Raw genomic sequence first — 144,179 nt, forward strand, 5'->3', positions numbered from 1 at the left:
CTATTGTTACCAGTATAATGGTAACATTAATATGGCGCAGAGGTTAGAATGCAGTACCGCAGGGTCCTTCTGCTGACTGCCAATTCGTTTCTCATCAGCATCAAGGTTGACTCAGCCTTCCATCCTTCCGAGGTTGATAAAATGAGGACCCAGATTGTTGGGGGCCATAGGCTGACTGTGTTAACTGCTTGCAGAGGGCTGGAAAGCACTGTGAAGCGGTATATAAGTCTAAGTGTTATTGCAATTGCTATAAGAATTCGCCTAATTACTAGTACGTCACCTGAAGCATCAGCAGCTTCTAAAAACAGCTTCTAGAGACCATCATTGTGATCACTTCATTCTCCTTCGAATCAAAATCAACTCCATGTGACTTCATGAGTAATTCTCGTAACACTGTCTTAAGCCTAAGGATATTTACCCATGTAATAGAGCTGTATTACTGTTATTATCCTTCTCATCCTTCCTGCTACCTTCTCCTGTTGGTATCTTATGATACCAATCATATTACTTTGTTGTTTGTATTATTTTGTTGTTTGTATGTATACTGAGAGCTCCTGCACCAGAGACAAATTCCTTGTGTCCAAGGAACCAATAAAGAACATTCAGATAACTGTTTGTTCTGTTAACGTTTTACATAACTGGCCGGGGGAATTCTGAGAGTTGAAGTTCACACATCATACAACTGCTGAAGAAGCTGAGAAACGCTGCTGGAGTCAAATGCCACACTAATACAGCACCGTGCAAAGTGGTTGAAACGAAGCAGGATTTCATGAAGGATAGATGCTGAAGCTGCTTCCAGCAATGGGAGAGTCTCTGAGCAGTGTGAGTCTTCTCCCCACTGACATTGCCCAGATGAGGCTTTCTCTGCTCAGGAGTTGCCAGTAAGGAGGCACTGGGTTTGCTTGCACAATCAGCATCTTACTGCTTGCTCACAACACTCTTACTTTGATGGGGTGCAAGATGCACAGGCCAGGAGAGGGTTGCTTTGCTTCTTGGCACCCGCGTTGGCTTAAAGAGGGACCTGAGCAGTGATGGGTTTCAAAAACTTTTACTACCGGTTCTGTGGGCGTGGCTTGGTGGGTGTGGCATGGCTTGGTGGGTGTGGCTTGGTGGGCGTCGCAGGGGAAGGATACTGTAAAATGGTCATTCCCACCCCACTCCAGGGAAAGGTTACTGCAAAACCCCCATTTCCTCCCCAATCCAAGGGAAGGATATTGCAAAATCCCCATTTCCTCCCCAATCCAAGGGAAGGATATTGCAAAATCAACATTTCCTTCCCAATCCAAGGAAAGAATACAGCAAAACCTCCATTCCCTCCCCAATCCAGGGGCTTGGCTTGGTGGGCTTGGCAGGGGAAGGTTTCTGCAAAATCCCCATTTCCTCCCGATCAGCTGGGACTTGGGAGGCAGAGAATAGATGGGGACGGGGCCAGTCAGAATTTTTATTACCGGTTCTCCGAACTACTTAAAATTTCTATTATCGGTTCTCCAGAACTGGTCAGAACCTACTGAAACCCACCTCTGGACCTGAGAGCAGTGTTGAAATCCAATTTTTTTTACTACCGGTTCTGTGGGCATGGCGTGGTAGGTGTGGTGTGGCTTGGTGGGCGTCGCAGGGGAAGGATACTGTAAAATCTCCATTCCCATCCCATTCCAGGGGAAGGAGACTATAAAATCTCCATTCCCACCCCTCTCTAGGGGAAGGATACTGCAAAATCCCCATCCCCACCCCTGTTGTGTCTTGCCCGCCCTCAGAGCAGCCGGGGCCTTCTTACCTGCTCCCGAACACTGAGGAATGTATGCCTCCCGGCCCAAGTCCTGGCTCCATGCCCACACAAACTGCAGAAGAAGGAGCATCTCCCTGCCCCAGCCCTGACTCCATGCCCAGGCAAACGGAGCAGCTAGACCCCTCCCCCTCCTCCACAGCAGGTGAGCCTGAGGAGGGTTTACTCCCAACAACAGCTGATTGGAGTAATCCTCGCATCAGAAGATTGGAGAGGCGGAGGCAACAGAAGGAAGGGAGGGGCAGGCCTTAATGAGTGCTGAGTCATGGAGCCACACCCCATGGCCTATATAAAGGATCTACTTTCTGGCAGTCTCTGAGTCAGGCAAAAGTTGAACTTATCTTGCTGAAGTCACTTACTGGTCTCCTGCCTGCTCTGAGGACTTTGCTAGGACTTTGGGCAGAGCTGCAGAGGCAAGCCTGATTCGGATTTCCCTGACCCAGCCGTCAGCGGAGGAGTGGGACACGACAACCCCACTCTGGGTCCAGCCAGAGGTGGTATTTGCCGGTTCTCCAAACTGCTCAAAATTTCCGCTACCAGTTCTCCAGAACCTTTCAGAACCTGCTAGATTTCACCCCTGCCTAAGAGGTATCAGAGTTGGACTCAGTGGCTGTTGAATCAGTAGGCCCAGAGCCTGGTGGGATCTGATCTGCCTGCATCTTGCAACCTGGTTCTGAGATCCAATTAGCCAACATGTTGGATGAGGAATTCTGGGAGTTGAAGTCCACACATCTTAAAGTTGGCAATATTGGTAAGCATTGTTCCCCTGCCTTATCTGCTACAGGTAGTCCTTCATTTATGACCATATTAGCAATAGCACTTAGACTTATATACTGCTTTACAGTGCTTACAGCCCTCTCTAAGCGGTTTACAGAGTCAGCATCTTGCCCCCAACAATCAGGGTCCTCATTTTACAAACCTTGGAAGGACGGAAGGCTGAGTCAACCTTGAGCCTGATGAGATTCAAACTGCCAAATTGCAGGCAGGCGGCAGGCAGCAACAATAGCCTGAAGTACTGAACTCTAACCACTGGGCCACCAGAGAGCTTACCCCTTTACAGTTATAGGTCTTGATGGTCATAAAATCGGCCATCCACATGACCAATCTGATCTTATGACCCTTTTTTTGCTGGCTGGGGAATGCTGGGAGTTGAGTCCACAGGTCTTAAAGTTGCTGAAGTTGGACAACCCTGGAGTAGCAGCTGTCTTGATTCAAGAGTCATCTTGAAGTCTCCTCCTCCGTATAGGTAGTCCTCAACATGCAACCACAATGGAGCCCAAAATTTATGTTGCTAAGTGAAACATTTGCTAAGTGAGTTTTGCTCCATTTTATGACTTTTCTTGCCACTGTTATTAAGTGAATTGCTGCAGTTGTTAAATCAGCAGCACGGTTGTTAAGTGAATCTCGTTTCCCCAATGACTTTGCTTGTCAGAAGGTCACAAAAGGGGATCACGTGACTTCAGGACACTGCAACCGTCATAAATATGAATCCGTTGCCAAGCATCTGAATTTTGATCATTTGACTATGGGGATGCTACAACGGTCATAAAGTGTGAAAAACAGCCATAAGTCACTTTATTCGGTCACTCAATGAACTGTTGTAAGTCGAGGCCAGGGGTGCTATTCAGTAGGTTATGACAGGTTCTGGAGAACCGGTAGCGGAAAGTTTGAGTAGTTTGGAGAACTGGCAAATACCACCTCTGGCTGGCCCCAGAGTGAGGTGGGAATGGAGATTTTGCAATATCCTTCCCCCAGGAATGGGGATTTTGCAGTATTCTTCCCTTGGAGCGGGGAGAGAATGGAGATTTTGCAATATCCTTACCCCAGGAGTGAGGAAGGAATGGAGATTTTGCAGTATTCTTCCCCTGGAGTGGGGTGGGAATGGGGATTTTGCAGTATCCTTCCCCTGGAGTGGGGTGGGAATGGGGATTTTGCAGTATCCTTCCCCTGGAGTGGGGTGGGAATGGGGATTCTGCAATATCCTTTCCCCCCAGGAGTGGGGAGGGAATGGAGATTTTGCAGTATCCTTCCCCTGCCACGCCCACCAAGCCACACCACACCCACAGAACCGGTACTAAAAAAAATTGAATTCCACCACAGGTTGAGGCCTACCTGTATTCCTTCTTTCGCCAGTGACTGGCAACAGCATTCCACAACTGACTTTTTAAAAAGCCAGCTTAGAAAAAGAGCTGACTGTGAAGAGGCTGTTTTGGGCAGCACCTCTAGATGGGCTGCACTCGGGGTGGGGAGGGGGGGGGAGGAGTGAGGGTGTGGGGTGTATATGCCCCTGGCTGGGTCCCGTCCTTAAAAGAGGTTCAAACTGCTGTAGTACAGTTGGTTTCTGTGGGCTTGACCAGAGTTTTAAATTACAGTAGCCGCACTCCAAACCTGAGCCTCACCTTTAAACAAAGAAAAGCTTTATTGGGCCCGTTAGAAAAGAGCTGCAAATCCCGTCGTGCACGAAAACAAACACAGCAATGGCAGGCTGACTAACACAAGGAGTCCTTGACTCCAAGCGTTTCAGGCAACTCCTTGTTTGCTCCTATCCAGGGCATAAGTAGCAAGTTTCCACACCCAACCAGGTCACGTTGGAAGCTTAAGATTTCTTCCGAGGGAAAGGAGAGAGAAGGTAAGCAGACACACCTCGCTTTCCAAGTGCTGCTCTTGGGAGTACAAGTAGTCCTCGACTTACAACAGTCCATTTAGTGACCGTTCAAAGTTACAACGGCGCTGGAAAAGAAACGAGACCTACCGGTATGTCTATGACTATCATTAAGTGTTGCAAGTGTTGTACCTTGATGAAGGTATCTTTTATGTACACTGAGAGCATCTGCACCAAGACAAATTCCTTATGTGTCCAATCACACTTGGCCAATAAAAAATTCTATTCTATTCTATTCTATTCCTATCATTAAGTGTTGTACCATATGATTCTTGATGCATGTATCTTTTCTTTTATATACACTGAGAGCATCTGCATCAAAGACAAATTCCTTGTGTGACCAATCACACTTGGCCAATAAAGAATTCTATTCTATTCTATTCTATTCTATTCCTATCATTAAGTGTTGTACCATATGATTCTTGATGCATGTATCTTTTCTTTTATATACACTGAGAGCATCTGCACCAAGACAAATTCCTTGTGTGTCCAATCACACTTGGCCAATAAAAAATTCTATTCTATTCTATTCTATTCTATTCTATTCTATTCTATTCTATTCTATTCTATTCTATTCTATTCTATTCCTATCATTAAGTGTTGTGCCTTATGATTCTTGATGCATGTATCTTTTCTTTTATATACACTGAGAGCATCTGCACCAAGACAAATTCCTTGTGTGTCCAATCACACTTGGCCAATAAAGAATTCTATTCTATTCTATTCTATTTTTCACTCTTAGAACTGATGCAGCATCCCCATAATCATATGATCATATGATCAAAGTTCAAGATGCTTGGCCATTTATGACAATTGCCGTGTCCCGGGGTCACGTGATCCCCTTTTGTGACCGTCTGGCAAGCAAAGTCGATGGGGAAGCCGGATCCACTTAACCACCGTGTCACTAATTTAACCACTGCAGTGGTTCACTTAAACAACCGTGGCAGGAAAGGTGGTAAAATGGAGCAAAATTCACTTCACCGATGCCTCACTTTAGCAACAGGAATTTTGGGCTCGCTTGTGGTCGTACGCCGAGGACTACCTGTACTGAAGTGTGACTAGAAATCAGTCCGATTGGGTACAGAATTGGATCCCTGTCCCCAAAGTGCTTTTCCAAAAGGCAACTGGACTTTCTTGGGTTTTTTTTTCCTTGAAAACGTTTTGCTTCTCATCCGAGAAGCTTCTTCACTTCTCAGAAGAACTGAAGAAGCTTCTTGGCTTAGAAGCAAAACATTTTCAAGGAAAAAAAAACCAAGAAAGTCCAGTTGCCTTTTGGGAAAGCACTTTTGGGACAACCATGACCTGGATGATTGAAACTCTCCATAGACAGTTGAATCCCTGCTCCTAGAAGACATTGTTAAAACGAGAACCATATCAGTTTGGGGCAGTGGTGAAATCCAAATTTTTTTACTACGGTTCTGTGGGTATGGCTTGGTGGGCATGGCGTGGCTTAGTGGGCATGGCAGGGGAAGGATACTGCAAAATCCCCATTCCTGGGGGAAGGATATTGCAAAATCTCCATTCCCACCCTACTCTGAGGCCAGCCAAAGGTGGTATTTGCTGGTTCTCCGAACTACTCAAAATTTCTGCTGCCGGTTCTCTGAACTGCTCAAAATTTCCGCTACAGGTTCTCCAGAACTTATCAGAACCTGCTGGATTTCACCCCTGGTTTGGGGTAGTCAAAAACCCAGGAGAATCGTGGTAGCCCCTTTTTCTGACTCATGGATTTTACTGAAGAGGCAAAAGCTTTTATGAGCTGCAGCTGCCTTTTAATAAAATCTCTTAGTCAGAAAAGGGGCCGCCAAATTCCTCCCAATTTTTTGGCTCCCGCTTCTACACACCCACCTTTAATGGATGTGCAGTCGTGCCAGTTGCCCTGGCCTTTAGCGATGGCACATGCCTCGTTTTCTGAAAAAAAAAAAAAAAGGATTATGATGCACTGCTCAAATGGAATGAAGCTTTTCTGCCTTTGAGATTCCAACTTGGTCTCCTAAGACAGAGCTGGGGACCTCCTAGGATAGGGGTCTCCAGCCTTGGCAACTTGAAGACTTGTGAACTTCAACTCCCAGAATTCCTTAGCCAGCAAAACAGCAAAGGAATTCTGGGAGTTGGAGTCCACAAGTCTTCAAGTTGCCAAGGTTGGAGACCCCTGTCCTAGGACACCCCCAGAGTTCTGTCATGATTGTGGAAAAGATATGGAGCATACAGTATAATTTTTAACCTGCTGATGGATTAAAATGTTTTTAAGGACTTGAGGAACAATTGAGTTCATTGCACTAAAGGAAAATGAATTTTATTTACATTTGAATGCAGGTTAACCAAATCCGTGTTAGGTAGTCCTCGATTTACAACAGATCATTTAGTGACCATTCAACGTTGCAATGCACTGAAAAAAGTGACATGACCATTTTTCACACTTGTGACCGTTGCCACATCACCCATGATCAGGTGATCAAAATTTGGATGCTTGACAACCGGTTCCTATTTATGCCGGTTGCAGTGTTGTGGGGTCATGTAGAATAGAATAGAATTTTTTATTGGCCGAGTGTGATTGGACACACAAGGAATTTGTCTTGGTGCAGATGCTCTCAGTATACATAACAGAAAAGATCGTCAAGAATTCTAAGGTACAACACTTAATGATAGTCATAGGGTACAAATAAGCAATCAGGAACCTATCAATATCAATATAAATCGTAAGGATACCAGCAACAAATTTAGAGTCATGCAGTCATAAGTGGAAAGAGATGGGCGATGGGAACGATGAGAAGATTAATAGTAGTGCAGATTTAGTAAATAGTTTGACAGTGTTGAGGGAATTATTTGTTTAGCAGAGTGATAATCTTTTGTGACTTTCTGATAAGCAAAGTCAATGGGGGAGCCAGATTCACTTAACAACCATGTGCTAATTTAAGAACTGCAATGATTCACTTAACAACAGCGGCAGAAAAGATCCGCAGTTAAGTGAATCATGCAGTCATTAAGTAAATCCAGCTTCCCACACTGACTTTGCTTGTTGGAAGCCAGTTGGAAATGACAATTGCAGGACTCTGGGAAGCTGTAACCGTCATAAATATATGATGGTTGCAGGTGCCTGAATTTAGATCAGGTGATCATGAGAATGCTGTAATGGTCGTAAATGGAGGACCATGATAAGTCATATTTTTTTCAGTAGTTGTAAATTTGAATGGTCGCTAAATGAATAAATACAGATAGTTTTCGACTTACAATCCATTTAGTGACTATTCAAAGTTATGACACTAGAAAAAGTGACTTATGACCATTTTTCGTACATTTTTCACAACTATTGCAGTTATATATGCAGGGCAAGTTGCCTGCAGAAGTTTTGAATGCTCCAACACTGGAAGTTTTTAAGATGATGTTGGATAACCATTTGTCTGAAGTGGTGTAGGGTTTCCTGCCTAAGCAGGGGGTTGGACTAGAAGACCTCCAAGGTCCCTTCCGGCTCTGTTAGTCTATTCTAAAATAGTCATTGTTCATGTGATCAAAATTCAGTCGTTTGGCAACTGATTCATATTTACGACGACAGCAATGTCCCGGGATCATGTGACCACCTTTTGCGACTTTCTGACGAGCAAAGTCAATGGGGAAACCAGATTCACTTAACAATTGCAGTGATTCCCTTAACAATTGTGGTGCGAAAGATCGTTAAAATGGGGCAAAATTCGCTTAACGAAAGATCGTTAAAATGGGGCAAAATTCGCTTAACGAAAGATCGTTAAAATGGGGCAAAATTCGCTTAACGAACGTTTCACTTAGCAACAGAAACTTTGGGCTCAATTGTGGTCGTGCGTCGAGGGCTACCTGTACAATATAGAACAGCGTTTCAGAACTTCGGCAACTTCAAAAGCCTCCAATAGAATTCTGGGAATTCCTGAGAATTCTGGGAGTTGGAGTCTTCTATTGAAGTCCACATCTTCAAGCAGCCAAAGTTCAGAAAATGCTGGCTTAGAGAAAAAGGAAGCGTTCCTAAATGCAGACCTCAGGAGTCAGATTAGAAAAGTACAGTTTTTAGGGTAGTGATTGGTCGTCTCTCCTGCATGTCAGGTGGTTTCAGATTAAACCTCCACAAAGGATTCTCAATGGAAAAAAGAGGTTTAGCAAATACAATTCCTCCTCTTCTCTTAGTGTTCAAGAGGAGAAGGAAAATGCACTGACTCCAATTCTTTTTTTATTTGCACCAATTAATAGCCCAGGGGCAGTGGTGAAATCCAATGCACTGACTCCAATTTTTTTTTATTACCGGTTCTGTGGGCATGGTTTGGTGGGTGTGGTGTGGTTTAGTGGGTGTGACAAGGGAAGGATACTGCAAAATCTCCATTCCCACCCCACTCTGGGGCCAGGTAGAGGTGGTATTTGCCCGTTCTCCAAACTATCCAAAATTTCCGCTACCGGTTCTACAAACTGCTCAAAATTTCCGCTACCGGTTCTCCAGAACCTGTCAGAACCTGCTGGATTTCACCCCTGCCCAAGGGTCTTTTATTTTAATGAACATAATCTAGAACCTGTTCATCAATTATCTCCATTGGGGGGGACGACACTCACCCAGATCCTTTTTTCTCCCATCCTTCCTTCCTTGTTAATAATTATAGCTTTATTTTAATGTCAGTTTTAAAGCCGCAGAGTGTTGGTTTTGATAACAGCAGGCTGCCAATTGGCAGGGATGTGCCATGCAACTTTCCGACAAATCAGGTCAATTGTGTTGCCATGGTGAAAGGCTGTGATCTCATAAAGAATGGAATTATCAGATTATGAGCAGAACCGAGAGATTCCGATGAACAAAAGTGGAAATGGGAGGTGGCTGGGGGATCAGTGGGGGATCCCATTATGAAGATCTGCAGGGAGAGAAAATTATCCCTTTGGCCTAATTCAGTATGATCTAATGGCGAAAGCACCAGGCTAGAAACTGGGAGGCTGTGAGTTGTAGTTCTGCCTTAGCATGGCTTAGCACAGCTGGGTGTCTTTAGGCCAATCATTCTCTCTCAGCCAAACCCACCTCACAAGGTTGTTGTGAGACCCTAGAAAGAGTGCAGAGAAGAGCAACCAGGATGATTAGAGGACTGGAGGCTAAAACATACGATGAACGGTTGCAGGAACAGGGCATGGCTAGTCTAGTGAAGAGAAGGACCATGGGAGACATGATAGCAATCTTCCAATATTTGAGGGGCTGCCACAGAGAGGAGGGGGTTAAGCTATTTTCCAAGGCACCTGAAGGCCAGACAAGGAATAATGGATGGAAACTGACCAAGTTTCCACTTATTTAGTGGTAAGTATCCCCGCCTGTTTCCACTTAGTTACCACTAAGTTTGAAAGAGGCGGTGGTGAGACCTCTCCTGAAGAAGCCTTCCCTGGACCCAGCTATTTTGGGAAACTACCGTCCAGTCTCCAACCTTCACTTTGTGGCGAAGATTGTAGAGAGTGTGGTTGCGTGGCAGCTCCCCCGGCACCTGGAGGAAGCTGTCTATCTAGACCTGTTCCAGTCCGGCTTCCGACCCGGTTACAGCACGGAGACGGCTTTGGTCGCGTTGGTGGATGACCTCTGGAGGGCCAGGGACAGGGGTTGCTCCTCTGCCTTGGTCCTATTAGACCTCTCAGCGGCTTTTGATACCATCGACCATGGTATCCTGCTGCGCCGGTTGGAGGGATTGGGAGTGGGGGGCACCGTTTATCGGTGGTTCTCCTCCTATCTCTCTGACCGGTCGCAGACGGTGTTGACAGGGGGGCAGAGGTCGTCCTCGAGGCGCCTCACTTGTGGGGTGCCTCAGGGGTCGATTCTCTCGCCTACCCTGTTCAACATCTATATGAAGCCGCTGGGTGAGGTCATCAGTGGTTTCGGGGTGAGTTATCATCTGTACGCTGATGATACTCAGCTGTACTTTTCCACCCCGGACCACCCCAACGAAGCGGTCGAAGTGCTGTCCCGGTGCCTGGAAGCTGTACGGGTCTGGATGGGGAGAAACAGACTCAAGCTCAATCCCTCCAAGACGGAGTGGCTGTGGATGCCGGCACCCCGGTACAGTCAGCTGCATCCATGTTGGGGGCGAGTTAGTGGCCCCAAAGGAGGTGGTTCGCAACTTGGGCGTCCTCCTGGATGGACGGCTGTCCTTTGATGAACATCTGGCGGCCGTCTCCAGGAGGGCCTTTTACCAAGTCCGCTTGGTCCGCCAGTTGCGTCCCTTCCTTGACCGGGATGCCTTATGCACAGTCACTCACGCTCTGGTTACGTCTCGGTTGGATTACTGCAATGCTCTCTACATGGGGCTGCCCTTGAGGTGCACCCGGAGGCTGCAGTTAGTCCAGAATGCGGCTGCGCGAGTAGTAATGGGAGCCGCTCGTGGCTCCCACATAACACCACTGCTCCAGTCTGCACTGGCTTCCTGTGGTCTTCGGTGCGCTTCAAGATTTTGGTTACCACCTTTAAAGCGCCCATGGCTTAGGACCCGGTACTTACGAGACCGCCTGCTGTTACCTATGCCTCCCACCGACCCGCACGCTCTCATAGAGAGGGTCTCCTCAGGTGCCGTCCGCCAAACAGTGTCGGCTGGCGGCCCCAGGGTAGGGCCTTCTGTGGGAGCGTCGACGCTCTGGAATGAACTCCCCCCTGGCCTACGTCAAGTGCCTGATCTTCGGACCTTCCGTCGTGAGCTAAAAACATACTTATTTATTCAAGCGGGACTGGCATAATAGTTTGATTTTAAATTGGGGTTTTATTAATATTCTTAAATATTTTAAATTTAATTTTAATTATTAGCCGTTTTTGTAATTTTGCTATGTTTTAATTTGTTTTAATTGTACATATTTTGCATTTTATCTCCGGCTGTACACTGCCCTGAGTCCTTCGGGAGAAGGGCAGTATAAATTTTTTTTTTTTTAAAAAAAGGAGAGATTCAACCTAGAAATAAGGAGAATTTTTCTGACAGTGAGAATAATCAACCAATGGAACAGAAGTTGCCTTCAGAAATTGTGGGAGCTTCATCACTGGAAGCTTTCAAGAAGAGACTGGACTGCTATCTGTCAGATATGGTGTAGGGTCTCCTGCTTGGCAGGTTGGACTAGTTTGAAGGGACCTGTTAATCTGTATCTGTATTAGGTATGTTTGCCTCTTTGAGTTATTTACTGTATATATAAACATATAAAAGTGGGATATAAATAAAATGCTGAGCCATCCTGTAGTTTCCTTAATGTTGTCTGAGCATACTGTGCACATTCAGTCATCAGAATTCAACAACCTGGGTTTACAGCTAAATGTGTTCTATGAATCCAGCCAATTGGGGTTTATTCAATAAACCATAGTTAAGCAAACTATGGTTTAATACAAATGGTGAGCCGATTCTATATTGCTTTCTTTCTGCCCAACCCACCTCTGTCGTTGAATAGATGCTAGAACAGTGGTTCTCATCCTTTATAGTGCTGCGACCCCTTTAATACAATTCCCCACGATGTGGCGACCCCAACCGCAGAAGGGGGAAAAAAGCGTCAAACTGTTTTTTTGAATTTATTGTGCCTGAAGCCGTATTGGCTAGCGTTCTGAACTGCTTGCGATTGCCTTGAGGACGGAGGCATTAAAGCAGCGACTCCTCCCCTATTAAGTTTATGGCGCCTGACGCCAGATTAGGCTAGCGATTGGGAGTGATTGCAGCTGGCTTGAGAGGGAGAGATCAGAGCAAAGATTTCTCACTTTTTTAATTCATCGCGCCTAAAGCTGAATTCGGCTAGCGATTTGAAGAGCCTGCAGCTGGCTTGCGGAGTCAACCATTGGAGCGCGATTCTTCGACTCGCAAGTATACTTCCCATATTTCCAGTGGTCTTAGGCGACCCCTGGCAAATTGTCATTCGACCCCCAATGGGGTCGCGACCCACAGGTTGAGAACCGCTGTGCTAGAAGAATAATATAAAAACCCTCACAATGAAACGGTCCTTTGGGATACTTTTGTTTGGAACTGCTATCCTTTTCATCATAGTTCTCTTCCTAGCTTGAAGGGAGGCAACAGCTATCCATTGCACAGGTAGTCCTCAACTTATGACCAGTCGCTTAGCAATGGTTCAAAGTTCTGATGGACCTCCCCAGAGCTATTTACAACCTGATTTCAAAGTTCTGATGGCTGCCCACCCACCTCCTCACCGATCACGTGATCACAAATGTGGACCAGTGGCACTTGGCAACTGGTCCACATTTACAGGCATTTGCTGTGTCCCACAGTCACATATGATCCTAATTTATGTTTTCTGCCAGAAACCAAAATTTATGTTGTAAGGTGGGACCGTAGCGACATGTTTAAAGACCATTAACAACTTACAACTGTAATTTTGGGCTCAACTACAGTCGTAAGTCAAATGTAGTTGTTAACACCAGCACAGTCAATGGCATAGGCAAAGAATTCCTGAGACCATGTGGGGCTTTTATGCCTTAAATTTAAAATTTCCTGCTCATATTCCTGTCCACATCAAGGATTGCATGCTAATTTTAAATCGAGGTTTTGCAACCTGATTTTCTAGAAAATGTATATGGTTAAAAAGACACCAAAGCTTACTGTGAGCTTGTAGTTTGCCCCAAAGTACTGAGTTAGCATATAACAAAATTACCTAAACAGGAATCTTCCACACCAAGTAGTGGGGCCCCTTCATTATTCCATAATGTGGAGTTTATTATAGGGGAATTAATTCACTGTCTTAACAACTCAGTTTTGGATTTTTCTAATATTTTACAGACATCAAATGTACCAACAGTTCCACAACTCTACCAGTTAAGCCTTTCAGAGGATGGCATGCATTTCACCTGTACTGTATTTTTGAAGGAAGCTGACCTGAAGCAAACAGGATGGTTGAAGGGGACCAGTGCACATGGGGCCATGGGCTATGGAAATAAGGTCTCAGAGATGCAAGATGCATAGAAGGAGGGAAATGATTGATATGTCCCACCAAATGTCCCAGAACACAAAGAATTCCTACAAAAACCATGGTGGCACAGTGGTTAGAATGCAGTATTGCAGGCTAATTCTGTCAACCGTCAGCAATTGGATCCTGTTGGGCTCAAGGTCGACTCAGCCGTCCATCCTTCTAAAGTTGATAAAATGAGGACCCAGATTGTTGGGGGGCAATATGCAGCCTCTGTAAACCGCTTAGAGCAGTGATGGCTAACCTTTTTGTCATCGCATGCCGAAAGCGCGTGTGTGCATGTGCCAGCACCCATAATGCAATGCGTGCGTGACTCCCCCATGCCTCGCCCCTCCGCGCACAACCCCCCGCGACCCGTTTTGGGCCTAGCAGGCCTCCCTGCAGCCTCCTGGGACCAAAAACGGGCTGCGGGGGGGGGGGGGGCGGCTGCGGCGTGCACATGCGTCTCATGCGTCCCCCCACCCACGCATGTGTGCCAGAGACCGTAAAATCAGCAGAGAGGGCTCTGCGTGCAATAGGTTCGCCATCATGGGCTTTAAGCTCTAAAGCACTGTGAAACGATATATAAGTCTAAGTGCTATTGCTATATAAGTCTAAGCACTATTGCTATTGCTATTGGAAGTTCTGTATCTCTTCTTCAAAATGCGGAACAGGAATAGCATTGTTAAGTCTTACCTACTCTGGAAAGATGCAGTTTAGATTTGGTTTATCACGGGCGATTTTAATTCAGCAGGAGCTCTTGTTACAGGATGTGTTCCTGAGCATAAGCAGGCTGCTGAAAGAATAGAAAGTATGCAAATGGAGAACATCCCGTTAACAAAGTAAAATATGCTCATAAAATGGTTTTCTTGGATACAGGCAGACAATTAGTATATTCGGAGCAAAAATGAGGCTTATTAAGAAACATGTCAGGATAGGAAAAAATCATTTTTAACCAAAGTAGATAGTAAAGAGGAGGAAAAAATATAAAATTAAATATTTAAACTTTGCCTTTAATATTAAGTATAGCTCATCTAGCTAGCAATAAGCAGGTGAGAAAGACCAATAGAAACAGGGATAAGTGAAGATCCTTCTCCTTATCAAATTCTAGCCATTTGCTGTAGTGGGTCAAAACAATTTAGAAACCTCTCAGAAGCTGATTATGGGAATCAAACCAGGGTGAAATCTATCAGGTTCTGGAGAACCGGTAGCGGAAATTTTGAGTAGTTCGGAGAACCGGTAATGTAAATTTTGAGTAGTTCAGAGAACCGGCAAATACCACCTCTGGTTATCCCCAGAGTGGGCTGGGAATGGAGATTTTGCAATATCCTTCCCCCAGGAATAGGGAAGGAATGGGGATTTTTAAGTATTCTTCTCCCAGGACTGAGGAGGGAATGGAGATTTTGCAGTATCCTTCCCCTGGAGTGGGAAGGGAATGGAGATTTTGCAGTATCCGCCCACCAAGCCACACCCACAGAACCGGTAGTAAAAAAAATTGATTTCACCACTGAATCAAACATGCCCTAGCTTTGATCAATGAAGCCATGCATAATTTCTCAACAAACCTCCCCTAAGCAACTCATAGCTTTTTAATTTAACATCAAGATTTTAAAAGCATCCTATGCAATGCTGAGTCAGAAGCAAAATTTACTATGATAGGTTGGAATGATGAAATACTCAGGTGTAGGTAGGGAACGGCACAATTATCAAGATAGGTTTGGAATTACCTAGACCAGGAGTGTCAAGCTCGATTTCATTGAGGACCGCATCAAGATTGTGTTTGACCTTGGGGTCGGGGGAGCCAGTGTAGGCGTGGCCAGTGTGGGCACGGCCAGCTCGAGGTCACTCGTGTCAGGGGCACCTGTGGTGGCCCAAGAGCTCTGCCAGCGAAAGCAGGCTCCCAAGCTCCATTTTCGCTGGCGGAGGCACCGCGGGCCGGTTCTTTGCTAGTTCCAGGGTGGCTCCATGGGCCAGATCTAAGCACCCCATGGGCCGAATCCGGCCCCTGGGCTTTGAATTTGACACCCCTAATCTAGATCATTGGTTCCCAATGTGGGTCCTTTTTGGGTGTGTGTGTATGTGTGTTCCTACTCCAACATGTAATAGGGCCACATACATACACATGCATACATCATAAAGTTTTATAAAAGTAAAAAATAAACAAAAAAGTTAGTAAGTCTAACTTTTTAAGGGGCGTGCATAAGAGCACAAAAGTGCCTACCGTTCCTGTCCTATTGTTCCCTTCATCATATCAAATTGATATAGTTGATGCATATTTTTTATACATATATGTATATTTTCTTCAAATTATGTTGTTTTATCTATGACAATTGTTTGTGTATACTGTTGTGATTAAAAGAAATAAATAAAAAAAATCAAGAAAGGCTATAAAAATAGTAGAAACATAAAAAATAAAAATATAGAAATATCTAAAAAAGAATAGCTTCTGACATTTTTACAGTACATATAAATAAAACTTGGGTTCAACCCTTGCTCTACAATTACAACGTATTCTCCATTCTTTTCCCTAAGCTACAGTATAAATAATACTAAAGCTCAAATTCATATGCAAATCTGTGACCTTCCTAATGGAGAACTGAATGAGTACGTGCCATCGAGTAATTTTGACTCCTCGTGATCACAGAGATATATTTTCTCCATGACAATCAGTCCCTAACCTGATCATCATTCATCATTTCTTGCTACTGTGACGGAATGCTTCCATGTCACTGCTGGCCATCCTTTTCTCTTTCCTTCCTCCTTTCCCAGTATCATAAACTTCTCTGAAGAGTTGTGTCCAAGATAGATGTATCATCAGCTGGAGAATGCGTGGATAGACCTTTTTCATGACTAGTCCTTAATCTGGTCTTTCATGGCTTCCAAGGGTGCCTCTATGGACACTATAATTTGGTTTCAGAAAAAGATTATCCTGTAATCTACAACTTCTACACTGCAAGAACATATGGACTACAAATCTCGATCAGGGCAAAGCAAAAGACACAATTTACATAGACTTCTGTAAAGCCTTTGATTCAGTGGTACATGACAAACTACTTCTAAAACTAAAATCCTATGGCATCTCCGGACCCCTACATAATTGGATAGCTGCATTTCTGTCAAACAGACAACAAATGGTCAAAACAGGTCAAAATCAAATCCTGCACCTGTTAATAGCGGTGTCCCCCAAGGAAGTATTCTAGGACCAACACTCTTCATACTATACATAAATGACCTTTGTGATCATATTATAAGCAACTGTGTTCTCTTCGCCAATGATGTAAAAATATTTAACACCAGACAATGCTGGTACCCTTTAAAAAGACCTTGACTTTGTGTCGGAATGGTCAAACAATTGGCAACTCCAAATCAACAAATGCTGTTTTACACATTGGCAAAAAGAACCAGAACACAAAATACAAGCTGAGTGGACATGACCTTGTAGATGATTCTCACTCTGTCAAGTGAGTACTCATATCTAATGATCCAAGTGCCAAAGCCCACTGTAACAACATCACCAAAAAGTCATTAAGAGTTGTAAACCTAATCTTGCGTAGCTTCTTCTCCGGTAATATCACACTACTAACCAGAGCATACAAAACATTTGCTAGACCAATTCTCGAATAGAGCTCATCTGTCTGAAACCCACAATACATATCGGACATTAATACAATTGAATGTGTTCAGAAATATTTCACAAGAAGAGTCCTCCACTCCTCTGCTCGCAACAAAATATCTCATGCCACCAGACTTGAAATTCTGGGCTTAGAAAACTTAGAACTACGCCGCCTTCGGTATGATCTAAGCGTAGCTCATAAAATCATCTGCTACAATGTCCTTCCTGTCAATGACTACTTCAGCTTCAACCACAACAATACACGAGCACACAATAGATACAAACTTAAAGTGAACTGCTCCAAACTCGATTGCAGAAAATACGACTTCAGCAACAGAGTGGTCAATGCCTGGAATGCACTACCTGACTCTGTGGTTTCATCCCCAAACCCCTAAAACTTTAGCCTAAGACTGTCTACTGTTGACCTCACCCCATTCCTAAGAGGTCTGTAAGGGGCGTGCATAAGAGCACCAGCGTGCCTACCCTCCCTGTCCTAATGTTCCCTCTATTTGTATCTATTTCATGTATCCAATCCGTTTATTCTTATTACCTAATATGTTCTTGACAAATAAATAAAATAAACAAAAAAATAAATAATTATAACCTTCTACCTTGCTTCTGGTCGTCTCTTTACATTCATCTTTCCCAGCACTTGAGCCTGCCGAGAGGTGGGTCTTCACATCATGTATCCTAAATAAGTAAATTTGAACCTGGAGTGAGCCCTTTGGGTGGTGAATCAAGATCACATGAAGCATTAGTACCACTTTATAAAACCCTAGCAAGACCACATCTGGAATATTGCAATCAATTTTGGTTACCATACTACCAAAAAAGATGTTAAGACTTTGTAAAAAGTTCAGAAAAGAGCAACTAAAGTGATCAAAGAGGCCTGGAGACTAAAACATATGAAGAACAGCTGCAGGATTTGGGTTTGGCTAGTCTAGAGAAAAGAATTAGGGGCAACATTATTATAGCAGTATTCCAGTATTTGAGGGGCTGCCATAAAGAGGAGGAGGGGGTCAAATTAGTCTCCAAACAAAGCACCAGATGGCAGGACCAGAAATAATTATTGGAAACTAATCAAAGAGAAGCAACTTGGAATTAAGGAGAAACTTCCTAACTGTAAGGACAATTAACCAGGGGAACAGCTTTGCCATCGGAAGTTGTCAGCGTGACTCCATCACTGGAGGTTTTTAAGAAGAGACTGGATAGTCACTTATCTGAAATGATATAGATTCTCCTCAGTGATGGAATTCATTTTTTTTTACAACCGGTTCTATGGGCATGGCTTGGTAGGCGTGGCAAGGGAAGGATACTGGAAAATCCCCATTCCCTCTACACTTCTGGGGGAAGGATATTGCAAAATCTCCATTCCCATCCCACTCTGGGGCCAGCCAGAAGTGGTATTTGCTGGTTCTCTGAACTACTCAAATTTTCTGCTACCGCTTCTCCAGAATAGAGGTGGGTTTCAGCAGGTTCTGACCAGTTCTGGAGAACCGGTAGCAGAAATTTTGAGTAGTTTGGAGAACCAGTAGTAAAAATTCTGACTGGTCCTGCCCCCAACTATTCACTGCCTCCTGACGGGAGGAAATCGGGATTTTGCAGTAACCTTCCCCTGCCACGCCCACCAAGCCACGCCCACCAAGCCATGCCACACCCACAGAACCGGTAGTAAAAAAATTTGAAACCCACCACTGCTCCAGAACCTGCTGAACCAGCACCCCTGGTTCTCCTGCTCGAGCAGAGGGCTAGACTAGAAGACCTCTTGAGGCCCCTTCCAGCTCATTCTATTCTATTTGTCTGATACAAACTGTAAACTGTTGCTCCCCCCCCCAAAAAAAACCCCAACAAGGTTAGCAACCCATTCCATCTGGGAGGCTGAGGCTTGATCCAAAGTAATTAAACCCCGGACTGACTTCTCAGCGGCCCTCCGGAGTTTGAGACCAGAATTCCTCCCACCCACCCCGGAGAGAGAGAAGCCTTTGCACCGAACGCGGCCCTCCAGTTTCAACCACGTGGACCAGCATCCCGGACGGGCGCGGCAGGAAGAGCCAATGAGCATCCTTCCCTCTCCCACTTGGAACCTTCGGTGAAGAAAGAGTCAGGCGGAGGCCACGCCCTTCGAGGGGGCCGGGGACGAATCAGGAGAGAGCGGGGCGTGGCCGGGTGGAATGTTGTGAAGGTGGAAGTGGAACGCTGCGCGTTGAGCTGCGAAGGCGGGCGAGGAGGCAGAGCGGCGATGGAGCGCGAGAGCCGGACAGGCGACGCGCAATGCCCGTGATTGACGGCCGCCGGAGAGACAGGACGGCGGCGAAGGTGGATGGTTGCGGCTTGCAAACCAGGATATTGACGGTTGCAAGGAAGCCGGGCGGCGCGGATAATGCGGAATGTAATGGACTGAGAAGGCAGGCAGGCAGGCAGGGCGAAAGGGAAAGCTTTTCAGGTGCGCTAAGGGCACTGCGGTGCCGTTGCCCTGCGATTCCCGCCGGATTGATTCCCTCTTCTCGGGCTAAATGAAGTCTCGGAGCCTCGGAAGAATCGGATGACCCAAAAGGACAAGCATCAAAGCGCGGAAAGCACCAGTTTTGCGGCCAAAGAGAGAAAAGTGATAGGCGGGTTGGGGTGGGCGGGTGGGGAAAAGGGGGGAAAAAAAGAAGAGGAGGATAATTAAAAACCTTCCTCCCCCCACTCCTCGGACCAGAAATAACTTCGGTTTGAGAAAAAGGTGGGTGCCTTCCAGGAAGTGTGTTGAGCGAATTAACTGGGTCCCCCCAAAAAGAAGCGAAGGTGATGGGGAAAAAATAAAAAAGCAACCGGGAAGGTTGCAAGGCTTCTGGGAAGGTTGAGAGTTAAAACTTGTTGAAAGTCCTATCTTCAAAGAATAAGTTATATTAATAAAACAAAGGAAAACCGCAAAACAAAAAAAGAGAAGAAAAGCTTGGCTTGGCTTGAAGATTATTGGTGGATGAAGATTTGAGTTTATTTCTTCGGGAGCAGAGACATGTCTCATCGGAAAGCAGGCAGTGCCAAGAATCTGAGAAATTTGGGACTGCAAGTGTCCCTTTGCCTTTTTTCAAGAGCGGAAGACAGTCACTGGGTTCATCTGTCCTTTTAAAGCAGAAAAAGTAGGATTCAAACCAATTTTCTGAGTGGAAGAAAGGTAGATTCTCCATTAAGGATCTTTTAAGGGATTTAGCATCCCGTGAGACTTTTATCTGTTACTTGTTGGTTGGTCTGATCGTCCCCAAGAGGTGTGTGATAAGGGAATAGGGCTGGGCCAGGCCAGGCCAGGCCAAATCAGATAGCAGAACAAAAAAAAACCCCAATACAGTCACAAACTGGAAGGGTGAGTTGATAAAATGAGACAGATTTTTTTTTTTTTAATCCTCAGGGGAAAAAGATAGGGCAGTCACCCAAGATTTAAAAAGAAAAACACCAGGAAGTAGTAAAGAGGGGGGGAAAAACCCCGTAATCAAACTCAGGCTGTTTACCCAGCCTGAAATAAATATGGAGTGAAGGTTATATAGATGATAAAAGACGGGTGGTTCAGAACCACACTGAATAGAAGCCACCAAATCAACTCTTAACGAGTAAAACGGTGGCGTGGTGAATTTCAAAGCTAGGGTCTATCTTAAAATGGGGAGGGAAATTGGACCCTTAGAAATTGCCGTCTGCTGCATTCTAGACGCCCATTTCTGAGGTCTGAGCTGCGGTTTCTCTCCAACGAATTCAATTCCCCCTTGTGCCTGAATAATTCACTTTCTGGATTGCTGTATTGATCCGATTGATTTCCTTTCTAAGTAAGGATTTGGTGGGTTCTGCATGAACCCATGCAGGCCAAGAAAAAATACCTGTTTGTGACTCTCTTGGCCACGTGGCTTCTGCTTGTTTTGTTTGGAGGAGACCAAATAAGACACTTTCCCCTTTTCTCCAGCAAAAAAGCTGAAGTCTTAAAGGCCTGGCCTCGGTGGGCCGACGAGATTCTTCTCAAGAACTTTGCAGATTCTGAGGAGCTCCAGAGCAATGAAAGGGGCCACAGTGATGAATCTCCCCAAAGCCGGCAGCAGTTGAAGTTGAGTGTTTACAAGAACAGCAGGTGCCGTATGGAGACTTGCTTTGATTTTTCTAAATGTAGGGAACACGGGTTCAAAGTCTTTGTTTACCCCCTGGAAGGAGGGGATCCTGTATCCGAAAGTTACCTCAAAATCATCCACTCCCTTGAAGGGTCGCGTTATTACACCTCCAATCCCGAGGAAGCCTGCCTGTTCGTTCTAAACATCGACACCTTGGATAGGGACCATCTCTCCATACAATATGTCCATAACATCAACGAAAAAATCCAAGGTTTCCGGCTTTGGAATGACGGACAAAACCACCTCATATTTAACCTGTATTCTGGCACGTGGCCTAATTACACCGAAGACTTGGGCTTTGACATTGGACAGGCTATCCTGGCCAAAGCCAGTTTTTATGTCGAGAACTTTCGGCCTGGTTTTGATATCTCCATCCCTTTGTTTTCGAAGGAGCATCCTCAGAAAGGTGGGGAAAGAGGCTGGTTATACAAGACTTCTCTCCCACCCAAGAAAAAGTATCTCTTGGTTTTTAAAGGGAAGAGATACCTGACTGGCATTGGTTCCGACACCAGGAATGCTCTCCGCCACATCCATAATGGTAAAGATATTATTTCTCTGACCACATGTAAGCATGGGAAAGACTGGGAGAAGCACAAGGACAAGCGATGTGACAAAGATAATATTGAGTATGAAAAGTAAGTCAACACTTTTTCCTCTCCAAAACGCCTCATGAAAGTGAGGCACTTCGTGAAGCACTCAATTTTGACTATCGTTCATTATTGTTTAATTGACTCTGCCCCCAAGTTATAACGGCATAGGGTGCAGTTTTCAGCCTCAGGTATTGTAATGTTTAGGATAAGCTCAGATGGGTTTCTAATCACTTTAGTTGTTAGGTTATAGAAATTGGAGGAATCGGCACCTTTTAAAAAATGCAAATGCTACAGAGATTCTACAGTTTAAAACTGGGATATATGTGGAAAACCTTGTTTGTTTTATGCCCCTTATGTAAGTTGGATTTGTTTGCTCAAACTAATAGGGCTAAATTGTCCTAGTCTTTTTCACTTTCAGAATAGGCCTGGAAAATGTCAAATGAAAAGTGGCTTTCAGAGTATGTAGAATATTTCTCTCTGAATAGTGAATCATAGGACTAGAAGGGGCCTTGGGGGTCTTCTAGTGACCCAGTGTTTCTCAGCCTTGGCAACTTTAAGATATATGGATCTCAACACCCAGAATTCCCCAGCCAGCCAAGATGGGAAATTTTGGGAGTTGAAATACACACATCTTAAATTTGCCAAGGTTGAGAAACACTATTCTAGTCAAATCCCTTGTCCATGTCAGGAGTCTTTATAATGTACTATATGGAACAAACCTGTTCTTGTCCAGGATGGTATAAGGACTCCTGCCTTTGAAGTTGTTGAAGTCCATTTTTGTAGTTTATTCTAGACACCAAGACACAAGAAATTAATTTCTTCTCCTCCCCCCCATTTCTGAGATTTGATGCCTCCATATTTCTGCATTCAAATGTTGGTTTTTCTCAGTATTTCACATGATTTGTAGGGCTGAAGCAATATGCATTGTCTTCTGTGGTATCTAAACTAAACTAAAGGTCAGTGGAGACAGCTAAGCAAATCATTGCTTTTGTTTTATCTCTTGGGTTTCCTAACAACTAAGTTTGAAGACTTCTGTGTGACTTTTAAGCTTGCACGGGACATTTACAGCACTGTAATAAAAGGGTTGTGTTAGATGCATACATTAGTGTTTCACGCTCAGTTCTGGAGGCAACAGTTGGTTTATAATCTTTCACTAATCTGCATATTTGATTTATTGAAATTGACGTACCTTGCAAATTATTTTCCGAAGGGAGGAGAATGTTGCTCACAATTCATTGGTTCTTTTATGTGGACATGTTTAACCTTCCCCTGATTTTTCTTGAAGAGTCTCTTCTTTTCAGTTTTTAAAGAAATATTTATCCAGTTTTCAAAGGTACAGTGGTACAGTGGCATTGGACTTCTATTTATCATTGTGTGTCTTCAGAAATTCATTTTTTTTTCAGTAAGGGTATTTTTAAAATTTATTCGTTTGCTTTTCGCTTTTATTTATTGTGTATAAATAACTCAAGGCTGCAGACATACCTTTTCTCATATTTTCCCCACAACAACAACAACCTGTGAGGTGGTTTGGGCGGAAATATTGTGACTGGCCCAAAGTCACCCAGCCAATTTTTCATGCCTAAGGTGAGGGAATTTGTTGATTAAGTTAGGGCACAAATCTGTTGACAATGTTATAAGTAAATCCACCCTGCCTTAACCCTTGGGTATAGGCTGAACCTGAGTACATAAATACGTGCAAGATATTTGTGTAAAAGGTTGGTCATCATGTCTAGGATAGTGATGAAACCAGTGGTGGGTTTCAAATTTTTTTACTACTGGTTCTGTGGGTGTGGCTTGGTGGGTGTGGCATATCTTGGTGGGCGTGGCGGGGGAAGGTCACTGCAAAATCCCCATTTCCTCCCGATCAGCTGGGACTTGGGAGGCAGAGAATAGATGGGGGCGGGGCCAGTCAGAATTTTTACTACCGGTTCTCCAAACTACTCAAAATTTCCACTATTGGTTCTCCAGAACTGGTCAGAACCTGTTGAAACCCAACTCTGGATGAAACACATATCTCATATTTTTAAAGAATGTTTACACAGGGCAAATAGATTATTTTTGATCGATAAGGAAAAATCTGCAAGGGTCCTTCCGTGTCACCTTTTTCTATTTTTTCTAGATGAAATATAGGACAATAAATTGCATAAAATAACACACTCTTAAGATTCTGCTTTAGAAATATTTCTTACACCTTTTTTTGCTGCTTAATCCCATAAAATAAAGGGATGTTATATCAGCATGGCTTTAAGTTCTGAGCATTTGATTGTTATTTTTTTCTCATTTGTCAGTCAGTCCTATAAATGCATCATCTTCTGGCAAACAGAGAGGGATTTCAAGTGACAAGAAAAGCAAATTGTTGTGATGCAAAGACAATTGTTCCCTGGCTTTATTATACTGTATATAAGTTTTCCCCATATGCTTCCTCCACATCCTTCAACATTTCATTATTTGTTTAAACTCCACCTTCAAAATTTGTATAAATAGCTCCAAGGTGACTAATAGTCTTTCCTCCTCCTATTTTTCCCTTTACAACAACCCTGTGAGGTGGTTGTGCTAAGAGACAGTGATTGGCCCAAAGTCCCACATGCCTAAGGCGGGACTAGAATTTACAGTCTTCTGGTGATTGGCCCAAAGTCACACTGCAGACTTTCTTGGCTAAGGTAGGACTAGAACTCACTTGTCTCCTGGTTTCTAGCCTGGTGACTTTCTGGCCACCAGTTTACCATAGACATTAGTATGTGTACCTGTATATCTGTGCCACCATTATTATGAAGTTCTCAAATAATATCTTTTCAAATAATGAAGTTCTCAAATAATATCAAATATTATTTGAAAAGAAAATAATATCTTTTCTTTTATGTACTCTGAGGGCATATGCACCAAGACAGATTCCTTATCCAATCACACTTGGCCAATAAAAATTCTATTCTACTCTACTCTGCTCTGCTCTGCTCTGCTCTACTCTACTCTATTCTATATTTCTGTACTTCAAGGAACAAGTATCTGATTTTTCGTCCTTGAGTGATATTTATGAAGGAACTTCTGGATTTATTACGAATTGTGAAAACAAATTTTTCAACATATAGGTCACTTTTCAGGCCCAGTGCATGTGGTATTCCCCCAAACTTATTAAAACTCTCCTTTTTAATCTGCTTTACAGAAAGAGTGTGGGGCGAATGCAGGGGGAAAAAAGGGCCAATGAATCAAAACCCAATATCTCAAAGAATATCTGCCCCCCACCTCCCACCCACACAATGGTCTTTAGTCCAGAAAATGAGACAAAGGGATGTAAAAAAGATGGGGGAGGGAAGGGAGATGGATTGGACATGTATATCTTGATATGCATAGCAATGCATCTCCTTCCGTGCTATTCTTCCGCTTAGATAGGTAGTACATAAAAATGCTGTGGAAGAGCAGATGTGAGCAGCGGATATTGGATGAATCAGGGAAGGAAGTTGCTTTATATCTTTTCTTCTCACCTTGAGAAATCTTGAGTTCTGTAGGCTTGTGCTGATAAAGAATATGATTTTTGGTTTCGGGGAGAGTAACAGATGGTGAGTCATTTCTCTGATCTTCCTTTTCTTTGACACCATCCCCTTATATGTCACTGCTCAGTTTTCTGGATGGGAAAGATAATAAATACAGAGGGATATTTTTTTTCAGGCATCACCTCATTAAAACTCAGATAATCTAACCAGATCAGTTTCCATTTGTGTGTGTGTGTGTGTGTGTGTGTGTGTGTGATTCATCCCTTACCAGAATTCAAAGAAAATGCAATGAGTATTGTAGTGGTTTCACCAATACACATTTGATAAGACTCAATCTCAGGGGCCAGTTTGCACATGCACAAACATTGCTTGTGACTCCGAGCCAGATAGGTTAACTATCTTATCTCCGTAAACGTGCTAAAAAAAGGGTGAGAGCCCTAGAGATTCATTTTGCTTGATCTATGCTGGTTTCGTCATCTGGACACAAGGGGGTTCGGCCATTTTGTTAAACCACAGTTTATTTACTGGTAACAAAGTCTTTGAATACCAGATTTATGTTTAGGTATCCTTAGCTGTTGAATAATTCACTTTTGGCTTGATTCAGACGATGTATTTAAGCCATAACCTATGGTATAGAAACCATTGTGGTTGAGTTCGTGCAAATGCAGAGATAAAAACCAAATAAACCACGATCTGGCTCAACATAATGGGCGAATGCAGTCATTCATGTCACATTGGAGCATATGTTCCAACCAGCAGTTCCAGTTTCAGCTTCACTGCGGATTTAGATAGCGTTTAGTTTTGCAACAATAGAAAAATCCAGGGCATGATTCTTCTACATGATTCCTATTGATCAATACTACGGAAGTGTGGTTTTGTGACTGTTTAAATGGTTGCCTTCTATGATTCGGATAACAGTGTAGAAATGAAAATTTTGATGTGGTAAAGAAAAACAGCTGAGGGGAAATGGTTTTAGGGTTTGAAATTTTGTTTGGGACTTATTCTGCTTCCTAGATACCATAGTGCTGGTGTGTCATTTTAATATATATGTAGGCAAGGGAGAATGGATCTGCTGTGGCAGATTCTGTCACATAAACCAGGATTTATTAGAACAAGGATTACTTGTTCATGAGCTGCCCTGTGTTTCTTATTGGAGATGTTCTGGGACTATCAAACTGCCTTTTCTTCCTTCAGAGCAATCAAACCATATTTGAAACTCTGATTAGAAACCCAAGAATGGAAAAAGAATCAGACTGCAGGTAGTCCTTGACTTATGACCATAGTTGAGTCAAGAATTATGGTTGTAAGTCGCGCCAGTTGTTAAACAGGTCGCCATGTGTCTCCCATCTGATTTTATGACCTTTTTTTGTGGCAGCCATAAGTGAATAGCGCAGTCTTTATATGTACCTCGAAGCTGTTAAGTTAACCCATTGTCCGTAATGGTGGTTCTTTTGCCGGAAACCAGAAGTAAAAGGCGGATTCTGGCAAAAAAAAAAAAAGCTTGCAAATTGGAGTCATGTGACCAAGGGATGATGCAAATGGTCTAATGAAGAGCCAGTTTGTTCTAGTGATTACCGTACTTTTCGGAGTATAAGACACACATTTCCTGCCCTTAAAAGAGGGTGAAAATGTTGGTGCGTCTTATACACTGAATACAGCCATTTTTGGCCTCCCAAAACCCTGCCCCACAGGTCCCGTTTTTACAAAATACGGGGCATGCAGAGGCTTTGGGAAGCCTGCAGAGTGCTCCTGGGAGCTGGGGAAGGCAAAATTTACATCCTGTTTTTGTGAAAAACAGGCAAAAAATGGGCTCATTTTTTGCAAAAATGGGGTGCATAGAGGCTTTGGGAGGCCTGCAGAGTGCTCCTGGGAGCTGGGGAGGGCAAAAACACCCCTATTTTTGTGAAAAACGGGCAAAAAATGGGCTAGTTTTTCGCAAAAATGGGATGCGTAAGAGCTTTGGGAGGCCTGCAGAGTGCTCCAGGGGGCTGGGGAGGGCAAAAACATTTTTTTTTTGCTTACCTCTTTGAAATCTTGGTGTGTCTTATACACCGGTTTGTCTTATAGTCTGAAAAATATGGTAAGGCACCTGGCTAGAAAGCAGGAGACTATGAGTTCAAGTCCTGCTGTAGCCATGAAAGCCAGCTGGGTGACTTTGGGCCAGTCATTATCTCGCAGTCCTATCGACCTCACAAGGTGTTTGTTGTGGGGAAAATAGGAGGAATGTTGCATATATTGGCTGCCTAGTTGTAAAAATAATAAAGGTGGGATACAAATAAGTAAATAAAAAGGCCGAAAATGCAGCCTGGTTTGAGTGACATGACTAGGGGAGGAACAGCAGCTGTATTAATTTTGAATCTGTGTCATACATAGGTCCATTGTAATTTTGAACAATCATTAAGCAACTGGTTGTAAATCAAAGATTAACTTATGATCTGCAATCCAGGGCTGGAGTTGGAATTTAAACTATAATTTCTTCCTTTGCATTTTGTAGTTTCTCATTTTGCATTTTGTAGTTTCTCATTATGTCATTTTTTTCCCTTAGAGTTGAGTAATATGGTCTTAACTTAAAAGACAAAGAACTTTATATTATACTGAATTTCACAACAGTAATAAATGTTGGTATGCATGACCAGTTCTCTTGGGTGAAACTCACCCACATATATCTTTCACCTTTTATTTGAACAATTAGGGCCAGCCTAACTCTGCCTGAAAACTCTTGATTTTATCTCACTTTAGCATATACTTCAGTTGTTTCTACAAGTCCCTGGAAGATATGCAGTGTGTAATTTGTTTTACAGACTTGAGATTTTCAGTCCGTTTTCTACACGATGGACTAATGGTTGTGAAACTGTTTTCGAGTTAATGTTTATTTGGTTTCTTTATTTCTGATATTTAAGTCCTAAAAACTGGCTTCTTCTTTTTATTTTTGCTGTTGAATTTCTGTAGGTGCATATAAATGTAAATATTTTCTCCATCCATCTATTTAGTTGTGTCCAATTTGTGGGTATAGATTTTGCTTAACTTGGGTTTCTTCTGTTTTGCTTTGGAGAGGGGACGGTTGTTCCGAGAAGAACTAATAAATAACTGGAATAAAGGTTTTACTATTTTCCTTCGGACCATAAACTATGCAAGGCAACTTTATAAGGGGACATTTAACACTTGAATAAAAATAGTAGTTGCAGCCATAATGGTGAAAAACAATAATTTTGCAAAATAATAATAATAAAAAAACTTGCATCAGTATAAATTGTCACCCTTGAATCAGATTCTTAAATCAAGTTGTTTTCCATAAAGGGACAATGTACTAATTTGAATAAAAACAGGTTCCTAGTTCTCATTATGGTGCAAATTGGTTTGCCAAATCAGAACCCATCTATACCAGAGGTGGGTTTCAGCAGGGTCTGACCAGTTCTGGAGAATCTGTAGTGGAAATTTTGAGTAGTTCGGAGAACTGGTAGTAAAAATTCTGACTCCCCCACCCCCAATTCTCTGCCTCCAAGTCCCAGCTGATCAGGAGCTAATGGGGATTTTACAGTATCCTTCCCCTGGAGTGGGATGGGAATGGAGATTTTACAGTATCCTTCCCCTGCCACGCCCACCAAACCACACCCATCAAGCAATGCCATGCCCACCAAGCCACACCCACAGAACCGGTAGTAAAAAAAATTTGAAACTCACCACTGATCTATACATACACTGATTTTTGATAATTTGAAACTGCATTCAAGTGAATTAGTTTTTCCCAGATTTTCCCCTGCAAAACCTGTTGAAGGAAAATTTAGCTCTTGCTCTGTGAAACTCTAGCTACATTTGTGAAAATAGAGCAGATGAAAATAAAAATCGAGATCACGGAAATACATCTGAACCCTGTGACTGCAGCTCTCCAGCCCCATTCTTTGGCACAACAACCCGTCATTGTTTATTTTGGGTGAAGCTGCCCCATTGTCATTTATTTGATAAGATACGGTTGAGCAAATCATGGCTCAACCCAGTGTGTGAACCCATAGATTACACTGAAGCCTGAGTACATAGATAGATTTGCACTATTAATCATTTGTGGGGGAAACCCCTTCTCTGCCTTCTTTTCCCTTGGGTTTGCCTGGCCAAAGAAGCTGCAGTCGGTTAATTTACAAGCTAAGCTTTATTTTTTGGGATCTCCTGTGGGGTGTTAAACCAGCGAGATGAGAGCATGCCTCGGTTAGAACAGCAGAGAAAAGCTGCCAAATTCAACATTTGCTACTTGTGCATAGTGTGTCTGAGAGAATCCCTTCCCTTGATGGGTCTGGAGCTACAATGCTAATCAATCCATCTCTCTCTCTCTCTCTAATCAATCCATCTATCTCTATCTCTATCTATCTATCTATCTATCTATCTTTCTATCTATCTATCTATCTATCTATCTATCTATCTATCTATCTATCTATCTATCTATCTATCTATCCCTATCATCTCTCTTATCTATCTTGTGGCAGTATGAGCTGTAGGCTAATACTGGTGTGGTGAATATGGTACCATGTTGACTTTCAAAATCAAATCTGAAATACACAGCTTAGGCAAGATACAGATGTTAAACTAATGCTTGTTGGATGGGAAATTCTAGGAGTTGAAGTCCAGACCTCTTCAAAGTTGCCGGGTTTGAGAAACACTGTGTTAAGCAGACCGCCCTGACTTAGCCTAATGTGTGAAGCCAGACAACATTTTAATGAAGATAAATGTGGGCTGCAGCAGAGAGACATCTGCATGTGCAAACTGAATTCCATGGAGAAAAAGCAAGACACAAATTAAAAAAATAAATAAATCAAGACTCTACTTTAGTCCTGGAACGGTTCAGTTGTTTCCTCATATGGGGAGCATTCAGTGGTGAGATTCAAGTAATTTAACAACCGGTTCTCTGCCCTAATGATTCCTTCCAACCATCAGTTTACCAAACTGCTCAGAAAGTTAACAACCGGTTCTCCCGAAGTGGTGCGAACTGGCTGAATCCCACCACTGGGAGCATTCCCCCATCCCCTTCCTCTGGATCCTGTTTGCACCTGGAAATACTGATAGCAGTGTGAAAAAAGTTTGGCTGGGGCCCTGGAAGGATGTTGAGAAAATAGATGAATTCATTAATTTAAAAGAAAAGAAAAGAAAAGAATAGAATAGAATAGAATAGAATAGAATAGAATAGAATAGAATAGAATAGAATAGAATTTTTTATTGGCCAAGTGTGATTGGACAAATACGGAATTTGTCTTTGGTGTATATGCTCTCAGTGTACATAAGGAGAATAAAATACATTCATCAAGAATAAAAAGATACAACACTTAGTGATAGTCAAGGTTACTAATAAGCTATCAAATCGTACTAGGAAACAAGTAAAAACAATATAAATGGAAAGATACAAGCACATTAAAAAAATCTATATCATGATTTAGATCGAAGGACGTTAAACCCAAGCATTTCCGGTAGTGCATTTTTCATATCTGTGTATCTTTGCACGAAAGGCCCAAGAGAAAGCGAAGATTTATCCTTGCAAAGAAGGCACGAACCCATCTTCTTGCCAAGAGCTGAGATGCTCACTGAGGCTGCAATAGGAACGGAGATGCTGCTTTTGAATGCATCACGCATGTCATCAAAGAGCTGCCAGATCCACAGCAGTGTCTATTTTGTTGCGTGCAAGGATTTAAAAATACCCCTGGCTGCTGATTGGCACTTCAGCACTTCTCCCCACATTGTCTGGACGTTCGTTTTAAGATTATGCCCAATATTCACTTGTAAATCACCATATTCAAAGTGACCCAAGTGATTCTCTCCTAAATATTTATCATGTCATTCCCCTCTCCCTCCATGACAGGTGTTCCTTTTCATAGTCTTAGCTGCTGCTGCTGCTGGTGGTGGTGGTGTTTTCCACTCTATAGGCTTAACAGCCTTCATTGTGTTTGTAGGTAGTCCTCGACTTAACAACCGTTTGTTCAAACTTACAATAGTCCTCGGCTTATGACCATAATTGAGCCAATTTTTTTGGTTGCTAAACGAGATATTTGTTAAGTGAATTTTGCCCCATTTTATGACCTTTCTAGCCACAGTTGTTAAATGAGTAATTGCAGTTGTTAAGTTAGTAACACGGTTGTTAAGTGAATCTGGCTTCCCCACTGACTTTGCTTATCAGAAGGTCGCAAAAGGGGATCACGTGACCCCAGGGCGCTGCAATGGTCATCAGTGTGAGTCAGTTGCCAAGCATCTGAATTTTGATCATGTGACCATGGGGATGCTGCAACCGTCGTTAAGTGTGAAAAACAATCATAACTCCCATAGGTTGTAACTTTGAATGGTCACTAAATGAACGGTTGTAGATTGAAGATCATCTGTACAAGAGGCAGTTTTTAAATAGATGAAGAAATTTACTACTTGAAACGTGTCTACTACAGTATGTAAATCTATATTTATAGTACAAATCAGTGGTGGGTTGCCCCTGGTTCGGACCGGTTCACAAGAACCGGTACTAAAACCGGCGGGAGGCTCCGCCCACCGACCCTGACGTCATCAGGAAGCTTCTGCACATGTGCGCGGTCCCGCTGCAAACCGGTAGTAAAGGTAAGTTGGACTCACCCCTGGTAAAAATATAATAAATACCATAACTATAAATATTTAATACTAATATTCGAAGTGCTCCAGATCCGAGGATTCTTCTGCTTTGGCGGAACCAATCACCACGACCAAACGCCGAGATTTATTTTGGACAATAAAGGATTATACCGGACAGAACGAAAGTGGGAGAACTTTAAGCAAGTAGCCAAGCCGATTCCCGATTCTTTGGCACAACAACCCGTCATTGTTTATTTTGGGTGAAGCTGCCCCATTGTCATTTATTTGATAAGATACGGTTGAGCAAATCATGGCTCAACCCAGTGTGTGAACCCATAGATTACACTGAAGCCTGAGTACATAGATAGATTTGCACTATTAATCATTTGTGGGGGAAACCCCTTCTCTGCCTTCTTTTCCCTTGGGTTTGCCTGGCCAAAGAAGCTGCAGTCGGTTAATTTACAAGCTAAGCTTTATTTTTTGGGATCTCCTGTGGGGTGTTAAACCAGCGAGATGAGAGAATGCCTCGGTTAGAACAGCAGAGAAAAGCTGCCAAATTCAACATTTGCTACTTGTGCATAGTGTGTCTGAGAGAATCCCTTCCCTTGATGGGTCTGGAGCTACAATGCTAATCAATCCATCTCTCTTTCTCTCTCTAATCAATCCATCCATCTATCTATCTATCTATCTATCTATCTATCTATCTATCTATCTATCTATCTATCTATCTCTATCTCTAATCAATCTCCATCTATCTATCTATCTATCTATCTATCTATCTATCTATCTATCTATCTATCTATCTATCTTATCTATCTATCTATCTATCCCTATCATCTCTCTTATCTATCTTGTGGCAGTAGGAGCTGTAGGCTAATACTGGTGTGGTAAATATGGTACCATGTTGACTTTCAAAATCAAATCTGAAATACACAGCTTAGGCAAGATACAGATGTTAAACTAATGCTTGTTGGATGGGAAATTCTAGGAGTTGAAGTCCAGACCTCTTCAAAGTTGCCGGGTTTGAGAAACACTGTGTTAAGCAGACCGCCCTGACTTAGCCTAATGTGTGAAGCCAGACAACATTTTAATGAAGATAAATGTGGGCTGCAGCAGAGAGACATCTGCATGTGCAAACTGAATTCCATGGAGAAAAAGCAAGACACAAATTAAAAAAATAAATCAATCAAGACTCTACTTTAGTCCTGGAACGATTCAGTTGTTTCCTCATATGGGGAGCATTCAGTGGTGAGATTCAAGTAATTTAACAACCGGTTCTCTGTCCTAATGATTCCTTCCAACCATCAGTTTACCAAACTGCTCAGAAAGTTAACAACCGGTTCTCCCGAAGTGGTGCGAACTGGCTGAATCCCACCACTGGGAGCATTCCCCCACCCCCTTCCTCTGGATCCTGTTTGCACCTGGAAATACTGATAGCAGTGTGAAAAAAGTTTGGCTGGGGCCCTGGAAGGATGTTGAGAAAGTAGATGAATTCATTAATTTAAAAGAAAAGAAAAGAAAAGAAAAGAAAAGAAAAGAATAGAATAGAATAGAATAGAATAGAATAGAATAGAATAGAATAGAATAGAATAGAATAGAATTTTTTATTGGACAAGTGTGATTGGACAAATACGGAATTTGTCTTTGGTGTATATGCTCTCAGTGTACATAAGGAGAATAAAATACATTCATCAAGAATAAAAAGATACAACACTTAGTGATAGTCAAGGTTACTAATAAGCTATCAAATCGTACTAGGAAACAAGTAAAAACAATATAAATGGAAAGATACAAGCACATAAAAAAAATCTATATCTTGATTTAGATCGAAGGACGTTAAGCCCAAGCATTTCCGGTAGTGCATTTTTCATATCTCTGTATCTTTGCACGAAAGGCCCAAGAGAAAGCGAAGATTTATCCTTGCAAAGAAGGCACGAACCCATCTTCTTGCCAAGAGCTGAGATGCTCACTGAGGCTGCAATAGGAACGGAGATGCTGCTTTTGAATGCATCACACATGTCATCAAAGAGCTGCCAGATCCACAGCAGTGTCTATTTTGTTGCGTGCAAGGATTTAAAAATACCCCTGGCTGCTGATTGGCACTTCAGCACTTCTCCCCACCTTGTCTGGACGTTCGTTTTAAGCTTATGCCCAATATTCACTTGTAAATCACCATATTCAAAGTGACCCAAGTGATTCTCTCCTAAATATTTATCATGTCATTCCCTCTCCCTCCATGACAGGTGTTCCTTTTCATAGTCTTAGCTGCTGCTGCTGGTGGTGGTGGTGGTTTCCACTCTATAGGCTTAACAGCCTTCATTGTGCTTGTAGGTAGTCCTCGACTTAACAACCGTTTGTTCAAACTTACAATAGTCCTCAACTTATGACCATAATTGAGCCAATTTTTGGGTTGCTAAACGAGATATTTGTTAAGTGAATTTTGCCCCATTTTATGACCTTTCTAGCCACAGTTGTTAAATGAGTAATTGCAGTTGTTAAGTTAGTAACACGGTTGTTAAGTGAATCTGGCTTCCCCACTGACTTTGCTTATCAGAAGGTCGCAAAAGGGGATCACGTGACCCCAGGGCGCTGCAATGGTCATCAGTGTGAGTCAGTTGCCAAGCATCTGAATTTTGATCATGTGACCATGGGGATGCTGCAACCGTCGTTAAGTGTGAAAAACAATCATAAGTCCCATAGGTTGTAACTTTGAATGGTCACTAAATGAACGGTTGTAGATTGAAGATCATCTGTACAAGAGGCAGTTTTTAAATAGATGAAGAAATTTACTACTTGAAACGTGTCTACTACAGTATGTAAATCTATATTTATAGTACAAATCAGTGGTGGGTTGCCCCTGGTTCGGACCGGTTCGCAAGAACCGGTACTAAAACCGGCGGGAGGCTCCGCCCACCGACCCTGACATCATCAGGAAGCTTCTGCACATGCGCGCGGTCCCGCTGCAAACCGGTAGTAAAGGTAAGTTGGACTCACCCCTGGTAAAAATATAATAAATACCGTAACTATAAATATTTAATACTAATATTTGATGCAGAAATCATCAACGTCTCCAAGGCTTACTTTCATCCCCCAGAAAAAAAAGAGAGATTTTGAGAGAGGAGGACCGGGATATCCATCTCTCTCTGCTCTCAAACCCCAACAGGAGGCTCAATTATATTAAGATGCAAACTATACATCAAGAATTTCTCGTCCCAGAAATACCTAACATGAGGTCAGTAATTAGCCACCCCTCTTCAATCAGAAACTTCCTCTTCCCCCCTCCCCCTGCCAGCTCGTACCATCGGCCCACGATTCAATATGTGGCTCCTGATCAGATTCCATCTGCCTTCCTACCGGGTGTCCCGCACGCATCCCAAAGCAAAATCTATTGGAAGTGATGTTTTCATTAAAGAGCCCATATGGCTGCTTTTAAGCGTTATTCCGCCTTTTTTTCTGCAGGTGGTTTGGCAGAAGGTAAGCAAATCTGCCGAGTTTCTCCTTTTGGAGGAACCAGCTGGTGCGAAAATAAAATACCCTTGGCTGCATCTGCGAGAGAAACACAATTAGTAGGAAGAAGACTCACAAGGGACTCTTCAGAAATCACTCTTCCCTTCCCTGCCTGGTAATATCAGAAGACCTCTCCTATTACTGAGTAACGATTACTCTCTCCCAGTTATTTACTCTGGCTATATACCATCGTAACTCTCTTTAGAGCAAAGCTGCTGAATAAAAACTGGGGAGAGGAAACTTCTACTCCTTTGAAGGCCTAGAGAGCTCAACACAATTTTTTAAAATTTATTTAACAAAAAAGTTTTATTGAATATACAATTTGAAAACATTAGACATGGTGCGACTTGTCTGGTACGTACTTTTCTAACACTTTTTCTTTTGTATAGATTGCAATATGACATCATGCTTATTCCATGTATATTTTTTATACATTTAATCACACTCCAGTTACATACATATTCCCTTCGTATCTATTCAAATCCTGTTCACTCCTTTCTAATATTTCTTATAATATTTTATTTATTTTTTCCCCCTATTCTTCACTTTGTTTCAAATTCTCTATCCCTACATTCCTCCTTCTCTCCAGCCATTTATAAAATGTATTCCAGGTTACATATTTATTTATTTATTTATTTATTTATTTATTTTATCACATTTATATACCACCCTATCTCCCTAGGGACTCAGGGCGGTTCACAGGCAAGTAAAAAAGTACATATAAATACAGACTAAAATAACAGTTAAAAAACTTATTCTACATGGCCGAATTATTAAAAAGCAATATAAATAATAAAACCCATTAAAACCAGTATAAATTTAAAATCTAATCCAGTCCTGCGCAGATAAATAAATGTGTTTTATTTAGAATTCCGATTCATCTTTATCTTTGAGCTCCATTGTTAACCTGTCCATTTCTGCACAGGTCAATATTTTATTGATTATTTCTGCCTCCTGTGAGTTCTCTCTGCATTTCCAATTTTGTGCGAAGGTCAACCTCGCTGGCATTAATATGTGTACTATAAATTATATTTCTTCTTTTTTGTAATTATCCCTTACTATGCCCAAAAGGAAGAGTTCTGGCGTCATATCTATCGTTTGGTTTAACATCTCTTCTAGACACTGTTTTATTTGGAGCCAAAAGTCCTTGGCTTTCGGGCATCCCCACCACATATGATAATAGGTGCCTAGTGTTGCTTTACATTTCCAACATTTCGGTGAAGAGCTCAACACAAACTGAGGAGATGTTACGACAGCGATCGGTTCACAAAGCAGAGGGGATGGATGGATCACAGGCGGCAACAGCTGCCTGCCTCAATATCATCCACTTGCTTAAAACCAGCAGGGAAAAAGAGTGACTTTGCAAACAAGAAGATCAGGAAAAGCCAGAAACAAGGCAGAAATGCTAAACGTCTCAAGATTGGTATCAAGTTCCTTGGCAACTGTGGAACATTTAAAATAATTCTTGCCAGTGCATAATTCTCACCCTCGGTTGGGGAGCGTTTGTTGAGAAGAACGGGATGGGAATTCTAGATCTCTGCTGTGAGACTACAGGTAGGCCTTGACTTACTACCACAACTGGGACAGGAACGTCCCAATCACTGAGCGAAGAAGGCCTTTTGCTATGGCCGTAAAGTGAATCACCATGGTCATTAAGTGAATCTGGCTTCCCCCTCCCCAGGGACTTTCATCATTTTTTAACTACCCCATAATCCCTTGCAGGGTGGAGTCTGGGCAACTGAATGGAGTTAGCAGAGTATTTAATGGCCGGATGCCCTTCCTGTTGCCAATGAGGAATTTTGTTCAGATAAATTAGAAACCGTCTGGGAAGGTCACAAATGGTAATCAGATGACCCTGGGATACTGCAACCATCATAAATACATGCTGGTTGCCAAGTAGCTGAATTTTGATCACATGACCAAGGGGATGTTGTGATGGTATAAGGATTGGTTGCAAGCCCCTTTTTTCTTTTTTCTTTTTTTAAACAAACCTTTATTGACATTTAAAATCCTAAAATACAAGTTAAAATACTTCTATAACAAAAATACATCCATAATAATTATTCAATTCATTCTGACAGTACATGATTCTTAACTTTGTACATCTATTCCCACATATTCCTACTTAATAAACATATTTAAACACATTTTGTATCTTATTTTGTTCTCTACATTCCTTATTTTTAATTTCGATCCATTTTCCCAAGTTAAATGGTATTCCAAGTCTTCCTTATTATTTAATTCTAAAGTAAGTTTGTCCATCTCTGCACATTCGAAAGTTTTCCAGATTATTGCACAATCTGTTGGTATAGTGGACATTTTCCAGGCTTGTTCGAGTAAGATTCTTGCTGCTGTGGTTATGTGAATAATCAAATATTTAATCCTTTTAGGGTAATTTCCTTTAATAATCCCCAGAAGAAACAGTTCAGGTTTCAATTCTATATTACAGTGTGTGATTTCTTTTAGCCATTTTTGTATTTTAATTCAAAAAATTTTGACTTCTGGGCAAAGCCACCATACATGGAAGCAGGTACCTTGTACTTGTTTGCATTTCCAGCAATTAGGTTTTAGGCTGGGGTACATTTTTGCGAGTCTTGTTGGGGCTAAATGCCACCGATAGAACATTTTATACTGGTTTTCTTTATATGCGGCAGATTTTGTTAATGTAGTTTTTCTCCCAAATTTTTTCCCAAAAAGCAAGCCGCTTTTTTCAATGCTGTTACCTGTATTTTAGCAGTTTGGGATGACAGTTCCTATAATTCTCACCTGGGAGGGCTGAGTATGATAAGATTTGGAATCCATCATAGCTAGGGGCATTTGGTTAGAGGAAGGAGAAGAACAAATTACATATTTTACATATTTGAGCCCAGGTGGCGTAGTGGTTAGAATGCAGTATTGCAGACTAATTCTGCTGACTGCCGATTGTCAGCAGTTCGAATCTCACCAGGCTCAAGGTTGACTCAGCCTTCCGTCCTTCTGAGGTGGGTAAAAGGAGGACCCAGATTGTTGGGGGCAATAGGCTGACTCTGTAAATTGCTTAGAGAGGGCTGTAAAGCACTAGGAAGCAGTATATAAATCTAAGTGCTATTGCTGTTGCCCTCCCTCCCTCCCTTCCTTCCTTCCTTCCTTCCTTCCTTCCTTCCTTCCTTCCTTCCTTCCTTCCTTCCTTCCTTCCTTCCCTCCCTCTGCCCACTGCCAGCAGTTCAATCCTGACTGGCTCAAGGTTTACTCAGCCTTCCATCCTTCTGAGGTGGGTAAAATGAGGACCCAGATTGTTGGGGGCAATAGGCTGACTCTGTAAACCATTTAGAGAGGCCTGTAAAGCACTGTGAAGTGGTGGTATATAAGTCTAAGTGCTATTGCTATTTTTACAATCAGTTTTAACTATCCATCACATGTATAAAGAGCCAATTTGGTCTAATGGTTAAAGCACCAGGCTAGAAAGCAGGAGACCGTGAGTTCAAGTCCTGCCTTAGCCATGAAAGCTGGTTGGGTGACTTTGTGCCAGTTACTTCCTCTCAACCCAACCCACCTCACAGAGTTGTTGTAGGGATAAGAGAAGGAGGAAGGTGTTTGTTGGATATGTTCATGGTCTTGAGTTATTTGTGAAAATAATTAAGAATGGATACAAATAATTTTTTTTAAGAAAAGCAGCAGCAAGGATCTTTGACTGGAAATTCTCAGCATTTTTACCCAGATAATTTCTAGATTATGTCAAGGCAAGCTATGACTGGAATAAATTGGGGATGTACCCTCAGTCAAAAAGCGCTTGCTGTTTTTTCAAAGGATGCAATTAAACCCAGAAAAAGGGACGTGTTCGTTCCTAATCGTCTTGAAGAGGCATGCAGAGCATCTAACTGTCTGAAGAGCGGGATTGTCATGGAGGAAAAATTTCTGGATGCAGAAATTGTCAAAACATAATCTTTGACATCTCTCTAGTTAAAAGGATCAGATTCTGGATCAGGGGTAGTCAACCTTTTTATACCTACCGCCCACTTTTATATCTCTGTTAGTAGTAAAATTTTCTAACTGCCCACCAGTTCCATAGTAATGCGCCGTGGATTGTAGTCTGCGCATGCCTCTCACGCATCGTGGATTGGGTTTTTTTGGGGGGGCGCTGGCTACCAGCTCTGCTTGTCTGTTACAGCTGGGTGGTGTGGGAGGAGATGCGTGAGCTATTCTGGGACGAGGCTCTTTTGTTTGTGGACGCACTATAGCACCATTAAGTTTCACTTACATAACGCAAACTAAACTTATGTGCAGGCGATATAAATAGTATATTTTCAGAAATTTAAATTGTCATGGGGAATTTTATGAAAACCTAATGAAAACGCTTTTAAATAATGCTATGAATTTTTTTTAAAAAGTCAATTAAATTTAAAAAAAGGAAAGTGCTTCAGTATCGGACAAAACCCCTAACCGCCCACCATGAAAGCTAGAACGCCCACTAGTGGGTGGTAGGGACCAAGTTGACTACCACTGTTCTAGATGGTGACAAAGAAGCAGCTTTTGCTTAAGATTTGGGGGAGAAGCTGCCATTCAGAATTGCCAGTATATTTTGCATTGCTTAATTTATGATATAATAAAGAAAGAAAGGAAAAAATGTTGAAGAAAAATAAAAAAGGAAGAAAACAGGAGGGGGTAGAAATAGAAAATAGGAAAAAAGATGTTATTTCTTGATTTGAAATAGTTTAGTGTTGGACAGAGATGGTATTAAGACTGAATTATTGTAAGTTATTGATCAGTGAAAGATGGGATTCCTGCATATTCTTCAACTATCTTGGAACTAAAGAACACGTAAGAATACCAATCCCAATACAGTAATAACAGTGTTACTAAAATATTACTCCCTCCCTTTAAAACAGGATTGGTTCCTATCATATCTAATGAACCGTTGAAAAGAAAAACTGCAGAAAAGTTATTCGTCTGATAACTGGGTGTATGAATGGACAGATAACTCTTTCTATCGGTTCTTTTTTCCTGACATAACTAGGTTGCAATATTGATGTGGATTCATCCGTCATATGCAATGAAAGAATTTGCCAGTCAGAGAATCCTACTTGAGTTTGCAAAATCTGAATTTCTTCCTACTTTGCTTCTCTGACAAAATAATAAATAATGCCATAGTAATTCTCTTAGGATTACGTTTGTGCCCCTTCAGCAATCTGCAAGTTATTTACTTACTTTGGATATATGGAATCATTTGCATGGCCATTAGCATTTAATTTAGAGGAGACTTGTCAGTTATGGCCCCATGAAACAAGAACTTGAGAAGGGTGTAAAAATTGCACTCAGAGAAACCTTTATCAGCCGGTGCCACTGAAGATGTTAGGAAAAGTTTGGATTGGATGTTCAAATGCTTCCCTGAGGTGAACATTTACATTTGGGATGCTAGCGCACATCAAAGGAAAACATTTTAGCTCATTTTGGTCCATGTTTGATTGCTTCTTTCTCTTAACCTAGGAAATCATTGTGATTTTTTTTTAAAAAAAAAATCTGAAATAAGACAATTCTGTGCTATATCAGCCTTGCAAACGATGTAGTTTTATTGTACAGGTATTCCTTTCTTATTTGGACTTGGTTTATAGCACACCTGGCTAGCGCATCAGAAAGATCTTCAGTTGAATGGAGTATTATACAGATAGTCCTCGATGTATGAGGACAATTGAGCCCAAAATTTTTGTTGGTAAACTAGGCCATTATTAATTGAGCTCCATTTTGTGACCTTTCTTGCCATGGTTGTTAAGTGACTCACTATATTTGTTAAGTTAGTAAAACTGTTGATACATGAATCTGGTTTCCCCGTTGACTTTGCTTGTCAAAAGGTCACAAAAGTGACCCCCCCTGAATTTTGATCATGTGACCATGGGGACGCTGCAATGGTCGTAAATGTGAAAAACGGTCATAAGTCACTTTTTTCAGTGCCATTATAACTTCAGTGTGGTAACGCAGTGGTTAAGAATGAAGTATTGCAGGTTAACTCACTGCTCAGTGCCAGGAGCTCAATCCTGACGGGCTCAAGGTTGACTCAGCCTTTCATCCTTCCAAAGTGGGTAAAACAAGGACTGAGATTGTTGGGGACAATATTGTGAAAATAATTAAGAATGGATACAAATAATTAAAAAAAAAAGCAACAGCAAGGATCTTTAACTGGAAATTCTCAACATTTTTACCCAGATAATTTCTAGATTATGTCAAGGCAAGCTATGACTGGAATAAACTGGTGATGTACCCTCTACGAATCGCTACGAAGTGGTATATAAGTCTATTGCTATTCCTTCAAACAATCACTAAATGACCTGTTGTAAGTGGAGAACTACCAGCATACTCATGGTTTTCAAATTAAGCACCTTGGCAAGGAAGGCACAGAGTTGCTGTGCTCTATTTTAAATTTTTACAATTTCCATTGTGAAGCTTGTGTCCTATCTTTGCAACTATAATGGTCTTGGCAGGGGTGAAATCTAATTATCTTCCTTACCAGTCCGGAAGTGACACGCTGCGCAGTCACATGCGCGCGCAGACCTTCTGCAAATGCGCAAAACCTATGCATGCGCAGAAGGTAAAAAACACATTCCTTCCAGGTTAAAACCAGGAAGTAATGACATCCGGGTGGGTGGCTAGAGCCTCGCTCCACCATTGCTACCGGATCTCCAAACTACTGGCCACAATCGCTACTGGATCATGCGATCCAGTCCAATCTGGGAGCATTTCACCCCCGGGTCTTGGGCACCATGAAAGTTTGGAAGCCTTCATCATTTACGGTTCAGGGTTTTTTTGAACTCTAGCACAGTGGTTCTCAACCTTTATAGTGCTGCGACCCCTTTAATACAATTCCCCACGATGTGGCGACCCCTTTAATGCAATTCCCCATGAGGTGGCGACCCCATCCGTAAAATTATTTTCGTTTTGAATTTATCGCGCCTGAAGCCATATTGGCTAGCAATCTGAACTGCTTGCAATTGCTTTGAGGATGGAGGCATTAAAGCGGAGACTCCTCCCCTATTAAGTTTATGGCGCCTGAAGCCAGATTAGGCTAGCGATTGGGAGTGATTGCAGCTGGCTTGAGAGGGAGGCATCAGAGCAAAGATTTCTCTCTTTTTTAATTCATTGCGCCTGAAGCCGAATTCGGCTAGCGATTTGAAGAGCCTGCAGCTGGCTTGTGGAGTCAACCATTGGAGTGCAATTCTTCGACTCGCAAGTATACTTCCCATATTTCCGATGGTCTTAGGCGACCCCTGGCAAATTGTCATTCGACCCCCAATGGGGTCGCGACCCACAGGTTGAGAACCGCTGCTCTAGCATCTCCAGGACGATCAGGAGGCTAGTGATGGGAAAAGCTTGAGTGACAGATTAGATACTAAATAATCTGGGTTGTTTATAAAGCTGCTTCCTGTAAATTTATTCACTTATCACAACTTTCCCCTGGCATCTTTTCTGTCATTCGTGCAGCTCACTGGCGCGCAAGGCATGAGTAATGCTGCCATCTAGACATAGCCTAGATCTAGGTTTTCCATCATCCCCGAGAAGTAAAGATTAAAGAGATGAACAGAGTCCCACAGACTAAAAATCTTCCAATTTATGAGTGTGGAGAGCGTCAATATGTCAAAAGGGTTTTGTGGTTCCTGGTGTTTTTTAACAACTGGTTCTCTGCCCTAATGACCACTTGGGGAGGTGTGGCTGGGGGGGGTGTCATGTGACTGGTGGAATTGAGTGACATCGAGTTGGCCACGCCCACCCAGGTTTTGTGGCTCCCGGTGTTTTCTGTGGGAAACGGGTCCAAATGGCTCTTTGAGTATTTAAGGTTGCAGACTCCTGTCTCTAGAGAATGGAATCGATGGGGTGCAACCATGTAATTTTAGAACCCTGTCTATATATACATGGGCGGAACTTCCTCTCTCTTAAAGCTGCTTTTTAGGTCACTCCACAAGTACACCAGAACAGGAGAAGAAGAGAAAGGAATGTTTCTTTCACAACTCAGATGAATAGAATTTTTAGGAAATCATTTGCAGTGATAACACTGGAATTCTGACAAGTAATTTTGATTTCAAATGTGGAAATTAGTTGTACGCAGGGTCACAGCATTTAATTCTGGCTTTCTGCCTTCGGTGCTCTTGGTTTAATGGAGAGAGTGTTGGTCACTTCTGGAGAAGCTGTCCTTGGGCTCCATTTGCGTAATGGCTTCTAGCCATGTCCTCAAAGTGAAGCGTCCTTGGATAATAATTGTTCAGGCTAGTGGCATCATCAGAACCCGTGGCACAACCAACCCGTTGTGTGAAAAAAAAAATATTAGTGATTTTCCATGCTGGTAAAAGGCATAAAGGTAAAGTTATTGTATGTGAAGGCAAATAGATGGAGTTGAATTAGGTTTAGCTGAAAAAACAAAGCTCCCCACATAACATAGAAGTTGGATACCTGGATGATGGGTCTGGAGCACACACAATATGTCCTCTATTGCTCCAAAGTGATAGGGACTGAACCAGCTAGATTAGATTCGGGGGGGGAGGGATGCTGGGTGTTCGCAGGGGTTCGGGAGAACCTCTAGCTAAGATTCTATGAAGTTCAGATAACCCCCAAATCCTGCTCCTGACTGGCCCCACCCCGCCCCTACCAAGAGTCCCCATGCGGCCCGTTTTGGATGCAGGTAAGTGCAGGGCATGCGCGGAGGCTTGGGGAGGGCGAAAAATGGGCCTACCGGAAGTTTGGGAAGGCCGGAAATGGATGCGTTTCCAGCCTCCAGGAGACCTCCAGAGCCTGGAGAGACCGTTTCCGCCCTCCCAGAAGCTCTAGAAAAGCCTCCAGAGCCTGGGGAGGGCAAATGCTCCCCCCGACCCCACCGTGGTGCAGGAGGCTGACTAGGCCAGGCTCACCATGGCCACACCCACCCAGCAACCGGGCAGAGAACCCCTTGCTAAAATTTTTGAAGCCCACCCCTTCAGAGAAAAGATTTGCAGTAAACATTAAGAAGAACTTGTTGATAAAGCACGCTATTTAATAGTGGAGCAAGCAATTCAGAAAGGTTTCTAAGTTGGCTATCCACCTATCAGAGGTGCTAGAGCAATGGATTTCTTATACTGTGTTAGCAGGAGATGGGACAAGATAATCTTTGAGACATTTCTAACTATATGATTCCATAATAATTCTGCCAAAATGTTGGTAACTCCAAATCAAATCTTTATTATGATCATAGACCAGCAGAGGTGACTCCCAAGTTATAATCTGGTGAGAGCTGTTTTTCTGGCAAGAAAACTCTGCAGTAGACTTAGGAATTGGGAATTGGTTCTTTGACTTTTGGTTTCTTGTGAACAAAACCGCCGTGGCCATCTAGTATGTTCCTTGTGTATTGAGAATTCAAATCCCTGAGTTGTCAACCATCATGGGCATTATCTGTGTTGGCTTGGAATGTTGGGGTTGATAGTCCTCACACTTTTACAGGATTAAGAGAAGAAAACCCTTAATACTTCTAGCCTCAGCTGGAGGACTGAAGTATTTGCTTTGCTCCTTGTCTCTCTTAAAAGGCAGCCGAGCTCCTTTTTAGTCTCCTTGGGGCTTGTTGGAGTGCCAAAAGAATTTGAGGCCCTTCTTCCTTTCAGTTAAAAATGCACAAGAAGTCAAAGCTGGTTTAGCAACCATTGCTGCTGCTACTACTGTTCTTATTTGAAGTTGAACAAGTTTGGATTGAGCCACAAATCAAAAGAACACTTTGAGGGCAGAATATTCCCCCTGGAAAATTGGATCTTGCAGAAATTGTGCCCTTGTGCTTTTCTACCGAATGCCCTCAAACTGAGCCACTGTGTCTGTATGGAGAGAAAAATATTTCATTATGTAAACTTCCTCTTGGAATCAGGGTCAATTGCATTTGGATGCGAGGATCCATATTGTAAACCAGGATTATTACTATGGTCCAGCACACAATCAGCCAGATGTTTAGGATGGATTTGGCATTTTTATCCACCTATTGAGTTCTTCCCAAGGATCTGGGATAGGCAGATGATGTTATCAGGGGTGAAATGCTCCCGGTTCGGACCGGATTGGCCAATCCGGTAGCGATGGTGGCAGGTGGTTTGGAGAACCGATAGCAAAAATCCCTGCCCCCCCCCGCCCATGCCCACCCAATTGCCCAGTCTCTCACTTGCCCGCTTCTTTTAAAAAATGCTTTTAAAAGGTAAAAAAAGGCTCTGGTGAGCACAGTTTAGCCGCGTAAGCGTCAGAGCCTTTTTTTAAACTTTTAAAAGCATTTTTTTACAACCTATTTGGCCGAATAAGTTGTAAAAAAATGCTTTTAAAAGTAAAAAAAAAAATTGCGTGCCACAGTTGATCACACACACACCCCGCGCTGTTCTACTTCCCCAATGCCTCCTTTTGGTGTGCACTGCACATGCACGCCTCATATTTGGTGTGTGGTGTGTACTGCACATGCATGCGCGCAGCACGCATGCGCAGCCAGCAAAACGGTAGTAAACCGGTTCAGATTTCACCACTAGATGTGATTATAATCACTACAAAATATTATAGTCCCTCAGTTATTTGTTGGGCGCCAACTGCCAAAAGACTAAAGTTTCGGCAGTCCTGAGAGTGTTAGGAGTTCAGCATGTGAAACATTCAACTTTTTATCTTGAAGAAAAATGTCTCCAGCTGATTTTACGCTTGTCAAACATCTATTAAAAGCAACAGAGTTTGCAAGGGGCAGAGGGAAGAGGGTAGGAGTTGTGAAGAAGGAACAGCCATGCTAGCTTAAGAGTATGCATTCATTTGTAACAGGAAGAGTCCTGGTTTTGTAGTTATTTTTACCTGGTCTATTATGGTTTAGGGGACATGGTGGCTCAGGGGCTAGGACGTTGAGTTTGTCGATTGAAAGGTCGGCAGCTCGGCGGTTCGAATCCCTAGTGCTGCTGTGTAACAGGGTGAGCTCCCGTTACTTGTCCCAGCTTCTGCCAACCTAGCAGTTTCGAAAGCACATAAAAATGCAAGTAGAAAAAATAGGGACCACCTTTGGTGGGAAGGTAACAGCGTTCCGTGCGCCTTTGGCATTGAGTCATGCTGGCCACATGACCACGGAGACGTCTTTGGACAGCGCTGGCTCTTCGGCTTTGAAACGGAGATGAGCACCACCCCCTAGAGTCGGCAACGACTAGCACGTATGTGCGAGGGGAACCTTTACCTTTACCTTATTATGGTTTATCATTGTACTGTTTAAGAATGAGTATGCCGACAGAAGAGAATATTTGTAAGCTCAGTGTTGAACTGTGGGGTCCTTGGTACTGTCCCAGCTTTTCTTGCAGCTATTGCATTACCCAGCTAGGTGGCATCATCAATAATGAATGAATATGGTTGACCGGTGGGATTGCAATAATAATTACTCATAGATGACTTTAGAATAAAATGAAATCAAGCCATGCTGAAATGGGGCTGGGTGAGCTTATTCATTGTATTATGAGGACCCAGATTGTTGGGGGCAATATTCTATTCTATTCTATTTTATTTTATTATTTATTATATTTATTTATTTTGTCAATCACATATAAGGTAACAGGTAAAAGTATAAACATAATTTGGATACATGAAAAGAGTAAGTAAAAAGGAATCTTAGGACAGGGACGGTAGGCGTGCGGGTGCACTTATGCACGCCCCTTACAGACCTCTTAGGAATGGGGTGAGGTCAACAGTAGACAGTTTAAGCTTAAAGTTTTAGGGGTTTGAGGAAGAAACTACAGAGTCAGGTAGTGCATTCCAGGCATTGACCACTCTGTTACTGAAGTCATATTTTCTGCAATCAAGTTTGTAGCGATTTACCTTGAGTTTTTATCTATGATTTGCTCGTGTATTGTTGTGGTTGAAGCTGAAGTAGTCATTGACAGGTAGATAGTTGTGGTAGATAATTTTATGTACTACGCTTAGGTCAGATTGAAGTCTGCGTAGTTCTAAGTTGTCTAAGCCCAAAATTTGGAGTCTGGTGGCATCAGGTATTTTATTGCGAGCAGAGGAGTGGAGGACTCTTCTTGTGAATTATTCTGACTCTGTAAACCGCTTAGAGAGGGCTGTAAAGCACTGTAAAGCGGTATATAAGTCTAAGTGCTATTGTTATTGCTATTTTAGGAACCCAAATTAATGCATTGGAACATTGGCTAAACCAGGCCATTACGTTAAGCATAATAACATTTCTTTTGTTTGGTGTGGCAAGTTAGGTGAATTATATTTATTATGTTTATTAATTATATTTATTATCCTGGGTTTAGCCCATTGTACATATTCATATGCTGACACTTTGCAACCCTCCCTCTTTGAAACAAAATTTAAAATTCAAACCAGCCTTCCTGATGAAGTTCCACTTTGAGAAAGCCATTTGGGTTGGGGACAGAATGATCTGATATTAGAATTTCTGTGATTTATTTATTATTTATTTATTTATTTTGTCAATCACATATAAGGTAACAGGTAAAAGTATAAACATAATTTGGATACATGAAAAGAGTAAGTAAAAAGGAATCTTAGGACAGGGACGGTAGGCGTGCGGGTGCACTTATGCACGCCCCTTACAGACCTCTTAGGAATGGGGTGAGGTCAACAGTAGACAGTTTAAGCTTAAAGTTTTAGGGGTTTGAGGAAGAAACTACAGAGTCAGGTAGTGCATTCCAGGCATTGACCACTCTGTTACTGAAGTCATATTTTCTGCAATCAAGTTTGTAGCGATTTACCTTGAGTTTTTATCTATGATTTGCTCGTGTATTGTTGTGGTTGAAGCTGAAGTAGTCATTGACAGGTAGGACATTGTGGTAGATAATTTTATGTACTACGCTTAGGTCAGATTGAAGTCTGCGTAGTTCTAAGTTGTCTAAGCCCAAAATTTGGAGTCTGGTGGCATCAGGTATTTTATTGCGAGCAGAGGAGTGGAGGACTCTTCTTGTGAATTATTCTGACTCTGTAAAACGCTTAGAGAGGGCTGTAAAGCACTGTAAAGCGGTATATAAGTCTAAGTGCTATTGCTATTTTAGGAACCCAAATTAATGCATTGGAACATTGGCTAAACCAGGCCATTACGTTAAGCATAATAACATTTCTTTTGTTTGGTGTGGCAAGTTAGGTGAATTATATTTATTATGTTTATTAATTATATTTATTATCCTGGGTTTAGCCCATTGTACATATTCATATGCTGACACTTTGCAACCCTCCCTCTTTGAAACAAAATTTAAAATTCAAACCAGCCTTCCTGATGAAGTTCCACTTTGAGAAAGCCATTTGGGTTGGGGACAGAATGATCTGATATTAGAATTTCTGTGATTTATTTATTATTTTATTCCCTCTGTATCCAATGACCTAGCTCCCAATGACTCTTGTTGCTAAATGATCAGTAGCTTGTGGCTTGGCTGAAGTCAGTATCCTTTTAAAATGGGTCTTCTTCTTTTTTTCTGTGTGCATGCTGCCCCATAAATCAGGCTTGGACAGGCTATGAGTGGCTCTGGCCAAACTCCTAAAGAAGATGTCAAAAGAAATCTGGGATGGGCCTGCCAATCCTGTAGCTAGTTCATTGCAAACATACAGGGAGATCTGTGGTACTGTGTCTGGGACAAAGAATTGGCAGTTTCAGGATTGCTGGATGCTGTCCAGTCCCATGACACTTGTTCTCCATCCAGTCACACAGGCTGTTTGCTGCTTCTGACCACAGCTGCATTGATTTCACGCAAGCTTTGCCTGCTGCACATCCCTGCTCAGCTTCTCCCAGTCCTGTGCCCATGTTTACAAATGCCTCACTTTCAGAATTACCTAAAATGGTCCAATTCTCCCCAATTTAAGGGATTGAATTCTCAACCTTCCGAGTGGGAGGTGAGCGTTTTCACCTCTTAAGCCACTGCGCTGCTCAATTTCCATATTAATTAGGTAAAGGTAAATGTTCCCCTCGCACATATGTGCTAGTCGTTCCTGACTCTAGGGGGCGGTGCTCATCTCTGTTTCAAAGCCGAAGAGCCAGCGTTGTCCGAAGATGTGTCTATGGTCATGTGGCCGACATGACTCAACTCCAAAGGCGCATGGAACACTGTTCCCTTCCCACCAAAGGTGGTCCCTATTTTTTCTAGTTGCATTTTTTACGTGCTTTCGAACCGCTAGGTTGGCAGAAGCTGGGACAAGTAACGGGAGCTCACCCTGTTATGCGGCACTAGGGATTCGAACCGCTGAACTGCCGACCTTACAATTGACAAGCTCAGTATCTTAGCCACTGAGCCACCGTGACCCTCCCCAACTTACCCTCATTTTTTAAAAAAATGTGCATCTCTGTGTGTTTTTGTCTATGACAAGAGTCATAGACTCTTTCATTGAGGGTAGGTGTAGGGATCATCATCTTCCTTCAGGAAGCTTGAGATTGTTTATCAACCCACAACATTTATTGCATGAAAATAATTTAATAAAGACTACTTTAACTAATAGTACTATGAAAAACAACAGCAGCAGCATCAAGATTGACCCCTTGAATAGTCTCATTGACCACTTTGTTGGGTTGATATTGACACTTTGGGGAATCCTAGGTTATGTCTTGAGGTTTGATGTGAGCCCATGTTGTTTGATTAGTGTATGGTGCATTATAGAGGTCCATTCATTGAACAGGGTAAGTTTGCTAACACAGGGAAAATTTTTGATTCCCTGTGAGATCTATTTTGCTTCAGGGCAGAGGTCTCTGCTTTGGATCTGAGGATTTAGGAAGCATAAGAAAAAGGAAATAGTGACAAGGTTGCCTCTGGCTAAGATTAACCAATATGAAGAAAAGAAAAAATATATAGAAGCTGGAGCTCCCTTCCATGCAGATGTTCTAAATCAGTGTTTCTCAACTTCAAAAAGTTGAAGAGGGCGGACTTCAACTCTCATGTATACAGCAAGATTTATATAGGCCATTTCAACAGTATTTTCTCAACCGTGGCAATTTTAAGCTGCATGGATTTTAACTCCCAGAATTCCCCAGTTGAAGTCCACACATTCTTAAAGGTGCCGAGGTTGAGAAAATACTGTTTAAATGACCTACATAAATTTTGCCATGTACTGTGTCCTGATATCCAGATAAGGCTTGGGAAACTATCCATGCCCTAAAACAGGGGTCGGCAACCTTAAACACTCAAAGAGCCACAAAGGCCCTAACAGGAAGCCCCTGTTCAATTCTGGAGCCGACCGGAAGTCTGGTTCCCCCACCATAGGAGACCATAGAGTCTCCTCCTAGTGTGGTGTCTTTTTTCCTCTACCTGTCTTAACCGAAAGCCCTATCAATTGTGGAGCCGACCAGCAACAGGGAGCCGCAGCAGAGCGATGAAAGAGCCACATGCGGCTCCAGAGCCACGGGTTGCTGACCCCTGCCCTAAAACAATGATAACCATTTGGCAGATTTGTATCCCTTAACTTTACCTCATTACCAAACAAAAATCGTTTTATTTTAATGAGATAAGAGGGAAAAAAGACAAAGATGACTCAGAAAGTTTTTTTTTAAAAAAAAGTAAGAGTATTCAGAAATCAAAATGAGATTGCCCTACATTTAATTTTATTTATTATTTATTTATTTTATTTATTTATTATTTAGACTTTTATACCGCCTTTCTCCCGAAGGACTCAGGGCGGTGTACAGCCAAGTTAAAAATATACAATATACAATATTAAAACAACAAATTAAAATAACATATTATATAATGGCCGAAAAATTTAAAAGTTTAAATGTAAAACCGTCAAATTGACCCCAATAAAACACAGTACCCCAATTTAAAATTGTTAAAATTCAAATTTCAGAATTTAAAAATTAAAAATTAAGCCAGTCCCGCTTGGATGAACAAGTACGTTTTCAATTCACGGCGAAAGGTCCGAAGGTCAGGTAGTTGACGCAAACCAGAGGGAAGAATAAAATAAAAAAAACTATTCTTTGCTCAGTTCCATTTTTTTCATTTTGTCTTTTCTCTTCCCACCTTTGTGTCACTTTGCTAAGTCATTGGCACCACGCCTCTTCTCCTATCCTGGGTCATTAATCCTATATAAGAATATCATAACTTTTCATAACTTATTGATTTCCAGGGCTTGTACATGTTTGTAACCACATTTGAATTGACCCAGCGAAGAGACTGCTTTAAATTTGGATTTTTGTGGCATGAGAAAATGCCTCAGATTCGCAGCTCAGCAAAACAAGCTCTTAGCTGGTTGGAAAGCCTGAAGTGTGAAGCCGCTGTTCAAATCCTACATTCCTAACATGGTTTGAAGAAGCCGGGTGGTTCACCCAGCAAATGTTGGCAAATTGGCAACTTTAGAGAACTGGTGTGAGATTACAGAGCCAGGGTGGAGAGTTTAGCTCAACGATTTGTTCATCCTTAAACCTTCTCTTGAAGTTTTGGACCAGGAAGGTGGCCCACCTCCTGGTTGAAGAGGAAAGAATCCTTCCATGCTGGATCACACTAATTCCTTTGTTCCCTCTGACCCACTGTGCTGCTGATTGGCGGAGCACACAAGATGATGTGTCTAAACCGAACGCAAATATTGGATTTTCCACTGTGGTTATAGGCTCCCTACAGTGCCTTTACCTCTCCTTTTATAGCTTCCAGAAAGTTCTCTTTCATCCCACTGAACTTCAAGAAGGCTGTGGGCAGATGCTAGGTTGTAGGCCCCAAGAGGGGAGGGAGCCAGAAATTTTCTTTCAGGGCCACCATGAACTAGGGAGCATATTTGAGGACGAAGAGAAGCGGAAAAATTTGATCCTACTTTTTAAGTCACTTCACCTAATTATCCTTCGGTTTCCAGCAGTTTCAGACAGCCAAGGCCAAACGTGAGGGATGACGGGAGCCGTACTTCAGTAACATCTGGAGGGCAACAGATTTTTCATCTTTATCTCATAATACTAAGTAATTGCTTTGCGTGAAAAATATATTCCCCAAGCAATTGAGAACATGGCATCTTTTAGCGAAGGAGACATTTCTTAAAGCCCGTAAATGCATTGTAGGATATCTGTTACGTGCCACAGGTGAATTTATTTAACACAGCGTGATCACCGTCTCCTTGAATATCTCATAGGAGGCATATTAGCCAGCAGGTGCAAGTTTTGCGTAAAACAAAATATATTGTCTATGCTTGAACATCTCACAAAATCTGGGCCTAATAGGAAAAAGATGGAGGGGGGGGAATGGAGGGCAGGGGAGCTCACATGGCATTTCAAAATCCTTCCCCAAATTTATGATCAGATGAATTGATTCCCCCAATTTCTCCAGAGGCAGCAGAAATTCTCCAGAAATTCTTCATGGATGTAACTCTTTCTAAACGGAGATCAAAACTCAGCTCCTACTAAAAGTTCTTCAAGAGAGTTCCTTGGCAAAAACCATGTTTCTCAACCTTGGTGACTTTAAGTCCTGTGTACTTCAGCTCCCAGAATCCCTCAGCCAGCATTGCTGGCTGGGGAATTCTGGGAACTGAAGTTCACAGGGCTTAAAGTTGCCAAGGTTGAGAAACACTGTTCTAATATCTTTCCTTTTGTATTGGAGACTGTGTTATATAGTGATGACGTTGTTGGATAAGGGACCTGAAGACTCACTTAGTCATAGCTCCCTCAAGAGCTTTGATCATCCTCCTCTCAGTGCAATTTATCCCACAGGGTTGATCTTGTGGGGAAAAATAGGAAAAGGAATGCAATGGATGGGCCCCCTGAGCTCCTGAATCAGCAAGCCAACCAGTCAAAGTAAATAACTAAATGGTAGTGTAGAAAGCCAGGAAAGTTGCACATTGCCAGAGAAATGATTATACGGTACAATGAAAGGCAGGACATTCACATCATACACATCCGTTGGCCTCTTCACTGAGCCAGGCAAGTCTTCTTACATCCCTGCAAAAGAATAACCAGATTATCTCCTCCTCCTTCACCATCACCACAATACAAAATAATTATTTCTTCTCCTCCTCCTCCTCCTCCCGTCCTCTTCCTCCTTTTCTTCTTCTTCTTCCTCCTCCTCCTCCTCCTCTCTTCTTCCTCTTCTTCTTCTCCTCTTCCTCCTCCTCCTCCTCTTCTTCCTCCTCCTCCCGTCCTCCTCCTCCTTTTCTTCTTCTTCTTCTTCTTCCTCTTCCTCTCCTCCTCCTCCTCCTCTTCTTCTTCTTCTTCTTCTTCCTCTCCCTCTCCTCCTCCTCCTCTTCTTCCTTCACCTCCTTCTCCCTCCTCCTTCTCCTCCTCCTCTTCTTCTCTTCCTCCTCCTTCTCTCCTCCTCCTCCTCCTCCTCTTCTCCTTCTTCTCCTCTTCCTCCTCCTCCTCCTTCTTCTTCTCCTCCTCCTCCTCCTCTTCTCCTCCTCCCCCTCCTCCTCCTGCTGTAAGAAAATATATAGGAGAATGACTGAATGAGCATTTAAAGCTGTGCATGGATTGGGACGGCAGCTTCCCACATCAGCAGAGGGCTTGCTCTGCACTGAGAGGTAGTGGATGCCTATTTGAGAATAGTCCTTTTCAGTGATAACCTCAAAGGTACAGAATATCCTCCCCTGAGAGACCTGCCTGGCACCTCCCTTGTTACTCTTTTCTGCCTGTAGTGATGCAGAAACTTTCCACTTTCTCAGTCCTTTCATTCCTCGCATTTGCACTGTGTTTTGGGGAGCAGGTATCTCCAAATAGTTTTAGATGTTAAGATGCCATTTTAACTATCTGCTGCTTATCCAACAATTACTGTCCCAGTCTCACCTCCTCCCCTGCCCCCTCCTCCCCAATTCGTTTTAAGGTGTTCTTTCTTTGATTTGACATGGAATTTTATCTCCTTGCCTTATGGCTGGGTTCCAGGGTGACTAATAAATCTCTGGAAGTAAGAAATAATTTATGGGCATATCCCGAAGCTGCCTGAAGCGGGAACTACACTGTTGGCTGTGTGCATAAACACCTTCGCTTCTGTTTGCAAATCAGAAAGCGGGAGGGGTTGATAGAAAAATCCTCTGGTCTACATCCTGGGGGAGATCATCCCACATATAAAGGTGTTTTGTGGATTTGCCTCCTCTCGTTACTAAGGATGTTTGTACATTTGTGGTGAGGGAAAAGTCAGCCTCTTTAACAGAACACAGTGGAAATTTCTGTACACCACCGCTGGTCTCAGTTTTGGTACATAGGGCTTTCTGTGTTAGGCCGCGAATCCATTCCTTGCTCTGTGTTGTGCTTAGAGACTCATTAAAAGGACATTTGAAATGAACCCGCTTCAGACCTAGCCAGAGTTGGCTCTGCCTTCCGAGGAATTTCTCAGTGGAAATTTTCGGAAGAAATTCCATGAAGTTCTTCATGACTCTGAACGTGGTTTGGTTTAAACCAGGAATGTCCAACTTGAAGACTTATGGTAAAGGTAAAGGTTCCCCTCGCACATATGTGCTAGTCATTCCTGACTCTAGGGGGCGATGCTCATCTCCGTTTCAAAGCCGACGAGCCAGCACTGTCCAAAGACGTCTTCGTGGTCATGTGGCCGGCAGGACTCAATGCCAAAGGCGCACGGAACGCTGTTACCTTCCCACCAAAGGTGGTCCCTATATTTTCTACTTGCATTTTTACGTGCTTTCGAAACTGCTAGGTTGGCAGAAGCTGGGACAAGGAACGGGAGCTCACCCCATTACGCAGCACTAGAGATTCGAACCGCTGAACTGCCGACCTTTCAATCAACAAGCTCAGCGTCTTAGCCACTGAGCCACCACATCCCCGTACTTATGGACTTACAGACTTCTAAATCTGGCTAGGGAATTCTGGGAGTTGAAGTCCACAAATCTTCACGTTGCCAAGGTTAGATACCCCTGGTGTTAAACTTACCGCAGTACAAAATTCTCGGAAGGAGAGGGTATGATTGGTTTGGGATTGATGGTAATCCCAAACAGCTGGACGGGCAAATTTGCTTGGATATTGCTCAGATAATATTAGGGTGAGACACCACTGGGAAATCTAAAGCCTATCCAAAATGAGAAAGGATTCATTTTGTTCTCCAAAGTTCCATCCTGTTAAAAGAATTCATAAATTATCTGAATTTATGGGAGTAAAATTAAGGGAAAGGAACAAGAGCGCTGAACAATTGCCGTTACACTTTGCAACATTTTTGTGCTGTCTTTTCCCAGGTTTGATTATCAGGAGCTTTTGCACAACTCTACCTTTTGTATCATCCCCCGAGGGAGACGTTTGGGATCCTTCCGGTTCCTAGAAGCTTTGCAGGTACATGGTTATTATTACTGTATTGTTCTTAGATTTTTATCCCATCTTTTTATATATAACTCAAGGTGGTGAACATACCTAATCTTCCCACCTCCTCTTTTCCCCACAACAACAACCCAGCAAGTTGGGTTGGTCTGACAGGGAGGGACTGGTCCAAAGTCACCCAGTCGGCTTTCATGCTTAAAGGAGGCATCGGGTTTCTCGGCTAGCCTCTTCACCACTATATCACACCACACTAGCGCTATGTCACAGGTCTGAATTGTTTTGAAAGTTGTTTCTATTTTTTATAAACACACACACACACACACACACACACACACACACACACACACCTTTGCACAGACACAAAGGAACAATATAAGGAAAATTTAATATTAAGTGCAGTATTCCGTTTAAGATCAAAAGCTCTATTACAGCGATAGCAATAGCATTTAGACTTATATACCGCTTCACAGTGCTTTTTACAGCCCTCTCTAAGCGGTTTGCAGAGTCAGCTTATCGCCCCCAACAATTTTGGGTCCTCATTTTACCCACCTCGGAAGGATGGAAGGCTGAGTCAACCTTGAGCCTGGTGAGATTTGAACTGCCAAATTGCAGTCAGCAGAAGTAGCCTGCAGTACTGCATTCTAACCACTGTGCCACCGCAGCTCTTTATACAGATAGTCCTTGACTTACAACCATTTGTTTAGTGATGAGTTGAAGTTACAAAGGCACTGAAAAAAGTGACTTATGACCACTTCTCACACTTGCAACCGTTGGAGCATCCCCATGGTCCATCAAAATTCGGATTTTTGGTAACTTGACATTTTATTATTTTATTTATAGTTTAATTTCTATACCGCCCTTCTCCCAAAGGACTCAGGGCGGTTTACAGCCTTTTTTAAAAACACAAATAATACATAATATAAATAACAAATTTAAAACAAATTTAAAACGAAATATTAAATAGGCCTAATTTAACTAAAAAGGTCATAGACCGACATAAAAACCCTTAAAATTTAAAATTATAATTAAAATGCACTCAGGCAAGTCCCGCACGATTGAATAGTAAGGTCTTCAGTTCCCGCTTGAAGGTTCGGAGGTCGGGGAGTTGGCGTAACCCCGGAGGTAACTTGTTCCACAGGGCCGGTGCTGCCACAGAGAAGGCTCTCCCCCTGGGGGCTGCCAACCGACATTGTTTGGTCGACGGCACCCTGAGCAGGCCCACTCTGTGGGAGCGCACAGGTCGTTGGGAGGCCAGCGGTGGCAGTAGGCGGTCTCGTAAATAGCCCGGTCCTAAGCCATGTATATATGATGATTGCTATGTCCCAGACCACCTTCTGACAAGCAGAGTAAATGGAGAAGCTTGATTCACTTACTAACTTAAAAACTGTAGTGATTCACTTAACAACTGTTGAAAGAAAGGACATAAAATGGGTCACAACTCATCAGAACAGAACAGGGATGGGTCTTGCTTAACAACAGAAATGTTGGGCTCAGTTGTGCTTGTAAGTCGAGGATTATACAACCGGTGCTTTGATGTGAGTTGTAATGGTTCTTTTTTCAATGCTATCCTCAACTTTGGAATAAAAAAAGCCAAGTCATTTTATGCTTGTAATGTTGACAAACTAAATTGTAATTAACATGAATAGAATATTTTTCTTTCCCTTCTCTCTTCCAAGTACTCTAAGCTATCTAAACAATGGTATGTTAATTATCTCTAATCATATTATAGAAACATTCCTGTGTTTCAACAATGCAGTCTTATCAAGATTTATAACAGCAAAATAAAAAGGTTAATAGCAATCTTGCAATAATACCTTTAGCACCATCCAACAAATGGTGAAATCATCCGCGGATTGCCACTGGTTTGCTGTCTGCACATGCGCGGTGCGTGCCAAACACATGCTGTGCACACGCATGAGCAGTGCGCAGCAACTGCATGCTGTGCACACATGCACAGTCTGCACCACACACATTGCGCGCATGCGCAGTGCGGGCCAAACATGTGCTTCGCACGGAAAAAGAAGGCTTAACAAGGTAAGTAGAACAGCGAGGGGGGGAACAGCTGTGCCATGCGTTTAGATTCTCTAGAAAGTAGGATTTCCTGCTTTCTAGCGAATATAAACTTTGCAGCACAGCTGATTGTCGGCAATACCGGTAGCTTTTTTTTACTACCAATTCACCCAAACTGGTAGCTTTTATCACTATCGTTTTGCCTGAACCAGTGCGAACCAGTAGCATTTCACCCCTGAAACAACGTCTATCTATCTCAGCTCCTTGAGAAGAACTCAGTGGGTGGATAAAAATGGCTCATCCAGTCTAAACCTCTGGCTGACTATGCGACCAACTCTAATAAAATTATTTCTACTTCTTGAGAACTCTCTTTCCAAACTTGTCCTAGTTTTTCAGAGGTTCTCTCCCATTTCTCTACTAGATGAAACAATCAGATGAAATAATTGTTTTAGGGTGAGCTTCCTAGCGTTGTAAGAGTGCTAGACTGATCTTCAGAAATAGCCTAACTGATAGGTCACAGACCCAAAGCACTGAGCAAAAGCTCTCGTTCACTTCCCCTCAACAAGGGTGCCAGACTTGTTTTCGGAAATAGCCCGGCTATCAGATAAGAGGGGCAGATGGAGGGGAGCAAAAGAAATTAGGAAGAAGGAACAATTGATAACAAGTGAACTGGCACTGCTGGAGCTGGATTACATCTGCAAAAACCTCCAGGCTGAGCAAGAAATAGAAATAGAGAAAAGAGTGCCTGGTGTCAATTATTATTAAGTGTGAGTGTGTATGTGTGTTTGTAAGTCACTGTTGACTCCTGTCAATTGCTTGGTCAATTCCCTGCAGCTTTCTTGGCAAGATCTTTAGAAGTGGTTTGCCATTGCCTCTTTACGGGGGCTGAGAAAAAGGGACTGGCCTAAGATCACCCAGCTGGCTTTATGCCTAAAGTGGAACTAGAACTCACAATCGCCTGCTTTCTAGCCTGGTGCCTTAACTACTAAATCAAACCGACTTTCCACCGCCAATAATAAAAATAGCATGGCCGTTTTTGATGGCAAAAGCAGCAATAAAGAAAAACAATCTGTTGTGCTCCCATTAGTGACAGAGCCAACAACACACAAGTGACAGAACCCAGCTTCCTTCCCTGCTTTAGATTTACTTGTGCATCACGGAGTTGTCCAAAACCCAGATCCAGCAGTTTTTCAAACGAGCACTAAACTTTATATAAAAGGAGTACACAGGGCCAGGCAGTCCCCATATGGGCAGCTACCTTTGCAGAAGTCCAGTCTCTCCTGCCATCCAACTGAGATGGCTACAAAAGGCAACTAAAAAAAAAAATTGGGCAAAAGATACACAGGTAGCTAGAAAAAATGATAGGGAAACATGTAGCTTTTAAACCTGAATTGTTTTTATTAGGTATAATATCAGAAAAAAACACGTACTAAAAAGTAGATACATCACCTTGCCAACAAAAGTGCGCATAGTCAAGGCTATGGTTTTCCCAGTTGCAATGTATGGCTGTGAAAGTTGGACCATAAGAAAGGCTGAGCGCCAAAGAATTGAGGCCTTTGAACTCTGGTGCTGGAGAAGACTCCTGCGAGTCCCTTGGACTGGCAAGGCGATCAAACAAGTCAGTTCTAGAGGAGATCAACCCTGACTGCTCTTTAGAAGGCCAGATCCTGAAGATGAAACTGAAATACTTTGGCCACCTAATGAGAAGGAAGGACCCTGGAGAACAGCCTAATGCTGGGAAAGATTGAAGGCAAAAGAAGAATGGGACGACAGAGAACGAGGTGGCTGGATGGGGCCACTGTAGCAGTAGGCGTGAGCTTAAATTGCCTCCAGAGGACGGTAGAGGTTAGGAAGGCCTGGAGGAACGTTGTCCATGGGGTCGCGATGGGTTGGACACGACTTTGCAATTAACAACAACAATCAGAAAAAACTAGATAAGAAAAGTATGTATTTAATATTAGATGTTGTAACAGCAGTGAGGATTATATTCAGTGGTGGGCTGCTACCGGTTCGGACAAATCGGTAGTTCTGATGATCAGCTGGTCTCACCCATCTGTACCCGCCCTATTCTGTCCTATATTTCCTTCTTTCTGGCTCAGCTGATTCACAGCTGATTTCCATGCCTCCGTTGTTTAATTGCTGTATTTTGAATGCTGCGTGCAAGTGCGTTAAGCATGTGCGTGCAAAGTGCGCGCTCACCGAACCAGTTGTTAAATTGGTTGCAGCCCACCGCTGATTATATACACACAATATTGGGAAAATAAAGAAACACCATGAGATGAAGAGATAATTAAGAAGACCAGGGGTGCCGAACTTGCGTTGTCACGGCGGCGTCACATGATATATCGGGACTTTTTTCCCCTTCGCTAAACTGGGTGGGGGCGGGGCCAGCACATGATGCATCCAGCCCGCGAGTTTGACACCCCTGTACTAGACTGTGCAGAAATGGATAGATTGACATTGAAAATTAAGCAGAAAGAAGACACATAATACTATAAAACATGGAATCTATTTTACCGATGGTTGGAAAAAGAGGGGTGGGAGATTAAGACCGTAATCAGAATTGTTAAGCAAATTAAATACCCAAACAACACGATGTTTATTAAGCACTAAGAAATGTAATTAATAAAAAAATCAACAAAATTTGAAGAAGGAAAAAAAGGCAACTAATCAAAGTTAGGTAGATCCCAATCCCCAACTGTAGCGTTCTGGATGGAGCTTAATGGATTATTCTAACAGCTACAATTAGATTGGGAGAAGAGGGAAAACACCACGTTAAAATGAGAACGGCTCAAGATGTCTTTATACTGCTTCAGTTGGATACGACATAAAGGCAGCCTCGTTAGGATGTAGCTTTCAAAAAGGACATTTGTGTCTTGGTGCCACTGTTAGGAAAGTGAGAATGAGGTGCTTGTTCTCTGAGCTTGGTGGTTTGCTTGCAAATGTTTTTTTTTTAACCAAAATTTTAAATTTATTGTATTTATCCATTTGTATCCCATCTTTGTTATTTTACAAATAACTCAAGGTGGCAAACATAATCAGCAGGGTTTCCCCCCTCCTATTTTCCTTATAACAACAACCCTGTATCAGGGGTGAAATCCACTTACCTTCGCTACCAGTTCGCAAATATGAGCACACACGCCTCCTGTACACATGTGCAGAGCCTTCTGCGCATGCACAGAGGGTCAGAAATGGGACATGATGACATCCGGGTGGGTGGGCGGAGCCTCCCACCGCTACCGGTTTGCCCGAGCTGGATAGAACCGGCTGCATTTCACCACTGCCCTGTATTTACTTCCGATTTTTGGCAAAACCATGCCTATAGTGAAACACTGTTTTGCTTAATGACCACAGTGTTTACTTAATGACCACCACACCAAAAAAAGGCCATAAAGTCAGTTTGGGCACATCACTGACCTTTTTACCCCTACCCACAACTTAACAACTACGATGGCATATTTCATTACAGTTATAAGTCGAGTACTACCTGTAAACACCACTGAAGATCCTTTGAAACTCATGCTCCCAGGTCACTTACTTTCTCTTCTCCTGCAACTGGGTGATCCTTGCTCTGTTCTCTCATTGATTCAGGCTGCGTGCATCCCGGTCCTGCTCAGCAATGGGTGGGAGCTGCCATTCTCTGAGGTGATTGATTGGAGTAAATCATCCATCGTCGGGGACGAGCGGCTTCTTCTGCAGGTAACATACTGGCTGGGGAATTCTGGGAGTTGAAGTCCCTAAATCTTAAAGTCATCAAAGCTGGGAAACATTGCTCTAATTGGTGAGCTTTGGAGCCCTTGTTCGTTGTTATTTTAATTTAAATAAAAAAAACACCTGAAAAGAACATTGTCCTTTGTATAAGATGTTTTCATTTTCCTATATAAAGTACAGCAATTATTTAGAATATGGAGATATTAATTTATTTACCTCTTTGCAGTATTTTTATATGGCCCTTCATTGATCATGTCTCACTTATTTGTTGTTCTTGCTATGGGTAATTTAAGAATTGATTTAAATAGAGAAACTGATCTAGTACTGTGTTGAATTTTGGTAGCCGAATTACTGTAACCTTTATTATGACATTGCCCAGAGCATCCTGGATAGATCCTTGCTGGTCAGAGGAATATCGATTCTGCAGATAAATAGCTATAATAGGCATATATATTATGTATGTTCCTGCAGTTTGTTTTTTTATTTACATCCCACTTTTTTATTATTTTTTAAATAACCAAAGGTAGTGTGCATTCTTAATATTCCTTCCTCCTCCTGTTTTCCCAACATTAACTACCCCGATGAGATGGGTTGGCCTAAGAGAGAATGACTGGCCCAAAGTCACCCAATTGGTTTCATGCCTAAGGTGGAACTACAACTCATTGTCTCCTAGCATGGTTCTTTAATCATTAGACCAGCAGTCACCAGTTGGTGGTCCATGGACCATTGGTGGTCCGTGAGAAAATTGTGGTGGTCCGCAGAAAAAATATTTGCATTTTTTATATTGCAATAAATCAGGGGTCCTCAAATTACAGCCCCTGGGCCGGATACAAGCAATGAACGTTTGTGTTGCTGCAGAGAGTCTCCCCCTTCGGGGTCTTTTATGTATGGGTTGAAGGGGGACAGAAATTCTGACTTGGGGTCTGCTTCAGCTCCTGGTGTGGGGCTTTGGGTGAAGGCTGGAGGAAAGCACCACTGGTGGCGAAGAGTTGGAGGACCTTGTTTCAGTGGGGCTGCCTCATGGCCTGGAACTGGCTGACCACTTCAGCCCTCTGAGCCTCCAGGCGCCAGTACCTGGCCTTGCATTCCTGTAGGTCTTCCCTCTGCTTGGAAAGCCTATGCTCGTAGTCCTCAGTGAGGTGCTTCTACTGAGCCTCCTTTTCGGTCAGATCCAATTTGAACTGAACTGTTTTATCAACTCTTTCTCGTGGTGGCTGCTTAGCTCCAACAACTGCTTCCTGTTGGGGTCCTAAGGAGCCCCGGCAGGGAGGCGAGGAGTGGCTGGGAGGGGAGGGTGAGTAGAGGCTGGCGAGGCGCCCCTCGATGTGAGTGACATCGAGTTGACCACACCCACCCACATTAGGCAGATCAAATTAGTGGTCCGCAGGATTTAAAATTATGAATTTAGTGGTCCCTGAGGTCCGAAAGGTTGGTGACCCCTTGGTTGGTTGTCTCCACATCATCCCTGGTGCTTTTTGTTGTTGAAGGAAGATCTCTTGATGCTTTTCCCCATCAAAACAACAAGACTGTATTTCAGTTATAGAATGTAGTAGCATAAAATACGAACAAGGAAAATAACATCCATTTTAATAATTTCACTGAAACGTATAAGCAGCGTAAGCTCCGTAGAAGCTTGGAAAACTAACACAATATGATAAAATTAAAAAATTGAAACATCTCTTGCAAGAAAATTAAGGCCTTTTGGATAAGAATTTGGTGGATTATTCAAAATGTCCTGAAGAAGAAGATAAAGTTCCTGCTGCAATTTTTCCTTTTGGGAATTATAACGGATTGTACAGGGATTGAGACTAAATTGATTCTGAATTTAATAACAGCAGCAAGGCTGTTGATTGGACAATATTGGAAGAAAAAAGAGTTACCTACAATAGAAGAATGGATATTGAAAGTTACTAATTTGGCTGAGATGGCTAAAATCTCAGCTTTTTTGAAAGACAATACGCAGGAAAGATATTTAATTGAATGGAAAAAATGGATTGATTATTTACAAAACAAATATCAGATTAAGAAATATCAGATTGCCTTTGAATAATTAGGAAGTATTATTTTATATAATGGGGGGGTTGGGAAATGAAAAGATTTGGATGAGGTTAATTGGATTAGAAGGGAAAATTTTACTCTATGTTTGGTTTATGTATAACAATACCTTGTGATTGACCCGGGAAGCCGGGGGGGGGGGAGGGAGGGAGGGGGGAAGGGGGTTTTGGGGGGGAGGGGGAAAAAAGGGAGGGAAATGTTTTTGTTTGTTAAAACTTTTTCAATAAAAAAAATAAAAATTAAAAATTAAAAATTAAACATCTCTATAAAAATGATTGCGGTTGTTCTCTCTATCATAAACTACTCTGCATTCTCCCCTTCACATCGTCTGTTCACGCTGCTTCCTCAACAGATTCCATCTACAGTCCGATGTCTGAACAGTGACAAAATCCTTGCCTTCCAACAGCAAACCCAATTCTTATGGGAAACGTATTTTTCTTCTGTGGAGAAGATTGTGCAAACCACTCTTGAGGTAAGCTGCAGAAATGTGCCCGCCATGTGCCCAAATATTTCATCTGTAATTATTTCTGTTTCTATGCTTGGGGTCACATGCCATGGTGAACTGTGGTTTGCTAAACAAATTAGAATTGGCTGGATTCATATAACACAAGCCATAAAACGTGGCTTGTAGGGTGCCGTGAATAGGGTCACACAAAGCAGTCAACTCTGAAACAAATCGGCTTGCCTCATGCAACATTTTCAGCACATAATGGCTCGGCATGATGACCAAAGGAAGCCACAGAGAGCTGGGAACCTTTAGCTTTCAAGTTGGTCTAGGTGTGTTAAGCAGGGGTGGGCTTCAAAAACTTTAGCAAGGGGTTCTCTGCCCAGTTGCTGGTTGGGTGTGGCCATGGTGGGTGTGGTCTAATCAGCCTCCTGCACCATGGCAGTTGGGGGGCATTTTTGCCCTCCCTGGGCTCCAGAGGCTTTCCTTAAGCCTCCAGGTGGGGGAAAACGGCCTTCCCAGGCTCCGTAGGTCCTCTTAAGGCCAGAAATGGGTGCTTTCCGAATTTACGGTAGGCCCGTTTTACACCCTCCCTGAGCCTCTGTGCGCACCTTGCATTACCTGCATCCAAAATGGGCCGTGTGGGGATCCCGGGGAGGGGAGGGGTGGGGAGGAAGGAGCCAGCCAAGAGTGGGATTTGGGGGGGGGTTCTCTAAACTGCACAGAATCTTAGCTAGAGGGTCTCCCGAACCCCTGTGAACCCCCAGCATCCCACTCCGGTGTCAAGGTGTGTCAGTCCTTAAGGTGTGTCCCCATGGCCCATCAACCTCCTTCCACTCTTTGCTTCTAGGTCAGGGCTGAGCAGTTGAAGGAGGTGGGGGAGGAAAGGTGTGGTTAAACTTCATATCATTCCCTCCATGGCTTCAGTGATCCTTGGATCAAGCTCTACACAGCTGGTCTAAACCACATGGGGGTGGCTATTATCGGGCTAACCTCCAACCTGCTGTCCAGCAACTTTCCCATCTATTGCTTGATACACCAGTTGGGTTGGTAGTGAAGTTCTCCAGCTCTATGAGTGCAAGGGAACTTCAACTTGTAGTCCCTGTCCTACTGTTCCCAATTATATGTAATCATTCTATGTGTTTATGGCTAAGTTTTGCCAATTTATATCCCTTTTTTTGGTGCCCAAGATTTTCCATGTGTCCATGTCTGTGTCTACTCTGTTACTTGTTTTCTTGTATTTCTGGACAAATTAAATAAGTAAATTAATTAATTAAAAAAAATAAGCAAACAATAATCTTGCCTTTCTTGGACCCAGAACTGGAAAAAATTCATAGGTGCCAATAGAAGGCGGAGTCTCTTTGACTGGTTTGAAATATTTGCTCCCGGCTTTCTCACCACCTGGGCTGAGTTGCCGTTGATGAGATCAGCTGCCAAACGGTTTATGTTTTTCTTTTATTTTCTTCCTTCTTCAACCTCCCCACCCCACAATCTCTCTCACCTTGGGAGAGAAACATCATTGCTTCTTTTTTCCTTCTGGTGAACAGTTTGGAGGAATGGGGAAGGGAAATCCAAGAGTTTAAGTTTCACCTTCTTCATGAAGCGTCCCAACTGTGTCATATAATGCTTTAAAAATATTTTAGGTATATAGATGTAAAATATAAGTGAATGAGAAGTCTCGTTTTTTCCTTTTGACTTATTTAAGTTGATTTTAGCCAGGAAATTTCTGTCTAGAGTGAATGCCTATAGCAGATCTGGGCATTTTTTGGCCTCTTTGGCTGTCCCTATCCAGCTCAAATGAGGTCATTCAGAAATTAGAAATCAAATATAAATAATTGTATCCCCTGCCTGCAATATAACTGCTTTGCTTTTATTCTTGAAGGCAACTGCTATTTTTTATTCAATCCAGCTTTATTCAATCTATTATTTATTTATTTATTTATTTGTTTATTTGTTTGTTTGTTTATTTATTTATTTATTTATTTATTTATTTATTTATTTATTATATATTTATTCAATCCATAGAGTTTGTACCAGGTGTATGTCAGCCTAGCATGCTTCTGTTAATGTTATGGTAATAGTTAACATTTATAACATTTATGTTAAAAAGATGGTTCAGTGGCTAAGATGCTGAGCTTGTCGATCAAAAGGTCGGCAGTTCAGCGGTTCGAATCCCCAATGCCGCGTAACGGGGTGAGCTCCCATTACTTGTCCCAGCTTCTGCCAACCTAGCAGTTCGAAAGCACGTAAAAAATGCAAGTAGAAAAAATAGAGACCATCTTTGGTGGGAAGGAAACAGTGTTCCATGCGCCTTTGCTGTTGAGTCTTGCTGGCCACATGACCACTGAGATGTCTTTGGACAGCGCTGGCTCTTCGGCTTTGAAACGGAGATGAGCACCGCCCCCTAGAGTCAGGAACGACTAGCACATTTTTAACATTTATGTAACATTTTCAGAGCTTTTTCAGATGGTCTCACCTACAGTTTCTTATTAAGACACAAAATATGCCTGCTGGTAGTTAACCAGTGTGACCAATATCCTCACACTGGAATTACAGAGGAGGCATCAAAAAGACAATAACAGCATACCAAATTTGAATTTGGTAAAAGGTAGAGGTAAAGTTCCCCTCGCACATATGTGCTAGCCGTTCCCAACTCTAGGAGGTGGTGCTCATCTCCATTTCAAAGCCCAAGAGCCATGCTGTCCAAAGTCGTCTCCGTGGTCATGTGGCCAGCATGACTAAACGCCAAAGATGCACGGAACGCTGTTTCCTTCCCAACGCTTTTTTACTTGCATTTTTTACATGCTTTCGAACTGCTAGGTTGACAGAAGCCAGGACAAGTCACGGAAGCTCACCCTGTTATGCGGCACTAGGGATTCGAACCGCTGAACTGCCGACCTTTCAATCAACAAGCTCAGCATCTTACCCACTAAGCCACCATGTCCCTATTTGAATCTGGACTTCCTGGCTATTCTGCCACAGAAGCCTAACTTTTTTTACTTGGAGCCAAGAAGAACGGTTGAGATGAATCTCATATGTAGGAGACACCTCTGTTTCCAGCAGGTGCTGATGGCTCCAGGGTGTAATGACAATTTTCTTTCTCTTCGCTAGATAATAAAAGATCGGATATTTCATCAGGAATCACGCCCAAAGTTTTTCTGGAACACACTTCCTGGAGGGTTGGTGGCCTTACCAGAATACTCCACTCATCTCAACGACTTCCCTTTCTATTATCTGCAGCAAGGTAGGGGAAATACGCTGTTTCTAACTTGATTTTTAAAAAAATCCCTACTTCTTCTTTCCTAAAATGTTGAAGTTGTTGGGGTGGTGGTGATGGACCGACCACAAAATGTCGTGGCAACTAATGTTCCTTTTCAAGGGTTTAGAGATAGTCCTTGATTTACGATCACAACTGGGACTAGAATTTCCATCGCCCATTAAGGCAGTTGCTTTAATGAGCCGCACCTGATTTTATGAGCTTTTTTGCCCTGATTGTTCAGCGAATCAGGGCAATTGTTAAGTGAGGTGGTCATTAAGTGAATCCAACTTCCGCCGTTGACTTTGCTCGTTGGAAACCGACTGGGAAGGTCGCAAAGGGCGATCGCACGATCTCAGGATGCTCCAAGCATCATAAATACATGCTGGTTGCCAAGCACCTGAATTTTGATCACATGACTATGGGGATGCTGTTATAAGTGCAAGGACCATTCATAGGTCACTTTTTTCAGTGCTGTTGTAATGGTCACTAAACAAATGGTTGTAAGCTGAGGAGTACCTGTCATCTTTTCCAGGATACTCCATCTGGCACCGTGACTTCCACCACCTGTTTTCCAGTTTCATCTTTTACAGATGCTCAGTATTGTCATTAGCTCAAATGTTTATTTGCTTGCATGTTGATCTTGCTTCTTAGACTTTTCCCCACTAAAGTATTTTTGTACTTTTGCAGATTTTAAGGTTTCCCGAGTAAGCTGATGCCTGTTTTTTTTAAATTGTTTTTTAAGAAATTAGCATTTACCCACTGCATTTATCTGTAAGGGGTGGGTCTAACCCAGTGATGGCTAATCTTTTTGCCATCGCGCGCCAAAAGCAGGGGAAGCGCGGGGGATTGCACATACACGTGCCCACACTTGTAATTTAATGCCCCCTGAGCCCTGCACTCCCCCCACTTTTTGCACGCAACGGCAAAAAGGTTACTGGTGGGCCTAGTAGGCCCGTTTTTAACCTTCCCCAGACTCCAGAGGTTTTCTTGGAGCCTGGGGAGGATGAAAACTGCCCATTTCCTGACAGAAGGCCTGTTTTTTGCTCTCCCCAGACTCCAGAGGCTTTCTTGGAGCCTGGAGAGGGTGAAAACGGACTTCCCCACCCCCCTGGAGGCCAGAAACGACCCATTTCCTGACTTCTGGTGGGACCGGAAGGCCCAAAAATCAGCTGGCCGGCACGTGCATTCACGCTGGAGCTGAGCTAGGGCAACGCTCGCGTGCCCACAGATATGGCTCTGCGTGCCAGCTGTGACACGCGTGCCATAGGTTCGCCATCACAGAATGTAAAGAATCATAGAGATGACTTTGGGGAAGGTCTGAGAAAGCTGAAGGAACAAGCCTTTGAAGTGGGACGTCGAGATTACATAGTCCAGGGACTGCAGGAAGCAGGAGAAAGAAACAAGGCTGCTGTGGTTTTGTTTACTTTGAGATGGGACAAAAAGAAACTTGGACAGGATTTTCAAAAATTAAAATAAACAACATTCCTGGAGTCCCTGCTGTGCCTGTTTTCTTGACCTGATCTCCTTTGAAGGGCTGACAAAGAGTTACGTAAGTAACGCAGAGAAGCAGCCTCTACTCCAAAGAAGCTTACAATCAGGCCTGTGGGAGAGAAATCAAAAGGGAGAAACCCACACAGTAAAGAAGACAGAATGAAATAGAGTATATTACGCATCAGTTTCTGTCAGGCATCCCCAATTCCCCCTTTGGTGAGGCTGGTGCAGGGGTGAAATGCTCCCAGTTCGGACAGGATTGTGCGATCCGCTAGCGATGGGGGTGGGTAGTTTGGAGAATCGGTAGCAAAAATCTCTGCCCCCCCACCCCGCCCATGCCTTGCTGTTCCTCTTCTCTGTCCCTGAAGCTCTCGGTGGTGATATAGCTGCAAACGCCCTTAAATGACTGCTGTGGCATTTCAAAGGGCTGCACTACAGCTGATCAGCGCTGTAGGCGGCTAGTAGACCAGTGCCTCTATTTTTAAAGAAGGTAGACCGGTGCACTCCCAAAAAAGGCAAGTAAACCGGTATGGCTCTGCTAGACTAAAGCAAGCCTGGGAGACCGGTATGTTTCCAAGCCACCAAGCCACACCCACTAATTAAGCCACGCCCACAGAACCGGTAGGGAAAATTTTTAGATTTCACTCCTGGGCTGGTGGGCATGGAGGGAGTCTCAACAATGCATCCTGAGCAATTGAGCATTGCCACCAAACAGCTACAGGTAGTTCTTGACTTACAACGGTTGGTTTTAGTGACCATTCAGACTTAAAGACGTCACTGAAAAAAGCGGCTTGCGATCGTTTTCACATTAAAATCGTTGCAGCATCCCCGTAGTCACGTGATCAAAATTCGGACGCCTGGCCGATGCTTCATATTTATGACGGTTGCAGTGTCCCGGGGTCATGGGATCACCTTTTGTGACCCTATGACAAGCAAAGTCAATGAGGGAAGCCGGATTAATTTAGCAACCGTGTCAGTGGTTGGTTGCCCCGGTTTGGACCGGTTCTTGCGAACCGGTAGTAAAACCGGCAGTAGGCTCCGCCCACCAACCCCGACGTCATCAGGAAGCTTCTGTGCATGCACGAACGAAGCACGCGCGTGCGCACGATCTCGCTGCGAACCGGTAATAAAGAACCCACCCCTGAACGGTGTTACTAAGTTAAGTGATTTGCTTAACAACTTTGACAAGAAAGGTTATAAAATGGGGCAATGTTCGCTTAACAACCGTTTTGCAGCAGAAAATGTTGGGTTCAATTGTGGTCACAAGTCAAGGACTACCTGTGCTATGACAGTCATAAGCCATCTATTCCCCAAAAGGCAAGCTGGTAAAATTGGTGCCTCTGCTTCTTCTGGAAGAAGTTCTAATGCTTTCGTTTAATGGTCTTTTTTTTTTTTTAATCAAGGCAGGTGAGGAATTGTCCAAGCAGAGCACTGAGCAATACCCACACACTCTTTTTATTTACCAGAAAGCCTCTGAGATTCATGTGGAGCAACCTGACGTTTTAGGAAGGAAGGATAATGTAGGATTAAATTAAAGGGAGCTCACTATAGAGTCACCAGTGTGTTGGATTGTTCTGACCTAGACTTCCTTAGAAAGTATTCAGCACAAACTTAGTCCCAGCAAACCTTTTTAATTCATACGGCTGTGAATTATTGTCATTTCCAGTCCCAACGGCTTTTCAAACAGTCTTTCAGGGGACCGTTTACAAACACCCACCTTATCTCCCTTGGAATGCTGCCAGAAAACTAATTACCACATGCAGGGCAAGGCCAAACTTAGCAGAGTTTAACAGAACTTTTCCAGAGGTTTTCCCGACCAGATGAACTAATTGCTTCCTGCAAAAGCTCACATCCCATTTGCTTCTCTTTTATGTCTTATGGGAGGGGCCAATCATCTCCAAACCTTACTCCCAAGTCGACAGTGTTTCCTTAATTGTTCCTGTCTCCTGGCAGCTTTGCGCATGGACACACTGGGAACAGGCTCCCGCTGTTCTTCTGCCTCGCTGATGTCAGACTCCAGAGACTCTGGAGGCAGCAAAGAACTACCAGATGGCCCTGGCCCCCTCTCTGCCTCCAACTCAGAGCCCTCGTCTGAGCTTTCCCCAGACTCCAGGACTGGCCCATATTCCTCCCCAAGCTCCTCACTGTCCGAATCTGCTGCCAACTCTGCTGGCTGCTGGCGGGCCACAACATGGATTAGAGTTCAGATGCCATCTCAGCCATACCTGAGGAGATCTTGGGCCTATCACTTTTCCTCATTCAGTCTATCACTCAGACAACTATTTGCAGTTAAAGTGAAGGAAGACCCTTGGCTGCCTCTGTTGTGGTCCGCCAGCAACCTGTGGAGTTGGCAACTGAGTCAGACAGCGATGAGGCTGAGGAAGAACATGGGCCAGTCCTGGAGGCTGGGGAAGGCCCGGATGAGGGCTCTGCATTGGAGGCAGGGCCATCAGGGAGAAATGTGCAGACTCCAGAACCTCAAAGGCTGACAGTAGTGAGGCAGAGGAACAGGAGGAGCCTGTTCCTAATGCACACATAAGAAGAGCTGTTAGAAGGCAAGAGCAGCTCAAGCATAGAGGACTCAGGAGTAGGGCCAAGAGATGATTGGCCCCTCCCATAAGGCTTAAAAGACCAGCAACAGTGTTTGGGCTCTTTATCGGAAAACAACGTTGATATCTTTGTCTTGCTGCATTTGTTTCGTATTGGTGTCTTCTAAACTTTTGCCAAGAAAGGCCTTTGGCAGTTTGCCTAATTGGACTAAGGTTGGTGATAGGACTGAGAAATTGTGTTGGGAGGAATTTGCTTTAATTTAGTTGGACTACGCTGAGAATGAGTTAATTCTCAGCAGTTTGTTTTTACGGTGACTGAGTTTCCTACTACCTACTTGGGCCTGGGTCACAACAGCCTTTAACTGCTAGGGCAGAGGTCTCTAAAGTTAGCAACTTTTAAGATTTGTGGATTTCAACTCCCAGAATTCCCCAGCCAGCATAGCCGGGAGCTTGAGGTCCACAAGTCTTAAAAATTGCCAAGTTTGGAGATTCCTCTGGTAGAGGAACTGTGAAATATAAATCAATAAAATAATAAAAGACTAATGGGGTAGAGTCCCTGACAATTGGCACCCATTGGAGCCACATTGTGGACTCCTGCAAATGAGCACAAAGTGAAATTGTCATTAACGTTATTTCTGTTTCGTCTGCCTTAATTCCTGCTGGTTTTTTTTTTTTTTTTTCCTCCTACTGTTTTCATTGGCAATGAAATCTGAATTGTGAGTTTCCTGTGGGTGGAGCCCTCTTTTCTTTTATCTTCTGAAATGTCATGTAAACTGGTAGCACTAAATAAACCACTAACGATAATTGGTTTGATGGGGATTAAATTTCAGCATGTGAGCCAAAAACCCAAGACGGGTTTGGAGGAGGGTTTCAAGCATTCCTGGACTCACCGGTTCTCTCCCCTAACAGGATCCAGCCCCTCCGAGAAGTTTACGGCGTTAATCTGGGCCGTCTCACCAATTGTCTCCCTTTCCCAGCCCATCCTCAAGCTCACCCAAGCTGTCTCCAGATCCCAATACTGCGCCAAGGTAAAGGAGTTTCTTGCTGTTATTGCTGTGTTGATGGTTCCCGCCAGCGTCCCCCCTCCTGCCTCCTGCCTCCTCCCTCCTGCCTCCTGCCACCCCCTCCTGGCTGGGAAGTGGCTCACCAGGCTAATGTAGCCTGTTATTAACACACAGCTGCCTGCAGTTACAATTACTGCAGGCTCGAGTCCCACCAGGCCCAAGGTTGACTCAGCCTTCCATCCTTTATAAGGTAGGTAAAATGAGGACCCAGATTGTTGGGGGGGCAATAAGTTGACTTTGTATATAAATATACAAATAGGATGAGACTATTGCCTTACACAATGTAAGCCGCCCTGAGTCTTCGGAGAAGGGCGGGATATAAATTCAAAAAAAATAAATAAAAATCACACAAACAAACTGTGGGTGCTTTGCAGCAGGCATGTATTTATTTACGATGATCGTGTTGTCCTGGGGTCACGTGATCCCAATTTGCAACTTTCCTGGCTGGCTTCTGACGAGCAAAGTCAACGGGAGAATTTGCTTAATAACTGCATGATTCACTTCACAAGTGCTGTGACTTGCTTAACAATCATTGGGACAAGCAATAGCAATAGACTTGTATACCGCTTCACAGTGCTTTTACAGCCCTCTCTAAGCAGTTTACAGAGTCAGCACATATTGCCCCCAACAACAATCTGGGTCCTCATTTTATCCACTTTGGAAGAATAGAAGGCTGAGTCAACCTTGAGCCAGTCAGAATCGAACTCCTGGCAGTGAGCAGAGTCAGCTTGCAATACTGCATTCTAATTGCTGGTAGGGAGGGAGGGAGGGAAGGAAGCAAGATAGCAATATAGCAATAGCATTTAGACTTATATACTGTTTCCCAGTGCTTTACAGCCCTTTTTAAGCAGTTTACAGTCACCCTATTGCGCCCAACAATCTGGGTCCTCATTTTACTGACCTCGGAAGGGTGGAATGCTGAGTCAACCTTGAGCTGGTGAGAATTGAACTGTCTAATTGCTGGCAGCTGGCAGTCAGCAGAAGTAGCCTGCAGTACTGCATTCTAACCATTGCACCACCATGGCTCTAATGGATGTAAAATTGGGCAGATCTCACTTAACAACTGCCTTGCATAGTGACAGAAGTTCCGGTCCCAATTCTGGTTGTAAGTCAAGGACTACCTCTATACGAACATAATAGTTTTGTGTTGAAGAAAGTGAAAAATGATCTATCTCCACCTAAAATGTGTAGCAGGACAATCCAATCCAGTCCAATATAGGTAGTCCTCGACTTACGACCACAACCGAACCCAAAATTTCTGTTGTTAAGTGAGTCATTAAGTCACAATTTTTCAGTGTTGCTGTATCTTTGAATGTGACTAAATGAACTGTTGTAAGTTGAGGACAACCTATATCTTGAATTTCTATTGCCTCTTTCCCATCACTCTCATGTTTAAGAGCAGCTCTCATCTCCTTGCTACCCTCTTAATCCAGACTTCTGATGCTTTGGACTACAACCTCTCTACATTGTCGTTCACACCTCTTGTTGTGAAGATTGCTAGAAGGCGGGATCTTCCAGAGTTGTGCTGTACAAAACCTACCAAGCTCTGGTGCCTTTTCCATTCCCTTGTACGCCAGAGGGTTGTGGCGGGTGTGGCAGCCTTAGGATACACCTGGGTGGGCTAGTAACCTTCATTCCTGTCAGCAGGTCTCACCTTCCCCTTTAACTACAGGGCAAGTCCTGTCAACAGCCACGTCTCCACTGCAGATGAGCTCAGCTAAGCAGGCCGCGCCCATCCTGAGCATTTCAAAAAGTGTGGCAGTAATAGAGTCTTCTAAGTATGTGAACTCGGGAGTCTAAGAACATTGTCCTTGTAGCTTGTCTGCTTTAGAAGGAAAGATTCAGTCTACTTCAGTGTAATCTAGTGCAGGGGTCTCCAACCTTGGCCACTTTAAGACTTGTGGACTTCAACTCCCAGAATTCCTCAGCCAGCAAAGCTGGCTGAGGAATTCTGGGAGTTGAACCCCTCAAGTCTTATAGTGGCCAAGATTGGAGACCCCTGATCTAGTGCATTGTATAGAAGCCCATTTGGGGTTCTGCTTAAGGGTGCTGGGTGGAAGCTGGGAGACCGTGAGTTCTAGCGTCGAGGCCAATTATTACGTCTCAGCCCTGGGAGGAAAGAAATGGCAATCTGCTTCTAAAAATGTTGTCCAGAAAACTGGCAGAGACCTGTCCACCTACCGTACTTGCCAGGAGTTGAAAGTAACTCAGAGGCAGAAGAAAGAAAGAAAACAAAAAGAAAACAAAATTAATAATGAAGGCTTGGGTTTCCTTTTGGAGAGGTTGAGTGGCAATTGTTTGGTCCTGCTCCACAATATGAATTACTGCCAAATCCTGCATTTTTAAAAACCAATTTTATTTATTTATTTATTTATTTATTTTTCATATTTATATACCGCCCTATCTCCCTAGGGACTCAGGGCGGTTCACAGGCAATTAAAAATACATATAAATACAAACTAAAATGACAATTAAAAAACTTATTCTATAGCCGAATTATTAAAAAACAGTATAAATAATAAAAACCCATTTAAAACCAGTAAATTTAAAATCTAATCCAGTCCCGCGCAGATGAATAAGTGTGTTTTAAGCTCGCGACGAAAGGTTCGGAGGTCCGGAAGTTGACGAAGTCCTGGAGGGAGTTCGTTCCAGAGGGTGGGAGCCCCCACAGAGAAGGCCCTTCCCCTGGGTGTCGCCAGATGACACTGCCTAGCTGACGGCACCCTGAGGAGTCCCTCTCTGTGAGAGCGCACGGGTCGGTGAGAGGTATTCGGTAGCAGTAGGCGGTCCCGTAAATTCTCATTTAATTGGAGGAAATCAGGAATATGCCTGCAAAATTCTCTTGGGTAGAGTATGATGATGATCCTGCATTTGTTTAGATCCAGGGGTGAAATCCAGCAGGTTCTGACAGATAACCTGGAGAACCGGTAGCAGAAATTTTGAGTAGTTAGGAGAACCGGCAAATTTCATCCAGGTGCAGGGAAACTGATATGCCACCATATTTCTACAACCTTCGCCGCTTAAGGTTGAGACCGACGATAATTACCTAAAACAGCCGGGTCCAGGGAAGGCTTTTGAGGAGGGCCTCACCACCGCCTCTTTCAAGGCGGCCGGAAAGACTCCTCCAACAAAGAAGCACTGTGAACGCCTGAGCCAGCCTCGTGTCACCTCCTGAGTGGCCAGCACCAACCAGGAGGGGCACGGGTCCAGTAAACACGTGGTGGCATTCAACCTACCCAACAACCTGTCCATGTCCTCGGGAGCCACAGGGTCAAACTCATCCCAGACAATATCACCAAGACCACCTCAGACGCCCATCTGAATCACCGCAATTTTGGTCCAGACCGTCCCGGTTGAACGATTTTATCGATAGATAACCGTTAAACTCTCAGCACGCCCCTGTAACGGGTCATCCCGCCCCTGGTGAAGGAGGGAACGGGTCACCAAACAGGGCGGCTGGGCGGTTATCTGCCGACGCAATGAGGGAGGAGGCGAGCAACGCCGCTTCCTCAGTGCCACTAGGTAGGCCCTACTATAGGACCTAACTAGTGTCCGATCAACCTCTGAACGGCTAGATCTCCAGGAACTCTCTAGGCGACTTCTCCGGCGTTTCATCCCCCTCAGCTCCTCGGAGAACCAAGGAGCCAGTTGGGATCTACGCCGGGTCAGAGGCCGCAAAGGCACGACACGGTCTAAAGCCCCAGCCGCAGCCCGCTCCCAGGCTGCGGCTAGTTCCTCTGCCGTGCCGTGAGCCAGACCTCAGGAAGTGGCCCAAGCTCCGTCCGAACCTCTCCGGGTCCATCAGGCGCCTGGGACGGAACCAACGAGTGGTTCCGCCTCCCGCGGTGTTGAGTGGCGGTCAGAAAGTCCAGGCGAAGGAGAGAGTGATCTGACCATGACAAAGGTTCTGTGACTACATCTCTCAAGTCCAGATCCTTCAACCACTGACCAGAGATAAAATCAGGTCCAGTGTGCCTCCCGATGTGAGTGGGGCCATCCACTACTTGAGTCAGGTCCAAGGCCGTCATGGAAGCCATGAACTCCCGAGCTGTTGATGACGAGCCGGAGGATGGCAGTTAAAGTCCCCATGACTAAAAGTCTGGGGTCTCCACTGCCACCCCAGCAAGCACCTCCAGGAGCTCGGGCAGGGCAGCTGTCACGCAGCAAGGAGCCAGGTACGCGACCAGCAAGCCCATCTGACACCTATGACCCCATCTCACAAAGAGGGATTCACACCGCAATCTGAGGTACAGTGGTCTCCTCGGCTCTAGACTCTCTAATAACAACCGCCACCCCCACCCCTACCCTGAGCCCTCGGCTGATGGAATGCACGGAAACCCGTGGGCACATTTCAACCAGGGCACGCCCCTTCAGTGCCCAACCAGGTCTCCGTAACGCCTATAAGATCCGCGCGCCCCTGAATAAGATCATGTATTAGGGGGCCTTATTGGCTACGGACCGCGCTGTATAACATAAGCTGAAGGCCCAGGCTCTGAGGGTCTTGACTATCCGGGGAACGGGAAAAGTCAGAGGGACCGGGGCACGCGATCGCCTGCAAGCACCGAGCGCGTGCCCCCCTAGACTGATACGATCCCCCCCTTCCGCCATATCTGCCCCTCCCACTTACCGTGCAAATAGAACCACCTCACAAAAGGAACACCTTCCCCCATAACCTCCGAACCCATTAAATGACCGCCATGAGCACGCGCAGGAACTGGTTTCTCCCGACGGGCTACCCCAACACCCGCCCTAACCTCCCACCCCTTAAAAATGCCCTATCTAAAAAACCCCAAAGGCTCTTTCTCTTCGCATGCCACCTCTGTGGGTCCCAAGACCCGTCATTGAGGCCGGCCCTTGGTAACGAGGCGGGCCATTCCTGCGAGGCGGGGGCACCTCGCAGTTGCAAGAGTTCATGAGAAGAATAGTGCATAGCAGTAGAAGATAGGGTCGGCGAAAAGGATGGTCCATCTCCGAGTGACAAAAATGAAAAATTAAAGTGGAAACTCCTCCCCTATTAAGTTTATGGCGCCTGAAGCCAGATTAGGCTAGCGATTGGGAGTGATTGCAGCTGGCTTGAGAGGGAGACATCAGAGCAAAGATTTCTCTCTTTTTAAATTCATCATGCCTAAAGCCGAATTCGCAATTCTTCGACTCGCAAGTATACTTCCCATATTTCCGATGGTCTTAGGCGACTCCTGGCAAATCGTCATTCGACCCCCAACGGGGTCCCGACCCACAGGTTGAGAAGCGTTGCTCTAATGGATGTAAAATTGGGCAGATCTCACTTAACAACTGCCTTGCATAGTGACGGAAGTTCCGGTCCCAATTCTGGTTGTAAGTCAAGGACTACCTCTATACGAACATAATAGTTTTATGTTGAAGAAAGTGAAAAATGATCTATCTCCACCTAAAATGTGTAGCAGGACAATCCAATCCAGTCCAATATAGGTAGTCCTCGACTTACGACCACAACCGAACCCAAAATTTCTGTTGTTAAGTGAGTCATTAAGTCACAATTTTTCAGTGTTGCTGTATCTTTGAATGTGACTAAATGAACTGTTGTAAGTTGAGGACAACCTATATCTTGAATTTCTATTGCCTCTTTCCCATCACTCTCATGTTTAAGAGCAGCTCTCATCTCCTTGCTACCCTCTTAATCCAGACTTCTGATGCTTTGGACTACAACCTCTCTACATTGTCGTTCACACCTCTTGTTGTGAAGATTGCTAGAAGGCGGGATCTTCCAGAGTTGTGCTGTACAAAACCTACCAAGCTCTGGTGCCTTTTCCATTCCCTTGTACGCCAGAGGGTTGTGGCGGGTGTGGCAGCCTTAGGATACACCTGGGTGGGCTAGTAACCTTCATTCCTGTCAGCAGGTCTCACCTTCCCCTTTAACTACAGGGCAAGTCCTGTCAACAGCCACGTCTCCACTGCAGATGAGCTCAGCTAAGCAGGCCGCGCCCATCCTGAGCATTTCAAAAAGTGTGGCAGTAATAGAGTCTTCTAAGTATGTGAACTCGGGAGTCTAAGAACATTGTCCTTGTAGCTTGTCTGCTTTAGAAGGAAAGATTCAGTCTACTTCAGTGTAATCTAGTGCAGGGGTCTCCAACCTTGGCCACTTTAAGACTTGTGGACTTCAACTCCCAGAATTCCTCAGCCAGCAAAGCTGGCTGAGGAATTCTGGGAGTTGAAGTCCTCAAGTCTTATAGTGGCCAAGATTGGAGACCCCTGATCTAGTGCATTGTATAGAAGCCCATTTGGGGTTCTGCTTAAGGGTGCTGGGTGGAAGCTGGGAGACCGTGAGTTCTAGCGTCGAGGCCAATTATTACCTCTCAGCCCTGGGAGGAAAGAAATGGCAATCTGCTTCTAAAAATGTTGTCCAGAAAACTGGCAGAGACCTGTCCACCTACCGTACTTGCCAGGAGTTGAAAGTAACTCAGAGGCAGAAGAAAGAAAGAAAACAAAAAGAAAACAAAATTAATAATGAAGGCTTGGGTTTCCTTTTGGAGAGGTTGAGTGGCAATTGTTTGGTCCTGCTCCACAATATGAATTACTGCCAAATCCTGCATTTTTAAAAACCAATTTTATTTATTTATTTATTTATTTATTTTTCATATTTATATACCGCCCTATCTCCCTAGGGACTCAGGGCGGTTCACAGGCAATTAAAAATACATATAAATACAAACTAAAATGACAATTAAAAAACTTATTCTATAGCCAAATTATTAAAAAACAGTATAAATAATAAAAACCCATTTAAAACCAGTAAATTTAAAATCTAATCCAGTCCCGCGCAGATGAATAAGTGTGTTTTAAGCTCATGACGAAGGTTCGGAGGTCCGGAAGTTGACGAAGTCCTGGAGGGAGTTCGTTCCAGAGGGTGGGAGCCCCCACAGAGAAGGCCCTTCCCCTGGGTGTCGCCAGATGACACTGCCTAGCTGACGGCACCCTGAGGAGTCCCTCTCTGTGAGAGCGCACGGGTCGGTGAGAGGTATTCGGTAGCAGTAGGCGGTCCCGTAAATTCTCATTTAATTGGAGGAAATCAGGAATATGCCTGCAAAATTCTCTTGGGTAGAGTATGATGATGATCCTGCATTTGTTTAGATCCAGGGGTGAAATCCAGCAGGTTCTGACAGGTAACCTGGAGAACCGGTAGCAGAAATTTTGAGTAGTTAGGAGAACCAGCAAATATCATCTCTGGCTGGCCCCAGGAGTGGGGAGGGAATGGGGATTTTGCAGTATCCTTCCTCTGGAGTGGGGAGGGAATGGGGATTTTGCAATATCTTTCCCCAGGAGTGGGGAGGGAATGGGGATTTTGCAGTATCCTTCCCCCTGCCACACCCACCAAGCCACATCACGCCCACAGAATTGGTAGTAAAAAAAAATTGGATTTCACCTCTGATCTGAGCCACTCAATGGAATATGTCCTGCCTTTCCTAGCAGAGTCATGTCTCCAAAAGCTGTCTGCTTCCCGGCTTACCATGGTTACGTTGAATCCCAGAGGATCAGTTTGGGAGGGACTCTTTTTTTAAGGCGTTTTGAGGGTGGGAATTGCAAATGGACAGGGAGGCTTCGGAATGATGGAAAAAAAACCACTTAATAGAAAAGCACACAGCAAGGAAAGTACAGATAGTCCTTAAGTTATGAGCATTTGTTCAGTGACTGTTCAAGGTTATGACAGTATTAAACTCAGGGGATTTATGACCAGTCCTTGGAGTTCCAGCCATTGCAGCATCCCCACAATCATATGATTGTAATTTCTGACAATCCCCACCAGCTTTCCATAAGCAAAGTCAATGGGGAAGACGGCAAGAAGTTGAAAGTTGGAAGTCACGGTTACGTGAGCTCCTCGCTTAACTACTGGAATTGCCAGAACTCATCCTCCTCCTCTTTTAACAACCCCATAATCCCTTGTGGGGTGGAGTCTGGGCAACTGAATGGAGTTGAATATTTACTGGCCAGATGCCCTTCCTGTCGCCAGTGGAATTGCCAGAACTGTCATTGCTAAATAGCACAGTCATGTGACATTGGGCTTTTCCACCGTGTCACCCAGCAGTGGAAATTCCTATCCCAATTGCCATCATAAGCCAATCATTTGTAATCTTCTGCCATTCCACCGATGCCCCAAAAGGAAACTTGGAAGGGAATTCTTGAGCAACCGAGAATAAGGCAAGAAAACAGAAACCTCTTTCCAATGAAAGAAAGCAACGGAGAAATTGCAAGTCCCATTTTAGTTCACCATCAGTATGAATGGCTTTTGTCTGTCTCTCAGTTGCACGGCCTGGTTTTATGGGGACAAAAATGGAACAACACAGTCCATCGAGCCCTGGAAAAAGGAAAATATAAGAGCTTCATAGTTGTGGGAATGCCATGTTCACATTGCTGCTGCTAAAAGAACTCTCTTTTCACTACACACCTAGGAAACAATTTACAAGAAAGATCTCAAATCTATCAAGTGGGAAAATTTCATTAAGAAAGACCAACGTCTCTGCAGCTTTCATTTTGACAAGCAAAACACTGAAATGCATTTACCAGAGCAACTTTTTAAGCCGTTCCTTGGTCGTATGATTTAGATTTGCTGCAGGAATCCCATTAACATGTTGGGGGTCAACCGTTCCTATGACCCTAAAACACTGGCTTGAGAACAACCTTCTGGAGCCAAAAACGTGGCAGCATTTGCACAGTGGAATACTTGCTTCCAAACCCCCAGTTGCAGTTTGAAAGCAAGGATTCGGGCACCTCGCCAAGCAGGGTAAGGAAAATTGTACAAGCTGAAATTCCCCAGGCAGTCTGGTGATGAGACAAAACCAGAGGACCACCCCAAAGAGGGCGGCTGTGAGGATCAGTGCAGGAGGTACTGTTTGTACTGCAGCGCAGTTCAAACAAGGCAGATTTAGCACAACAAGAGTCGTCTGCGTGTTTTCTTATATAAGACCCGTAGAAATAAGGCAGAGCTCTTGGGCTTTGGCACAAGCTCCTGCCCATTTCAATGCGGTTCTGTGCCAATGGGCTTTGTTCCTTCCCACTAATGGGAGGAGACGTGCCATTGGAGGTGTTTGCAGCAGAAACCAAAAAACGTGCTTTTAAGGTCGCCTTCATGAAATTCTGTCTTCTGCCTAACTCTTTACCCAGTCCCGCTCCAACCCGATGATCCCCTGAAGTGGATTTCGGCTTCCATAATCCCCAAGCAGGCTTCCGATAAGACAGGTTGGCTAAGAAGAGCGGGTCCTGATGAGAGAGGGTGCTTATAAATCCTTAGCTGACCATTTCCCCCCCCCCCCGCCCCCCAGGCTGAGTTGGAATTTTGTGGGCATTAGAGAGTGAGCAGGAAGGTTTGATGTCAGGAAGAAGGTTCTGCTTGTTTTCTGGAGTTTGGTTGGCGAGTTACAGAAGTGGATGGGCTTAAGGCACTCAGTTCACTCCTAAAGCCTTTCCCCTTAGAAAAATCCAGTCTGATTTTTAGGGGAATCTGAGGCTTTGAGATATAGAATAGAATAAAATACCAGAGTTGGAAGGGACCTTGGAGGTCTTCTGGTCCAACCCCCTGCTTAGGCAGGAAACCCTACACCATTTCAGACAAATGGTTATCCAACATCTTCTTAAAAACTTCCAGTGTTGGAGCCTTCACAACTTCTGAAGGCAAGTTGTTCCACTGATTAATTGTTCTAACTGTCAGGAAATTTCTCCTTAGTTTTAGGTTGCTTCTCTCCTTGATTAGTTTCCACCCATTGCTTCTTTTTTATTATAAAAAAGTTTTATTTTTACAATCATATCCAACAGCTCATCCAATGTACAGTCATATACAATTAGTCGGGCTTGCCCAGTCACCACCCCCTCCTTTTAACTCTCTTCCCTCTTCTACCTTCTTCTACTTTCCAGACTCCACCCATTGCTTCTTGTTCTACCCTCAGGTGCTTTGGAGAATAGTTTGACTCCCTCTTCTTTGTGGCAACCCCTGAGATATTGGAACACTGCTATCATGTCTCCCTTAGTCCTTCTTTTCATTAAATTAGACATACCCAGTTCCTGCAACCGTTCTTCATAAGTTTTAGCCTCCAGTCCCCTCATCATCTTTGTTGCTCTTCTCTGCACTCTTTCTAGAGTCTCCACATCTTTTTTACATTGTGGTGACCAAAACTGAATGCAGTATTCCAAGTGTGGCCTTACCAAGGCATTATAAGTTGGTATTAACACTTCACTTATGCAGCCTAGAACTGTTTTGGCTTTTTTGGCAGCTGCAACACACTGCTGGCTCATATCTAAATGGTCGTCCACTAGGACTCCAAGATCCCTTTCACAGTTACTACTATTGAGCGAGGTACCACATATACTGAACCTGTGCATTTTGTTGATATCATTTCTGGAGAAAACGATATCATTTCTGGAGAAAATGAAGTATCTCACCACCCCTCCACCTAAACCCACTTCAGGCCTTTAAAAAGGCCTTAAAAACCTGGCTTTCCCTTCTGAATTTAAAGCCAGGATGCTAGCAAGACTTGATTTGTTTACATGCTATGCTCTGCAATGAATTGAGCAATTGGTTATTTTCATCTGGCATCTTTTAATCTTTTAATTCTTTTAAATATGTATGTTTTTGTTTGTAAGCCTTGTTGGCTGCCCAGAGTTAATTGATGAAGATGGGCGGCCAGATAAAGTTGCAGAAGAAACAAACAAACAAATAAATACAGCATAAAATGAAGACAGTTGTTCTGTTGCACGTTTCAGCTGGTGTTTCTCTTTCTTGTACAGATTTTAGTCTTATGGAGCTGTGAGAAGCCACCTCCACAGAAGTGGCCGCCGACCGCAGTTCCCTTGACTGTCATTTTAAGCAGCAACAAGGTAAGAGGCCATCCAGATTGTGGCTGTGGTTGTGATTGTCACGGAGCACATTTTAGGAAGGGCAGATCTTGGCAAAATCAGCTGAGATCTGCACTCCAGCAAGAATCCTGCTTTATAAACACCCCAGTTCACCCCTCATTCAGAGCCAGTTCTCCTCCTCATCCTTCAATGGACGTTTTCCAAACATTCAACCAAAGACCAAGGGAAGGACAAGAGTAAATCATCCACTTGATTTTTCTTGGTCTCTTAATTTTCAAAAGAAGTGTTCTTGTGGGCAAGGATTTGAGAGGAAATAATTACCAACAGCAAAAAGAAAGCAGAAAAGTAATCTGAGGAAACATCTCAGACAAGCCCACCACTAGTTCTCACAAAGATAATATGGAGAGAGGGAGAAAGAGGGAGAGAGGGAGAAAGAGAGGGAGACTTGCAAGATTATCCCTCCTTTTCTCTTATCATCTCTATCTAACCTATCTCCTGTTTTCAATAATTTTGCAAATAACTCAAGGCTGTGAACATATCAAGCACACCTTCCTCCTCCTGTTTTCCCCACAACAACCACCCTGTGAGGTGGGTTGGGCTGAGAACCACTGGCCCAAGGTCAACTAATCAGCTTTCATAGCTAAGGTAGCCTCTTGGTTTCTAGCCTGGTGCCTTAACCACTGGACCAGGGTCTCCAAACTTGGCTCTTTTAAGACTTGTGCTGGCTGAGGAATTCTGGGAGTTGAAGTCCACAAGTCTTAAAAGAGCCAAGTTTGCAAACCCCTGCACTAGACCAAGCTGGCTCTCCTATATCTTTGCAATAAAAGTAGCATTGTTCTACATGACTTTGACTTCCTGTCTGGTTCTTCCTTGAAGGGTTGGTGACAAAGGTGCTTTTCTGTTTCCTGTCTCTTTTCCTGCAGGTCAGCGAACGGTTTTTGCCTTATTCTGCCATTGGGACAGATGCCGTGTTGAGCCTTGATGAATCTACCAGCCTTTCAACCACTGAGGTGACAAAGTTCTCCAGAATCTTTCTACTTGTGTTGTAGACATGGATCTTGGATACAGGAAGGGACATATAACTACTTAAACGCAGGGCAAGGCCTAGAACCTGGACAGTTGAGAAACAGTCTGTCCACTGCAGCTATCTTGGTTAAGAGGGGCTTAGGGATCCTTGAAAAATATCATTTTCCCTTTCTCTAAATATATATATCTTATCTATTTGACAAAGCCTATATTGTGAGCCTATATGTTTATGTATATGCATTGTAAATTAAATGATTGAAATATAAAATTGGTTGATTTAGAAAAATGGGGGGAAAGGAATTGTATAGATTAAAAGGAATATATAGACTAAATATGGAATTCTATTGCCTATTAGTTATCCAATTCTGATTCCCTATTGTAAAATGCTTGTTTAGATATGGAAAGGGAACATTGAGTAATCTTTGCATGGTCTGCTTGCAAAAGGTTCTAGATTTAATTCGTTACATCTCCAGAACTGACTAGTAGAGACTGTGGCTGATCCTGGAGAATTGCTGCTGGTGAGAATAGGCCTTTCCCAACCTGATAACTTTCATTACTACTACTATTATTACTACTTATTATTACTACTTTTGGAATGCCCCATCAGCATGGCTAGCAGTAGGAATTCTAGAAATTTCTGGGTCACAGAAGGTATCTTAAGTGGATACACATTACGGATATCTTGAATGTCATGAGCTAATACGTAGAGCAGGGGGTATCCAATCTTGGCAACTTTAAGAACCTATGGACTTCAACTCCCAGAATTTCCCAGCAAGCCATTCTGGTTTTGGAACTCTGGGAGTTGAAGTCCACAGGCTTAAAATTGCCAAGGTTGGACATCCCTGCCCTAGATAGAGATTATGCTCCTTGGAAAAAAAGAAGGAATATTAGAATAGAATAGAATAGAATAGAACAGAACAGAACTGAATTGAATTTTTTATTGGCCAAGTGTGATTGGACACACAAGGAATTTGTCTTGGTACAGATGCTCTCAGTGTACATAAAAGAAAAGATACCTTCATCAAGGCACAACACTTACAACACTTAATGATAGTCATAGGGTACAAATTTAACACTTAATGATACAATGATAGTCATAGGCTAAAAATAAGCAATCAGGAAACAATCAATATCAATATAAATCGTAAGGATACAAGCAGCAAAGTTACAGTCATACAGTCATAAGTGGAAGGAGATGAGTAATGGGAACGATGAGAAGAATAGTAGTGCAGATTTAGTAAATAGTTTGACAGTGTTTAGGGAATTATTTGTTTAGCAGAGTGATGGCATTCAGGAAAAAACTGTTCTTGTGTCTAGTTGTTCTGGTGTGCTGTGCTCTATAGCGTCGTTTTGAGGGTAGAAGTTGAAACAGTTTATGTCCAGGATGCGAGGAGTCTGTAAATATTTTCACAGCCCTCTTTTTGACTCGTGCAGTATACAGGTCCTCAATGGAAGGAAGGTGGGTAGCCATTGTTTTTTCTGCAGTTCTAATCCTTCAAAAGTAGAAGGCATGACTTCCATGTAGACAACCTGAAGCCTTCCAATGAAATATTCTCTTTCCTCAAACCGTTTTCCTGTTCTCTTCCATACCTTATAGGTTGACTTTGCCTTTGTTGTATGGAGAAAGTTCCCTGGACGGATTGTAGGCTTCCCAATGCGCAGCCATTTTTGGGATACGGGCAAGAACCAGTGGAGCTACACTTCAAAATGGACCAATGAGTTCTCGATGGTTCTCACTGCAGCAGCATTCTATCACAGGTATCCTTCCTGGCAGAAGAACATCCTTGAGTTGCAAAGAGCCCATTGAGGCCATCAAATCCAGTTCCTGCTCAGTGCTGGAATGCCGAGGGATGTCTCCCTGAGATACGGCTGTCAGCTTTTGCTTGAACTCTTCCTTGGAAGGAAAGCTTAGCATCCCCCTTAATCATTGGTTCACACCGCTGTTGCTTGCTTTGCTGGCTGAGGAATTCTGGGAGTTGAGGTCCACAAATTTTAAAGTTGCTAAGGTTGGAGACCCCTGTTCTAAATGATGCATCCTCAGATGATTAAAAAATAGATTGTGGTGCAGGAGACGCACCTGGAAGGGAGCAGGTGGAGGATGGGAAGCCCTATACATTTCTGCAGGGATCTTCTTTCTGCCCGCCTCTGTGTTTTCCTTCCACAGGTATTATCACAGCCTCTTCAGCAACTATTTGCCTGCCAAACTAAGGAGCTTTGTTGACCAGATTGCCAACTGTGAGGACATATTGATGAACTTTCTGGTTTCTGCTGTAACCAAATTGCCCCCCATCAAGGTGACCCAGAAGAAACATCTCAGGGAGAGCCCACCTCAGCAGGTAGGCAGACACGGACAGGAACCAAGGGGGCAGAGGAGAAAACGGAAGGAATTATTCCTGCCTTGGAAGATTTTTCTTCCAACACTTCTTGATGCCCTTTAAATGTGACTTAGGCCGGCCTTCTCCCATTGGGTGACCTTTGGACCAGTGGTGAAATGTAAAATTTGTTACTACCGGTTCTGTGGGGGTGGCTTGGTGGAGGGCTAATGTGACTAGGTAGGTGTGGCCAACTTTTTTTTTCTTTTAAAAAGCATTTTTTCTACAACCTCTTCAGCCGAAGAGGTTGTAAAAAATGCTTTTGAAAGGCTCTGACAATCAGGCAACTCAGCTGGGATCGCATTTTTTACAACCTCTTTGGCTGAAGATGTTGTAGAAAAAATGCTTTTAAAAGGCTCTGATGATCCCAGCTGAGCCACGCGATCATCAGAGGCTTTTTTTTTTTACTTTTAAAAGCATTTTTTTGGCCAAAGAAAAAAATGCTTTTAAAAGAAAAAAAAACCTCTGATGATTGTGCAGCTCAGCTGGGCATAGTGGGGGGAGGGATTTTTGCTACAGTTCTCCAAACCACCTGCCGCCATCATTACCTGATCAGCGATCCGGTCTGAACCGGGAACATTTCACCCCTGCTTTGGATATATGAGGATTTTACTCCCATAAGGAGAGTATTGGCTACTGACGGTGGGAATTGACACACCAGTTTAAAGGATAGCAGCTTGTCCAGCTGTACTTATGCTAGTCTTTGGAATCCATAACCTAGCAGAGAGGTCCACGTGGCTCTTTTGAACCAGAGTTAATTGTTCAGTGTAGAGAACTTGTGAGCCAAGAGCACTTTTTCAATAGGGGAATATATATATATACGTGAAGCTCTTATGGCAGCTGGACGATATACAGAAAGGTGAAAACTTCCATGTTTAGAGGGAGTTCACCTCTTAATGCCCGTTGTTGAGAAGCAATGGCAGAAGGTAGCTTTGTTTTTTGTCATCCTTATCCAGAATTTGAATTAAAAAAATTATATCAGCTCTGGTACAAGGAAGCACTCACTATGGAAAGCAAAAGAGGCCAATTGTACTTCTTGTCCATTCAGAATTTCACTCTCTAAAAATGTGCCTGAAATTGAAAGTCATTTTGTGAAACAGTAAAAGTGCTGGCTAAAAAAACAAGATACAGTAGAACCACTGGTCATGGCCATAATTCGTTCCATAACATCGGTCGCAAACCGATTTGGTCATGACCCGACCCTAATTTTGGAAATTTGGCGCTTACAAAAAAAAAATTGGCGCAGAAATTGGCCGCAAAAAAAAAAAAATTGTGAATTTTTTGATTGGAACCCGATTTGGTCTTGGTTAGAAACGTTTGTGACCAGAGGTTCTACTGTACCATAAGTTCTAGTTCTGCCTTAGGCATGAAAGCTGAGTAACTGGTCCAGTCACCAGGAAAGTTTGAGTTCTAGTCCTGCCTTAGGCATGAACACCGATTGGGTAACTTTAGGCCAATCACCAGGAGACTGTGAGTTCTAGTCCCGCCTTAGGCATGAAAGCGGAGTAACTGGTGCAATCACCAGGAGAGTTTGAGTTCTAGTCCCACCTTAGGCATGAACGCCGATTGGGTAACTTTAGGCCAATCACCAGCAGACTGTGAGTTCTAGTCCCGCCTTAGGCATGAAAGCTGAGTAACTTGTCCAATCACCACAAGAGTTTTAGTTTTAGTCCCGCCTTAGGCATGCAAGTCGATTGGGTAACTTTAGACCAATCACAAGGAGACTGTCAGTTCTAGTCCCATTTTAGGCATAAAAGCTGGCTGGGTGACTTTGGGCCAGCCCCCCTCTCTCAGCCAACCCACCTTACAGGATTGTCGTTGTGTGGAAAATGGGAAGAAACAGGGTTTATCATGTATATTGAATTATTTCTAAAGTAATAAAGATGGTATAAAAAAATCTCCTATAATAACGATTCTCGGTCTCTTTCCTTGTCTTCTCTCGGTTTCTGAAGCTCCTGAAAAGTGCACCCGCATCCAACAGCAGCCTACATTTCGCTCAGCGCCAAGAGTGCGTCAATCACTTTGCTGCCTGGTTTGGCTACATGCCTCTGGTGCATTCGCAGTTGCGCTTGGACCCAGTCCTTTTCAAGGATCAGGTATCTGTGCTACGGAAAAAGTACCGACAACTGGAGAGAGACTAATTCTGGGGAGAAAGCCCACTGCTGCTCTCTGGGAAGGCGCTTGGAGAAGAAGACACCAGCCATGCTGGACTCACTGCTTACTCTAGGCCAGGGGTCTCCAACCTTGGCAGCTTGAAGACTTGTGAATTTCAACTCCCAGAATCAGCAAAGCTGGGAACTCTGGGAGTTGAAGTCCACAAGTCTTAAAGTTGCCAAGGTTGGAGACCTCTGCTCTGGGCCATTGGCGCTATTGCCGGATTTTGGGTTGGGTTCACTGCATCGATGCCTTTGAGCTTTGGATACTAAAAAAAGGAAATTGTCACTGGTAGCCAGGGGTGGTGCCAGATGAACGTTCAGTCTTTATTGGGTTTTACCAGTATCAATAAAGTTTTGCAGAAAACAGCTGTTTCTTGAATGCCCTCAAGTAGCCATCTCTTTTCAGGTCGAGAGACAGAAATACTGGCTTTGGTGTTTTGACAACGGATGGGGAACATTGGTTCAAAATCTGTGGGGCCTAAATCTACATTGGCTTCTCCTGACCATGAGCTAGGATTTATTTATTTATTTATTTAATTTGTCACAACATTATATATAAGCATAAGCATGAAATAACTATACTATATATAAGCATATATATAACCATAAGTATGTAATAATATATGAAATTGGATACAATCAAAGGGAACATTAGGATTATTAATTAACATTATTATTATTTAATAATTAACATTATTAATTAACATTAGGATTGCAGGTGGTGAACTCAGACAAAGGGTATATTTTTGAGTTGCTTGTTATTTCCCTGCTTCTCAGCAGAGGCTCAAGTTCTCAAGTTATTGTGTTCTCTTTGCTGACAATGTCAAATTATTTAAGACCACCAACAATACTACTACCCTTCAAAAAGACCTTGACTTTGTATCCGATTGGTCTAAAACTTGGCAACTCCAAATCTCAACCAGCAAATGCTCAGTCTTACATATTGGAAAAAAGAACTCAAACACTAAGTACAAGCTTGATGGACATTACCTTACAGATGACCCCCACCCTGTAAAAGACCCTGGAGTTTTCATATCAAATGATCTAAGTGCCAAAGCCCACTGCAACTATATAGCAAAAAAGGCTCTCAGAGTTGTAAACCTAATTTTGCGTACCTTCTTTTCCAAAAACTCTACACTACTAACCAGAGCATACAAAACATCTGCTAGACTTATTCTTGAATACAGCTCACCTGTCTGGAACCCATACCACATCTCTGACATTAATACAATTGAACGAGTCCAGAAATATTTTACAATAAGAGTTCTCTGCTCCTCTGTAAACAACAAAATACCTTATACCACCAGACTTGAAATCCTGGGATTAGAAAACTTAGAACTCCGCCGACTCCGACAAGACCTGTGATTAACACACAGAATCATCTATTGCAATGTCCTTCCTGCTAAAGACTGCTTCAGCTTCAATCGCAATAATACAAGAGCAAACAATAGATTCAAACTTAATGTTAACCGCTTCAATCTTGATTGCAGAAAATATGACTTTTGTAACAGTTGTTAACGCTTGGAACACACTACCTGACTCTGGTCTCTTCTCAAACTCCCAAAAGCTTTAACCAAAAACTGTCTACTATTGACCTCACCCCATTTCTAAGAGGACTATAAGGGGTGTGCATAAGTGCACAAAAGTGCCTACCGTTCCTATTCTAATGTTTCCTTTCATTGTATGTGCTTGTATATAATGTTGTGACAAAATAAAATAAAATAAAAAGAGGCATTTGCCAATGCCTCCTTGTTGGACTTCTCTTAAAAGCGAGATGTTTTAAGCATAGGATTTATTTCTGACAATGAGCAAAGCAGGGAGGTTCATGATCAAAGACAACATCCTTCTGATTTGTAAGCTCTACTGGCCTATGGGGCAGAAATATAAATTCCCTGAAAAATTTGGAAAGATTGGGGTCCATTAGCAAAAAGGGAGCATACCAATTGCGACATGTTTTAGCCAAGGTATCAAAATGCATTACTATACTGTATACTAGCCCGGCTCTCTATCTTTGGCAGCTGAACCGATTAATTTCTGAGTCAATTATGGTGCAAGGGGAAAAAATTGCTGGGTATGCAGTTTTGCAGCAGAAACACAAAAGCTTAAAAGGGACATATTTCTCACTCATATGTCTTGTTCCACCTTCTCTGTTGTGCCCCCAGATCCCCTTCCTCTTCTACACTTTAAAGTGCTCTAATGCCATGCTGTTCTTCCTATTGTGACCGAGGCCCAAGTAGTGATTACCAAACACAATTCAGGCCTGAACAAACTTATTTTATTAAAAAAGTTGAGAATTAATCCATTCTCAGCTTAGTCCAAAACAAATTCTTCATAAACAATCCTTCGGCCTTATCAACAACCTTTGTTGTCTTTGGCAACCTGCCAAAGGCTTTTCTTGGCAAAAACCCCACAAAGTTCAAGAGACGCTGACAAGAAGCAATGGAATCAACATTGCTTTTCCACAAAACCCAATGGCTCATTGCTGCTCTTTTAAGTCTTATGGGAATGGCCAATCATCTTCTGGCCTTACTCCTGAGTCCTTTTTGCTTCAGCTGCTCTTGCCTTCTGGCAGCTCTTCTCATGCATGCACTAGGAACAGGCTCCTTCTGTTCCTCTGCCTCTCTGCTCTCTGTCTCTGGAGGCTTCGGAGTCCGCGCATCACTCCCAGATGGCCCTGGGAGTGCATCTCTGCCTCCGATGCAAAGCCCTCATCCGGGCCTTCCCCTGACTCTAGGACTGACCCATCGTCCTCCCCAGCTTCCTCACTGTCCAACTCCGCTGCCAGGTCCGCAGGCTGCTGGCAGACCACACTTCCAATGTTTTCTGCAACAGAGCAGAGAGGTGGCATCGCCATCCTCCTTTGCAGTTTGATACTGTTTTTAAACAGTGATGAATAAACAGGAGGGAGAAAAAGCAAATTGCTGGCTGGCTCTCACTTTTGGCATTTCTATTGTTGCTCACTGGAAATGCTTCTTCAGTTGGTTCTCTGCCTGATGAAGATTATGCAGATTTTTGGAAATGATTCTGAAGGACTGAGGAATCAATAGAAGAGAATATTTGTAGCTCAAGGTTGAACTGTTGAGTCCTTGGTGCTCTCTGCGCTGTCGTAGTTTTCTTGCAGACTTTTCATTACCCAACTAGGTAACGTCATCAGTGCACTGTAGATATTACTTAGTTGGGTAAAGCAACATCTGTAAGAAAACAGCCAAGCCAGTGGTGGGCTGCTACCGGTTCGGACCAGTTCAAACAAACCAGTAATTCCAACCAGTGGCTGGGCCTGGCGCTATCATGTCCTATATAATCTCCGGGTTTTCGATGGCATGCGTGCGCTCACATTTTCGGTTCCAGGAGAACCAGTTGTTACAGTATATGACACCCACCTCTGAGCCAAGCTCAGAAAGTACCAAGGACTCCATGGTTTGAGGAATGAAAACGGGCTGCGTGGAAGTGCCAGGAATTACTGATTTGGTTGAGGTTTTCCCAACATGGAAAGGAAAAAAAAGAGATGAGAAAGGAGGTTAAAGAATACGTTGCTATAATATCTGCTGAAAGATTAGTGAGGCTAATGTTTGTATTTTTGCTTTGGGGAAGGATTTGGTTACTATTTTCTTGGCAAAAAAATATATGGGAATGAAGCCAAATGGAGACATAATTCCTTGATTTCCTTTCCTGGTGGGGCTGACATAGTTGCTCTAAAATGTTTCCTACATCTGAATGGCTGATGAACAGAAATCAATAATGCCACAATTAGATGTCAAGCCAAGGAAGACTTGGGAACTGAATATCAGTCGAAATCAGGGGTCTGCAACCTTCAACACTCAAAGAGCCATTTGGACCCGTTTCCCATAGAAAAGAAAACACTGGGAGCCACAAAACCCTTCCTGCACCTGACTATTTCCTGAGCAGCCATTCTGGGGGTTGAAGTCCACAAGTCTTAAGTTTCCAAGGTTGGAGACCCCTGATCTACACAGATGAAAGAATCCTCCTCCTCCTCCTCCTTATTATTTATTTATTTATTTGTCAGCAAGTATAAGGAAACAAGTAACGGTATAGCCATAGACATGGACACATGAAAAAGAAATTGGCACAAAAAAGGATAAAAATAGGCAAAACCTAGCCATAAACACATAGAATGATGACATGTAAATGGGGACAGTAGGACAGGGATGGTAGCAGTGGCGGGTTGCCCCCGGTTCAGACCGGTTTGCAAGAACCGGTAGTAAAACCGGCGGGAGGCTCCACCCACTGACCTGGATGTCATCAGGAAGCTTCCCGCACAGAAGCGCCTGTGTGCGCACGGCCCCGTTGAGAACCGGTAGTAAAGGTAAGTGGAACCCACCCCTGGATGGTAGGCACGCTGGTGCACTTATGCACGCCCCCTTAGGGACCTCTTAAGAAACATAAAAGGTCCACGGTAGACAGTTTAAGGTAAAAGGTATGGGTTATTTATGCTAGATAAATCCCAGAGTCTGGTAACCAAGTATGTGATTCAGCTGGGGAAACAGTATTTCTTTCCCTCTATTGCCAAAGCAGGACAAGAGCACTGCCTAAATCAGGGGTCTCCGACCTTGTCAACTTTAAGACTTGTGGACTTCAACTCCCAGAATTCCTTAGACAGCAAAGTTGAGCTGAGCAAAGCTGGCTGAGGAATTCTGGGAGTTGAAGTCCACAAGTCTTAAAGTTGATAAGTTTGGAGACCCCTGGCCTAAACGAAACCTCTCTTCACGTGAAAAGACATTTCCTGGCCGTGGCACAAATCCACTTCTTACAAGCCAGGAATTGGGTCTTCCATTAAACTATCTCTTTCCAAATACACCTTCAGGGAAGCTCTGGGCAAAGTAACAAAAGTTATCAGAGCTGAAGAAGCTTCTTGGATGAGAAGCAAAATATCTCTTCAAAGAAAAACCAGAAAGTCCCGTTGCCTCTTGAAAAAAAAAAAAGCACCTTTGGGATAATAAAGTTATTGTTATTTGTGAGCATCCCATTGCAGGCCTTCAGGCAGTGGTTCTCAACCTTTATAGTGCTATGACCCCTTTAGTACAATTCCCCATGATGTGGCGACCCCAACCGTAAAATTATTTTCGTTTTCAATTTATCGCGCCTGAAGCCGTATTGGCTAGCGATCTGAACTGCTTGCGATTGCCTTGAGGACGGAGGCATTAAAGCGGAGACTCCTCCCCTATTAAGTTTATTGCGCCTGAAGCCAGATTAGGCTAGCGATTGGGAGTGATTGCAGCTGGCTTGAGAGGGAGACATCAGAGCAAAGATTTCTCTCTTTTTAAATTCATCGCGCCTGAAGCCGAATTCGGCTAGCGATTTGAAGAGCCTGCAGCTGGCTTGTGGAGTCAACACTTCAGCTTTAATTGCAATAATACAAGGGCAACCAATAGATTTAAACTTAATGTAAACCGCTTTAATCTAGATTGCAGAAAATACGACTTCTGCAACAGAATCATCAGTGCTTGGAATACTTTACCTGACTCTGTGGTCTCTTCCCATAATCCTAACAGCTTTAACCAAAAACTTTCTACTATTGACCTCACCCCATTCCTAAGAGGACCATAAGGGGCGTGCATAAGCGCACAAACGTGCCTACCGTTCCTGTCCTATTGTTTTTCTTTTCTTCTTCCTATATATGTTTATATGTGTATATACTATATAATCTTTTTGTATGATGTTGTGACAAAATAAATAAATAAAATAAATAAATAAATAAATAAACCATTTGAGTGTGATTCTTGGACTCGCAAGTATACTTCCCATATTTCCGATGGTCTTAGGCGACCCCTGGCAAATCGTCATTCGACCCCCAACGGGGTCGCGACCCATAGGTTGAGAACCGTTGCCTTAAGGTCTTACCAATCAACTGATCCTTTCTACAGCCTGCTAATTACAAAGCAGCCATTTTTTTCTTTTTTTGAATATATATTTTAAATATATAATTTTTGAAAACTACGGAATACATTCAGATCCCTGCTTTGTATGTCAGGTTCAAATGGCTACAGGTTTATGGCATGCTAACTCTCCCTACAAGAATCTAAACCAGGGGTCTCCAACCTTGGCAACTTTTAAGACTTGTGGACTTCAATTCCCAGAATTCCTTAGCCAGCAAAGCTGCGCTGAGCAAAGCTGAGTGAGGAATTCTGGGAGTTGAAGTCCACAAATCTTAAAATTCCCAAGGTTGGAGACCCCTGTTCTAGACCAGCGGTGTCAAACTCACGTCGTCACGGCAGTGTCACGTGACATATCGGAACTTCCACCCCCCCCCTTTGTTAAACTGTGTGACGCATCTGGCCTGTGGGCCGGGAGTTTAACAGCACTACTCTAAACTGATGACCTGCTTGACCTCTCCCCTGGTCATCTCCTACAGTACAGAGTGTGCCTTTCAAACGTGTGCTGAGTGGATTTATTTTTGAGGCTCTGTTGGCGCTTTTGCAATTTTTGAAGTATGCTACAAAGTGGCAACCGGAGAGATGTAACCCACCCGTAAAAGAGCCATTCGCCATAAATATATAAATTGAATGAATGGAGCTGATGAGATTCCTCCTTGCCACCTACGTTTTGTTTCGTTGTTCCCTTTCCAGGTGGGAACCTTTCCAGGACGCTCTGTGCCGCATCCACCCAAGTGTTTATTTTTTTAGAATGCTTATGGGATCTATGTGGGTCCCATAGGTAGACTTAGAAATTGGCGGCTGATGTTTAGCTTTGTGGCACATCAGCTTCCCCTTTATTATTATGTTTCAAAAAATACTATTTAGGGGGAAAAAATACAAAGTAGAATCTATTGGGTCAGGAAACAGGAGCGATGCCAAAAAAACAAAACAAAAGGATATTTGCAGGCATATTCCTGCCTCTAAAACATCACATTGTCAGCTTCATAATTTCTTTTGGCCAATAAGCCGATATCTATTATCTTGGAATTGAACTGATCTTTTCCAGGACCTTACAGGCCCAGACAGATGGGAAATTACCAGTTCAAATTTGCACGCAATAATTTGAGCAAACTGAAAGCCAATCTATATTTTCCCCTTTTAAAATAATGGTTTTCTATGCATCATTTTTAAAAGGGGTTGTAGCACATAAGGCTTTTAATGTTAATGGCACTATCTCACAATTTCTTGCAATTTAACCTACAATTTCAATTCTCTTAAGACCTGCATCTAACTGGATAGTCAATAATTTAATCACGGGGTTCTCAGCTTTTTGAAGCCTTTCAGTATTTTGTGGGTCTCGTAAAATGGCCACCAATTTACCACTTCTGCTTATTCATGTGATTTTCTTAATAGTGGCCTCTTATTTGGGGTTTTGCTGACTTTCCCAGATTTGAAAATTGCCCTTGGCTCTTGGACATTGTACAACTTTCCTCATAGATCATATGATTCTTAAATATTAAAATAAAATTGGATAATCAAACCAAGTTTAAAAGGTTTTCTTTCATTGGTACCTTGCCCATTTCCTTCCTCCCCCCACCAAGGATCTTGGGCAGAATGCAGAATTATCTGTTTATACGTAGAACCAGTGGTGGGTTTCAAAAATGTTTACTACCAGTTCTGTGGGTGTGGGTTGGTGGGCATGGCTTGGTGGGCATGGCAGGGGAAGGTTACTGTAAAATTTCCATTCCCTCCCAATCAGCTGGGACTTGAGAGGCAGAGAATAGATGGGGGCAGGGCCAGTCAGTATTTTTACTACCAGTTCTCCGAATTACTCAAAATTTCCTCTACCGGTTCTCCAGAACTGGTCAGATCCTGCTGAAACCAACTTCTGCTACAGACCCTCACACCATGGACATAAACTGATTCAACTTCTTCCCTCAGAATGCCTCTATAGGGCATTGCATGCCCAAACAACTAGACACAGAGATAGTTTCCTGCCATGTCATCACTCTGTTAAACACCTAATTCCCACAAAATTGTCTTAGGCATAAGATATGTACCCATGTAGTAGGACTGCATTACTATTATCCTTCTCATCTTCCTTATCTTCCTCATCCTCTCATCTTTCCTCATCCTCTCATCTTTCCTACTACCTTCTCCCATTAGTATCTTATGACTTATGACTTGTTGTTAGTGTCTTATGATGTATGATTGTCTCTTACGATTTATGACTTATCCCTTTGCTCTTTGTATCTGCGCTGAGAGCTTATGCACCGGAGACAAATTCCTTGTGTGTCCAATCACACTTGGTCAATAATCAATATTCTCTTCTATTTTAACTCTCTCCTTTGACATTCTTCTTGCTGAAAAATCTGACCTCTGATATGAAAATGTAGACTCTCTGATATGAACAGTGAACAGATCCAGTCTTAACCAGAGGAAAACAAGAAGACGTGTTCCTACCTTAAGATCCATCCTTACCCAAAACTTTATCCCACTTGCCTGCAAATCCATCCTGCCCTGAAATAATATTGATAGCATTAGCAATAGCAATAGCACTTAGACTTGTATACCGTTTTACAGTGCTTTATAGCTCTCTCTAAGCAGTTTACAGATCAGCATATCGCTCCCAACAGTTTAGGTCCTCATTTGACCCACCTCGGAAGGATGGAAGGCTGAGTCAATCTTGAGCCTGGTGAGATTTGAACTGCCAAATTGCAGGCAGCCATCAGGCAGCAAAAGTAGCCTGCAGTACTGCACTCTAACCACTGCGCCACCATGGCTCACAGTCCCATAGTCCCTTACCCTTTAAGGAGGAATCTGCTGTTCCTTAAGGTTATGAAAAGAGGGGGTACACTATGGGACAGTGTTTGTCAACCTCAGCAACCTGAAGATGTGTGGGCTTCAACCTCTCAGAGTTCTGGGAGCTGAAGTCCAGACATCTTGAAGTGGCCAAGGCTGAGAAATAATGCTACAAGATCTGCCTTTGCTAACATGTCATCTCTGGTATACTAAGCCCTATCCTGGCTTGCATAATAATAATAATAACACAAGGAACCTTGGAGGTCTTCTAGTCCAACCCCCTGCCCAGGCAAGAAACCCTACACCATTTCAGACAAATGGTTATCCAACATTTTCTTAAATTTTTCCAGTGTTGGAGCATTCACAACTTCGCAGGCAAGTTGTTCCACTTATTAATTGTTCTAACTGTCAGGAAATTTCTCCTTAGTTTTAAGTTGCTTGCTTATTATCTGTCTGTCTGTCTGTCTGTCTGTCTGTCTGTCTGTCTGTCAGTCAGTCAGTCAGTCAGTCAGTCAAACATGTATTTTATGACAGATGCAAGTGTAAACATAATTATAAATACATGTAAAGGATATGATTAAAAGAAAACATTAGGACAGGGATGGTAGGCACGCTGGTGCGCTTATGCACGCCCCTTACAGACCTCTTAGGAATGGGGTGAGGTCAACAGTAGACAGTCTAAGGTTTAAGTTTTGGGGATTCAGGGAAGAAACCACAGAGTCAGGTAGTGCATTCTGTTATTGAAGTCGTATTTTCAGCAGTCTAGTTTGGATCAGTTTACCAGGAGTTTGCATCTATTGTGTGCTCTTGTATTGTTTTGATTGAAGCTGAAGTATTCATTGGCTGGTAGGACATTGTAGCAGATGATTTTATGTACTATGTTTAGGTCAGACCTAAGACAGAGAAGTTCTAAGTTGTCTAAGCCCAAAATTTCAAGTCTGGACAACAAGTAAAACCCTAAAGTGATTGGTTTGAATATGTTTATTTCAATTTGGGTGCCACCTAGTTCCACCCAACTCTGGAATTTGGTTTTGCATGAACCCATTCACTGTGGTTTGTCAATTATGTTTAGAAGCTTGGTTTTGCAGGGAGACCGTTTACTTCATCAATGACTTAGCGCGTGGCATGGAGTTGACTGGCAGTTCAGTTGGTGAGCTCATATATTGTCCAAAGCCAGAAACCACATTACAGCCAACATTGCACATTTGAAAAGAAGCCTAAACAAATCACATTATCATGGCTTAGCATGACCATTAAAAGCTAGTCATTATGACTCTATAGCAGGGATGAAATGCTCCCGGTTCTGACCGATCTGGCGATCCGGTAGCGATCATGGCTGGTGGTTCGGTGATCCAGTAGTGATGACCGCCTGGGTGTTTTCTACCTTCTGCGCATGCGCAGAAAGGTTTGCGCACACATGTGACACGTGCACTTCCAAACCAGTAAGGAAGGTAAGTAGATTTCACCCCTGCTCTATAGATGTGCTAACTGAAGGTAATAGCTCTTACATTTTTGACCTCTGGAGATGCCCAGAACGGGAGAAAGTCAACATAGGGGATTAAAACTTGTATTTAGGGCCTGGGTACTTACGGGACCGCCTGCTGTTACCACATGCCTCCCACCGACCCGTACGCTCTCACAGAGAGGGACTTCTCAGGGTGCCGTCCGCCAAGCAATGTCGGCTGGCGGCCCCCAGGGGAAGGTCCTTCTCTGTGGGGGCTCCCACACTCTGGAACGAACTTCCCCCGGGTTTACGCCAAATACCTGACCTTCGGACATTCCGTCGCGAACTGAAGACGCATCTTTTTATTTGCGCGGGGCTGTCTTAAATTGAATTTTATTTTTTATCAATTTTTAAACGGGGTTTTTAGTATGGGAATTTTTTTAATTTTAGGCTAATTTAAATAAGTTTTTTAAATGGTATTTTAATCTGTATATTGTATTGTTTTATCTTGCCTGTACACCGCCCTGAGTCCTTCGGGAGAAGGGCGGTATAAAAATCAAATAAATAAATAAATAAATAAATATTTGGAAATTATTGCCAATAACATCAGCACTGCATCAGCAATGTATTTATTCTCAAATGCATTTTGTAAGCTTACTAATGAAATAGGGTAACAGATAATACATAAAACCATTTAAATAAAGCACTTCTTGATAGAACATATCCACATAATTTACACTGATAAAAACAATATTGACTATAATCTAATACAGGTAGTTCTGAACTTACGACCACTATAGAGCCCAAAAGTTATGTCGCTAAGTGAGTCAGTTAAGTGAGTTTTGCCCCATTTTACAACCTTTCTTGCCACAGTTGTTGTGTGAATCACTGCAGTTGTTTAAGTTAGTAGCATGGTTGCTGAGTGTATCTGGCTTCTCCATTGACTTTGCTTATCAAAAAGTCACAAAAGGGGATCGCATCACCCAAGGACACTGCAACCGTCATAAATATGAATCAGTTGCCAAGTGTCCATATTTTGATCATGTGTCCATGGGGATGCTGCAAAGGTCATGTGAAAAACAGTCATAGGTCACTTTTTTCAGCACTGTCGGTCACTAAATGAACTGTTGTTTGAACAGTATTTGAACGGTCACTAAATGAACTGTTGTATGTCGAGGACTACCTGTAGAAGATTATCACCCTCTCTAAACCATTTTTAATATGGCAGCCCTACCAGCCTTCCATGCAGATTGTTATTCTAAGGAATTCTTGAGATAAAGTAGGTGAAAGGCTTTTAATACAATGTCCTACCTGTCAATGACTACTTCAGCTTCAACCACAACAATACATGAGCAAACAATAGATACAAACTCAAGGTAAACCTCTCGAAACTCGATTTCAGGAAATACTTCAGTAACAGAGTGGTCAATGCCTGGAATGCACTACCTGACTCTGTGGTTTCTTCCCCAAACCCCCAAAACTTTAACCTTAGACTCTCTACTGTTGACCTCACCCCATTCCTAAGAGGTCTGTAAGGGGCGTGCATAAGAGCACCAGCGTGCCTACCACCCCTGTCCTAATATTCCTTTTTACTTACTCTTTTCATGCATCCAAATTATGTTTATACTGTTATCTTATATATGATTGACAAACAAATAAATAAACATTACTAGCTTCAAAATACAACAGCAGTAATTAAAGCAAACTATTTCTGTTCATGACTTACGATCATGAAACAGAAGTTAAAAAATGGAAATGCCAAAAGAAGAATGAAACAGTGGGAAGGTTTATTCAGTGCTACTGGTAAGCAGATGGATACATAAAGGAGATCCTGACCCCAATTTAATTCCCTTTCCCTGTGTCTTACCTGCAAAAGGAAATCAAGCGTGTCTATAACCCAAGTTATATAAATCTCTAATGCCCTCCAGTGGTTGGCTGAAGGATTCGAATTAGGGTTTCATCAGTAAGAGGGAGCATTGTTTCAAAAGACAAATTTGATTCTTGTAGTCTACAGCAGGGGTCTCCAACCTGGGAGTTGAAGTCCACAAGTTTTAAAGTTGCCAAAGTTGGAGATCCCTGGTCTACAGGCTTGCATCAACCATGCAGAATCTGATTTCACGAATCAACTCCAAAATGAATCCAACTCAACTATTTCCAATTGAATAGAAAAATCATTTGGAGAGATTGTTCAAATTAGTTGCCCCATTTCACTTATTATCTGGATTTCTGACTGTTCTTTGGAAAAAAGAACATTAGCATGCATATATAAAAACAACTGAAATTGTCTGTATCAATTCAGGGAGAGCTATTCCAATTGCCTGAATCAACATCCCTCCAAGACGGAGTGGCTGTGGATGCCGGCATCCCGGTACAGTTGGGGGTGAGTTAGTGGCCCCAAAGGAGGTGATTCGGTGGGTGTCCTCCTGGATGGACGGCTGTCTTTTGATGAACACCTGGCGGCCGTCGCCAGGAGGGCCTTTTACCAAGTTCGCTTGGTTCGCCAGTTGCGTCCCTTCCTTGACCGGGATGCCTTATGCACGGTCACTCACGCTCTGGTTACGTCTAGGCTGGATTATTGCAATGCTCTCTACATGGGGCTGCCCTTGAGGTGCACCCGGAGGCTCCAGTTAGTCCAGAATGCGGCTGCGCGAGTAGTAACGGGAGCCGCTCGTGGCTCCAATGTGACATCGCTGCTCCGTAGCTTGCACTGGCTTCCTGTGGTCTTTCGGGTGCGCTTCAAGATTTTGGTAACTATCTTTAAAGCGCTCCATGGCTTAGGACCCGGGTACTTACGAGACCGCCTGCTGTTACCCTTTGCCTCCCACCGACCCGTACGCTCTCACAGAGAAGGTCTCCTCAGGGTGCCATCCGCCAAACAGTGTCGGCTGGCGGCCCCCAGGAGTAGGGCCTTCTCTGTAGGGGCTGTGACGCTCTGGAACGAACTTCCCCCTGGCCTGCGTCAAGTGCCTGATCTTCGGACCTTCCGTCGTGAGCTCAAAACATATTTATTCATTAAAGCGGGACTGGCATAATTAGTGATGAATTTTAATTGGGTATTCTTAATATTTTTAAATTTTTAAATCTAAATTTTAATAATCAGCCTTTAAAATTTGCTCTTTTTAAATGTTGTTTTAAATTGTATATATTTTTTTTTATTTTGGCTGTACACTGCCCTGAGTCCTTCGGGAGAAGGGCGGTATAAAAATTTAATAAATAAATAAAAATAAATAAAACTTTCCAGTTTCATTCAAAAGCGACGTAGAGATTTAATCAAATGGTTTTCAAATCAGGGGTCCAAACTGAATATTCACACAGACATAGTAATCTGCTTACCGGTTACTGGGATCCCATCTCCAAGGCAATGGTGACATCAATGACGAGGTGCGAGCAAGGACGATGGCAGCCCAGATGTGTTGGCAAGAACTCACTGGTGTGTTATGACAGACTAATGCTAACCCAGATTGAGGACCCAGATTGTTGGGGGGGCAATAAGTTGACTTTGTAAAAATATACAAATAGAATGAGACTATTGCCTTATACACTGTAAGCCGCCCTGAGTCTTCGGAGAAGGGCGGGGTATAAATGTAAACAAAAAAAACACAAAACCCTTCTTAAATCTAAGATTTACAAGACAACCATCTGCCCTGTTGCCCTGGGCAGCAACATTAGGGACCGAAAGCCATCTCCATGCCATGGAAATGCAAATGCTCCTTTGGGTATCGGGCATCTCCCTTCTTTCTTTCTTTCTTTTTTTAAATTTTATTTAACATTTTTCACCTTTAAAATCACAGTTACACTTTTACAGCTTTCTGTTATCGGAATTTTTTCTTAAATTCAACTTATCCTTCAGCTTATTGTATACATATTGTATTCTTATTTCTTAAGTACTTATTTAAATAATATATACAATATATACGTATCTACTACACACTAAATATATATTTTTTCGTTAAGTTATCTTCTCTTAAGATGCACAATACATTTATTTTAGACTTTTTTCCAGCCAATTATACCACCTATTCCATATCTCATAGTACACTGTTTCCTCTCTGTCCCTTAATTCCATCATTAATTGGTCCATTTCTGCGCATTCTAGTACTTTTTTCATAATCATTGTGTTTGATGGGGTATGTTGTTTTCAATTTTGGGCAAATGAAATTCTGGCTGCAGTGATTATATGAAGCATGAGGTATTGAATTTCTTTACTCATCTTTCCTTTTATAATACCCAAAAAAAACAACTATGGTTTCATATCGATTTTTAGTTCCATAATTTCCTCCAACCACTTTTTAATTTTTAACCAATAATCTCTGGCTTTGGGACGTCCACCACATGTGGTAGTATCTCCCTTGTTGGTGGTTACATTTCCAGCAACTTGGTGGGCTATTAGGAAACATCTTGGCCAATCTCGCCAGGGGTAAATGCCATCTATAAAACATTTTATAGATATTCTCCTTATATGCGGCCGACGTTGCCATTTTATATTTTTTCCCCTATTATTTTTCCCAATGCTCGAATACCCAAATTTTTTTGCCCAAATTATCATTGTTTCTTTCACAGTTTCCTCTTCCATTTTAAATTTGAGGCAGTTATACATTTTGGTGATCATTTTTTCATCAGTCCCTGTTAATATTTTGTCAGTTTCTTGGTGCTGGTTTTGAAACCCATATTGTTCTGAATCGTTTTTATATCTTGTTTGAATCTGTAGGTAAGGCCACCAGTCTATTTTAATTCCCCATGTTATTAATTCCTGATTAGTTTTGAGTTTCCCTTGCCCATCTAGCAGCTCTTTTTAAGTTGCTATTCTATTTAAATCAGTTAAATTAGGGTAGACCATTGCTTTGGGCATCTTCCTTAACCACATCACAAATGACAACATTTGACAACATTTTGGTGTGGTGCCAATTAGAGAGAAGATGAGAGAAGGCCGGCTCCACTGGTATGGACATGTCCTGAGAGTAGAATCTTCCACTGTGGCTGTAAGGATTTGCCTCTCCTCCTTTCCCAAGAAAGTATAGACTCTTGAAACGTGGTATTTCAAAAGGAACCTTTTATTGAGAAGAAGTGATAGCAGAACAGGCGAAGCAGACTCTAAATTCTCTCCCAAACTGCACAGTTAGAAATAGGGCTCCAGAATCCATCCCTCCAATTTGAATGTGGATTTCAGCCAATCCACAGGTATGAAGATATTTATTGTAACGGCAGTCCTGAGAGCCAGATTAGGATCTGTTCCCATGGTCTTCCTCTGCTTTCAACCAACTGACACAATCCACATGGCCCTCCATCCTTATTTCATTCCCAAAAGGTGAGAATATTGCAGGGTGCTTAGGCGCCAGGAAAAAGGTTATAAAGTACAGCTTATCTCCATGCTCCCCCCTCCCTCCATATGAATGGCAGCCTCACGTCAGGGATCTGACAGTGGCCAAGACTGCCTATCAACTAGAAGCCAATAGCCGGTGTCCTCGCAGGCATCCAAAACAGAGATGGCAAGACACCATCAACCAAGATATGCAAGCACGGGTCTGCGCCCCAGAGACGCAGCTTACCGTGCAAAGTGGTACTCAGTGATCCGAAAAGCTGACCTTGCACTTGTGGGAATACGCTAGGAAGAAGACGAGAGTAGCCAGTTTACCCATTGCTGTGAGAAGCCATACTGTGATATGTTAACAGCTGTCATTTCAGTTTTCCAAGTAATATTAGAGCAGTGAGACAGGATGTGAAGCCACCCAACCTCCATATATGCTGAGCTAATAATTATGAGGATAATTATGTTGGCATTATTGTGCCAACAATGGCTGGATGACACCAGAAGATAATCCTCCCTAGTGGTTATAGCATCTCCATACCTTCACTCGTCTGTGGTTGAAATGATAAAAAAATTGTGCTTGTTACTGCTATTTCAGTAAAATGGTGGTTGGATGAGTCTAAGAAGCATGTACAATTTGGGGAAAGATCAGTTTGGGGTACTATGAAGAGCCCTGGCATCAAAGTCTACCTATACAAAAGCCATTTTCTTACTGCAATCCTGTTGAGAAAGATGCACAAGGTTTAGCAAGCAGGTCGTAAAATGGGGCAAAACCCACTTAACTAGTGTCTCACTTAGCAACAGAACTTTTGGGCTCAATTGTGATTGTAAGTCAAAGGCTATCTGTACACAATTCAAGTATTACCCCTTTTTCAGAGTGATGTCATGGTCAACTTTTGGACTTTTTTTTACCCCTCTCCATGTGGTTGCCCCTGCTAGATAGTTTGAGTTTCCTTTTGCTCCCTCCGCTACTGCTTTTCAATAGGAAATGCAGAACGGAATCGTATTTTACTGCAATAACACCTTTCTGTTTTATCCACTAGTCCTAAAAGAAGAACTTCTGGCTTCAATTAATTTTAATTTTTAAAATTTAAAATCCTCTGTATCGAAGAATGTGTCTGAGACCAAACTTATTTTTGCTTTTTCATATGTCCACCAATCATGAAAAAATTCATGTTGTTCAGATTTCCAACATACTTCTACATAATTTATTCAAAGTGCATTCTAGATAATTTATTCGGCATCATATACCAAGCTACATCATTTTATAAAAAATCTCTTTAAGATCATAACACAATGTAAATTTCAACCTTTCAACCACAAGTTTTCCCATCTGCATATTATAACCAAAATTCTCGGTCCACCTTATCATAGATTTTTAACCTTCCTCTGTTTCAAATTTCAATATGTGTATACAAGGTTTTAGCAATTATATGTTATCAGTGTACAATTGTATTTGAAATTCTATCTTACTTTGCTCCGTACCTTAAATTGTTTTATCCATTTTGAATTTTTCTGATAATTGTAAATGGAAAAACTGTCAGGTGTGAATAACCAGGCCAACAATTGTAAAATCCAAACTAGCTACTTTATTGTTCTCTGCCCATAATATAGGACAATAAAGTATCAACAGTATCAACAGTAGAAACCTTCAAATTTCTAGGTTCTATCATATCGCAAGATCTAAAATGGACAGCTAACATCAAAAACATCATTAAAAAAGGACAGCAAAGAATGTTCTTTCTGCGCCAACTCAGTAAGCTCAAATTGCCCAAGGAGCTGCTGATTCAGTTCTACAGAGGAATTATTGAGTCTGTCATTTGCACCTCTATAACTGTATGGTTCAGTTCTGCAACCCAACAAGACAGACACAGACTTCAGAGGATAATTAGAACTGCAGAAAAAATAATTGCTACCAACCTGCCTTCCATTGAGGACCTTTATACTGCACGAATCAAGAAGAGGGCCGTGAAAATATTTACAGACCCCTCGCATCCTGGACATAAACTGTTTCAACTCCTACCCTCAAAACGACGCTATAGAGCACTGCACACCAGAACAACTAGACACAAGAACAGTTTTTTCCCGAAGGCCATCACTCTGCTAAACAAATAATTCTCTCAACACTGTCAAACTATTCACTAAATCTGCACTACTATTAATCTTCTCATAGTTCCCATCACCAATCTCTTTCCACTTATGACTGTATGACTGTAACTTTGCTGCTGGCAATCCTTATGATTTATATTGCTATATTGATCATCAATTGTGTTGTAAATGTTGTACCTTGATGAACGTATCTTTTCTTTTATGTACACTGAGAGCATATGCACCAAGACAAATTCCTTGTGTGTCCAATCACACTTGGCCAATAAAAAAAAAAATTCTATATTTTCAGTATGACATATCTAATACAATGATTTTTGAAACCCACATTAATCTTTAACTTTATCATACTGTAAATATCTGTGGCATCCAAATCTTAAGACATGACCTCCTACCTCTAAAAGTCTCTTACTTTTTGGTCATATTCATTCTTTCATCCAGACCAAACAACAAGCAGAAAAATGCAATGTCAAATCTGGTAAACCCAACCTTCTATTTTCATTTGCATTTTGTAACACTTTAATTTGTGGTTTCCCCCCCCCCCCTTGCCAATTTAGATGTATCTTTTTGTAATCGTTTGAATCAGTGGTGAAATCTGAACCGGTTTACTACCAGTTTGCTGGCTGCGCATGCACACTGCATGCCAAATGCGCACTGCGCATGCGCGGCATGCACCATGCACCAAATGTGAGGTGCGCACGCACACAGTGCACTCCAAAAGAAGGCAAGGGGTAAGTAGAACAGCGTGCGGGGGAGGAGGTGATCAGCTGTGGCGTGCAATCTTTTTTTTTTTTTACTTTTAAAAGCATTTTTTTACAACCTATTCAGCTGAATAGGTTGTAAAAAATGCTTTTAAAAGTAAAAAAAAAGGCTCTGATATGGCTCAGAGCCTTTTTTTTAACCTTTTAAAAGCATTTTTTTACAATCTATTCCTATCATTTGGGCGGGAAAAGCAAGTGAGCCAGAAAGAAGCGGCAAGCAGGCAAGTGGGCGACCAGGCAATTGGGTGGGCATGGCGGCGGGGGGGGTAGGGATTTTTGCCACTGGTTCTCCAAACCAGGGGTCTCCAACCTTGGTCCCTTTAAGACTTGTGGACTTCAACTCCCAGAGTCCCTCAGCCAGCAAAGCTGGCTGAGGAACTCTGAGAATTGAAATCCACAAGTCTTAAAGGGACCAAGGTTGGAGACCCCTGCTCCAAACCACCTGGCGCCATCGCTACCAGATCAGCCGATCCAATCCAAACTGGGAGCATTTCACCCCTGGTTTAAATGAAACATCAGTTGTCAAAACAGATGTTGTCTGAAACAAAAACATCATTTGTGGCAAAACATTCGTTTTTAACAAGAAATTAGCCCCAACAGTATGAAATTGATTTTTCCCCGTTTTAACCTATCTTCAATTCCATTTTGTGTCCTGGTTATTTTGAAATAACATACAATTCATATCTGTCACAGTAATTCCCAAGTCTTTTACTTTTTTCTCAATCTTAAAAGCAGTTTTCTTCATCAGTTCTATTTGATTTTCTAATTTCAATATTTTTGTTAACATCTTTGCCTTCTGATTATTAATCTTAAAACCTGCTAAAAATGTACCAGTCCTTTATTTTTCCCATTATTTCTACTCCCTCTAGTGGATCTTTTAAAATTAACACCAAATCACCTGCAAATGTCCAGAGCTTTTATGTTTCTTTTTAAATCTTAACTCCCATAATTCTCTCAACCTGTCTTATGTCTCTGTTCAGTACTTCAAGAGCTGAATTATTTAAATATATGATTATTGAGGTGAGACTATAATATGCACAGAGATGGAAATATTAAAACAGTCTTGACTATGGAGGAATTTTGGTGAAATTTGACAGAACTTGCTTAGATATATGAATTAACTTGTTTTATTAGACAAAAGACACATACATTTACTGGTGATTAGAAACCTCTTATGGATTTTTTCCACAAAAATAAAAAAAAACAAACGTGATTTATGGCTTTGATGATTAGACAGGAGAGATTATAGAAGGTAGAGCCTTATAAAGTATCTTTAGAGAGAGAGGTAGAAATATAATTATAGTAACTGCTATGAAGAGAATTGGAAACCCCTTCTTTGTATCTTTTTCTTTTTTGTTTTTCTTAGCTTTGTTTTCTTTTCTTGAACATTCTGCTCTCTCTTTGCTTTATTTTCTTTCCTTTTTTCTTCTTTCCCTTACATTAGTTTTTTTTTCTTTTTCAAAAGTTTCAATAAAAATCATATAAAAAATTAACTGCAATAGTTCCTGTGTGAGCATCAAATAGGCTTGTGAGGAACTTTTAGTTGGAGGCAAAAAGAAGCATCCAGATGAGAGTACGATTCACCATTCATCTGCAACTCCTTAAACCAAATGCATTTATCCTAAAATCACAGAGAGATGGACAAAGCTAAGATATTACAGACAGGTGCTGTATTTGTGGGCATCTAAATTTTAAAATGGTCCTGGCCGAACATGTTCTGGTTCTAGAACACCAATGGGACCTCTACAAATAGTGAATATAAGGTTGTGCTTATTGGTCGAAATTTAAACTTGAGAGGTGCTTTAAGAAGTTTTGTCGATATGGAATGATGCATAAAGCAGATACCATAACTACAAAAATAAATAGACAGGAAATTTCTGCCATTTATAAAACAGGAAGGAAGGAAGGAAGGAAGGAAGGAAGGAAGGAAGGAAGGAAGGAAGGAAGGAAGGAAGGAAGGAAGGAAGTGTTTTGGCTTTATTTCAAGCATACTAAAAACTGCACTTTCAATTGGATGATTCCAGAAGAAGGATTTAGTCACAAGGAGTCAGTAAGTCGGGTTACACTTAGGATACTTTGAGGTAGCAGCTTTAACACGGCTGAACGTCCATCTCCAGCTTACTTGGCGACAGTGGATCAGTCTGTGGGGCTCTGGCATTTTTGGCAATCCTTCATGTCCTCCGAATAATTCTCTATCTGGATTGTTGTGGTGTGGAAATCGAAAGCTTTTTGCAATTGGCAGCTGGCTTCCTTCAAGACAGTCTGGGCATCAGCATCTTTATCTGGGACAGAAATGACAAGAGCTAAGGGACAAGTATTGGAGATGGTAGGAAAATTGAAGTCTCCGCCCCTTTCAAAAGCCAGCACTCAAGAATGGATAACATTGGTTCTAATTTAGTTTAGGCGTGCTTCAAAAATTATTTGGAAAAACTGCTTTAGGGTCTTATGAAAACGCAAGCACAGCACTTCTCTAACAGTCTTAGACAGGGGTGTCAAACTCAAGGCCCTGGCGGGGCACATCCACCCACAGGGTGCTTAGATCTGGCCTGCAGGGCTGCCCTAGAAACAGTGAAGGACCAGCCCGCAGTGCCTCTGCCAGTGAAAATGGAGCTTGGGAGGGCTGCGTGCATCCCTCCCGAGCTCCGTTTTCGCTGGCAGAGGGTTGCAGGAGGCTATCACAGATAAAACGGAGCTCAGGAGCCATTTTCTCTGGCAGAGTACTCGGGCCACTACAGGCGCCGACACAAGTGACGTCGAGCTGGCCACACCCACCCCAGCCACGCCCACCCCGGCCCCCCAAGGTCAAACACAACCCTGATGCGGCCCTCAATGAAATCGAGTTTGACATCCCTGTTTATAGAAAAGAGCTGCGGTGGTGCAGTGGTTAGAATGTAGTACTGCAGGCTCCTTCTGCTGACTGCCGGCTGCCTGCGATTTGGCAGTTCGAATCTCACGGGGCTCAAGGTTGACTCAGGCTTCCATCCTTCCGAGGTCGGTAAAATGAGGACCCAGATTGTTGGGGGCAAGAGAATGACTCTGTAAATCGCTTAGAGAGGGCTGTAAAAAGCACTGTGAAGCGGTATATAAGTGCTATCGCTATTCTTAACAGCCACACAACTTTGTTCAGGCATAATCTGAAACACATACCTCATGAGAGCTGCCTTTACCAGCCTTGGGCAGAAACTTTAAAAAGCCGGTCTACTTTAATAAGTCTTAGTGAGATTCAAAACACTTCTGAATAATGTCCAGAGTGCACAGCCCTAATTTGTATTGTATCCTTATGATTTATATTGATATTGTTTCCCGATTGTTTATTTGTAGCCTATGGCTATCATTAAGTGTTGTATCATTAAGTGTTAAATTTGTACCCTATGACTATCATTAAGTGTTGTAAGCATTGTACCTTGATGAAGGTATCTTTTCTTTTATGTACACTGAGAGCATATTCACCAAGACAAATTCCTTGGGTGTCCAATCACACTTGGCCAATAAATAATTCTATTCTATTCTATTCTATTCTATTCTATTCTATTCTATTCTATTCTATTCTTTTTTTAATTGGTTTTATTGTATCGTATTGTATTTTATCTGGCTGTTAACCGCCCTGAGTCCTTCAGGAGAAGGGCGGTATAAAAATTAAATAATAATAATAATAATAATAATAATAATAATAATAATAATAATAATAATAATAATAATAATAATAATAATAATAATAATAGTTGTTGTTGTTGTTATTGTTATTGTTATTGTTATTATTATTCTATTCTATTCTATTCTATTCTATTCTGGCTGGTGGAACATGCAATCGTCCATCAAAAGACAGTTTTCTTTTAAGTAAAGCTTAATTTAAGCCAACATTTGTGGCATTTTCTTGGCGAACTCTCACCATCATAAAAGTAGTCCTCAACTTACAATCATTCGCTTAGCGTCTCTCCAAAGTTATAACGGCATCGAAAAGCTGACCTACAGACAGTTCTAATGCTCACAACCGTGGCAGCATCCCCATGGTAACGTGTTCAAAATTTGGAAACTTCTATTTATGACCATTGCGGCACCCTGGGGTCATGTGATCGCCAATTGAAATCTTTTCAGGAGGCTTCCAAAAACAAAGTCAATGGGGGAAGCCAAATTCGCTTAATGACCATGTGATTCACTTTAACAATTGCAGTAATCCACTTAAAAAACCGTGGCAAGACAGGCCATTCAAGTGGATGTGACTCAATAACTCAACAACTTGAAGAGACGTGGACTTCAGCATGTTTGCTGGGGGAATTTTGGGAGTTGAAGTCCACACATTTTCAAATCCCTACAGTTCAGAAACACTGATTTATAGTTATTCTGGGTGCCTGGGTGTTTTATCCTTGTTCCAGAATGGTGCAAATTCTAAACGTGCCTCACTCACGTGTAACTTACTGATTGCGATATGGACTGACAGCACCGGCTGCGACACTGTTAGAGCCCAGATGTGGAGGCTATGGATTGCTTTCACTCCACTTATGGAGAGCAGGATGGTTTTCACATCATTGAAATCTATGCTTTTTGGAGTACCTATAAGACAACAGGAAGGAAATGGAAGAAATGAGCCAAAGCAACAGGATGCAAAGGATCTTGCAAGTTCTACATCTCTCTCACACCTTGGGCTTCCTATCTTGGATGACTCAGTGGCTTAAATGATGAAGCTTTCGGTATCTGTTTCAGCTTTGAATTTATCTTATGTTCTTTTTTTTTTGGACACTCCCAAAGTTGAACCTTGCCATCTGAGCAGAAGCTGGCCAAGACCTTCTTCAGCCGAGTTTATATAAGGCAGTGTTGGTGAACCTTTTCGGCACCAAGTGCCGAAATGGAAGTGCATGTGCACACGTGGGAGCACCAGAAACTGAAAGTGCAGCTCCCCGGAACATGTGCTGACTGGAAAGATGAGCTTCTGGTTTCTGGTTTCATGCTGGCCACCTGGTCTTCCAGTTTCTGGCATACATGCACGCGCGAAGACCAACTGGCTGGCGCGCATATGTGCGCCGGAGCCTGGAAGAGCAACGGGCGACAGCTGGTGTGCCCAGAGAGATGGCTCTGTGTGCCACTTCTGGCACGCATACCATAGGTTCGCCATCAGGGATATAAGGCATTCTTTTTCTTCAAACTGACTTTTGAGTACCCAGCAATAGAGAGGCTAAAGTAAAGTATAACTTTACGTGCCATTTCATATGTTCATTATACAGGTAATCCTCAACTAACAGCAGTTCATTTAGTGACCGTTCAAAATTACCACGGCACTGGAAACAGTGACTTGTGACCGTTTTTCACACTTACAATCATTGCAGCATCCCCAAGATCATGTGATCAAAATCCAGATGTTTGGCAACTGATTGATATATATGACGGTTGCAGTGTCCTGGGGTCATGTGATCCCCTTTTGCGACCTTCTAACAAGCAAAGTCAACGGGGGAGCCAGATTCACTTAAGAACCATGTTCCTAATTGAACAACTGCAATGATTCACTTAATTGTGGCAAGAAAAGTTGTAAAACTCAAATGTTTCACTTAGCAGCAGAAATTTTAAGCTCAATTGCAGTCGTAAGTTGAGGACTACTTGTACTATAAACTGCCAAATGCTCTCCCTATATATACCGTATTTTTCGGAGTATAAAATGCTCTGGATTATAAGACGCATCTACCTCTTTTGGTGAGGAAAACAAGAAAAAGAAGTCTGCCTCTGCCTCCCAGCAATTTTGCTTCCTTGCAGCAAACAGCAAATAGCCTGCTTTACTTTCATTTTCGTTTTCAGCATAGTTTGATTAGCATTAGAAGAAAAAACTGTTCCTAGCAATTTACCTCCTTGCAGCAAGCAGCAGAGGCCCATGCAGCAATAGGCCATGGCAATCCCTGCAGCCTGAAACAGCTGAGAGTCAGAAGGCCGACCCAAGGGACAATCAACTTGTGCTAATTAGGCTGTGCTGAAGCTGAAATGGGCTGTTTCTTCTTGCTGCCTGCTGTAAGAAGGTAAATTGCTGGGAGGCAGAGGCCATAATGTGAGGGGCAGTGGATGGGCAGAGCTACATTCGATGTATAAGACGCACCTAAATTTTTATCCTGTTTTAGGGAGGGAAAAGGTGCCTCTTATACTCTGAATATATTACTATATATATAGTAAATAGCATAGCCTTGTCTAGCATGAATTCCTGGAGTGTGCTAAAAGCCTTATCACATTAAATTAACACCACTGCAATTTAAATGTAGGGTGTGGCTTTTTAATTTATGATAGTTTCCCTTTCTAGAATTTAGCTCTTCTGTTGGATTAGCAAGCTATTCCAAATAGGTGGATAGGGGAAGATCCAATCTGGAGGGTCCTTGATGCTCTCGGAGCTTGGCTGTTTTCTTGCAGACCAATTTCATTACCCAAATGAGATAAAATCATCAGTGCTGATGCTGTAACCTAGTTTGGTTAATAAAACGCCTGCAAGAAAACAAGCAAGCTCAGAGAACACCAAGGACCCCTCATGTCAAATATTCTCCTACAAATATTCTCCTTTAAGATCCAGTCTGATTTCCTCCTGGAATAATCTTTCTAAGAGTGGTTTCTAAATGGCATTCTGGAGCTCAGTGGGGGATGGCAGGAGGGATGAGAACAGGGGTGAAATCTAGCAGGTTCTGGAGAACCGATAGCGGAAATTCTGTGTAGTTCGGAGAACCGGCAAATACCACCTCTGGCTGGTCCCAGAGTGCGGTGGGAATGGAGATTTTGCGATATCCTTCCCCTGCCATGCCCACCAAGCCACACCACACCCACCAAGCCACGCCCACAGAACCGGTAGTAAAAAAAAAAAATGGATTTCACTACTGGATGAGAAGGCTTCTATCCCTCCAGTTGGAAGAGAAAGGTTGGGAGCAATGCACAATGCAGATGTGTGTGTAGCATCCAGCTGTGGGGAGGGACCTGGGTTCGTAACAACCTACACTTGTCAACCAGTGCTGTGAAAAAACTAAAGGAGCTTGTAATGGCATAGGGTTTCCTCCTCTTCCCAAAGGTGCTTTTCCAAAATGCAACTGGACTTTGTTTCCTTGAAAACATTTTGCTTCTCATGCAAGAAGCTTCTTCAGTCCTAACTGAATGGTAGGGAATGGAAGGCTCTCCATTCTTTGCAGTGAGAACCGAAGAAGCTTCTTGATGAGAAGCAAAATGTTTTCAAGGAACTAAAACAAGGAAGTCTGTTGGAAAAGCACTTTGGGGACCACTGTGACCTGCATGGTGGAGAATCTCCATCAGTGGTGAAATGACAAATTTGCTACTACCAGTTCTGTGGGCGTGGCTTGGTTGTGGTGGGAAATGTGAATGGGTGGGCGTGGCCAACTTTTTTTTTTTTACTTTTAAAAGCATTTTTTCTACAACCTCTTCGGGCGAAGTAGTTGTAGAAAAAATGCTTTTAAAAGGCTCTGACGATCCCAGCTGAGCCGCGCGATCAGCAGAGGCTTTTTTTTACTTTTAAATGCTTTTAAAAGTTAAAAGTTTTAAAAGTATTTTTAAATGCTTTTAAAAGTTAAAAAAAAACAAAAAACCTCTGATGATCATGCTACTCAGCTAGGCATTGGGGGGGTGGGGCAGAGACTTTTGCTACTGGGTCTCCGAACCACCCACCGCCATCGCTACTGGATCAGGCGATCAGGTCCGAACCGGGAGCATTTCACCCCTGATCTCCATAGACATTTTCTCCTCTGGGCAGTGTTTCTGCCATACTTTTATCATTCCTGCTCTATCATCCAAGTCAACGTGAGCCTGCTGTCTTCAAAATCCAACTTAACGCTCTCAATCCCATCTCCCAGCCCTAGGAAATGACCTTCCATCAGCACACGGATAACATCTCGGAGGATGTTCAATGTTGTTCCAAGGACCAGGATGGAAAACACAAAGGTGCAGATAGGATCCACGTATTTATATTCTGGCTAGAAAAAGGAGAAAATAATCCATGAGTCCTCTTTTTGTTCAAGGGCTGAATCCCTTCCTAGGATCTGCTTGGCACTCATTTCATCAGTGAGTCACAGCTGATGTCTACTGGCATTCTCACCCTATGGTAGACGCCCCCATGGCCTTTCCTAATGTTGGGCTCTACCTCCAGTCAGCAGGGCTGTAAAGCAGAGGTCTTCAAACTTGGCAGCTTTAAGACTTTTGGACTTCAACTCCCAGAATTCTCCAGCCAGCTAAGCTAAGAGAATTCTGGGAGTTGAAGTCCACAAATCTTAAAGCTGCCAAGTTTGAAGACCTCTGCTGTCAGGAATAGAAATTATAACCTCCTTAACTCCCTCTGGACAGCCAGCGGTTTCCGGTTCTGCTTCAGAATTAAATAATTCAACTCTACCACAGAGGAGATGTCCGCATAGGAATGTGGGGGAGGGGGGGAGTCATCAATGTCAGGCTTGCCCCAGCTAGATTCCTAAGAAAGAAAGACCCTCGACTCCATTTGGTTGAAATGATACGGTTCTTTTACTGAGAATTAGCGGTTGCAAACAAAGCAGGCTAGAACTGAAGTTCACATGCAAAAGATTACAAACTTTTTCCTGTCATCTAGCTCCCCCCTTGACCGGCTCATCTTTGACCAGTGGCATGCCGCCTAAATTTTTTTGAGAATGTTACAGATGTTTGGTGCAATTTGCATTCCTTTCTCAGGCTCCGCCTCCTTGAGGACTGGAATAAGCTGATTTCTCAACCTCTGGTTTCTGTCAAGCCTATCATCCCCCCCTCCCTTTTCCCAAATGCCATCACTCTGCTAAACAAATAATTCCCTCAACACTGTCAAACTATTTTACTAAGTCTGCACTAGTATTAACCTTATCATTCCCATCACCCATCTCCTTCCACTTATGACTGCATGACTGTAACTTTGTTGCTTGTATCCTTACGATTTATACTGATATTGTTTCCTGATTGCTTATTAGTACCCTATGACTATCATTAAGTGTTGTACCTTATGATTCTTTTATGTACAGAGAGAGCATATGCATCAAAGACAAATTTCTTGTGTGTCCAATCAAACTGGGCCAATAAAAAATTCAATTCAACTCAACTCAACTCAACTCAACTCAACTCTACCCTACCCTATCCTACCTTACCCTACCCTACCCTAACCTACCCCTTACAGGCCAATTGCCTATTTCCTCTCCTCTCTCTGACCCTTGCTTCCCAAGAGGGATGGCAGAGCGCCAGCGAGGCGCCAAGCTGAAGATCTGACAGTCATTGCCTTCTTTTAAACCAGGGAGTAGGCAACGAGCAGCCTCCTACTTGTGACATTTCAGCAGTCATAACCACACTGCCCAAATCTAGTAACAAAATAGCTACAGGAAGTCCTCGACTTATGACCACAATTGAGCCCAACATTTTTGTTGTTAAGCAAGACACTAATTAAGTGAGTTTGCCCCGTTTTCCTCGCCACAGTTGTTAAGTAAATCATTACAGTTGCCTATGGTGATTCTCAATCATCCAGGTCATGGTTGTCTCAAAGATGCTTTTTCAAAAGGCCACGTGGACTTGGTCTTTTCCTGGAGCAAGCTGTTTTGGTTCTCATCCGAGGAGCTTCATTCAGTCAGAACAAGAAGCAGCTTCTTGGATGAGAAGCGAAACGTCTTCCTTGAGGGGAAAAACATCTTTGAAAAAGCATCTTTGAGACAACCACTACAGATTTAAGTTAGTAACATGGTGAAGTGAATCTGGTGCCCCCATTGACCCTGGGACATTCAGTTGCCAAGTGTCTTGACGTTCGATCAGATGACCATGGGGCAGGGGTGAAATGTAAAATTTGTTACTACCGGTTCTGTGGGTGTGGCTTGGTGGGGTGGGAGAGTAATGTGACTGGGTGGGCATGGCCAACTTTTTTTTTTTACTTTTAAAAGCATTTTTTCTACAAACCTCTTCGGCTAAAGAGGTTATAAAAAATGCTTTTAAAAGGCTCTGGCGATCCCAGCTGAGTTGCCTGATCATCAGAAGCTTTTTTTTCTTTTAAAGGCAAAAAAAATGCTTTTAAAAGAAAAGAAAAGCCTCTGACGATCAGGCAACTCAGCTGGGATCGTCAGAGTCTTTTAAAAGCATTTTTTATAACCTCTTTAGCCGAAGAGGTTTGTAGAAAAAATGCTTTTAAAATTTTTTCTACAAACCTCTTCGCTTGAAGAGGTTGTAAGAAAATGCTTTTAAAAGGCTCTGACAATCCCAGCTGAGCCGCACGATCATCAGAGGCTTTTTCTTTTAACTTTTAAAAGCATTTTCTCGGCCGAAGAAAAAATGCTTTTAAAAGTAAAAAAAAAAACCTCTGATGATTGCGCGGCTTAGCTGGGCATGGGTGGGGGGGCAGGGATGTTTGCTACCCATACTCCGAACCAACCGCCCCCATCGCTACCGCATTGGATGATCCATTCCGAACCGGGAGCATTTCACCCCTGCCATGGGGATGCTGCAACGGTTGTTAAGCGTGGGAAAAACCGTCATTTTTTTCAGTGCCATTGTAACTTTGAACGGTCACTAAACAAATGGTTATAAGTTGAGGACTACCTGTAATGTCCTACAGAGTGTGGTCTCATCCCCTACACCCTCAAATTAAGTGGTGGGAAGGAGATATGTAATGTCCCTGGCAGCCTCAAAACTCTTCAATCATCCAACAGAATGAATGAGTTTGACTTAACTAGTTCGATGCGTATTTCCACTTCCTGTTTTAAACTTGTGATCCACTAATCAAGATTACAATGGAAGATAGAACCTGGTGGTCCCATAAAACTGTTGGGGACTATTCTATGATTGAGACGAAAGAATAACCATCTCTCTGTTGGAGGTCTTACCTTGAAGTAGATTATGATGGCAGCCACCAAAACGCCAATGCTTTGCACAAGATCTCCAACGACGTGGATAAATGCAGCTCGCACGCTAGTATTGTGTGTCCCCTCCTTGTGACTGTGATGGCTATGACCGTGTCCTGATTGGTGTAAGATAATGCCCATTCTATAGAAAGATATTAATAAAGAGCCAGTTGTACACAGAACATTAATTAAGAAGCTGGAACTGAACCAAGAAAATGTCAGCTTTTTAAGACTGACCAGACTAGGAGACCAATGCCATGTAGATCAGTGCTACTTTTAGTACAGGTAGTCCTCGAGTTACGGCCACAATGGAGCCCAAAATTTCTGTTGCTAAGCAAGACATTTGTGACGTGAATTTGGCCCAGTGGTGAAATCCAATTTTTTTTTTCTACCGGTTCTGTGGGTGTGGCTTGGGCATGGCATGGCTTGGTGGGTATGGCTTGGTGGGCGTGGCAGGGGAAGGATACTGCAAAATCTCCATTCCCACCCCACTCCAAGGGAAGGATACTGTAAAATCCCCATTCCCTCCTCACTCCTGGGGGAAGGATATTGCAAAATCCCCATTCCCACCCCACTCTGGGGCCAGCCAGAGGTGGTATTTGCCGGTTCTCCGAACTACTCAAAATCTCCACTACTGGTTCTCCAGAACCTGTCAGAACCTGCTGGATTTCACCCTTGATTTGGCCCCATTTTAGGACCTTTCTTGCCGCAGTTGTTAAGTGAATCCCTGCAGTTAAGTTAGTAACACAGTCGTTAAGTGAAACTGGCTTCCCCATTGACTTTGCTTGTCAGAAGATCAAAAAAGGGGATCCTGGCACACTGCAACCGTCATAAATCTGAGTCAATTGCCAAGTGTCTGAATTTTAATTCAGGGGGATGTTGCAACCATGGTTAAAAAGTGTGAGAAACGGTCGTAAGTCACTTTTTTTCCAGTGATGTTGCAACTTTGAACAGTCACTAAGCAAACAGTTGTACTTTTAAAAGAAAAAAAAAAGCCTCTGATGATTGCGCGGCTCAGCTGGGATCATCAGAACCCTTTAAAAGCATTTTTTCCTCTGACGATCCCAGCTGAGTTGCCTGATCATCACAGGCTTTTAAAAGCATTTCTTTACAACCTCTTCAGCTAGAAAAAATGCTTTTAAAAGTTAGAAAAAAAAGTTGGCCACGCCCACCCAGTCACATTACCCCACCCCCCAACCAAGTCACGCCCACAGAACCGGTAGTAACAAATTTTACATTTCAACCCTGGTTTACTCACATTACATTCTTGGTTAGGCCAGGGGTCTGCAAACTTGGCTCTTTTAAGACTTGTGAACTACCAGAGTTCCTCAGCCAGCAAAGACTCCCAGCAACTCTGAGAGTTGAAGTCCACACATCAAAAAGTGCCAAAGTGACCCCATGAGTTTGCAAGCTATCCATGATTGGGTTGGGATACAAGTAGTCCTCGACTTATGACCACCATTGGGCCCAAAGTGTCTGCTGCTAAGCGACATTTAATATGCAATAAGGGGGACTTGGTGGCTCAGTGGCTAAGATGTTGAGACTCTAGAAAGAGTGCAGAGAAGAGCAACAAAGATGATTAGGGGACTGGAGGATAAAACATATGAAGAACGGTTGCAGGAACTGGGCATGTCTAGTTTAACAAAAAGAAGGACTAGGGGAGACATGATAGCTGTGTTCCAATATCTCAGGGGCTGCCACAAAGAAGAGGGAGTCGGGCTGTTCTCCAAAGCACCTGAGGGTAGAACAAGAAGCAATGGGTGGAAACTGATCAAGGAAAGAAGCAACTTAGAACTAAGGAGAAATTTCCTGACAGTTAGAACAATTAATAAGTGGAACGACTTGCCTTCAGAAGTTGTGAATGCTCCAACACTGGAAGCTTTTAAGAAAATGTTGGATAACCATCTGACTGAGATGGTGTAGGGTTTCCTGCCTGGGCAGGGGGTTGGACTAGAAGGCCTCCAAGGTCCCTTCCAACTCTGATGTTATGTTATGTTATGTTATGTTATGTTATGTTATGTTATGTTATGTTATGTTATGTTATGTTATGTTATGTTATGTTATGTTATGTTATGTTATGTTATGTTATGTTATGTTATGCTTGTCGATCGGAAGGTCGGCAGTTCAGTGGTTCGAATCCCTAGTGCCACGTAATGGGGTGAGCTCCCGTTCCTTGTCCCAGCTTCTGCCAACCTAGCAGTTCGAAACCACGTAAAAAATGCAGATAGAAAAATAGGAACCACCTTTGGTGGGAAGATAACAGCGTTCCATGCGCCTTTGGCGTTGAGTCATGCCGGCCACATGACCACGGAGACGTCTTCGGACAGTGCTGGCTCTTCGGCTTTGAAACAGAGAAGAGCACCGCCCCCTAGAGTCAGGAACGACTAGCACCTATGTGCGAGGGGAACCTTTACCTTTAAGCAACACAGTTGTTGAGTTTTGCAGCCTTTTGTGCCATAGTTCTTAAGTGAATTGCTGCAGTTAACATGGTTGTTAAGCTCCCCCATTCACTTTACTGGTCAGAAGGTCACCAAAGTTGATCACATGACCCAGGGACACTGAAACCGTCATAAATATGAACCACTTGCCAAGCATCCGGATTTTGATCACGTGACCATGGGGATGATGCAACAGTCATAAGTGTGAAAAACAATCATAAGTCACTTTTTAAAGTGCCGTTGTAACTTCGAACGGTCACTAAACAAATGGTTTTAAGTCAAGGTGACTACCTGTATTTGTTATTCTTGGCATAAATGGAAGGGAAGTGCAATCTTGGTAGGAATCAAATAGATGCTAATTGAGGCCTGTCTGAGATGAAGAAACAAAATCAGAAGGAGAATATAATAGCGTGTGCTTTGATCAAGCCTCTCCCCTTATTTAGACGAAGAACTGCCAGATTGTTTGGTTTTTGGGACTTAAAAAGAGCGGGAGGATTTGCTATTTTTATTGCTGGCGTTCTTTTTTGCACCAGGCAGCAAGCAAGCAAGAAAAGACTGGACAACCATTTGTCTGAAATGGTATAGGGCAGGAGTGTCAAACTCGATTTCATGGAGGGCCACATCAGGGTTGACCTTGGGGGGGGCTGGGGGCCCGTGATCAGGTTAATCGTGGCTAGCTCAATGTCAGGAGTGCCTGTGGTGGCCTGAGCCCTCTCCAGAGAAAATGGAGCTCGGGAGGGGCTGCACACAGCCCTCCCAAACTCCTTTTTCACTGGCAGAGGGTTTCAGGAGGCCATCGCAGCTGAAAATGGAGCTCGAACGGCCCTCCCATTTTCGTTGGCAGAAGCTGGTCCTTCACCGTTTCCCGGGCAACCCCGCAGGCCAGATCTAAGCACCCTGTGGGCTGGATCCAGCCTGCAGGCCTCGAGTTTTGACACCCCGGTATAGGGTTTCCTGCATGAGCAACGCCTTGGACTAGAACAGGGATCTCCAACCCCTGGTCCCTGGACCAGCACCAGGCCGCAGCATGCAGGCAGCATGCAAAACCACGCCCCCTCCGGTCCGCAGAAAAACCTTTCTCCACAGAATCGTTCCCTGATGCCCAAAAGGTTGGGGGCTGCTGGACTAGTAGACTTCCAAGGTCCCTTTCAACTCTGTTATTCTGTTAAATCAATCAATCGATCAATCAATCGATCAATCGATCGATCAATCAATCGATCAATCAATCGATCAATCAATCGATCAATCAATCAATCGCATGTGTCCTTTGTGAAAGTTAGGGAGAAATTACAGGTAGTCCTTATAGGTAGAACATTTGCTTAGCAACCAATCAAAGTTGTGACAGTGATGAAAAAGATGAGTTGCGACCATCCTCGCACTTAGTTGTCTCAGGGTTCCCACAGTCATATAATTACGATCCAAGCACTTAGCAACTGGCTAGTATGTGTGATGGTTGCAGCATCCCAGAGTCCTGTGGTTGCCATTTGTCACGTTCCCTGCCAGCAAAGTCAATGGGGAAACCAGAGTTGCCTTTTCACTAGGTGATTTGCTTAAGGACAGCGACAAAAAGATACTAAAAGTGGTCACTAACACTTTGAGTACTTTCACTTAGCAACAGATGTTCCAACTCTTAGCGATTCTATGGATTGCATCAGTGGTGGGATTCAAGTAATTTAACAACCAGTTCTCTGCCCTAATGATTTCTTTCAACAACCAGTTCACCAAACTGCTCAGACAGTTAACAACCGGTTCTCCCAAAGTGGTGCGAACTGGCTGGATCCCACCACTGGATCACATCTTCCATCTTGCACTATTTCTTTTGAGTTTTTGTACGCTCAGCTTTGATGGTATCCAGCAACCATGTTCTTTGATGGCTTGGTTTTCTTTTACCACTAACTCCTCCCAACATAATTGCTTTCTCCAGTGAATTCCCTGCATCATCATCTTCATTTAATGACCCCATAATCCCTTGCGGGGTGGAGTCTGGACAATTGGATGGAGCTAGCAGAGTGTTTTAATGGCCGGATGCCCTTCCTGACATCAGTGCGGAGTTTTGTTTATTTGCAGTGCGCCCAGAGAGAGAAATATCTTTCTCACCTAGGATTGAACCCACAGCCACCTGATTGTGAGGCGACAGTTCCACCTCTAGGCCACCGCACCACTCCAAGTGCATGACATGGCCAAAATAAGTGAGACACAGTTTCGTGATTTTGCTTTCTAGTGACATGTCTGGCGTTATGCATTTCAGTCTTTGCTTGTTAGTCAGCTGTGCAAGGAAGTCAAGAACTACCTATACAAATTATCTTAGCTCGACCATTCTTGTCCAGGGGCAAAAGGTTTCCTATTCACAAATGACCAGCACCAGATTAGGACCCTACTGTAGAATGGGGGTGGGGGGTGGGGGGAAGGACTTTAATTATTTGCGAGTTACTATAATTCAGATTCTGTGCCACAAAATATATTGTGGCTCATTTCAGTTGAGATTTTGGTTGGGGATGGGCACAATACAATGGCAGAAATTCAGATCCAGGTTGGCACCACAGAGAGGTGAAACTGAAATTGATCCAAGTTCCTTAATGTACTTTTTTCTTTGCTTCCTGCCCCTTTGGGGGGGGGGGGGTGCGCAGATAAGACAGTTTGTCTTTGGTTCAACAAAATGCAGACTTCTAAACAAAGCGCTGGGTTACAGCCAGCTATTCCTTTATTTTTTTGCAGGCACCAAAAGCTCTCTTGCAGATAACAGCAGTGTTAGGAGTGAAGCTTTTACTTTGCATGTCTAGTAACCTTCCAGCTTTTTTTCCCAAATAAAAGAGTTTTAAAACCATCAGGAGAAACAGGGAGTTTGGCAGACACTAAGGCTGGTCTCCAGAAGTGCACTAAAGATGCCTGCTACAGAGTTTCTGGAAAATTCTTTTACTACCACCCAATTATTTTAGCTGCATGGAATCAAGAGCCTTTCAAATGCCAAGCAGATCAAAGAGAACCCTTATTTGGTCCATCCACAAAGACATTTCCATGTAAAGATAGTCTCAACTTACAACAATTCCTTTAGTGACCGTTCAAAGTTACAAGGGCACGGAAAAAAATGAGTTATGATCGTCTTCCACACCCATGACCGCTGCAGCATCCCCATAGTCACATGATCAAAATTTGGATGCTTGGCAACTGACTCATTTTTATCGCCATTGCAATGTCCCGGAGTCATGTGATCAGCTTTGGCAACCTTCTGACCAGCAAAGAGAATGGGGGAGCCAGGTTCACTTAACAATCATGTTAACTTCAGCAATTCACTTAAGAACTGTGTCATGAAAGGCTGTAAAATGGGGCAAAACTCAACAACTATGTCGCTTAAAGATAAAGGTTCCCTTTGCACATATGTGCTAGTCATTCCCATCTCTAGGGGGCGGTGCTCATCTCAAAGCCAAAGAGCCAGCGCTGTCCGAAAACGTCTCCGTGGTCATGTGGCCGGCATGACTAAATGCCAAAGGCACACGGAAGGCTGTTACCTTCCCACCAAAGGTGGTCCCTATTTTTCTACTTGCATTTTTATGTGCTTTCGAACTGCTAGGTTGGCAGAAGCTTTGGCGTCTTTCTGACAAGTCAATCGGGGAGCCAAATTCACTTAACAGCTGTGTTACTAATTTAACTGAATGTGTATGGAGATTCTCAGTCATCCAAGTCATAGTTGTCCCAAAGGTGTTTTTTTGAGAAGCAACGGGACTTTCTGGTTTTTCTGTGAAGGAGTTTCACTTCTCATTCAAGAAGCTTCTTCAGCTCTGACTGGATGACACAGATAAACCTCTAGGTCAGGGGTCTCCAACCTTGATCCCTTTAAGACTTGTGACTTTGCTGGCTGAGGGACTCTGGGAATTGAAGTCCACAAGTCTTAAACGGACCAAGGTTGGAGACCCCTGCTCTAGGTGGCCTTAACGATTCACTAAAAGGATGCAAATGACCAGCTTTCTGCAAAGAGTATAAATACTTCCATTCCCCACCATCAAGTCAGAGCTGAAGAAGCTTCTTGGTTGAGAAGCGAAAGTTAAGCGCAGTTAAGCGATAACTTAATTGAAGTGATTCGTTTAACAACTGTGGCAAGAAAGGTCGTAAAATGGGGCAAAAAACTCATTAAACAAACGTCTCACTTAGCAACAGAAATGCTGGGCTCAACTGTAGTTGTAAGTCAAGGACTACCTGTATTGCCAGGATCAAGGTCCATCACCTGGTAAAGTCTTGAGTTTTTCTTAAGGATTTTAGGATGTTGTTCAAAAATTACCCTGAACGTTCATACTTACATGATATTTACAGCCACAGCACAGCCGGAAGTGATAAGCATGGCATCTCCTTCTATCTCATAGTCACCAGAAATCAGTCTCTGCGCTGCTAGGTAAACTAGCACACCAGTTACCACCCAGATCGAGAGAACGGACAGCAGGGCTCCCAAAATCTCTGCAGCAAAAGTCAGAAAACTTTGTTTAGAATAGAATAGAATAGAATAGAATAGAATAGAATAGAATAGAATAGAATAGAATAGAATAGAACAGAATAGAACAGAATAGAATAGAATTCTTTATTGGCCAAGTGTGATAAGGGGCGTGCATAAGAGCACCAGCGTGCCTACCGTTCCTGTCCTAATGTTCCCTTTGGTTATATCCAGTTCGTATGGTAATTTCATGCTTTTTTATTTATTTATTTATTTATTTATTTATTTATTTATTTATTTATTTATTTATTTATTTATTTATTTATTTATTTATTTATTTATTAATCACATTTATATACCGCCCTATCTCCCAGGGGACTCAGGGCGGTTCACAGGCAAGTAAAAACATATAAATACAGACTAAAATAACAGTTAAAAAACTTATTCTACAACGCCGAATTATTAAAAAGCAATATAAATAATAAAACCCATCTAAAACCAATATAAATTTAAAATCTAATCCAGTCCTGCGCAGATGAATAAATGTGTTTTAAGCTCGCGACGGAAGGTTCGGAGGTCCGGAAGTTGACGAAGTCCTGGGGGGAGTTCGTTCCAGAGGGTGGGAGCCCCCACAGAGAAGGCCCTTCCCCTGGGTGTCGCCAGACGACACTGCCTAGCTGACGGCACCCTGAGGAGTCCCTCTCTGTAAGAGCGCACGGGTCGGTGAGAGGTATTCGGTAGCAGTAGGCGGTCCCGTAAGTAACCCGGCCCTATGCCATGGAGCGCTTTAAAGGTAGTTACCAAAACCTTCAAGCGCACCCGGAAGGCCACAGGTAGCCAGTGCAGTCTGCGCAGGATAGGTGTCACACGGGAGCCACGAGGGGCTCCCTCAATCACCCACGCAGCTGCATTCTGAACTAACTGCAGCCTCCGGATGCCCTTCAAGGGGAGCCCCATGTAGAGAGCATTGCAGTAATCCAGACGAGACGTCACGAGGGCGTGAGTGAACATGCATAGGGCATCCCGGTCTAGAAAGGGGCGCAACTGGCGCACCAGGCGAACCTGGTAGAAAGCTCTCCTGGAGACGGCTGTCAAATGATCTTCAAAAGACAGCCGTTCATCCAGGAGGACGCCCAAGTTGCGCACCCTCTCCATCGGGGCCAATGACTCGCCCCCAACAGTCAGCCGTGGACTCAGCTGACTGTACCGGGATGCTGGCATCCACAGCCACTCTGTCTTGGAGGGATTGAGCTTGAGCCTGTTTCTCTCCCATCCAGACCCGTACGGCTTCCAAACACCGGGACAGCACTTCGATAGCTTCGTTGGGGTGGCCCGGTGTGGAAAAGTACAGCTGGGTGTCATCCGCGTACAGCTGGTACCTCACACCGAAGCCACTGATGATCTCACCCAGCGGCTTCATATAGATGTTGAACAGAAGGGGCGAGAGAATCGACCCCTGCGGCACCCCACAAGTGAGGCGCCTCGGGGCCGACCTCTGCCCCCCTGTCAACACCGTCTGCGACCGATTGGAGAGATAGGAGGAGAACCACCGATAAACGGTGCCTCCCACTCCCAATCCCTCCAACCGGCGCAGCAGGATGCCATGGTCGATGGTATCAAAAGCCCTGAGAGGTCTAATAGGACCAGGGCAGAGGAACAACCCCTATCCCTGGCCCTCCAGAGATCATCCACCAACGCGACCAACGCTTATACTTACATACACCACACTACTGAGCATATAAAACATTTGCTAGGTCAATTCTTGATTACTGCTCGCCTGTCTGGAACCCATACCATATATCTGATATCAATACAGTTGAGCGTGTCCAAAGGTATTTTACGAGAAGAGTTCTCCACTCCTCCGTAACCAGTAAAATACCTTATTCCACCAGACTTGATATCCTGGGTCTAGAAAACTTGGAACTCCGTCGCCTTCGACAGGACCTGGGTTTAGCTCATAGAATCATCCGTTATAATGTCCTTCCTACCAATGACTACTTCAGTTTCAACTACAATAACACAAGAGCTACCAACAGATTTAAACTTAATGTCAACCGCTCCAGTTTAGATTGCAGAAAACACGATTTCTGTAACAGAATTATCTATGCTTGGAATGCATTACCTGACTCTGTGGTCTCTTCTCATAACCCCAAAAGCTTTATTCAAAATCTATCCACTGTTGACCTCACCCCATTCCTAAGAGGACTCTAAGGGGCGTGCATAAGAGCACAAACGTGCCTACCGTTCCTGTCCTATTGTTTCTTTCCCTATATATATATATATGCCTATACTTCCTTGTTTCTCCTCATATATATGTTTATATATTATATAATCTTTTGTGTTATGCTTGTGTATATTGTTATGACAAAATTAAATAAAAATAAATAAATAAATAAATAAATATTGTTGTGTTTGACAAATATCTAAATAAATAAATAAAAATAAAAATAAATAAATAGAATAGAATAGAATAGAATTCTTTATTGGCCAAGTGTGATTGGACACACAACAAATTTGTCTTTGGTGCATAGGCTCTCAGTGTACATAAAGAAAAAATAAAACATATTCGTCAAGAATCATAAGATTCAATACTTAGGGATAGTCATAGGATAATAATAAGCAATCAAATCATACTAGGAAACAATAAAAACAATATAAGTTGTAAAGATACAAGCAACATGGATATAGCCATAAATGGGAAGAGATAGGTACTAGTAAGGATGAGAAGAAGAATAGTAATACAGTCTTGGTAGTTAATTTGACAGTGTTGTGGGAATTAGTTGTTTAGCAGAGTGATGGCATTCGGGGGAAAACTGTCTTTGTGTCTAGTTGTCTTGGTGTGCAGTGCTCTATAGCGTTGTTTTGAGGGTAGAAGTTGAAACAAATTTCAGTACGGAAACATATAGAGTACAGTGTTCAGTACACGGATCTGACATAGGCATTAAAGGTTGGAAAACTCCCAAGTTTGCACCGGCTGACTCACTCACCCAAGGTATAATTAATAAAGAGCACCTCTGCCAAATACTCATGAACTAAATGTTCTTTCAACCAATCAGCTCATTCTGCCATTAAATGAAAGAGCAATTGATTCATTTCAGCCCAGCTATATTTGAGCTTTTTGCCGTCGCATGCCAAAAGCGGGGGGAGTGCAGGGGTCACATGCACGCGTGCTCACACCCATAATGCAATGCCCTCCACATGCCCCACCCATGCATGCGTGTGCGATCCCGCCGAGCTGCCCTGCCCCCTGCTCATGCACCTGCACATGCCCACAAAACCCCTTAGCACCCTATTTTGGGCCTAGCAGGCCCCCCTGAAGCCTCCGGAGGCCGGAAATGGCCCGTTTCCAGACTTACGTTAGGTCCACTAGACCTGTTTTTTGCCCTCCCCTGGCTTTTCTGGAGCATCCAGGATGCCAAAAACAGCTTACCATGGCCCTCCAAAGGCCCTCCAGAGGCCAGAAATAGGTCTGTTTCCAGAATTTCTGGTAGGCCTGTTTTTTGCCCTCCCAGAGCTTCCATGCGAGCCCTGTACTTACCTGGCATCCAAAATGGGCCGCGAGGGGACTCCTGGGAGGGGCATGGGCATGGGCATGGGCATGCATCTCCCACATGCGTGGCAGAGACCCAAAAATCAGCTGGCTGGTGGGAGGCGCGTGTGCATGCGCAGTGAAGCTGATCTAGGGCAATGGCTTGCGTGCCCACAGAAATGGCTCCGCCTGCCACCTGTGGCACGCGTGTCATAAGTTTGCCACCACGGTTTTAGACTATATGTATAAAGGTAAAGGTTCCCCTTGCACATACGTGCTAGTTGTTTTTGACTCTAGGGGGCAGTACTCATCTCCGTTTCAAAGCCAAAGAGCCAGCGCTGTCCGAAGACATCTCCGTGGTCATGTGGCTGGCATGACTCAACGCCAAAGGCACACGGAACGCTGTTACCTTCCCACCAAAGGTGGTCCCTATTTTTCTACTTGCATTTTTTACGTGCTTTCGAACTGCTAGGTTCGCAGAAGCTGGGACAAGGAATGGGAGCTCACCCCGTTACACGGTAGCACTAGGGATTTGAACCGCTGAGCTGCCAACCTTTCGATCAACAAGCTCAACGTCCTAGCCCCTGTGCCACCGCTTCCCCTATATAATATATATACAAATATACTATATGTATATTTTTCTAATTTTCCCCCTAAGCTCTGTAATAGGGAACTTAGGAGCCATGCTGGGTTCAATTGCACATCAACTAAGAGTTGTGTTAAACAGACAAATTAAAGTCTTATCGGATGGCAAGTTTCGCACGCACCCCTGCATACAAATTCTGAGATCTTTTATCTTTATTGAGAAAGAGATCTACATCTTTTATCTTTGAATAGAATAGAATATAATTTTTTATTGGCCAAGTGTGATTGGACACACAAGGAATTTGTCTTGGTGCATATGCTCTCAGTGTACATAAAAGAAAAGATACCTTCATCAAGGTACAACATTTACAACACAAATGATGGTCAATATATCAATATAAATCATAAGGATTACCAGCAACAAGGTTACAGTCATACAGTCATAAGTGGGAGGAGATGGGTGATGGGAACGATGAGAAGATTAATAGTAGTGCAGATTTAGTAAATAGTTCGACAGTGTTGAGGGAATTATTTGTTTAGCAGAGTGATGGCCTTCAGGAAAAAACTGTTACATCTTTCTTTCAGCCAATGCCTACCATATGAGCACTGATCTCTTAGGAAGGTGGTACTAAGGACCAATAACTGATTGTGCTGCAGTTAAATCATTAACGCATGGCTGACTGGGAAAGTCTGGGAGTCGAAGTACACACGTCATATAGTTGCCAAGATTGGAAACTCCTGCACCAAGTATCTGCATGGTATGTATCTTATGTTATGTGATTAAACTATACAGGATCAAACTCAAGGAGTTGGCTGGATTCCTGGGGACAGATCAGCTAAAGGAAGTTTCTGAGCAACAGTAAGACAAGGAACTAAACTAAAATCATTGCTACCGTCACTACGGACCAATGACCCAGTTTTTGTGGCAGTTCAGCCACTAAATACCGTATTTTTCGTAGTATAAGACACACTTCCCCCCCCTAAAAGAGGCTGAAAATTTGGGTGCGTCTTATACTCCTAAATGTAGCCCCGCCTGGTGGGTTTCAATTTTTTTTTACTGTTGGTTCTGTGGGTGTGGCTTGGTGGGCGTGGCATGGCCTGGTGGGCGTGGCAGGAGAAGGATACTGTAAAATCTCTATTCCCACCCCACTCCAGGGGGAAGGATACTGCAAAATCCCCATTTCCTCCCAATCAGCTGGGACTCAGGAGGCAGAGAATAGATGGGGGCGGGGCCAGTCAGAAGTAGTATTTACCGGTTATCCAAACTACTCAAAATTTCCACTACCGGTTCTCCAGAACTGGTCAGAACCTGCTGAAACCCATCTCCGGCCAGCCCCCACCCTTCGGCCTCTGCACGTCCTCTTCCTGGCTGCAGAGATTGCCACAGACAATGGCTTGTGTTTTTGGGCTCCACGCCTCGCATTTTCAGCCTCCAAACGCTCCATTTGAGAACCGTTCAAGGCTGCGGAGATTGCCAAAGCACATCGGCGCCTCCGTGCATCACGTTTGCGGCCTCTGTGCATCGTGCTTCCGGGCGGTGATCAGCAGTGATGTGCTTTGGCAATCCCAGCAGCCTTGAACGGCTTTCAAACGGAGCATTTGGAGGCCCTAAAACGCGAGGCGTGAAACCCCAAATGGTAACCCGGAAGAGCTGCTGCCTTTTTCTTACTGCTTCCGCGCTTCACCTGCTTTACTCACTGGAGCGCCTTCCGACGATCAGCTGTGCTTTTGAAGCTGCTTATAAGCCCCAACAAGGTGCGTGCGTGCAAAGCAAGTGTGTGCGCGCACGCTCACAACCAGTGAACTAATGTGCTGAAGCTGACCAGGCTAAGGACGCTAGCCAGATGAATACCTGGTAGGCAGAGGGAGGATTTTTTTTTTCCTATTTTCCTCCCCACAAACTAGGTTGCGTCTTATACTCTGAAAAATACGGTAATTGCAAATTGTGTGTGTGTATGTGATTAAAATATAGGCAAAAAACGTAAGGAACTGGCTGGATCATTGGGGACAGATCAGCTAGAGAAAGCTCCAGGCAACAGGAAGACAAGGAACTGAAGACAAGGAACTAAAGACAATGGTAAGAGGAAGTCAAATAACTCAAACAAAGTCACTGTCTGTACTGAATAGTCAACAGAAAACGTGTCATTGAAGATTGGCAATATGCCACCCCAGCAAGCTGAGCGGGTGCCGGAAGAAAAAGTGCAGATTTTGTTCACACGACACATTAACCCTGGCTACTTCTGCACAGAACCCTCAGCCAGCCAACCCTCCTAAGTTCATCAACCCCATTAAATCTACAAGGTAACTAAGTGAGCGTAAAGGTTACGCTGCAGGACAAAGGCAGATGCTGGAACATGTAGCTAATCCAATTAAGTGTGCCTCATGAATGAACAGAGAGGAACAACGTAGGTTGGAAGCCACAATCAGGAAACAGAGAAAAAAGAAGCCAACATTGTCCAGTTGGGCTCTGCAGGTAGAAGTTGGTGGGAAATTTCCTTGAAATGGAGAAAGGAGGGCTTGGATTATAAATGCAGGCAATGCTCGATTTAGGGATGCGGTGGCTAAAACACTGAGCTTGTCGATCGAAAGGTCAGCAGTTCAAATCCCTGGTAACAGGGTGAGCTCCCGTTACTTGTCCCAGCTTCTGCCAACCTAGCAGTTCGAAAGCATGTAAAAAATGCAAGTAGAAAAATAGGGACCAACTTTGGTGGGAAGGGAACAGTGTTCCATGCATCTTTGGCATTTAGTCATGCCAGCCACATGACCACGGAGACATCTTCAGACAGAGCTGGCTCTTCGGCTTTCAAACGGAGATGAGCACCGCCCCCTAGAGTCGGGAACAACCAGCACATATGTGCAAGGGGAATCTTTACCTTTAATGCTCGACTTACAACCATTCATTTAGTGACCAAAGTTACAACGGCACTGAAACAAGAGATTTATGAGTTTTTTTCACAATAAGAACTGCTGCGATATCCCCACGGTCACCGATCATAACTTGCAACTGGTATCTATTTATGAGAGTTGCACTGTCCCAGAGTCATGCCATCCCATTTGTAACCTTCCCAACTCGCTTCCAGCAAGGAGAAAGCCAGATTCATTTAATCACCGCATGATTCACCTAATAACTGCAGAGATGCGTTTAACAACTGTGGCAAGAAAGGCCGTATAATGGGGGCAAAATTCGCTTCACTATCTTAACAATGGAAACGTTGGGCTCATTGTTCATATGGCAGCAATTCTACAAAATTATATTTCACCCTTTAGCAGGGGTGCTGTGTGTTCACAGAGTGCGCCATTAATGCTTTTTTTATGGTCCGGATTACCTGCTCTGTGCCATCCAAAATTCATCGTTTTAGTAGGCTGTCGAGATGCCATCCAGAGAGAGAAAAGGCTGATCATCATGCTAGCAAAATCTGTCAACAGGTGGGCCGCATCAGTCATAATGGCCAGGCTGTGTGCAAAGTACCCTCCTGAAGAGAATAAAAGAGAGTTTGTTTGTTTGTTTGTTTGTTTATTCTTTGTTTGTCAAGCATGTATAAGATAACAGATAAAAGTATAAACAGGATTATGAATACATGAAATAGATACGAATAAAAGGGAACAGTAGGACAGAAACGGTAGGCACGCAGGTGCGCTTATGCATGCTCCCTTACAGACCTCTTAAGAATGGGGTGAGATCAACAATAGTCCAAGGTTAAAGTTATGGGGGTTTGGGGAAGAAACCAGAGTCAAGTAGTGCATTCCAGGTGTTGATCACTCTGATGCTGAAGTCATATTTTCTACAATCGAGTTTGGAGCGATTTACTTTAAGTTTGTCTATTGTTTGCTCGTGTATTGTGGTTGAAGCTAAAAAAGTCATTGACAGGTAGGATGTTGTGGCAGATAATTTTATGTACTGTGGTTAGGTCAGAACGGAGTCGGCGTAGTTCTAAGTTGTCTAAGCCCAAAATTTCAAGTCTGGTGGCATAAGGTATTTTATTGTAGTTATAGTATAATTAGTATAACTAGAGTTAGTAGTACTTATGGGCTGTGCCCAGATTCTTCTTCTGGTTAAGAGTCTCTGCCTAACTTTTTCCCTGCCATGCTAGATTTCTACATGTCAGGAGCATTTCAAGACAGCAGCATGCTTGCTCAATGCGTTCTTAGCAGACATGATCTCAGGAATGTCTGTTAGACCCACTAAGTCAGATGTAGGGAGTGAGGGCCCCTTTATGACTTGTGGACTTCAACTCCCAGAATTCCTGAGCCACCCATTCTGGGAGTTTTAAGTCCACAAGTGGTAAAAGGACCATCATTCTTCACCTCTGCAGTAGATGAACCAGGCCAGAAATTTAGTTCCACAGGAAGGCTAAATTTACTTTTATTGAGATTGGGTTTAATAGCAATAGCATTTAGGCTTAAATATTGCCCCATAGTGCTTTACAGCACTTTCTGGCCAGTTTACAGAATGTAGAATCATTATCTGCATATTGCCCCCAACAATTTGAGTCCTCAATTTACCGACCTCGGAAGGGTGAAAGACTGAGTCGATCTTGAGCCGGTCAGGATCAAACTTCAGGTGGTTGGGCAGAATTTACCTGCAATACTTCGCTTAACCACTGCACCACCAGGGCTAATATCAGGATCTTGCAAATTTGATAGTGCTGCTAAATCCTCCCCTTCTCTCCAGTGAATTAAAGATGTGTCAATCAATTCAGAGCATCGTCTTATTTCCCAGGATTGACAAACATTTCAGCCTCTTTTCTCTAGGTTCTTGCAGATCTTCATCAAGGTCATCTCCACCAACAATTTGTACCCCTTTGCCCTAAATGCCACTGGATCACTCCAACCACCAGCTCGCCTCCAAGAGCAGCCTACAGGGGCTTTGCAGAGCCTTCAAAATGTTAGCCGCCTACCTGCAATTTCCCCCGTCATGAAGATCAAGCAGATGGCGGAAGCAAGATAAAGTTTCCGACGCGCTCGCTTTTGCTCAGGGTTGTTGCCATTGCTGGATGCCCAGCTGGAGTGACAGTGCAGGTTTCCTTTGAGGTCCAGCTCGAGAGAAGAGAGGCCAGGTACGAAGCCAACCACCGAACCATGGAAGTCCTTTTCTGAGACTCCTAAATAGGACCTGCATTGGAAAGAACACTGTTTTAGCAAGAGTGCCTCTCGAATCCCAAAGCATCAATATATATGCCCGCTGGGCTTGCCAACCAGAAGGTCAGTCATTTGAGACCCAAATGTCACACGATGGAACAAGCTCCCGTTATATGCTCCAGCTCCTGCCTACCTAGCAATTCAAAAGCATGCAAATAGTTATCTCTTCGGTGGGAAGCTAACAGAATTCTGTGCACCTCAGCATAAAATCATGCTGCCACATGACCGCAGAAGCGTCTTCAGACAGTGCTGACTCTCTCGGCTAAGAAACAGACACAACTGGACAGGGGAATCCTTTACCTTTACATACTTACAGGTTTCGCCTATTAGCCTCCCTTATTCAATTGTACCTGCATTAAGTATCCTATTGTGAGGCCCAAGCCACAAGACAAGGCAGTGAGATCCAACTGAATCCAATCCTTTATTTGCTGACACCCGATACTGTAAACGGAATCTTGCCAAACTAAAGCTATCATTTTCTAAGCTAAATACACCCTGAGAGATTCAAAGATTTGGTTATTCTGAACCTCTTCTCCCTTCTCCTTTCCACTTGCAAATTCACAGTTGCCTGATTCAGATCACTATCTGGGAACGTTCTGAGGTGGCACAATCCTCCCCCTTCGCTGCTGCCGCTGGTGCACCCTCCATCGCACCTCCTGAACATCCCTGGTTGGGGATTCTGGAATTAAAGTGCAGCATATCTGGAGAGCTCACAGTTCAGAAGCCTACTGCTCTAGGTTAACACTGTAAACTGCTCTTTGATGATGGTTTACGGTTCATACCAATGGCGTAATGACTTGAAGCGTTGTACGAACCCAATGGATATGTTCAAATCATATTATGATTTTCTGAAAAAAATGATTTATGGTCAATCAATTTATTACAGTCTTAGACCAGAGACCAGAACAAATAAAAACACTCAGTAAATATTAACTTAAAAGTTATGGTATAAAATAATAAATAACAATTAAAATCTATAATAAAATCCAATCAATTATAGGTGGTCTATCTATACTAACTATACTAAGGGATGTAGTGGCTCAGCAGCTAAGACACTGAGCTTGTTGATCGAAAGGTCAGCAGTTCAGCGGTTCGAATCCCTAGTGCCAAATAACGGGGTGAGGTTATTTGTCCCAGCTTCTGCCAACCTAGCAGCTCGAAAGCAAATAAAAAATGCAAGTAGAAAAATAGGGACCAGCTTTGGTGGGAAGTTAACAGCGTTCCGTGCGCCTTTGGTGTTCAGTCATGCCGGCCACATGACCATGGAGATGTCTTCGGACAGTGCTTACTGTCGGCTTTGAAACAGAGATGAGCACCGCCCCCTACGACTAGCACACATATGCGAGGGGAACCTTTACCTTTACCTTAACTATACTACAATTACGATCCATAAATTGTGTGGCCCGTTGTAGGTTTTTCCCCGATCCCACTTTCAGGGATGGGATGGGCATATTAAAAATGAGAATCCACCCCTTTGCATTAATCCTTTGAGGAAAACCAGAGATCCCCCTTCCGCCCCCCCAAATGTAAACATCTTTCCAAATGAACTTAAAAGACCTCAAAGTTGTTTGCAAGAGATAAGGACTTTCTCACGACACACCTGGGGGAGGTTTGCAGGAATCTGGCGCCATCTTTTTTTTTTCCTTTTTGGGAATAGGACTTGTGGTTGCCTTGCTCTTAGCAGATACAAAGCAAGCAGAAATTCAACAGGTGAAGCCCTCCCAAATAGCTGCTGAACAACAGGGGTGGCGATAAGAGAAAGCAACCCTTTTATTTTTTGTCAACACTGTTTTTTTTACACTGTTTTTTTTAAAAGTAGTGGATGGGAGAGATATTTGAACACCTTTATGAGTTGAAATGAAACAACTCCAAACGTGTGTGTGTGTGTGTGTGTGTGTGTGTGTGTGTATGTGTGTGTGTGTGTGTGTGTGCGTGCGCTGCTAATTCCAATCTCTGCAACTTAAAAAAAATCAGCTTTGGCAAAAATAATAATAATAAAATAAAGTGGGTGCTTTCTCTGATTGAGAATCCTTTGATTGGTGGCATGGGGAGGTGGGGCAGAGGGCCCTTCCAAAGGGAAGGAGTGTGATTCCCATCCACCTGAGCAGCCAAGCCTTCCTTCGCATCAACTTGGAGATTTACTTCCGAGGAAGCCTGGGCTTTAGGAAGCCGCTTTAAGGTTGGCCACAAGATCCAGCCACGGGAGTGGAGGATGGTGGGACGGAAAACCCAGGCAAAGGCGATTTGCATCGTTGTCGGGGCAGAGAAGTTGGAAAGAAAGAAAGATGGAAAGGAAAGAAAAGGAAGGGGAGAGGAGAGGAGAGGAGAGGAGAGGAGAGGAGAGGAGAGGAGAGGAGAGGGAAGTTAAGATGGAAAGGAAAGAAGTGAAGGGAGAGGAGAGGAGAGGAGAGGAGAGGAGAGGGAAGTTAAGATGGAAAGGAAAGGAAAGAAGTGGAGAGGGGAGGAGAGAGAAAGAAAGAAGGAAAATGGGAAGGAAAGAAGGGAAGGAAAGAAAAGGAAAGGGAAGGGAAGAAGGAACAAAGGGAGGGGAGGGGAGAGAAAGAAGGAAGATGGTAAGGAAAGAAACAAGGCAAGAAGGAGTGGGGAGAGGGAAGGAAAGGAAAGGAAAGAAGGGAAGAGAGAGGAGAGAGAGAGAGAGAAAGAAAGAAAGAAAGAAAGAAAGAAAGAAAGAAAGAAAGAAAGAAAGAAAGAAAGAAAGAAAGAGGAAGGGAAGGGAAGATGGAAAGGAAAGGAGAAAGAAAAGAAGGGAAGGAAAGAAAAGGACGGGAGGGGACGGGAGGAAAGAACCCTTCCCCGGCCTCACCTGCTTTCCGTTCCGTTGAGCAGGTGGCTTTTTTCCACCCCGCCGCGAGTGCCATCCATCCTTCGCCAACAGGTGCACCCTTCCCCGGCCGCGGCTCTTCTTCGCCCTCTCCGCCCGGCTCTTCTGCCTTCTCCCGAGAGGCGCTCTTGGCCCGCCTGCTCCGTCGCCTCTTATCTCGGCTGGGGCGAGCACCAGCCCGGGTGAAAAACGTCGCGGATTCGTGCGCAAAAGGCCCGTAGGGAGTGCAGCGGAGGTGGGGGGCGGGCGGGAAGGGAGGGAGAGAAAAGCGGGCGCTGAGCTGCGCTCCGGCCGCAAAGTTTGTCGAAGTTTGGAGGGCACGCCCCACCCATCCCCGCTGCCCCGACCCTCGGCCCCGCGGCCCAGCAGGAGACCCCCGCCTCAGGTCTCCCCGGCCCAGGAGGAGACCCCCGCTTCAGGTCTCCGCGGGCCAGAAGGAGACCTCCGCCTCAGGTCTCCGCGGCCCAGGAGGAGACCCCCGCCTCAGGTCTCCGCGGCCCAGGAGGAGACCCCCGCCTCAGGTCTCCGCGGGCCAGAAGGAGACCTCCGCCTCAGGTCTCCGCGGGCCAGGAGGAGACCCCCGCCTCAGGTCTCCGCGGGCCAGGAGGAGACCCCCGCCTCAGGTCTCCCCGGCCCAGGAGGAGACCCCCGCCTCAGGTCTCCGCGGCCCAGGAGGAGACCCCCGCCTCAGGTCTCCGCGGCCCAGGAGGAGACCCCCGCCTCAGGTCTCCGCGGCCCAGAGGAGCCCCCGGCCCCAGGTCTCCGCGGCCCAGGAGGAGACCCCCGCCTCAGGTCTCCGCGGCCCAGGAGGAGACCCCCGCCTCAGGTCTCCGCGGCCCAGGAGGAGACCCCCGTCTCAGGTCTCCGCGGGCCAGGAGGAGACCTCCGCCTCAGGTCTCCGCGGGCCAGGAGGAGACCTCCGCCTCAGGTCTCCGCGGCCCAGGAGGAGACCCTGCTTCAGGTCTCCGCGGCCCAGGAGGGGACCCCCGCCTCAGGTCTCCGCGGCCCAGGAGGAGACCCCGCTTCAGGTCTCTGCGCCCCAGAAGGAGACCCCGCCTCAGGTCTCCTGCGGGCCAGGAGGAGACCCTGCCTCAGGTCTCCCCGGCCCAGGAGGGGACCCCGCCTCAGGTCTCTGCGGCCCAGGAGGAGACCCCTGGTCTAGGGAGCAACCTGAGGCGAGAAGAGAAAAGCTCCTCCTTCTTCTGGACGCCACTTTGAGGAATCCCTCCAGGTCAGCCGTTCGGTCTCGGGTGCGGGTAGAAGACGGAGCTGGCGCGGCTAACTAACTGCGCCGACGTGGGATGCGGGTGGTAGACCCGTTGGCCGGGCCATGAGGAACTGCGGTTATAGGGGAAGCCAGTAAACCGTGGTTTAAATAAACCGTGTTTTTATGGGTAACGTTGGAAATGGCTTCGCTTGCTTACGGGGAGGGGGGGGGGGACCTTCCAGCCCCGTAAATCCTGGCGGCGCAATTTGCTGGCTGAGGGATTCTAGGAGTTGAAGTCCAAGGTTGGAGACCCCTGTTTTGGAGCCTCCTAAAGACTACACCGAAGTCCCAAGTGGGCTCTTAAAAAAATGAAATTTGACTCCCGAAACGCCGCCGCGGCCACCGACGCGATGGGCTGAGATATCCTTTGCACACGCGCTCCTGTTTAAAAAAAAAAAGAAGCCAAAAACACAAAAGTTGCGCAAATGCAAGCCCTTCGCCTCCCTCCCTGAACCGATTTCCCCCCATCCTTCAAAGTCACCGTGTGATCAGTTTGCTTCACGTCTCGGGTCTTTTGCAATCCGATCATTTGTCGTTTGTGTGACCTGGTTCTTGGCCCGATCTAATACAGGAATCCAATCCAGCCAAATGCCTGGCTGGTTCAATAAATGATGGTGGATCCAAAACCCTAGATCAATAGGATTAGGATTAGAATTAGAATTAGAATTCTTTATTGGCCAAGTGTGATTGGACGCACAAGAAATTTGTCTTGGTGCATACGCTCTCAGCGTACATAAAAAGACAAGATACATTCATCAAGAATCATAAGGTACAACGCTTAACAATAGTCATAGGCTACAAATAAGCAATCAGGAAACAATATCAATATAAATCATAAGGATAAAAGCAACAAAGTTATAGTCATACAGTCATAAGTGGGAGGAGATGGGTGATAGGAATGATGAGAAGACTAATAGTAATAGCAATGCAGATTTAGTAAATAGTTTGACAGTGTTGAGGGAATTATTTGTTTAGCAGAGTGATGGTGTTTGGGAAAAAACTGTTCTTGTGTCTAGTTGTTCTGGTGTGCAGAGCCCTATAGGGTCATTTTGAGGGTAGGAGTTGAAACAGTTTATGTCCAGGATCCGAGGGGTCTGTAAATATTTTCCCAGCCCTCTTTTTGACTCGTGCAGTAAAAGGTCCTCAATGGAAGGCAGGTTGGTAGTAATTATTTTTCCTGCAGTTCTAATTATCCTCTGAAGTCTGTGTCTGTCTTGTTGGGTTGCAGAGCCAAACGAGACAGTTATAGAGGTGCAGATGACAGATTCAATCATTCCTCTGTAGAACTGGATCAGCATCTCCTTGGGCAGTTTGGGCTTTCTGAGTTGGCGCAGAAAGAACATTCTTTGTCGTGCTTTTTTGATAATGTTTTTGATGTTAGCTGTCCATTTTAGATGGACAGCTTGAATCCTCTTCAGTTGGGATTCAGGCCTGTGTGTGAGATGTCAATCCCTCCAAGACGGAGTGGCTGTGGATGTCGGCACCCTGGTACAGTCAGCTGACTGTAGGGGGCGAGTTATTGGCCCCAATGGAAAGGGTGCGCAACTTGGGTGTCCTCTTGGATGGGCGGCTGTCGTTTGACGATCATTTGGCGGCTGTCTCCAAGAAGGCCTTTCACCAAGTACACTTGGTTCGCCAGTTGCGCCCCTTCCTTGACCGGGATGCCTTATGCACGGTCACTCATGCTCTTGTCACTTCCCGTTTGGATTATTGCAATGCTCTCTACATGGGGCTGCCCTTGAAGTGCACCCGGAGGCTGCAGCTAGTCCAGAATGCAGCTGCGCGGGTAATAGTGGGAGCAACTCGTTGCTCCCATGTAACACCACTCCTGCGCAGTTTGCACTGGCTCCCTGTGGTCTTTCGGGTGCGCTTTAAGATTTTGGTTACCACCTTTAAAGCGCTCCATGGCTTAGGGCCCGGGTACTTACGGGACCGCCTGCTGTTACCTTATGCCTCCCACCGACCCGTACGCTCACACAGAGAGGGCCTTCTCAGGGTGCCGTCCGCCAAACAATGTCGGCTGGCGGCCCCCAGGGGCAGGGCCTTCTCTGTCGGAGCTCCTACGCTCTGGAACGAACTTCCCCCTGGTTTACGTCAAGTGCCTGATCTTCGGACTTTTCGCCGTGAGCTGAAAACGCACCTATTTATTCAAGCGGGACTGGCTTAAAAGTTTTATTAAATTTTAATTGGGGTTATTTATATTTTAAGGTTTGTTAAATTGTTTTAAATTTCGGCCACCCTGTAATATGTTTTGTTTTAATCTTGTTTTAATGTGTATATTGTGGATTTTTATTTGGCTGTACACCGCCCTGAGTCCTTCGGGAGAAGGGTGGTATAAAAATAGAATTAAATAAATAAATAAATAAATAAACAGAATTGGTCCCTCGGTGGATAACTTCTGGGAAGGGTGAGATTGGGGTTGTGCATCTCCTCCCGGCAATTAATTGTTTTTATCCTTGTTGTACATCACCCTGAGTCACTTGTTTGTGAGATGGGTGGTTATATAAATTTGACAAATAGTTTGGGGAAACGAAGCTCCTAGTACATCACATACCCTTAACATGTTTAGGCTTAGGAGGTTTTGTACCATTCTTGGTAGACTGAGCACTAAGTACAAATGCAAACCACAGGAATTACTTTGAGCTGATTTAGTACTTCCTGCTATCCAAGGCCTTATTGTATTTATTATCCATGAAACGTGCGGAAGTCACCTGTACATTTAACTATAAAATAGCCTATTGCAGTTTGGCAGCTTATGACTTCAATTGCTGTGCAAATGCAGGAAGGGGATTTAACCATGTCAACCAAGGACAAGTATCACGTATATAGGTAGTCCTCGAGTTGCGACTACAACTGAGACTCAAATTTTTGTTGCTAAGTGAGACATTGGTTAAGTGAGCTTTGCCCTGACCTTTCTTGCCGCAGTTGTTAAGTGAATCATTGCAGTTGTTAAGTTAGTCACATGGTTGTTAAGTGAATTTAGCTTCTCTGTTGACTTTGCTTAACAGAAGGAGATGAGGAGACCCCGGGACACTGGAAACGTCATAAATATGAATCAGTTGCCAGCATCTGAATTTTGATCCTCTGACCATGGGGATGCTGCAATGGTCGCAAGTGGGAAAAACTGTCGTAAGTGGGGAAAATGGTCATAAGTCACTGTTTCGGTGCCGTGGTAACTTTGAATGATCAGACATGTTTGCTTCGGAGTCTTTTCTGCAGGAGGGGGTTTTCTGGAACGCTGACACACTAAATGAACTGTTGTAAATTGAGGAATACCTGTAATTTTTTGACTGCACAGTCAGGAAAGTTGTAGGAGCAGATGAACTTCTACAGCAGGTTTACACATCATGCTAAACCATGGTTTGCTTGGCCACGGTTTACTGACTCAATCAGAAATATTGACTGTAGATGCATACCCATATATATATATATATGTTATCTGGAAATCATGTTTTACAAACCAAAATGTCTACGTTTCTACAAAGACTGCTATTAGGCTTAGTGCAATGACTCAACCTATCTCTATGAACGATTCCTGGGCACACCTCTGAACTGAAAATGTTCAGGGCTCAGGATTGGGAAGGAGCAGGCAGTTTCCTGCTGCAGTTTTTGTCTTTCTGCAGAGGTGAAGATTGTAGGTCTTTCCGACAAGGAGTTACTTGCCCTCCTGAAAGGATGCCCTGGCTTGGTCTCCTTGGCTTAAAATATAGAATAAAAACTGTGTGTGTGTGAGACATCAAGAATTCCAAGCAAAACCGATTGCTTAAATTTTGGGTAAGGTAGCCTACTGTGATGGACCATGCTCATGTGTGATAGTATGCAGGAATGACCTTGGGAGATGGATGAAGAGATGCTGTCTAGGGCGGTGGTCCCCAACCTTTTGGGTACCAGAGACTGGTTCCATGGAGAGAGGTTTTTCCATGGACCAGAGGAGCTGGGTTTCGTGTGCTGCCTGCATCCCGTGAATGGGGCTTTGCTTGTTGTGCAGCCTGGTTTCTGGCATGCCGCTGTCCAGTGCTAGTCCACGGCCCGGGAATTGGGGACCCCTGTCCTAGATGACAATACTGGAGCTTGAAGAATGACAAGAGGACAGGGAAAACCTGATCGTGCCTATGAGAAAAGACAGGCTGGAGGACTTCAACTCCCAGAATTCCCCAGCCAGAGAAGCTTTGCTGGCTGGGGAATTCTGGGAGTTGAAGTCCTCCAGGCTTAAAGTTGCCAAGGTTGGAGACCCCTGATATAGATGGTCCTTGATTTACAACCATAATTGGGATAGAACTTTTGCGGCTAAGTGAGGTGGCTTTTATGTGAGTTACGCCCTATTTTGTGACCTTTTTCGCTGCAAATGTTCAGCAAATCACCATGGTCATTACATGAATCAAACCATTGAATCTGGCTTCTCCCGTTAACTTTTGCTTTTTGGAAGCCAGTTAGGAAAGTTGGGTTGACAAACGGTGACCCCACAATGCTACAACGGTCATAAATAGATACTTGATTGCCAAGTGCCCAACTTTTGATCAAGTGGTCATAAGGGTGAAGGCAGGTTGCAAGTAACTCTGAAACAGTCACTAAATGAATGGTTGTAAGGCGAGGGATCCCTTTATTTATTTAATTATTTTATTTATTTATTTTTCACATTTATATACCGCCCTATCTCCCTAGGGACTCAGGGCGGTTCACAGGCACTTAAAAATACATATAAATACAAACTAAAATAACAAGTAAAAAACTTATTCCATAGCCGAATTGTTAAAACCATATAAATAATAAAACCCATTTAAAACCAATAAAATTTAAAATCTAATCCAGTCCCGCGCAGATGAATAAGTGTGTTTTGTGTATCTTTAACATGCCACATGTTCAGGGGTGGGTTACACTTATCTTTACTACCAATTCGCATCCGCAGATCTGCCCTGATGACATTGTGGCAGGTGGGCGGAGCCTCCGGTGGGTTTTACTACCGGTTCTATCGAACCGGACCGAACCAGGAGCAACCCACCACTGCACATGTTGCATGAAGTCTGATTTGGATTCAGCTTGGTTTAAAACAGCATTTGCATTTGCTTCCTAGGGCAGCTCTTGAAGCTGCACAGTTGTAATAAAGGAAAACATCTCTTGACTATGTGCAAAATGGTTTTTTTTTCTTTTTTTCCCCCCTGTTTGGAGTTATTTATTATCCAGTCGTAATATAACTGGGGCCAGGGTACATTTTCAGCACTTTAAATTCCCCCAATGCTTGGGAGAGAATGTCTCCATATCTGCAAAACTACTTCCGTTGGTATCTGATCTGCAAGACTGCAGAACCATCTCCAGCTGCTTCTGAACTACAATTCCCAGCATCCTCTCCGTGCCCCCACCCCCCAGCCATTCTGACTGGGATTGCTGGAAACAGTAGCTCAGTCTGCTACATCAGAAAGGCTTTCTTTTGCTCAGATAATCATCTTTTGTACCCTTTAAGGAAAACACTGGAATTTGGGACACCCGTTCTCTGAATGTTCTCATGCAACGTCTCCTGGATGAAGTCTTTTCCAACCTTTCCCAGAATTCTCCAACCAGCCTGATGCTGGGGAATTCTGAGAGTTGAAGTCCATACATCAAATTGCCAAGGGTGAGAAGCAGTGATGGACTTTGTCCAGCCAGATGTAATAGCAATAGCCATCACAATTAGACTTACCAGTATTTTTCGGAGTATAAGACGCACCTTCGTTTTTGGAGAAGAAAATAAGAAAAAAGCTGATTGGCAGGTGGACTGGCCTCCCAGAATACCCCCAATCAGCTCTTCCCAGAGGTGAATTTTAGCAACAGGTTACTTGGTTGTGAGCTCTGTGCCTTGTTTTTTTTTTTGCTTTTTTTTTCTGCCTCTGAAAGCCTCCAAAACAGAACTTCAGAAAAAAAGCCTCTGAAGCTTTGTTTGGGGGCTTCTTTTCTGAAGCTCTTTTTGGGGGCTTTTTTTCTGAAGCTTCTTTCAGCCTCTGAAATCTCCGTTTGAGAAGCTGGGTAGGGCTACATTCGGAGTATAAGACGCACTCAGATTTTCACCCTCTTTTTTGGGGGGGGAAAGGTGCATCTTATACTCCGAAAAATACGGTATATACCGCTTGACAGTGCTTTACAGCCCTCTCTAAGCGGTTTACAGAGTCAGCCTATGGCCCCCAACAATCTGGGTCCTCGTTTTACTGACCTTGGAAGGATGGAAGGCTGAGTCAACCTTGAGCGGGTGAGAATCGAACTCCTGGAGTGAGCAGTGAGTTAGCCTGCAGAACTGCATTCTAAAAGGCACCCACTCTCAGCATGGGGGCATGGTTGTTGTTGTTTTTTACCAGAAGTTGGAAAAAATGTTTGGCAATTCCCTTTGACCCCCACATCCGGAGTATCTCACATTCTACTACAGTGATCAGAGGTATGCTGCATTGAAACATGGCGGGTCTATTTTAGCCACCCGTAGAAAATAAAATAGCTATTAATTATATTCCCTCCCTCCTATTTACAAGTG

At 43.5% G+C, this 144,179-nt stretch overlaps 2 protein-coding genes across 2 annotated transcripts; one reads left to right on the plus strand and one right to left on the minus strand.

Moving 5' to 3' along the window:
- Positions 1-19,150: 19,150 nt before the first annotated feature.
- On the plus strand, positions 19,151-88,707 carry EXTL1 (exostosin like glycosyltransferase 1). Its single transcript, XM_058195132.1, has 11 exons — positions 19,151-21,721; positions 55,306-55,399; positions 60,986-61,093; positions 63,513-63,632; positions 66,717-66,849; positions 71,814-71,932; positions 82,721-82,810; positions 83,713-83,799; positions 85,413-85,573; positions 85,980-86,151; positions 88,140-88,707. The coding sequence occupies exons 1-11, from the start codon at positions 20,784-20,786 to the stop codon at positions 88,326-88,328; spliced, it is 2,211 nt and encodes a 736-aa protein (XP_058051115.1). The 5' UTR covers positions 19,151-20,783; the 3' UTR covers positions 88,329-88,707.
- Positions 88,708-107,035: 18,328 nt separating this feature from the next.
- On the minus strand, positions 107,036-136,558 carry SLC30A2 (solute carrier family 30 member 2). Its single transcript, XM_058195136.1, has 8 exons — positions 136,402-136,558; positions 133,337-133,551; positions 131,765-131,911; positions 124,197-124,350; positions 117,449-117,608; positions 114,466-114,571; positions 111,051-111,185; positions 107,036-108,916 (listed from the first exon to the last, which is right to left on the minus strand). The coding sequence occupies exons 1-8, from the start codon at positions 136,458-136,460 to the stop codon at positions 108,771-108,773; spliced, it is 1,122 nt and encodes a 373-aa protein (XP_058051119.1). The 5' UTR covers positions 136,461-136,558; the 3' UTR covers positions 107,036-108,770.
- Positions 136,559-144,179: the final 7,621 nt, after the last annotated feature.

The sequence above is a fragment of the Ahaetulla prasina genome, chromosome 10 (assembly GCF_028640845.1).
Source record: "Ahaetulla prasina isolate Xishuangbanna chromosome 10, ASM2864084v1, whole genome shotgun sequence".
In the NCBI taxonomy this organism is placed as follows: domain Eukaryota; kingdom Metazoa; phylum Chordata; class Lepidosauria; order Squamata; family Colubridae; genus Ahaetulla; species Ahaetulla prasina.

Coding starts and splice junctions, on each gene's coding strand:
- EXTL1 (XM_058195132.1), top strand. CDS start 20,784: ATGCAGGCCAAGAAAAAATACCTGTTTGTGACTCTCTTGGCCACGTGG. Junction 66,850..71,813: donor TTTCTATTATCTGCAGCAAG/GTAGGGGAAATA, acceptor CTCCCCTAACAG/GATCCAGCCCCTCCGAGAAG. Junction 82,811..83,712: donor TCATTTTAAGCAGCAACAAG/GTAAGAGGCCAT, acceptor CTTTTCCTGCAG/GTCAGCGAACGGTTTTTGCC.
- SLC30A2 (XM_058195136.1), bottom strand. CDS start 136,460: ATGGATGGCACTCGCGGCGGGGTGGAAAAAAGCCACCTGCTCAACGGA. Junction 131,912..133,336: donor CATGACGGGGGAAATTGCAG/GTAGGCGGCTAA, acceptor TATTCTCTTCAG/GAGGGTACTTTGCACACAGC. Junction 111,186..114,465: donor TATCCGTGTGCTGATGGAAG/GTCATTTCCTAG, acceptor GTTGTCTTATAG/GTACTCCAAAAAGCATAGAT.